We start from the raw sequence: 138,998 nt of genomic DNA, 5'->3' as shown, positions 1-138,998 counted from the left end.
CTGCCCGTTGTTCCCGGGAGCTCCTGCTCCCACCTCGGGCTGGCGCGGGGGAAAAGCAGCTTTCCAGACCCGGAGAAGTGTTCTCGCTATTGATCGGAGCATTTGCAACTGCTAGAAAAGACGACAGGCCGAGCTGCCGCACCCTGAGCACCCAGTGCCGCGAGTCTGGCTGTTCACTGACAGCTCCACTGTGCAGGTGGTTTGGGTGTGCCAAGCATTTGTTCCCAATCCACACTTTTTTTAAAAAAAAGAGGTGGTTTCTTTTCATCATCTGAAGGAACAGATTGGATGGAGAATCACAAGGAATCACAAGCCCTAATCATAAAATCCTGGAACCCCAGAATGGTTTGGGTTGGAAGGCACCTTGAAGCTCATCTCTTTCCAACCCCCTGCCATGGCAGGGACACCTTCCACCAGACCAGGTTGCTGCAAGCCCTGCCCAACCTGGCCTTGAACACTTCCAGGGGTGGGGCAAATGTTCATGGGGATTCCTAAAAATCCCAAACACACACTACAAAGCAGTTCCTGAAGGCGTGGGAGCCTTTATGGGCATTTGTGAGCTTCCAGTTAAATTAATCGCTAAAGAAAATCAGGAGAGCTGGTGGCCCGGTCACACAGCAGGAGGGGGCAGACTGGCAGTCACGACTGCACACTGGAGCTGCTCTGAAGATTTCGAAAAGTTGCAATCAGAGGAAGGACCCTGCTTTGCCCACAGAGGTCCTTGGGCAGGTCCTCTCTGGGTGAAAGCTGTGTAGTGAGCTGGATGGGTGAAAAGAGGAAAATCTGGAGAATTGGACTGGGCAGGTTGAAAATGTGGGAGGCACATTGGGTCTGTCCAACCCCGTTGTGCAGAGGTAGCAGGGCTCAGCTCAGAGAGACTGATTGCATGGGTGAGGGTTGGGGTGGTGTTTTCAGCAGAGCAGTCACATTTGAGGCCCATTTTAAACACGTCCCCCACGTCGCAGAGTGCACCTCTCGAGGATTGAAATAGACGGTGGTTTGAACGTTGCACCTCCCAGAGAAATGGTTTTTAATGAAGTTTTAAATAATAAAGTGGGATAATTTCCCTGGCTGGCAAGATCATGAAATTTTTATGCCTCCTTTCTCTCCCAAAGTTTTATCATTCTTTATTTTTAGTGATGTATAATCGCCCCTTTTGAGGGGGAAAAAAAACCAAAAACAAACAAATAAACAAAAAAAAACAAAAACAAACAAAAACAACTGAGAAACCACTGATAGAGGGAAAGCTGCTCTTGGGCAGGGACCCTCAGGTGGGAAGCGGTTTGGCGGCAGCTCCACAGGCAGCCCTTCCCCACATCCCGGGGATGGGCAAGCACCCCACAGGGGCAGAGGGGACCCCCAGTGCTGGTGCAGGGTGTCAGTATTGGCTGCACGATGCTGGTGCCTGTTGCTGGTGCCAGGTGCAAGCACTGGGTGCATGGGGCTGATACTGGGTGACAGTACTGGGTGCATGGTGCTGGTATGGGTACCAGTGCTGGGTATATGATGCCGGTGCTGGGTGCATGGTGCTGGTCCTGTGTTCCAGTATTTGACACTGGGTGCTGGTGCAGGGTGCCAGTACTGGGTACATGGCGCTGGTACTGGGCACCAGTACACACGATGGGTGACAGCAGTGGGTGCCTGAGGCTGGTGCTGGGTGCCCATAGCGGGCACCGGGGCTGTGCGCGGTGTGGGTGCGGGAGCGTGTATCTCTCTCTCTCGTGTGTGTGCGTGCGTGTCTCTCTCTCTCTCTCGTGTGTGTGTGTGTGCTGTGTGTGCCGTGAGGAAGTGCCAGGGCTGCAATCGCTTTCGGAAGTGGCCGGCGGGGCCGGGCCGGAGCCTGCGCAGTGCCGGCGCCGCCGCCGCTCCGCTCCCGCTGCCGCTCCCTCTCCCTCCGGTGCCCAGCCCGGCGGCAGCGCAGCGGCGGCGCCCGGGGGCGGCGGCGGCGGCGGCGCGGATGCCCGGCCCGTGAGTACCCCGCGCCCCGGACCGGGGATGCCGCGGATGGGGCGGGGAGTGGGGGGGAGACACGCGCGCTCCCATCGCCCCCTCCCTCGCCCGGTGCCCAGCCCAGCCTCGCTCCCCCGGCGGACCCCGCTTTGCCCACCCCCCTCCCTCTTTGCACGCTCCCCCCGCCCCGGGCATCCTCCCTCCTGCACGGCTTTCCCCCCCCCCGACACGCACCGAGCCCCGCGGAGGATGGAGAGATCTGCCTGTGTGTGTGTGTGTGTGTCTCTCTGTCTGTCCGCGCGTCCGTGTGTCCGGCTGCTGCCTGTCACCGGCCCCATGTGCGAGCGCTGGGGCGGGGGGATGCTCCGTGGGGACCGGCCGGCGGGGCGGGGGGACCCCGAGCACCGAGCAGGGAGCGGGCACTCCCCGCCGCATCCCCCCAGGGGAGGGTAGGGCTCCTGCCAGGAGGAGGAGGAGGAGGAGGAGGAGGAGGATGGAGAGGGGGAAGGAGGGGGGCACCCTTCAGCCGCAGGGCCGGCTGCACCGGGGTTTGCCCAGCCCGGGGGCGGAGGTTGCAGGGAGGATCCCCCCCGGAGGCCTCCCCGGCTCTCCTGCACCCACAGGTGGGTGCCAGGGCGGCGCCGGAGCATCCACGCAGGGATGGCCAGGCAGGCTCCCTGCCCGTGCAGCTCCCTGTGCGCCCATGCAGAGGGTGCTGAGCCTCGTCAGGGCGATGGGGAGCCCTGACCTGGCCGTCCAGGGCTCTGGGAGCACCGGGGCTCGGAGAGGTTGGCTGAGGTCAGGGCAGCCGTGAGCTCTGGTCCCCACAGTGTCCTCCAGCAGCAGCACGGCCAAGAGTTGGCCAGAGGGACCTGCCTCGGTGGTTCCCAGGACACAGCTGTCCCCCACAGGGACGTGACATGCAACCATCGCCCAACACGAGCCCATCACGTGGGCAGCATCGCGGGATGCCACGACTTGGCGCCGTGTTCCCGCAGCCGAGGGATAGAGAGGTCCAGGCACGGCCACCAGAGCTGCTCCGCCTGTGGATCGCTGTGCGTGCATCCCTGGGCACGGAGAGGTTCCCTCGGGAAGCTCCCTCTCCCCGCCACTTCCATGAGGCTGCTCTGGCACAGATCCATGGCCTTATTTAAGAAACTAAACAAAAAGTGTTAAGCGAGTGGGAGGGATTCCCCTGCTGCGAGGGGAGTTCATTCCCCTCTGGATGCGTCTCCATCCCCGTCAATAGAGACACTCATCCCGTGTCACGCTGGATGAGCGAAGCCGTGGCACTTGCTGGCCTGTTGGATGTGGTTTTCTTTGGGAAAACGGGTCGCCCCAGTGGGCACATATTTCAGAGTATCTCCCAAGGGAGAGCGCCACATCAGATTTCCCTACAAGGATTTTAGCTGCTCCGCGTCAGCCCTTCCCCACAAATGACTCAAGCCACTAATCAAAATACAGTCGTGTTCTTCAGCAATTAAACAAACTCCACCTCGTAGGATTATAGTGGAGAAGCAGGAGTTTAGTGACAGGAATATAACTCAATCAGGGTGCGGGCCCATGTTGATATTATTATTAAAAAAAAGAAGGAACCAAAGGCAGATAATTGCATAATTCAACTCAAACCCAGAGAGGGTAAGGGAGAAAAATACCTTGGTAGGGTAGTTAGTGCTGAGTCTGCCCAAGCACATCTCAGCTGCCTCTGGAAGGGCGTCCTCTCCCATCTTTGCTGAGCTTTGGTTCTAGTCTCACTTTTAGGCTGGACTTGGGCTCCAGCATCAAGTTTAAGCTGGGCTGGTGTGAGGGGGTTGGGTGAGCTCAGTGCTCAGGGCTCTTCCTTGTGAGCAACAGGTCCAGAGTGGCAAAGCAACCACCGTGTCACTCCTCAACCTCTGCGGAGTGTGAGCTAGAGCTGGCGTGGCTTTTCCTCTTTTTTTTCCAAATGTTTATCCTCTGGATAAAATAATTTTGGAAAGTCAGCTGAAGGGGAGATAAGAGCCACGCTTGGTGCTGGCGCTGCTCCTGAGCCATCCTACAGGCCACCCTGCCTTTCCCCTCCATCTCCTTCTGCTCCTTGGATCGGTTCCTGCACCACCTCCCTGGTCATGCCTGAGTACCCCAAAAAAAAGCAGAGTGGCCAGGGCAGAGCAAGGCCAGCAGGCATCACTGCTGGTGTGCCACACGCTCTCAGGGTTCGGCTTGCTGGGTTCTTGTCTGGAATAACAGCAGATTCTGGGTGTTCCAGTGCCCACGGCCTTCACCGAGACTTCCTATTGCTCAGTTCCTTATTCATCTGTGCATCTCTCTGCATTTCCTTTACAGAAGCTGTTCAGAGAGGGGGAGATCCAAAGCCAGTTGTTTATATACATGATTTCATAGCTATCTCCTATTCTGGGGAGAGGAAAAGATCTTGGACCTTATCAGTTGTTATTTGCATCCCCCAACATGTTACAACATGGGTTTTGCCTGTGGAGAGTACAGGATAGGGGAAGAGTGTCTGACATTTTCTGTGGTGTGAGAAGGGAAGGAACTGAACTTGCAGGGACTCCAGCCACCCTGTCACAGACTGGAAAGCAGCTCTGCGGTGCCGGCACTGCGCCTGCTCCGGCAGCTCAGGGAACAGGCACCCAGCCCCACAGGCATCTCCCTGTTCACACCGTCCTGCTCCAGCCCCACACGAGCCTCCTTCAGCTCATTCCGTCAGTGCTGGGCTCAGCCAGCCCATTTACTTCCCCAGCTGCTTGCCCCATGTAGCACAGGGAGGGTGACCTGCAGAAAGTCCCGAATCCTCACTGGCCATCCAACAGTGTGATGGTAACTCCAAAAGCTCCACTGGCTGGCTCTCCCCTCTGCACCCACAGGTTTGAGGACATCCATAACTTTTCACTGGGATAGAATATCTTGAATCCAGCTGTGCATGCTCTGCAGGAGCCATTGGCTGTGCTGGTCCACGAGCCATGGGGTGAGTTCCCTGTGGTGCTCCCCAGCCTGCCCGGGAGCTGCTGGGACCTGGGGACACGGGAACTGGTAGCTTTGGGGTAGAACTATAGTGAAGGCAGAATCCTGGCTCCATCTGGATCCTGAGTGCCGTGTAAAACAAGGCAGCAACCCTGGAGTTCTGATCGACCTTTCACCCTTCTGCGAAAGCACTCCCTGGGAGCATGGAGAATTATGTTATTTCTGTTATTTTTGGCTGGAAATCCACTGGGTTCCTTCTTCAAGGGGGACCAGTAACAAAACCTCCTGCCTGTGATTTTTCCCCCTCCCCTGCCACTGTAGTGGGCATGGAGGGTGATGCCCCAGCCCACCCCATCAGCTCCTCCGGGTCCGTGGGACCTCAGCCACCCCGGGTGAGTGTACCAGGAGAGGTGGGGAGCAACTCTGCCACTCACCCATCCTACAAAACCTCCTGCCCATGGCCATTTCGTGGAAGCAAAGATTTAACCAGGGGGAGGGTGGAGCAGCAATGAAAACAACAACAAAGTCCTTTGGGGTTCAGCTTTACCATTCATCTTAGACATGGAAAAAAGGGGGTTTCCTGACAGCAGGAAAATGTATGGTCGAGTTTTAGAACAAGCCACCCTTCCAGTTCTCTAACCACTTGGAAACAGCCTCGATTGACCTTTTGAGGGCTCTTAACTCCAGCTGTGGAGACCTGCTGGGTTTGGGGGCCCAGGTTTGCCACACTCCAGACTCGCTTGTCAGCACTTGCCTGCTCTGAAGGCAGAAACGCTGTGGAGGCTCAGGCAACAACAGGATGGGCACAGGCAGAGCAGAGCCCCCGGCATCCCTGTGCATGGCCATGGCTCTGGGTGCAGGGGACAGGCTGTGGGTGCACTGGCAGCCTGCTGCCAAAGCTGGAGGTACTGTTGGTTCTGTCTAGAGAGGGTCAGCAAAGGGGTTTGGGGTGAGCTCTTGGGTTTGCCAGTTCCCCCCTCCTGCAGGCTTGAACCCAACCAGGGCTGTAGTTTCCTCTGGCAGAAGGTGAATGCCCAAGCAGCGTTTCAGGGCAAAGGGCAGAAGGAGAGCAAACAGGTACATATTGGCATTAGCGAGCAGGAGTCCCAGAAAAGGAAAGGAAAGCTTCACACCAGCCTGGAAAAGATGACAAAAAACAAGGAAAGATGCTGCCTGGGCACCTGGTGTGGGTTTCCCCATGAGGAGAGAGCTGGCAAGGGGGATTTGGGGCCAGGGAAATGTATTGCTGTGATAGAAGTGCATGTCCTCTGACAGTACTGGAGCCCTGCAGCATCCGCGAGGCTTGGGGAAGGGCATCTCTCACTGGCATCCCCTGCAAGGCCCATTCCTTCCATCTGAGCCCAGAATACCTGCAATGGGCATCCACCATGACCAGACTCCTGCACCCCAGCCGTTTTCTGCAGCTCTGTCTGGCAGCAGTGGGATGCAACAGCTGCACTGGCTGGCACTGCCCCAGGGCCGGGGGCCACCTCTGTGACATGGGGCCACACAGGGTGACAGTGCTTCCTTCCTCCCCACTCTACCAGCTCCTCCTCGGGGTGACGGAGCTAAGCCCTGCCATCATTCTTCCCCTTTGGTTGGGGTTTAAAGAACCGGGGCAGCCAGTCTCAGAGGGCACAAATTGCTCACAGTGCTTCCTGATCCTTCTCACAGCCAGGCCAGGGCAGAGCTCAGCTGCTGTCCTGGCACTGTGACCACAGCACAGGGGTCACTTGTGACCCTTGGGATGCTCCAGAACTTGGACAGGGTGTCAGGTCACCAGATCCCCGTTGCCCTGGATATTTGCCTGCAGGATGGTCTCATTCTGGAGTCCCTTACTGTTTTAACATAGGACAAAAGTCTGATGTGGGAGGAAGTTTTACTGGTGCAAGTGAAAGCTCAGCTCTACCAGCTCTGGTCCAGGGACCTGTGGTGGCACTAGGGCTGGGCCTAGGCACTCACCGGTGACATCTGCCTAAAGCCAGACCTCAGAAGGCAGCAGCACCCACAGATGCCCAGGTGAATAAACCACGGTGGGCAAATGCCCTGGGGTGCAGCATTTGGGAGATGCTCCCCCTTGTCCTCAGCTGTCCTGCTGGTGTGGCCCCAGCCTGGCCGGTCCCACTGCTGGGTGAGCCAACTGCTGGGCTCAGCCCTGCCCTGACCACATCAATGCCACACAGGGCCACGCTTTGGGCAGGGAGCGTGGCTGGAGAGCAGGGCCAGACCTGTCCTTGGCGTGGTCAGACCCACCTCCTGCCTGTGCCAGCACACACTCCCAAGCCACCTCGTGCCCAGATGGTGCCTCCTCTGCAGGACTCTGGATGCAGCCGACAGGGTTTGGTCTCGTGCCGGGGCTTGAGGGGAAAATCAGTTGCACTGGGAGGTCTGGGAGCCATGGTAAGTGAGCCCTTTGATTCAGCATTTCCCTGTGTCCCTCCTTTTCATCCCAATCCCACCTTGATTCTCCATGTGGTTCCTCGCTTCCTCGAAAGGTGCAATTCCTCCTCTTATCCTCAGTCATCCTAGCAACCCTCTTAGCACCCTCATGCCCCAGATTATCACTGTCCCATGGTCCCAGGGGGTTGTGGTGCTGCCCACACTGGCATGTGCTGGGAGAGGAACAGGCAGGTCCCGGTCTGGCAGCACCCCATGGACAGAGAACACCCCACTACCCACCCAGCTCAGCTCTCACCCCAGCTATGCCAATGCCTTATCCCTCCCTTTCCTCTCCTCTTCCCTTCCATCAGCCACCAGGCTTCATCCAGACTGTTTAGCCCCTGCTGAGTATTGATCACTGATTTCTCCTCTCCTTTCCCATGGATCGTTTCCGAAGGCAGAACAGGCGTCTGCCTTAACGCCACAATACCTCTACTAATAGAAACATAGTTGTCAGGGCTTGCAGGCTTGCCTTATTAAACCATCCAACTGATTGGGACGGGTGCTATTTTTATGCAATAAAATAATCAACTCTGTTTCAGTGCCAAAGTTGGGGTCGGGGGGCGGGTGCTGGCAGCACTGGGCTCATTGTGCCACCCAGCAACTGCTGTGCCAGGACAGAGCCATGGGTCTGTCCTCCTCTTCCCGGCAGGTGCTGGAGAGGCTCATGTGGTCCTTTTTGGAGGGTTTGTGGTGGGATTTGTCTTGGAGGATGCTTGAGCAGAAATACACTGGGAGCAGAGGAGATGGCTGGTCTGGAGAAGGACCCCGGCATCATCCTCATCCTGGCAGGAGAGGTGCCCATGGAGCAGTCAGCCCTCAGGGTGCAAAGGACCAGGGAGGTGTTGGGACACACTGCAGCATCTCGCAGTTCCAGTTGGGAAGACTTGCCTCCCCAGCCTCTGGGAATGGCAGAAAAATCACTGCAGGGCAGAGAATCTCTCTGAAGGCATCCCCTGGCTGCCGCCGCCTCCACCCCGTGCGCGGGCACATCTGTGGTGTTATCAGTGCCACGCGCTCGCAGGGCAGGGAGGACATGGCAGGGGGCAGCCACATGAGCATCACCCACCCCCTCATCCCAGCGGGACCCAGGGAGCCCACCCAGCCACTGTTGGGATGGCTGGCACTTCCATGCTGGTAGTATTGGGGTCAGCCCAGCCCCATCCTGCAGAGCCAGGGGGCTCAAGCCCTCAACCTCTTTAATCTTTTTCTAGTAGATTGCTAAAGGGGGAGGGGGGTGAAAACCAAGTCTAAAAATAACTCCTAAAACTTCCTGTGCTGCTGGCAGGTGGCTGGGACAGGCTGCGGGGGCGGGAGGCAGCTGTGGGGCTCGGCAGTGGTGCCTCAGTGGTTACCCCAGGGGTAACCCCAGCAGAAGGGTCCTGGGAGGTGCCAGCCCCCTGTCACCCACCCCGGCTGCCTGCTGGGCTGCCTCGCCTCTGCTTGTTACTCGGTGGCCGGTTTCAGCCAAATTTGGCAGAGATCAGAGGTGCTGGGACCTCCTGGGAGAATGCCAGGGAGGGGGTGGGGAAGCTGCAGGCCGGGCTGAGCCCTTATTAGACACTGGAGAATCCAGCGGCGCACGGGCGGCGGGGGAGGCCAAGCTCTCCTCGTGCTGATCCAGCGTGGCCGGTCTCACAGGTGATGGGTGTTTGCAGCTCGTCCGAGGCGTGGAGAGGGGCTGGATCCAGCATTGCTTCCCACTGAGGCATAACTGGCCTGTGACAGGGACTTGGCCTGGGATGGTGTCTCCACTGGCACCAGGGGTTTGTACATCACCCCCACCCAGATGATCCCTGTGGGGGTCTGTGATGAGCAATGAAGCTGCCATCCCAGTTTTGACCCATAAAATATGAGGGGAAGGTCTCCTCCTGGGGTGGGGAATGGCCAGAGGCGGCCAAAGAACAAAAATACCCTTGGTGCCAGTGAGCTGGGGGTGCCAGGGGCTTCCCCGTGGGAGCGTGGCTGCATTCTGGTAGCCCCAGCTCTCAGAGCTGGCCCTGCCTGGCAGCAGCAAACAGAATCGTGGAAAACCGTCTGGGAAATAAATGAGGTTCAGGTGCCCTGAGAAGCAAAGCCCAGATGAGCCCCCGAAGCACCTGGTGGGCAGCAGCGAAGGCGAGAGGTGGTGGCAGAGGAAGGAGCTGCCGAAGCAGAGGGTGACTTTTTTTCCATCCCATCTGGATGAAAACGCCCAGATGGGGACAACGGCAGCACGGCCGCCTTGGGTTTTGGGTGCCAGTGCTCACAGACTTAGGAAGAGAGGCGATAACAGCTCCAGTCCGGGGGAAGGCGAGGGAAGCGGCTGAGCCTAACACAGCACTGGGAGAGCTGATAATGGGCACATGCCACAGCCCCAGGGGAGCATGTGGGAGGTGCCATCGTCCCCCTTCCTCTGGTGAGACCGCGAGTGAGGGGCAGCCGCCAGCAGAGACCACAAGGGGTGTTGGTCGCTGGTGTGTGCTGGAGCTGGAGCCTCCTCCGCCCACAGCAATGCTGAGGGTGAATTTAATCAAGAAAACGGAGGTTGGGCATCTGATTTCTCTCTCTTCTGTTTCGTTTTTTTCCTGAAGAGGAAAAAAACCAAACAACTTTGTTTGTGAGTCACTCTTGGCGGAGGGAGCAGGGCTGCACTCTGTGCAGCAGGCTGGCACATCCCACCTCACACAGACAATGCTGCGGGGAGGCACCCCCGGCCACTCTGACTCAGCCCACCCTCAGGCACAGGCACTTTCCCTCACTGCCCACCTCGCTGCCGGTGTCTGTGCCCCACGGGCAGCGCTGGAGGCACCGGGGACACCGGTGGGAAGTGCCATCACTTTGAAGTGGCCTCAGCTGGGCACCAAGAACCAGCCCATGTCCACCCTGGGGACATATTCTGCCCATCACTCCTTGGCAGAGCTGCTTCCTTGGTCATGGGGTTGTTCCAGCACCAGCATGCCTGGGTTATCTCTGAGATGCCACTATCAGTGCCAGTCCTGGCTGGGGAGCTCTCGTGCCCTCGTGCCTGTGGCAGCCACCAGATCCATCCAAGGGCTGGAAAGCAGGAGGCTGACCTGGAAGCAAGAGGCTGAGCTGGCTCAGCCACTGGTGGGACCTGCTGTGCCCCACTCCTGCCCTGTCAGGGCAGCTGGCCCTGTGATGGAGCAGCAAGGACAGCAGCCGGGCTGGGCCGGGGCTTTCCCAAAAAAGGCCTGAACTCTACAGTTGAGTTTGCCACTTCCCTTACCACTCCCTTTCCTGTGAGAGGATGTGTTCGGCCGCTTTTCTTTTCTCTTTCTCTCTTCTTTTGTCCCCCCCCTTCCTGCCCGCAGACCCGGCGCTCCTGGCGATGCCACACACCCCCTGAGCTGGCCGGGGTCACCCCGGCTGGCACCCGCCACCACCACGTGATGGCCAGGCTGCAGGTACGGACACGGCACAGCAGGTCCCCCCACACTACCTGCCCTCCCAGCACAGGGTTGGGGGGTGCACAGGGATCAGTGCTGGCTGTGCTGGGGGTGCCTCTGCACCTTGGGTGGGCACTGGTTTGTGCCTTGCACTGCAGAGGTGGGGGTGGCTGGAGGAGGATGAAACACTGCTCAGGGCTTCATCCCTGGCCAGGGTGCTTGGGGAATGTGGGGTGCATGAAGAAGTATCATCGCCAAGGCCAGTATTTGCCATCACTTTGGTGTGGCCTGCCTGGGCTCCACAATGCCACGGCTCCCACTGCAGCTGGCACAGGGTGATTATGGCGTCTGCTTTGCCTGGGGTGAGCAGGGCACAGGGCGCTTCGTGTGCAAGTGCATGGGATAGAGCTGTCCCGGCACCTTGGCAAGGCCAGGTGGAAGGGGGGTTTCCCTTTAACAGCGATTTTGGGGAGTGTTCATCTTGTCTGATTGTGTGGTGGGGTCCCATCTGCATTTGGCAAGAGGATGGTGTGGTGCCAGACTCATGGGCATGTCCCAGGCACATGAGCTGGCACAGCCCAGGGAAACCAGGACTCCCAGGCTCATGGGGGAGCTCAGCGAGGGCGGCTTTTGGGGCGTCCCTTCTCCCTGTGGGGAAACAGTCCCCTTCTTGTCATCCTTCCTCTTTTTGCAGCCTCGTGCGCATGCCCTCACCTTCCCTCCGGCATTCACAGGCTCCACCACCCGCCAGGACTTCCCTATCTGCTGGCCTCAGCAGCCCCACGGTGGTGCCTGGCACTGGGGCAGCTGGTAACAACCCCCTGGCACACGGCCCCCGCCAGCATGGGGAGGTGGGGTGTGTTGGGAGTGTCAAGGGGGGCACAGACAGTGCTGGGAAACCATTCCTGCAAATCCGGAGCATAATGCCAGTGCCCTTCAGTGCCAGTCAGAATGTGCTGGCATTACCTTTTGGTGCCAGCAAGGATCACACCAGCATCGCCTCTTGGTGCCATGGGCCAGAGTTCCTTTGAAGCCCCACAGCTCCCTTCTCCCTGTTCCCTGTGGCACAGCCCACGCAGTCGAGATGGCCCTGGGTGTGTGCCACGGTGTCCAGGATGGACTTATCCTGCACTCCTGCTGAGTGCACCCTACAGCATGGGGAGGGGAGACTCCATATGGAGGGATGCCACCCAGTCCTGCTGCCTCTCCAGGGTGTGTTGGCTCAGCCCCCTGCAGGTCAGCTCCGGCCAAGGAGTGAAGTGAAGAACCTGGGAGTCCCCCCAGAGCAAAGCCACAGGCTGTCCTCACACGCCTGTCCCTCAGTCACTCCCAGTCCACCCATTCCACACCCAAGGGCCATAGCAGAGCCAGGGTGGGCTGGGAAGGAGCAGGATTTTCCCAGCCTTCAGGATTTCCTCCTGCTCTCCCCATTCCCACAGTCTCGACACCAGTTGCTGTCATTGGTGCCGCAGCCCCCGGCAGTGCCGGCTGCCATGGGGTGAGCGGTGAGATGTGGGTGGGCAGCAGGAAGAGGGGTGCCAGGAGTGCAAGATGGTTGGGCCGAGGGGAGCAAAGGAAAGGGAAAAAGTGGGGAGTTGAATGGACCTGAGGGCAGCAGAGTGTGAGAGGGAGCAGAGCTGCTGCTGAACTGGGCGACAAGGTCACAGCCATCCTGCCTGCACTCAGGGCTATAAATAGGGACAGTTGGGAGTGAAACACAGACTCTCTCCTTTTTCGTTCCTGCAGGAGCGCTGGGACAGCGGGAGGGTTTGCGAGGACCCAGGAAAGTGCTGCTGGGTGATGGCCATGCTGGGACAGCGGGGGCTACACTGCCGGGGCTCAGTGGGTGTTCTGGGGACAGCTCTGTCCCCAGCTGGGACCCACACCCTGGCTCTGTTCCCTTGCTGAGACCACAGCAGGACTCAGACCTGAGGTGATGAGACCTGGGGCAGCTCAAAGTGGGGATGCTGAGGCTGAGATGTCCGGGGGCTCTACCTGCCTGCTGCCCCTGCTCCCATCCCTTCCTTCTGACAGGGGAAGGACTGTGATTGCTTGGCAGGGCACAGGGAGGCCGAGCCAGCTGTGTCCGTGTCCTCACCACTGCCCATGCAGAGGTGGGTACTGAGCCCAGCACCCAGCATCGCTCCTGCCCAGGAGCATCCCTGCTCCAGGCTGAGCCAGCGGTGCAGGCAGGGGGCATAGGATAAGGTTTAGTTTAGCACTGGGAGCTATGAAAACTCCCCACCACCACCCCATTTCCTTCCACTCACATGATGCCGTGGAGCAGCTCCGACTTCCCCATCCCGTGCCTGAGGGCACCAGGGGGTCCAACCACGCTTCCCCGCAGCACAGGGTACAGCCAGGGATATGCAAGGCCAGCACTGAGCTCCACACCCTGCCCAACCCCACTGCTGCCTGCAGCAAGCCCCACAGCATCCCCAAAGCATGGGAGGGGATCCCAGGCAGGGCAGGGGTCTTGCAAAGCATCTCCCGATGTGTTTCCTCTTCTACTTTCCTTCTCACTTCCTTTTCTTGTGCTTTGCCTGCTGCCCTGCCCTAGCTCGCCACCTTCCCAGGGCTTTCCTTGGCACAGAGCAACCCCCTGAGCACTTGAAGCTGGGGGCTTCCACTGAAGTAACGTGGTTCCTCCTCTCCCCACAGGCTCCATCCAGGAGGCGGCAGGGACGTTAGCCGGGGGGTCTCGGCTCGGCTCACCCACGGGCTGGGAGGAGCAGAGAGCGGCACAACAGCCCCCGGAGCACGACCCAACCCCGTCCACCGTGTATGAGGCTGGGACGCAGGTGAGGGGTGACTGACCCGGGGCCGGGGTGGCAAGCAGGAGCCAAAACTGAATCAAAGCAAGTCACTGCACAGGGGTGCCCCACGTACCTCTGTGTGCTTGCACGTGGTGGGGGCTGACTGTGGACAGCTCACTCACCTGCTCCCTGCCCTCCTCCCTTCCAGTACGCAGGACCCGCGTCCGCAGAGACACCCCTTCCGATGTCCCGACATGAGACTTCTCCGACAACGGTGCAACCCGCCAGCAACCACCGCCCCAATGCCTGCTGCTTCTGCTGGTGCTGCTGCTGCAGCTGCTCATGGTACGTCCCACCACCCGCCCCAGCCCAGGCTCCTGCGGGGCCAGTGAGCATCACCCACCCACCACGTCATACTTAATTCAAGGGTCCCATAGGCAGGGGTGATCACAGAACCACAGCAAGGCTTGGGCTGGAGGGGATCTTAAAGATCATCCAGTTCCAACCCTGTTCCATGAGCAGGGACACCTTCCACTGGACCGGGTTGCTCCAATCCCTGTCCAACCTGGCCTTGAACATTTCCGGGGACGCAGGGGTTGCACCCATGTTGCTGCTCCTCTGTGCTTTGTGCAGCAACAAGTGATTGGACGTGGCTGCTGCCCAAGCAGGTGACCAGGTCTGAGGGAGATGGGGTCCCACAGCAGCCCCCACCACTGAGATCTCTGCAGCCCTGTGGTGCAGCTGTAGCACCCACACCATGGGCAGTGGGTGCAGGAGGGCAGCTGAGACAGAGCCGGCCCCCACTCGCTGAGCTGAGCCTCCAGACCACTTGTGTGCTCATTGGGTTGGGAGTAGAGAGCAGAACAGGCATGTGGTTAGACAGGTGTAAACTCCAGGTGCCCTGACGCAGATGGGCATCAGTGGAACTGTGGCACGGGGCTCTCCCCGGCACAGAGCCCGGTGAGCCTGAGCTGAGCCTGAGTGCACCATGACTCCTGTCCATCAGCCAAATCTTTTAGAATACATAAAGCAGAAAGCAGCAGTGGGTCCCCGTGGTGCTGCACTGGTGGTCTCCAGGGAGGGATGGCCCTAGTCCATGTGAGCCCTCTGGGAAGCTCTGCCTTGGAGCAGCAGGTGCAGTGTCCAGCCCTGCCCTTCCAGCACTACCCAAAGCCAAGGATGTAACCAGCTGCTTGCCTCCAGCTGCATCTCCTGTCCTCACTGAGGATCCACAGCTCTGTATTTTCTGGAGAGCCCAGATTTTGGAGAGCCCATCTGCTCTTCATCCTCAGCATCTGCTTGCTTAGAGATTGCTGATGGTTCTGGGCTTTGCAGCACCTTTGGGCTTTATGGCCATTGAGAGCTGTGAGCAAAAAACCCTGGAGCTGAGCCCTGTGCATCTCCCTCCTGGATGCTGCCCTGGGCTCAGTGGCATTCGGCCATGGGCTGAGTGTCCCTTCCCTGTGTCTCTCCTCCATCTCTGCAAGAGCCTGTGAGCAGAGGTGGGACAGAATCCCAGGGAGGTGGCAGATATCCCTCCTGTATCCCGTTTCCAGAGCAAGCAGTGCTGGGGCTCAGGCACAGCAGGCAGCGAGCCCTGGGAGTGGCACAGGCAGGGACGTGCCTGCAGCTTCACCCACCCCAGCTGCCCACGCTGGGGCAGAGGTTTGCACAGTCAGTCCCGTGCGAGCAGCGAGGGATGGTGTCGCAAGCAGGAAGGGCTGTGGTCAGCGCCGGGCGCCAAAATTCAAGGACCCGGGGGAAGTTGGCTGATGGCCGCTCTCTGCTTGTGCCACCAGCCCCCCTGGGGGTGAGGGGCACGGGGGACAGGGGACACTGGCATCCCCCAGCCCCAGCACCTCCATCCCACGATCTGCCTCCGGGCTGAACCGGTGCTGGGGTGTCACCAATAAACCCTTGTTTATTTATTGGTGTGACAGTTCACGACGGCTTTGCCGTGGGCTGATCCGGCACTGACCTCTGCCGGCTGCTGCGGCCACTCCGGCTCAGCCCAGCCCTGGCACACATCCCTGGCACATGGCCCTGGCACATGGCCCGGGCGCTGGAGCGGGAGCAGGGCCGTGGCAGTGCCAGAGCACAGGGACACCCTCTCATGGTGACAGCAAAACTGCACGAGGGAGCCAGGGTGGCACCAGGGCAGCAGGTGAGGGGAGGGGATGGGTGGGGGATGCTGGTGCCCACAGAGGACCCCACAGGGGTCAAGGTGGGGCTCTGTGAGTGTCCCCAATGCCCCTGACTACCTTTCTGTCTCCCCGTTAGGAACGAGGACCGGGAGCGAGCATGGAGGGCATCCCGGGAGACCAAACTGGATACCATCCCTAACTGTGAAGCGTGGTGAGTGCAGGGGCAGTGCCATGGCGTGGTACAGCGTGGCACCATCCCTTCTGCCACCCTTCGTGGCACCCAACCCTGGGGTACGCACGAGGAGGAGGGTCAGGGGTTCCTGATGATGTGTCCCCAGTTCCCACCAAGAAACAGGGAGCCCGAAGCCAGAGGCTGCAGCCTGCTGCAATTCTGCCCTTGAGCCCCTTGCAAAGGGAAATTGAGGCACAGAAAAACCTCAGCAGGTTTCGGGTCTCATCCTGCCCTTTACACCTGCTGCCAAGAGCATCTTGCAGCCATGGGGAGAGGAGGGGAGAGGCCATTCCTGGTGCATTCAGCACTGAAGCAGAGGCAGCAGCAATGTCCACGTACTGTGGGACACAGTGGATGTGGGACTCAGGGAGGAGCAGGATGGGCCAGCCCCCCACTCCAGGAATACTCAGCACAGAGCACCCACTCCCTGAGGGATGAGTGTGACCCCCTCTCACCCAGCCTAGCCATGGGTGCTCTGTGCAGTGCCTGGCACAGCCAGCTTAGGGTCAGACTTGCTAATTATCCATGGATAATGATTGTACCTGCTCTGCTTGAGCAGGTGATGAGCTTTTGCTGGGGAGCAGCCTCCCTCCTTCCCCAGCTGAAAGGGGGTGATGGACCTATGTCAGTCCCTCTTGGCTCAGAGCTGCCTCTCTGCTAAGGAAGGCCTTTTCCTAATTTTGGGATTTGTGCAAAGCCAACACCAAAATACATCTCAGTTTGGGAAATCCAGCCAAAGGCAAGGCCACACTCCAGCCCAGCTGAGCAGAGCTGGGACAGACCCCAGGAGAGACCTCTGAGAGCTCTGTAACACCAGAGCCTAAGCAGGAATGGCCTCTGCATGAGCACAGGGGATATGTCTGGGCACAGTCCCTCGGGGATGGGACCAGGGATGAGCAGTAGGGATACAGTGAGGAGCCCGCAGCCCTCCCTGGCCAGCTGTAACGCTGTGTCCTTGCCTTCCCCTGGATCTGTCAGTGCCAAACCCACGCCAGAGGAGGTGCAGGGCTGGGCACAGTCCTTCGACAAGCTGATGAAGAGCCCGGCGGGGCGCAACGTCTTCCGGGAGTTTTTGCGGACTGAGTACAGCGAGGAGAACATGCTCTTCTGGCTGGCCTGTGAGGAGCTCAAAACCGAGTGCAACAAGCACACCATCGACGAGAAGGCCAGGATGATCTACGAGGACTACATCTCCATCCTCTCTCCCAAGGAGGTATGAGGCAGAGCCCCTGAGGGGGTGGCTCGGGCTAAAATGAGGCTGGGGAGGATTCTTATGGAGAGGGCTCTGTCCCAGCTCTCACCACAGCCCTGTGACAGTTTGGGGATGAGTTTGGCAGGGTAACAGCGGTAGGGAGAGGAGCCCCGGCCCCGCAAAATCCTCAGGACGCAGCCGGCCGTGGGATCACGGGCCAGGTTGTGCTGCGGGTCCGAGACCTCACGAGGGCACCATCGGGCCGAGGAGATGCTGCATCCCGGCCTGCGGCATCGCCGGAGTGGGAACACCCAGGGCGGGAGCACTCACACCCGCCTCCTTGTGCCCAGCTGGGGGACACGGCAGGGGACCCAGAGAGCTCCCCGCTACTCCCTGCAACCCTCCCTAAACCACCCCAATATCATCCAGGATGGAGCACACCACACCGTGGTCTTCCCACATCTGGCCACAGTGCTGTATTGATACTCAATTTCCCACGAGAGCTGGTTCAGGGGTGGGTGCTGGGGCTGGGGGCTTGTCCTTGGGTTTCCCCCAGCCCTCAGTTTCTCTCCCTGCCGCCCAGGTAAGCCTGGACTCGCGGGTGCGGGAGGTCATCAACCGGAAGATGCAGGAGCCGTCCTCGCACACCTTCGACGACGCACAGCTCCAGATCTACACGCTGATGCACAGAGACTCCTACCCCCGCTTCCTGAACTCTGCCATATACAAATCGCTGCTCCAGAGCGTCTCCCACTCCTCCTCGGAGTCCTAAGGGCGCCCGCCGGCCGCGGGGACACTGGTGGGGACACAGTGGCTGGGGGGGCTTGGTGCCTCCTCACCTCCGCCACCTTCCCTGCTGGCCCCCACGAAGTTTTTAGCTTTTTACCTATGAACTGTCACCCCGGTGTCTGGGCCACGCTCCAGGACTGTCCCCGAGGCACAGCCCGGGCCGGCTCGTACTACTGAACCCCTGCCCCGTCCCCGCCGCTGGCCGGAGCGAGCTGGGGGAGCTCACGGGAGAGCGCCCGGGACCCGGTTTCCCCCGCACCCTGTTTTGAAGAGGTCACTTTATCCCATCTCCACCACACCTGGGGACACGGCACATCCCCATATCCCACCTGAGATCCAGCTGGGGACTGAGTTGGGGGGTTTTTTGAGGTGGGGGGAGGTCGATTGTTGTTTGGTTTGTTTTTTTTTTTACTTTTAATTTTAAATGCTCCTTTGGTTGGCTTTTACTGGGGGACTCGAGGGGCGGGAGGGGGGTTTGACAAGTGTCTCTGTACATATAAAAACTTGTCAGATTTACATCACTCGGTCTGTTTTAGGTGGCCCAAGGGGTGGGGGGCAGTGCTGCAGCCTGTCTGTATTCCTGATGGATATGGATGGAGCAGAAGGCAGGGTTCTGAGGGGTCAGAAAAGACCGTGGGGATATGCTCAGCAGGTGGGCAGGGGGTACCCTACAGCTGCCTCCCCCACCAGTCCGTGTCACACATCAGCACTGCTCCAGCCCCAGGACATCACGTGCTGTCACCCCAAACCCAGAGAATCCTGCACCCTTGGTTCAGGGACCTCAGAAATGGGGAAAACACCTGTGCAGGTGTGTTTTGCCCTCCTGCAGAATCCACAGGCACCAGGAGCCCTGAATGGCTGGCCCACACCTGCCCCACCAGTGGGGAGAAGCCCAGGGATCTGCCCTGGGCCCTTGGAAGCTGCTTGTGACCTGGGCTCCACCCAGGATGGGAAATGTCACAGGGAAGATGCAGAATATCCATGTGTTTTTGTACAGCACAAGGAATGGTTTACTGGAGCCCCAGCACACAGGCTTAAAACATGTCTGTCCCTGCCTTCCACACTGAAATGAAGCCAACGCAGGGGTTTTGATGCTGGTCTTTGCTTTTCCTGACCCACCACAGCAGTTTCCTATTTATCCACCCATTCCCCTCCTTCTCTTTTTGGCCCTTCCACAGAAAAGAGTACTGGTTCTTTTTACTGAAGATATTTTTTAAACAAACAAATTCTTTTAGTTTTTTTTTTTTTTGTGGGGTGGTTGTTTTGTTGGGGCTTTTTTTTTTGGTTTCCTTCCTTCCTCATGGCATGACTGTGTGGAAATTCATGTCAGTAAGTTTAGTTTTCTTTGCCAAGCTGGAAATACAGTTCAAGAAAATGTATTTTTGAGAGAGACCAGCAATGGTTTGTTAGGAATGTCGGTATTGTTGTTATTATTGGCAGGTTTTCCCCCACCAGTGCCCAGTCTGCACCCCTACAGCATCCCCACCCTGCACAGGGGAGGCTTTACTTCTGAGTGCCTGGTTTGTTCTATGAGTAAGGAAAATAGTCTCAAAATGTGGTTGAAGGTTGAACATCCCTGAAGCTGTTCAAGAGCATGGCAGGGAGGTCAGTTCTTCTACACACTATAGAGGTCTTGGACCAGGGAAAACCCTGCTGCCACTAGATAATCTAGTTTTTCTCTTGCTCCCAATCACCTTGTAAGCAAATCTTTACTTCTGAAACACCTCTTTATCCAGTGGCCTTGCCCTCCCTGGCTCTCCTCTGTGTTATCCCAGAAAATGACACGGTACTTTTCCCTCACTCCTGCTTGGTACTCTCCATACCTAATTCAGGATTGTCAACCAGCTGTACCCAAACTCAACCCACCTCCTCACAGGAACACGAGAAGAAAGGCAACAGCCACTGGTAAAGGGCTGGCTCCTGCTCCCAGCACACGAACCAGCACTGTGACCAGTGTGGGTTTAGGATCCTGAGGCTTTTTTTCGGCATCACTGCGAGGACACTGCTCCCTCCCAAGCCTGGCTTGAATAATCCCATTCACCACAAGACTCGTGAGGCTTAAAGGAGTTGTCAGCATCTTTGAATCTTTTTCCTTCTTGGGAGACTTGGCTGCACCCTGTACAGTGAAAGCCCTGAGCGAAGGATGCTGGTGGGATCTCTGCCTCCGGAGCAGCACAGCCCTCAAAGGGGCTGTGAGCACGTTTTCCGCTGCTTTCATGTGGCTACTTACTCCTCTCCAAACATCTCTGAGGTCTCTGCTCAATGTCTGCTGTCTGGCATGCTGGGAAGCCAGTGGAAATACTTGTTTTTCATTCTGGAAGAGGGAAGCAGTGCCACGAGATGTGACTGCAAATGCTCCTGCCCTGCTGGCCAAGAGCTGCGGTGCCCAGCGCTGCTCCCGAGCAGCTCAGACTCAGAGGCCTTGCTGGGGTGCCCCAAATGCTGCATCACTCCAGTTAAAGGCTATGAAAAGGAGAGAGGAAGGATTTCAAGTCTCTGTGAAAGCTCTTTGTGAGCTCACATGGAATTTCCCCACTAGGTTCTAGTTACCTCCCAGAAGAAGCCTGATTCCCTTCAGTAAACCCCCTTCACAGGGTTCACATCTGCAGATGTAGCACCTGGGGCTGGCTTTGCTACTGGATCCTTTCCTTATCTCACCCCTTCCAAGCACCAGTTCTGAATTCATTGCAAACCTCCTCTGTTTCTACAGACAAGTGCTAACAGCTAATCCCTACCTCCTCCAGATCCAAGCCTCTGGAAAATCTCCTGTATTTGCAGTATTTTCACTCCTCCTGAGCCTCTCCAGCAAGCCCCGCTGAAAATCCAGAATGCCTTTCTGTCATCAAGCAAAGAGCAGGGCACAAACATGGGACTCCCTTTGATCACTCCCACTGGCCCATGGATCCCCTCCACCTTCTTTACTGATGGCTTCTCCCTCCATCAAGATTAACTGTTCCCAGGATCTCAGCATGAGGGCTATGGGGAGCAGGCAGCCTTGGGGACCAGCCTTCTGGGAGGCAGCAGGAACATCAACAGGCTGCTGGACCCTCCCTGTCACTGCCCTAGCCTTCCCTGCTCCCAGCCCGAGCTGAGGGAGCTCTTGGCTACAAGGGTCTCCTTCTGCAGACAGATGGAATCCCAGGAAAAGCTTCCTCCCTGTCCTGCTTCCACAAATCAACAGTTTGGGGTGGTTTTTTTGTGGCTGGTGTCACCCTGCTTTCAGTCTCTTCAGGCAGCACATTCTCATCTTTGCCGCAGCCAATGCTGTTGGCCTTTAAAGGCTCAAGATGCCAAGGAATCACTGCAAAATCAAGAGAATGCTGCCAAGATGGAAAGCAGCATCTGATCTGTGCCCCAAAAGCTGTGTTCTGTCAACAGTACTGCCCACCCAGCCATGCCAGGGCTTGGCCCATGGTTGAGATTTGATGAGCTGACAGGAACAAGCCTTCACGCGCTGAGGATGTACCTACAAGTCACATCTCACTTTCTGGTGCTCCAGTCAGCCCTCATCCACCTGGACACAGACCATCTGTCAAGCTCCCATGCAGTTCCACACCACAAAAGCAAAGTGCTGCACACGCAGTTGAAATAAAAAGTCAGAAACTGACAAAAATGTTTAATATTAGTTTTGAAGAGGAGGTGACCGTACTCGCTTAGATGAGAAAATAACGACTGGGTGTGTTTAGTGAGCTCTCCTGCCAACCTGTCAGCCCAGGGCTGTGGCTCTCCGTGAGGCCCCCAGGCCTCCCCGCTGCTGCTCTCTCAGCACGTGACAATGCAAACTCACTGGGACACAAAACACAATTGCCGTGGGAGCTGGCGCGTGGAGGCTGCGCGCGGGTCTGCGCTTGGCTGCCGCTCTCGGGCCATGGCACATGTCAGCAGAACTGCAAGAGAAGGGAGTTTAAACCCCGGTTAGAAACCTCGCTGCCGAGGGGAGCTGTGGGTCGTGCTGCCTAGAAGAAGGTAAGGATCCAGGTGATGGGCTCGTTTCAGAAGCTGGCAAGGGCTCGGGGGTTCTCAGAAGCCAAAGGGAGCTCCCGTTTGAATCTCTCGGCTGTGGCTCTTTGGCACTTTGTAGTGGCACCATTTCTGCTCACCCCCAAGCTCTGTGCACAGCACGGAAGAGCAGTTTTGAAATCCTGAATGTCATCACCACCATCTCTCAGAGGGAGCATGGAAAGCACTGTGAAGCTGATCATGGAAGAAGGGATGTGATGAGGGAGCAGGGAATGTGGAAGTGAGACTTGACCCCAACTGGTCTGCAGAGATGGGATGAGCCCAGGAGCTCTTGCCTCTGTGCTGGAAGGGAAGATCACTCGCTAGAGCCAGTGAGAGTTTGGCAAACACCTCTGAGCAGCAGCCAAGTGCCTGCAGCAGGGTGGATGCAGCCCCCCAACACCCCTCAGTGCCAGTAATAGCCTTGGTGCGCTACCTTCCAGCGATTCCCACACTCGTTGCACACGACGAAGGTGGTCATGGGCTCATCAGAGCTGCGGGTCTGCACCTGGAGAAGACAGGAGAGAGGTGAGAGCCCAGCATCACACAGGCCCCTGGAGGGCACAGGGAGCTCTCCCCCTCCCTCTGGCCTCCAGGGATTCCTGCTGGGGTCACAAATTCAATGGGAGACCGAGGCTTGGAAAGGTAAAAGGAGCTTTCCTGTAAAACAAGTCTGGTTGTTGTGCTATACACGGATACACCTGTACGTACATCATGACCCCTCTCCAGCCTGACACTACCTGAGTGATGTGTTTTGGGGCAGCAGATTTCCCTCTCACTCTCTCTGCTGCCCATTCCTCGTGGGTGGATCCGGAGATGGATGTACCCACAGCCAATCCCTTCCCAAACTGTCCCCCAGGAAGGGACATGGCCAGCAGCGAGATGACAAAACCCTCAGCCCCAAGCATGTGCTCCACAGTCACACATAAAAAAAACACTCAAGCCATTCCCATTTGCAGACCAGTCCTACATCCTGGCCTCACAGGAACACACTCTGGGTTACCAGGTTCTGCACATTTCCAGTCTGGTTTGTATTTGAGCCATTAAGGAACTCCGATATTTAACCCAGATGTGATTGCTGCCTCTGACTGGCTCTTGCCAGAAACACATACTTTACTAAAAATCAGATTTTCATGGCATTTGAAAACCACAAGGCAGATCTACACTGAAAACACTGGCACTCCTGCACAAGTCAAGCAGCAGAACTGTGCCAAGGGGTAATTATGGTGATCTTTGTGTGTAATTACCCAATATGCAAGTCACAGTATTTGCATGATGCAAATTAAGCATTCTTGCAAGTATGCTGAAAAGCTAAATTCTGTAATTCCCCTCCAACATTAACACCTGCCTTCCAACGTGCTCATAACCACCAGTTCATCTACTTGGGACTTACAGCATCTCATCACCCACTGGTGATTTCACTGGAAAGCCAATAAAAATACAGAAACCCTCCAGATATTCCTATTTAGAAGACAACTGTTGTCTCCTGCCCCAATCCCAGGCAGCTGGACTCCACACAGGTGGAGACAGTCCTGTGTGCTGGCACAGCCCGGAGTGCTTCCAGCTGACTTACTGGGAGCACTGGCAGAGTGAGGCCTCTTGCCTGAGCCAGCCCATGGGATGCAAGGCTACTGCTGAGCCAAGGGAAACTCCCAGGTCAGCTCCCTGGATCTCCTCTGTGTTTGCATGTCAAGTCCAAGCATACACAGGAGTTTCTCTCGGCACTTGCACACGCAGTTCGTGCACACCCACTCAGTAGCAACCTCGTGGCTGCTGGTGCATTTTTGGGTATCTGCACATTCTAAGCCACTGACTCGCAGCAAAGGCACGTTTATCTCCTGATGCCTGGCACAAACATGGGAACTAAGAAGCACTGGTAATGCACAAGGCTTCCAGCAGCTGGCTGTAGAGAAGAAAAATCCTCTGCCTGCTCACATCACTGCTTCATGTATTCCTTGTTTCATCTGTTTCATGCTGCCTGATTTTAATTAAGTTGGGATTTGTCCAGCTGCAGGTTACCTACATTCTTAATTTGCACTTTCAATACCATCAACATGTCTGCCTTGGTTTCTGCAGTCTCTCCTCTACGCTCCCCATTCCTTTCTTGTCTGAATCCCAGCATTCCCAGCACGTGCTTTCGATGTAGAGCACTGCTGTACTTTTGAAAGGCTTCCTTATGGCTGCACAACTCCTGCTCTTGTAAAGATGAGCCAGAAAGACACAAGCTCCAAGGAAACATGTGCAAAAGCACATTTTAGAGAGCCTCAAGTGCACAAAAGGGCCCTCAAGCGTCCACCAGTGGCAACGTTTGTGCCTGCAGGGCCTGTCACAGAGCAGCACAAGCTGGTGACCATGACAGATCGTGTCCTGTGCAGAGGTCAGTGGTGTGCAGGCTGTAGGAGCAGGAAGACTAACCTGGGTGTAGGTGCAGTTCTTCTTCTTGCATTTCCCACAGGTGAAGAGGTCAGTCTGCGTCCCTCCTGTCTTGGCCATCTGATGTTCCCGGATTGCTTCTTTTGTCATGGCTTTCCTGATCTCTTTCAGCTCATTACTGGCCATTTCCTTTAAAAAAAAAAAAAAAAGGCAATAAAAAAATCACATCTGTCTAGTTTTACTACCACACCCACTACAGTGGAAGCAGCCAACAGGACAGGGTGGCCTGACAGAAGGGCATTAAGACACAAAGCCTTCATTCCTGGTTTCTGGTTCACACCCAGGCCCCAGTGATGACCTGAAGGCTCAACAGACTACTCTTCACACTGCAAAACCCACTGCTAGCTCGCTCCATGCACTCTGGCAGCAGCTACTGAGAAATCTGCAACCCTGGAAGCAGCCCAGCCCTTTGCCTCCAGCCAAACCTCAGGAACTTTTCCCTCCAAGAAGCAAACCCTGCTCCTCGGGCTTCCTCACCTCCGAGGTCATCACCGCGATCTGCTCGGGGGTGATGGCCCCACACAGCACATTCTTTTTCAGCTCAGGATTTTTGGAGTCCTTCAGGTTGGAGATGCGGCTCCTCACCCGGTTTTTGTATTTCATGTCGGTGTTCTTGACATCTTGGTAAATGCGTACAGGGCAGTCAAGGAGTCTGCAATCAACCCACAGGCCTCAAGCACCTCCCAGCCACCCATGAAGAGCAGGGAGTGTTGCCCACTGGCAGGACACAGATGAAGGTGCTGGGACCCAACAGCAGCATCTGCTCTGGGAGGTCAGTGCTGGAGTTGAGAACTGGTTTATGCCAGAGTCCAGGGGATTCCAGTTTGGGCTTTTTCACTGTGCTGGAAATAGTTATGCTCAGGTTCTTCAACCTGCTCTTTCTCCCAGCAAGGCAGCCACAAACCCCTTCACTGAGAGAGCCCAGCTGCACCTTCTACCCTACAGCCCCCAAACCGAGCAAACTCCTGGCTTATCTCACATGGACATGGAACTTGATCCTCATTGCTCCATCTTTTCCACTGCTTTTGTCTACATCAGCACACTCTCCTTAACAAGGAGCACAGGGAAGTTGCATGTATTTGGAAACAGAAAAGAGATCACTGATGGGAAGGTCAAACTAGGGATTACAGTACCTGAGCTCCCAGCACCACACTGGTGGTTCCCTAGTGACCCAGGACTCAGTCAAGCAGAGCTGGAACCAGACCCAGAACCCTGACAAGTTGCAGCAGAACATTTACACAGACTGTTTGTCCTTTAAGCACACAGATTTCACTCCTGGAGGCATGCAGGCCCTCGAGGAAGGGCTGTACAGTAAGGATATACTCTTCAATCTGGGCTGCTATGTGCTCGCAGTCGGCGCCGATGGCGATGTAGTCATCTGTAAGACAGGAGAAACAGGAGCTTCACTTTACAGCAATCGGACAAGAACTAGGAAGTGAAGCAAATCCCTGCACACCTCAAGATTAAACTTATGGCCAGACCACCCCCTGCTGCAGAGCAGAAGACCCCAGGTAACCCATGTTCTTAACACCCACTGTCTGACACACTGTCATGCCTCCAGCTCAAGCCAGATCCCTGTGCAAGTGTCTGAAAGAGCAGCCAGTTCAAAGAGGTGACCAGCGGCTAGACTGAGCTGTTGGCAATAATCCTTTGACAAGGCTGCTCCAGAATGGCATATTTTAGCTAAGCTGGCACTGACTTACATGCAGAAGTTTCTGTCAGAATGCTGCCAGGAGCTGTGAAGCACTTCAGGCAATGCAGGGCTCCCCACAGCACTTACCATCAGCCTGCAGAGCTGCTGTCAGCATCTCTCTGCATTTGTTGCGGACGGCGTCGCACGTGATTGGTGCCGGAGGGAAGGTGGTGATTTTGGGGGTGGTCGGAGTCTTCGGAGGCTCCTGCCTTTTGTTGGAGCTAAAAGAAAAACTTCACCTGTCAGAATGTCTCAGTTCGGGCCACTGAGAGCAGAGAGGGGAGCAGCAGGTATGTGGCCAAGCATCCTGTTGATCATAATACAGAACCAGTCAGAGGAACACAGCGCAAAGAGCTTTGCCCCAAATCAGCACAGAGCACAACACAGCAGACAACACCAGCAGCCCAGGCATGAGCTCTCCTGTGGACATGCTGGCTGCCAGCAGAGGTTTAGTCCATGAACAGCCCTGCCAACCATCTTGTGTTATTCAACATGTATCAGCTGCTGCACCACTGGCCATCAAGCGAAAATATTGGTGTTGGACACCACCAGTAAGTAACTCAAATACACTCAGACATCTGAGACCATCAGTGCTCTCTCAGTCTGGCAGCGTAGTGCAGACCCAGGGTACTTCTTTCCTCTCCGACTTTGCAGAGGTACACAAATGCCCTCAGCAGAAATCGAGCAGAAAGCACCACTAAAGTTAATCTCATTCTTTAGCACCAAGATTTCAGCAGCAGGAAAGAGAACAGCTAAATGAAAATGCACTCCAGCTCTCTGCAGCCAATAAGGAGTGCATCATGCTGCCTTCTGAGGCAGAAATCAGAAGCCAACACCAGCCCCTCCAGAAGAAGGAGCTGCTGTGCTAAGGAAAAGAAAGAAAAATAAAAAGAAAATGCCTCCTTCAGCTCTGATATTTAAAAAAAAACAAACAACAAAGCATAACACATAAAAGGACCTTCCTTTTTCCTGTAAGCTGAGCAAGACTGATTACTCATCTCACAGAAAAGCACCCCTACACGGCTCACACAGGTGCTGGGCTAGCACAGAACTAAGAAATACTGCTTTGCTCTCAAAAATAACTTCATTTCCACCTGCAAGCAATCATGGGCACAGGCAAGGGAATGCAAACACCTGCCTGCTGGGGCTGACTCAGTCGGGTCACCTGCCAGGGGAGCTGGATGGAGACCTGCCTGCACAATTAGCACATGATGTGGGCAGGCTGAGTCACTGCTGCAGGGTCTGCCTGCAGAGAAGGAGCTTCACTGAGCAGCTCAGCTGGGTGTGCACCCATAAAGCCTAACATCTGCACAGGGGGTTAGTCAGCCCTGCAAATATTGCTGGTAAAGGATTTGGGCTATTATGATTCACAGATGATTTTCTAGGCTTTGTTCTCCCCCTTAAATCTAAGCAGCAGAACAGCAATTTTTCATCAGCAGAGATTGCCCTGGCTTTGGTGACTGGGCTGTAAAATGCACTGTATTTATGGCCAATGCCTGGTAACGTTAATACACTAAAGAGACAAAGGGGAAAAAAAGAGAAACCTTGATATTTCAGCCATTCCATGCTGGCAATATCTCCTTGAAGATCCAAGTGGCTTGACAATTTTTGTTAAGCTGGGTCACTACTGCCAGTTTGTTGCCATCAAAAATAAATCTGTTATGAACAAGCACTTCCACTACGCTGTCCTGGAAGGGATTAGTCAGCCCACAGAAAAACAGTGCTAAGCTGGAAACCTTCCGATTTTGCTGCCACACAAACTGAGCCAGACAACTTCAGAGACTTATCCTGGGAGTTTCTGCAGCTAAGGTCATATCCAGTCTGGCTAAAATCCCACAGATCATCACTGGGGCTACTGGATTTCCACAGTTCAGAACCGGGTCAGGCCCTTTCCAGAAGCATCCACCAGTGAACCTTCAGCAAATTGTTCAGGTCACCAAAGCAGAGGATTAATTTCTTGCTCAGATGAAGGAGATGCACTCTTAAGAGGAAGATTATACTGTGAGCTTATTGTGTTTCTCTTTGACCAGTAGCTGAATAAAACCATTTTTTACCAGCTAGTTTTCCTGGTTGGCACTGCAGGAGCCTATTAAAGAACAGATCTGTGTCCAAACAGCTCAAAACATTCCACAGTATTTACACTGCAAATGTTAGAAAAAGAAGAAACAACTTAGCCTGTAAATAATCAATTAGATGATGATTTTCTCCCATTTGGGATGTAAAAATTGCCATCAGGTACTTTTGTGCTTAAGAAGCTACACACGGATCACAGGCAGCACCCATGGGGGTGTATACACTGAGCATACACAACTCAGGAATAACCCATCTGAAAATCACAGCTGCTCATGTTGCATAAAATAGTTTGGAAAAATGAGACTTCCCAAAGGACAAAGGCAAAAAAGCCTAGAAAACCTACCTACAATAAAAGGAAGGACTGAAGGAATTGGGGTGGTTTGTGGTAGGAAAATTTAAAGGAGACAATTCCTGAAATTCCTTACAAAATAAGATGGTAGGGAAAAAAGCCTCCATACTAGCTAAAGACAAAAGAACGTAAAAATGGTCTTAGCAGACAGGTTTGGATTGAGAACAAGTTTCAATCTGTAAAAGTGAGTTATGAATTGGAAATACTGCCAAGGGCAGCTGTGGAAATGCCTTGCTCTGAGGTTTTTTAGGGTTGTCAAAGAAGAGCTTAGAAAAAAGCCCATCAGGGACAGCTGGGACAGAGGCTGTGCTGTCCTGGGGAGGGGCAGCAGGAGAAGTTTCCCTGAGAGCTCTTCCAGATTTAAATTTTGCCTGTTTGTCTACAGACTAAGGACTCCCAGAGCAAAACACAGTGTGTGAACTTAGTGAACTCAGTGTGAACTCAGAACACTGACCTTCACCACATTCAGTCCTTAAAGCCAGGTCTCCAAACTAATACTTGCAGAGGTAATACCTGATTTTCAGGAAGGTTCTATCTGCAAATGCCATGGAATTAAATATTTAGATTTTTATTTCCTGGAGGTAGAAAAAAGCTAGTCAAGATGCATGGTAATCCCACTCCTGTTAGTTGATGAGGAGAGACACATTCGCCTACATACAGACATGTCATACATGCCCTGAGATGAGAGCTGAGCCCTCACAAACTAGATGAAACAGATTTCTCAGCCATTCCAAAGACATAAAATTATTTATTAAGGTTTAGAGGTTAGTTTATAAATAGAATAGTTGGGAAATAGAGCTCAAACACACCTAGAAGACTTATTTCAGGAAATCCTTGTGGTTCACACTGTTCCTGTTGAACAGGAGAAAGAGCTTGTAAATCTATCCAGGCAACAAAAGTTTATGCATAAAAAAAAGGCTGTGCTGGAACAAAATGGTGGCAAAGCAGCAGCCAGGGACTGCAAGCAGAACTCAGGGCTGCACTGGAAGAAAATCCCACAGAAAAGCTAAATTCAGGTCACAGTTCCAAAACCTCCTAGTAAAGGCAGTTTACAGAATCCTGGAAAAGAAAAAGCTGCTGCTGCCAGAGACAGAAACACTAGACACAGCCCATTAACGTGGACTGCTCTAAGGGTCTGAAATTCTACAGCACAACAGAATGTGCTTTGGATTAGAGCAATGCAGCATCTAAATTCACAGGTGCCAGCTCCACGCTGGCTGGCTCAGAGCCTTCAGGTCTTGCAGTGATAGCTCCAGTCACTACAGAGGGATTTCTACATCTGTGCTCCAGAAAGCAAGTTTCAGGCCAAGAGCTGCTCAAGTATTTCTCCCTGAGAGAAGAGGAAGGCCTGGCCAAAATCTATCAGAATAAATGGCTGAAATATCTGAATACAAGCTGATCTCTTTGGTGTCTTGACTGCAGCCTCAGCTGAACCAGCTATCACACACTGAGCAACCAGTCAGACTCCATCACAGCCTGTGCTTCAAAGAACAAAGACCCTTTGCTGCTAACAAATTATTATTTTTTTAAGGCAGACTAGTAGTTTATTTTGCAGGACTGGAGAATAAGCATTCCTGCCTCTGGAAATTGAGCCTGGCTCAACAGACTGACACCAGGAGTTGGCCGCTGCTCCTGGTCTATGCTACACTAATCCATTGGCTTCTGTTCATCCTTCACAGCCAAGGGGGGGCTTTGCCATTCAGAAGATGGAGGCTGAATACATGTAAAAAGCATCAAGGATTAAAAAAAAACAAACTGAAAACTGCAGTATCTGCAGCACATCAAGGCACAGGGGAAGATCAGCAGCACAAGCCATAAAACTCCACTCCACACACCCCATGACACATGACAAAGCAAGGAGGCAGTGGGGTTTTGCCTCTGTGCTAGAGCCAGGATTTCTGAGTGAAATCACACACAGATCCACACAGATCTGGACAGCCCTCGCTCCCATGCTGCACTGCATCACTAAACTCCATTCTGGCCATGGAGTCTCCCCAGTGCTTTCATTGCAATACTCAGCAACTCCTTTTTCCCATTTTACGGAAGCGAGATAACAAAAGATACCCAGTCAATTAAAGTCATGGAACTCAGCATCAACAGCCTCCTCCATCAACAGCTCTGTGTGGAGCTGCAAAGGCTCACCCAAAGTGCCAAGCCTTGAGAGAGCTCAGCAAAACAGAAAAAAGTCACAAGAAAGTGACCAACAAGGGCTGCAAACACGGAACATCCTGCAAAACAAAACAGCAGGACTATAGCCTGAATATTCTAAATCTTCTGTCAAACTTGGGAAATTGGCTAAATCACTTAGGAGCCAAATCTATGAAGCACACACCCTTCTAGGATCTGAGACTGAGAGATGACTCTGGAATAAAGCTTTAAATCCCATTTTCCCCCTCCCCTTTGATCACTCTCTTCACTCAGCGACTGCAGTCACAGGCAGTGGAAACAGGATGCAGCATTCAAGGCATGGCAAGGAGAAAAAGCCTGCAGCAGACCTGCCAGCTGGGGGGACATCAGCCTACAGGGAAAAGGGGACTTCTGCTGGGATTTTCAAGGACAAAGAAATGGCAGTTTTACTGTAGTAACATATCAATCAATCCCATCCATCACTTGAGACTGCAAAGGTCAAAAGTAATCTTCATTCTAAGGAGTTCAAACTTAGAAATAAGCAAAAATATATAAAAATGCAACATGAAAAAAGAACAGAGGAATGCTTTACTAATAGAGAAAAACAACACATAATCAAGAGTAAAAAAAAAAACATAAAAATAAGATGTGAATAAAATTTAAAAACTCACTAAAGCCACTGTATTTTGTAGATATATATTTCTGCATTACAGTTGATTGATAACATCACACAGATCAACCCTGAAGAAGAAACACTTCCAGTGTCTCTGATCAGGAATTTCACTACCCAAAACTCCCAACTCAGACACTTAAAAATAAAAATTGAAGTAAGGTGCCTTGAGAAAATTTAAATTCTGTAACAGTGTCATCTTTGGTTAAAGGGAAGCATTACCTCTGGTCTCTTGAGTTACCAGTCTCCTTGGAGGAAGATGTTGGCAAGGACAGGTTTTTCTTTTTCTCCTCACCTTTTTCCTCAGAAGCATCTACATTCAAAAGAAGAGTAGTGGGTTCAGAACTGGCCTTTGTGCTACAGCCCTGCATACACTCATCAGTGTCTTCACACTACCCAGTGTTGGCCTAAGGAAAGTTATTATTCTCCAAAAAGAACCAGGAGAAAGAACGCCTTTATGGCCTTCCCCACTTTGCAACAGATCCTTTTCTTGCCTCTAAGTAGAACCTAATTCAAACAAAAACTTTCCTCACCAAACTAGAGAGCCATCACCTTCCCTGCCTGGGAGATAAGCCTCCTCACAAGACATGCCTCATCACAAAAGTTTCTTTCAGAGACACACAGGCTGCTGAGCAGGGATTAGATCAAGTTCTCTCAAGCACCATGAAAAGCAGCATTTCCAGCCAAAACCTCCTGAAGGGCCAGTACAGGCTAGTCCTTCTGGGAGTACAGTTTTTCCTGATTCCCAAGTGCTGCTGAAAGCCAACAGCACAACCCTGGAGAGGACTGTCATGGCACTGTAGAACAAGTCTGACCCAGAGGTAAACTGTCTGAGCCTAATACACACCCAGCCTAATGTGGAGGTGACAGTCCAGCCAGGACAGGAAAGCAGTGCCTGTGACGCTCATCCAGCCTAGAAACAGGGAGCCCATCACTGTGAAAGCCTCCACAGCTGGAAACAGTCCATGTGAATTTATCTACAAGGTGGTAAACTCAGGTCCTTCTCCAACTCATCACCCAAAATGCAGTCCAGCATTCCCCTTTCCAAACTGTTGCACAAGGCTGACAGTACACTGTGTTAAGTGGGGTTGGAGGGTTCAGAGCACAGATATTGTTTCTACAAATAATGCTGCTAATTATTATATGGACAGGTACATGTTAATAGTCCTGAAGCTTTCAATGCTCTTTCAAGGATGAGCTGGCTAAAACAGAAGCTAAATCCAGAGGGATGCATGATAGGACACAAAACTTGAAAGACACGAGGGTGGAATTGTAAAGGCTGATTTGCTAGAATGTTTTATTCAGATCAGTAGATAAGTTCTTCCAAGAAACCCAGCCTCCCACTGAAGCAAGCTCCTTCACAAGCTGAATCTGATAGGAACACGCTGATTTCCTTACCTAGAAGTTTCTTCCAAGATTTGATGAGGGATTTGGCAAGAGATATCACTTCTTCATCTGTGCTCTGCTTCCTCAGTGCATTTACAGACATCCCAATGCGGGTAGACTGCAAGAGAACACTCGAATCAATCACTCCAGAACAGATTCACTGTTTGTTTCTAACTGAAATCTGAAATACTCATGACCAAGTCAAAGTCATGACCAAGATATGAGTATGCAAGGACTTGCAGAATGATTCTATGATCCTTACAACTTTGGAAGAGCAGGATGACACTCTCCAGCTTCTCAAACCTATCCAATCACCTGCAAATCCCTCCCCTACACACCTCTAAGTGACATTCAAGCTTAGAGTGAAAAACTCCAAGATGCATCTTAACCTCCAAATTGTAATTCTTTTCATACTTCCCCAGTGTCTCCTGAATATTACCATTACAAAGATCTGAACTTCTCCCAGGACTGCCCTTTGTTTGCTACTTTTATCCAGTATCTCCTCTTTTTGCAGCCTAAAAACAAGATTTGAGCAGTTACTCACATTTGTCTCATTACCTTTGCACAAGTTTCAGGCAGCACATGGTGACCCGGAGCTATTTAACTACCAGTCCAAAACCCAAGTTCAGCACTATTTTATTGGATTTAATGTTTATTTTGATGCTTTGCATGAGGCAAGAAGTGTGAGGAAATCTATTATTCAGACAACATGTTGAACTCACCCAGATGCAGACTTCAGCTTTTCACCCTACCTGTGCGACTCACCTGCAGCAAATCCAAAGTCATGGGCATACTCTTCAGTTCTTTCAGTAAATCCATTGCACCTTCCTGGAGAGAAAAAGAGAAACAGAATGAGTGTCTCAGCTTTTAGTAAACAAATGCAACAGCTTGGGAACAGACCCAGAAAGCTGAATTCAAAGGGAAAAACACCAACAAGCGTTCCCTGGAACATCAGAAAGCTTCCCGCTGGGATCGCCGTTCTGGACAGACAGTACATCCTACAACCTGAAAGCACCTGAATTATTGGAATGGGCAAAAGAGAAGAGGACTGGAGTGCTCTGGAGTGCTACAGGTCTTTGCTGGTGCATGGTACAACTGCAGCATTAGTTTATTACCCTTACCTGGCAAGCTGAACATTTTTAACACTGAGAAACACACTCTGAAGCAACACTGTCCCCTCAGCACAACCACTTGGCTGGCAGGAGTAATCCTATTCTCAAACTCACTATTTTTGAGGCCCTGAGAAAAGATAATAACTCACAATAACAATTTAGCATAGTTGCAAGAACTTCAGTCACCCATCTAAAGCTCAGAGCCAGAGCTAAAAGTATCCTCTTTCTACAGCATGAAACTCCATGTAGCTGTTTCCCAGTTTTCATGTTAATACCCCACTCTGCTCAGGACAGGAGCTGATACCAGGAGCAAAGCCATCAAGCTGTGATGCTGAAGAGCTGGCCACTTGAAAATTGTTCTACGAAGTTTCCTTATATCATCTCTGCACCCCAGAACTCAGGTCCAAAAAAAAAAATCTCACTAGGAATCTGTAGATACCTAAAATTGGCAGTCGCTCAGAGTCACTAGTGGTAGTCACTAGTCTCTCTCCAGCAGATCCCAGCCTGTCTCCATTCAGCTGGTTCTTTCCTCCCAACCCCCTTCCCTCAAACAAGGCTTCCAGTGTTCACATTTAGCAGCTCATTTACAACACAGACCACTCCAAGCCCAGTTGCAGCACAAGGCCTGCACAGCCCACAAATGAAGGGAAGCGAAGCCGCCCGCACTGACAGCCCTGCCCTCAGATCCCGTCCTCCCTATGCAGAAGGGCCATTTCCCACTCACCCCAGGAAGCAATCCAGCTGCAATCCACCCTACAGAACAGATGCCAAAACCAAAGCAGAGTCAAAGCTTTCAGCGTGCACACAAACAACTCACACTAGCACAAACCACACGTTACCGTACCCAGAACGACCAACTTCCCCCGTTCCTCCAACAGACTCCATTACATCCAGCCCTGAACACACAAAGCAACCGGGTGATTGCTGCCTCGGTTATCAGAAATGGGGCCGCTTGGCACAACGGCAGCAAATGAGGATCCACGAAAAAACTAGGGCAACAAACGGGTACTCCAGGAAACCGTCCTGCAGGAAGAGTTCTCAGATTAGCCCCCACACAGCGAACACGCTGAGGGTTCAGCGCCATCTCAAACGCCAGCCAGGAGGAAACGCTGCATAGCCCCGGTGTAAGAAGCTGCCTCTTCCCCAATGAAGCTGGAAGCAAATTCTGCAAAGCTGCTCCTTTCCTATTTCAACACTGGTGCTGAAAGCCTGCCACCAACAAGAACAGACATCCCAGGCTGTGCTTTAGCCCAAACACACCTCCCTGAGTTGTTACAGCAGTGACACAAGTGACAGCGCTCACTCGACCCACGGCTGGCAGGGCCAGTCCGGCATCCAAAACTTGATGTGATATCAGCACCGAGTATCCCACCACACGAATACCACATTCCTCTAATCCCTTCTGCTCTTCACCCATCACCTCCCACCCACCACAGCCCTCCCTGGCCCCAGAATCCCTCTCCCCCACCCCACAAACACAGATGTACAGCCCACTGCTGTCACAAACCCTTGTCATCTTCCTGCCTTAGCACTTGCACGATTCTGCTTGTGCTCCCACGAGCACTGACATAGCTCATTGAGCAGGGAAACACTGGCTATTGTCCCCCCAGGTGGTGACACCGGTCACAGCTCACCCTGTGAGACCCCCGAGTGCAGACAGCAGCTTGGCCAGCCTTCCACACTCCAGCGGCCACACGAGTGAGCAGAAGCGGTGCTGGCATGGGATGGGGATGCAGGAGGCAAATCTATCAGCATTGGGGTGTTCCCTGAGGACACACTGAAGCCTCAGGATCTCCCAGGGCGGATCCCCCTTCCCAAGGGCTCCCAAAGGAACAGGAGAGGAGGGCTGAGGATGCTCTCCTGGAGAACACCCTGCACGCAGCACAGGGTGAGCCCCGGGGTGCTGAGATGTGGGGCAGGGAGTGAGCGAGGCCTGGGATGGGGGGCACAGTGTGGGGACGGGGGGTTCCCAGAGCACCATAAGGGGAACAAGGAGCTGCCCCCCCAGTTACGGGCCGTGGGTGGATCCCACGCCTCCGCAATAGAAGGGGAAGGGAGAAGGAGAGCAGGTCTGGGGGAGGGATGCCCACCCTGATGGGGGTGAGCCTCTGCTCCAGCACGACAACGACGCGGGCGGCACTGAGAGACAGGCCCCCAAACGGGGGCTGGGGAAGGGGAGGACCCTCACAGCGGGCACTGAGGGAGAGGCCGGGGGTCCCTACAGCACGGCAGCGAGGAGGGAGCCCCGCGGAGAAGGGGCAGCCGCGACCGCCAGACAGAGCCCGGTGCAGGGGGCGGCTCCTCACCCCAACCGGGCTGCGGGGGCCCGGCCGCCGCCACTCACCGCGTTCTTCTTGGCCACCATCTTGTCCAGGCGCCTGGCGATGCGCACGATCTCGTCCTCCCCGCCCATCGCGCCGCTGCCCGGGGCCGGGGCCGGACGGGGGTCCGGGCGGGGGGAGCTGCGGCCGCCGCCCGGTGCCCACCCGAGCGCCCGGTGCCGCAGTCGGGGCGTGCGCGCGCGGGGCACGACGGGAGTTGTAGTCCTGGGGGAGCCAGCCCCGCCCTCTGTCTGCCGGAGCACCACCCGGCGGCGGGACTACATCTCCCAGCGCGCTCCGCGCCCGAGCCGCGCTGCCCCGCCCGGCCGCCGCGGGGCGCTGTGGGGGTGCAGTGCGCCCCGCGGAGGGGGCTCCGAGCGGGGCCGGGATCGAGCGACCCCCGGTCACCGCCCGCGGGGCTGTCCCGGGAAACAGCAGGAACAGCCTGTCCCAAACTGCTGGGGCGAGTCCAGAGGAGGCCACGGAGATGCTCCGAGGGCTGGAGCACCTCTGCTCTAGGGACAGGCTGGGAGCTGGGGCTGTTCAGCTTGGGGAAGAGAAGGCTCCAGGGAGACCTTAGAGCCACTTCCAGTGCCTAAAGGAGCTCCAGGAGAGCTGGAGGGGGACTTTGGACAGGCAGAGGGGAACGGCTTCACACTGACAGAGAGCAGGGTTAGATGGGATATTGGGAAGAAATTATTCTTCCCTGTGAGGGTGGTGAGGCCCTGGCACGGGTTGCCCAGAGAAGCTGTGGCTGCCTCGTCCCTGGAAGTGTCCAAGGCCAGGTTGGACGGGGCTTGGAGCAACCTGGGATAGTGGAAGGTGTCCCTGCCCGTGGCAGGGGGGTGGGAATGGGTGAGCTTTAAGATCCCTTCCAACTCAAACCATGCTGAGATTCCGTGACTGTCATCCGTGGCTGCACCGAGCCCCTGGAGCAGCGCTGGCCCCGCTCTCCGGATAATCCGAGGCGCTGGGCTGTGCCCCCCGTCAGACCCTGGGGACTGACCACCAGTTACCAGCGGGGCTGGCGGGGTGGCAAGGGGCTGGATGGTTTGGGGGGGCCCAGGCTGGACCCCCCTGTAGATGGCACTCGTACACTGTGCGAGGGCAGCACATGCCCCGGGAGCTGCTGTTGAGCGCTCTCGCTCCCTCCAGCTGGCGCCTGGCAGAGGGAAAACTCCCATGCCTCCTCCTGCACATCCGCCTTCACAGCCCTCACCAAGAACCGATGTTTCAGAGAGAGCCCTGACTGTGCTGGTAAAGAGCAGCCGTGTCCTGCCCCGGCGGGGCTGCAGATCATGTGAAAGCACGGGGATGTGCTACGCGTGGCCTCGGGCTGCACAATTAGGTCTTGGGAACCAGAATTCACAGTTCTCTGCTCCAACCCATGCTCTGTCCTGGGGCAGCAGAGTCACTTGAGGGCAGAATCATAGAATCACAGAATCGTTAGCATTGGAAGGGACCTCTGGAGATCATCCAGTCCAACCTGGCAAAGGCAGTGTCACCTGGGGCAAGTGATGCAGGAACACATCCAGGTGGGTTTTGAATATCTCCAGAGAGGGAAGGATTGAACAGATCAGTGCTAAAGCTCTGCTAGGTGGCTGTCCCCCAAATCTGCCCATTAGGTACCTACAGCTGCCAGCTTGCTGTTCTTTGTGGCAGCTCGCATGGAGCTGGACAGACCTCTGGGATCCCCTTGAGCAAGAGCTGCTCCCTGGATATGTGAGACGGTTCAGTCCATCCCCAGAACAGCAGAGTGTCCCCAGACCAAACCTGAGCTTCAGACCCTCTCCCTGGCATGACACTCTGAGCTACCTTGAAACTTCTTGGCTTGTCCCCATGTTTGTGAATGCAAGTTCCCTCCAACCCACCGTCTGGAGCCTCTGCAGCATCTGGAAAGCCTCCAACCCTTGGCAGGGTCTGGCTGTGGAGCGAGGGGGTGCCATTTTGGAGAGGCCCACCTCTGTGAGGGAGGAAGAAACAAGTCCCAACAAGGGGACCTTCTGGAGGTCCTTGGAAGTGGGCAGCTGCCTGTCCCGTGTGTGGGGTTGGGTCATGCCGGTCCTTGGCGTCAGAGACACGCTCGAGCGGCACTGCTGCCACTGTGCCTGTGGTTTGTAACACTGCAACGCGAAGATGGTTCCTGACCACAAGTATGGCCGGGGACGTGTCTCAGATTCCAGAGCGCACAGTCACCGATGCTGAGCGCCGTCACCCCATCGCTCCCGGCCTGCAAGCGGGAACCCGTCACCCCGCCAGCACCGGCCCCCCGCCGCGGCCACCGGCCTTGCCCAGGCCTCACCACTGCCTGGCTGGCAGCGGGTCCCAGAGGAGCAGGATGGCATGAAACCCTCACGCCTGCAGCTCCATCTGCCTGCCAGGCACATCCCCTGCCCCCTGCCCACCCGGCTCTGCAACCCAACCCTGCCAGCTCTGCTCTTCCCAAGGGTTAACAGGACAGGCGTTCTGCAGAGCGGGGAGGGTTTCTGGCTGACCTTGGCTGGGACTCAGCGGTGGCGTCGCTCAGCCCGGCCCCCCGAGCGTGGAGCTGGTGGCCCGAGCGCTCCTCGAGCCTGGGTGGAGGTAGATCCAGAGGAAACTCCACCTCCGCGGGAGCCAACCTGCTATTGCAGGAATTCCCAAAGAAATTCCCGCATGGGCTGATCTGTCAACGGATCCATGAACTTTCTTTTACCTCTTGTGAAAGCAGCTACTTGAATGTGCTAAAAACAGCAGGGGTGAGCCCATTGCTGGAGCGGAGCTCTGGGAAGAGGCTGGGAGGGGGCTTTAGCTGACCCCTGCACACCAAGAGGCACCCTGAAGGTCTATGTATGTGGTGCCTTGCTGGCAGCTGCCCTCAGCAGGCAGAGCTGGGGAAGCCAGGAAAAGTTTCCTGCAAAATAAAACCCCACAAAGTCTCACCTGGTTTTCCCACTGGGCTACAGTATTTCCCAAGTGACTCTCAGAAGATTTGTTTGCAGTAGAGGGGCTGGATCAAGTCAGATGAGCTTTTCTTACTTCCAGTATCCCCAGTAAGTTCGAGTCACCATTATTGATTTTGAAATCAGCCACCCAAACTCCACCCTTTCCCTGCTCCCAACCACTGGAGGCTTGGTCTGGTCCACTTTTGGTAAGGCAGAGATAAGAGGCCCTCCTGGACTCAGCCTTGTCCACCCACCCACCAACCACGAAACCCCCAGGGAAGCTCTGCCCTGAGACACCCCCTAACTTCAGGGATGCCCACATGTCCAGGTCCTCAACCTTGGGGTCACCACTCGAAGGACTGGCTGTCCCTGGGTGACGCGCTGGGCTCTGAGCTGGTAGTGAGTGACCCCATCCAGGGAACAATGACAGCCAGTAGCTGGTGGAACGCAAGCTAGGAGATGGTAGCAGCTGCTGTAGGCTTTGCCAGAGCAGCACTTATTTTGGGAAGGGGTTTTGATGTGTCTTCCCTCCTTTTCACCCTTGTGAGCCTGCCTTGACAGCAGCAGAGCACTCCTAGCTCAAATCCTCTAACCATGCACTTGTGTAGCCCCAGAATGGAGGAAGGGATCTGCCTTTTTCCCTCCTCCTTGCAGCTGTCTGATGTCCTTAGTCTCCTAGCCCTGACACTGGGGACTTTTGACCCTGGAGGCCAAAATCCTCCACACAAACACTTAGGAAACCTGGCTAATTTGGCGCGAGTGGTGTCTCACATTTCTGATTTGCAGACAGTCCTGCTTTCTCCTTTGAGGAGCCAAGGGACCTCTCCACACCTTGCCTTGTGGCACCAGCCCTCCTAAGACAACGGAAAGCATCCTGGTTCCCAGAAGATATTGCAGGATTCATCCATGCCACTCTGAAAGAGCAGCCCACAGAGGCTCCATGTCCTCCACTCCCCACAACCTCCCACTGCATCTGTCCTGGAGCTGCTGGTGAGCAGCCTGTGCCTGGGGACACTGCCATCTGGACCTCCTGGGACAAGTCCTGCACCAGGAAAGGCTGAAGGATTTGGCTACAGTGGGCAGCAGCTGCGGAGGGGAACGTGGCCAGGACCACCCTGTGTGGTAGCCCAGCCTCTGCCACCCTGCAAAACAGGGAGCATGGAAGGGAGGACATAGAGGAGATGATGGCTCCCCTGGGCCCTGCTCATCACGAGTGCCAGGGTGGAGTTTGGACCTCCAGCTTTGCAGATGCTCTTCTGAGACACTTTGGATATTCCCTAAACCTCTTCCTCCTAACAATTTTAATTATACTGGCTGCTGTTCAAAATAATAATGACAGGGAGAGGAGTCAATGCTAAGCAGCAGCCTGTCACACTTCGTGAGGTGCCCTCAGGGGACACTGGGCCAGACAAGCAGCCAGCCCAGAGTTGTGCCAGCCAAGTGGGTGCCGGCTGCCACACCAAGCCAGCCACCAGTGGGCTTTGGGGTCTGGGCTGGCCTCTGTGTGAGCGTGAGAGCGTGTGCAGGCACTCAGGTCTCCTTTCTCTCCCCCTCTCTGTCTCCTTTTATTTGCCTCCATAAAACATAGGAAGTTCAAGCCATTCATTTTTCTATTTGTGTCTCCCTCCCCACGCCCCGGTTCCCTCCCTTGCCCCCTGCAGCCTCTCGGCTCACTGCTTGCCCAGCATCCTTGACCCCGAGAAGTCTGGTGTGTATGCACTTCCCTTTTGGCCCATGGAAAGCGCCACTCTGAACTGGTGCCTTGATAAGTCTGCTGTGGGAAGGCAGGGGCTCCTGGGCTCCCACACAGGGCTTTCCCATGTAGCGTTTCCTATGCTGTCCCTGCTCCCCCACGCCATCTCCAGACCCGGGCAGTCCCTCCGGATGGCGGTGCCCCTCCCTGGCAGCAGGTCTGTCCCCCTCAGGATCCCGTGGCTTGCTCTGTGTCAAAAGCCATGGCATGTGGAAGGAGGCATCCTCTTAAGGAGGAGGATGTTTGATTGGCTTCTCATGGGCTGACACAGCACCTCTCAACTCACCTGCAGCAAAGGATTGCAAAGGGCTTGAACCCCCCAGCCCCTTCCTCTTGGCACTTTTGCAAGCAGAGCTCTGGAACACTCTCCCACAGAGTTTGGGATCAAAGGGATCTCTGTGCTATCTGCAAAGAAGCAAGCACGTGGCAGAGCACACGGGACTGGGGTCAAGACCTAAGAGGGGCTGGAGACTGGGTTTGACTGGCAGAGAGGAGGAAGGAGAGGCTCAGCAAAGACCTTTTCTCTGAAATACTCCCTTTGAGCTTCTTTGACAAAGGACGAGGGGCCCTTGGTGCCTCAGCTGTGGTTTGGTGGTGTGCCAGAGGGCGAAGGCAGCGTGCTCCCTGCCTCACTGCCTCCATTGCTCCCTTTGAAGCCCCCTGGACACCCCTCTGCCCTGTGCCATCAGGACAGCAAGGCCCAGCAGAGCCAGGTCTCCGGGGTTGCGCCCGCTGCTCCCGGCAGTGATGGGAGCACAGATAAGAGCGCTCTCCCGCTTATCGCCCCATCAGCGGCGTTGCAGCGGCTCCGCTGCCCCACCGCCGAGCACCGAGCCCTGATCTCATCAGCGCGCCGCACACTTGCAGCTCGAACAATAACCTTCTTCCCTACCCGACACAATTCCCAGAAATGCACAGCCTCCTGCTAAAGCCTCCCTGGGGGAAAGCATGCCAGCCGGCCTGTCGGCACCAGCACGGACATCGCTGCCAGCCGCTGGCAAACGCAGCCTGCTGCGTCCCTGGCGAGGAGGCACCTCTGCAAAAACAAGGGTGTGCTGGGTGTGGTGGAGGGAGAGGCCAAACTGGAGTCCTTGGGGCCACCCAGGAGCTAGCCGTGCTCAGGAAGTGCCTCTCCCTCTGGGTGTTCATGGCCAGGTGTGTTGCCCCATCCCAGCCACCCTGTTTGCAGCCCCTGGCTTGGGTGCTGTCACCCTGCTCGCTCCTGATGCCTGCTGGGTTCACAAAGGGGCCAGGGGGAAAAACCAGGCCCGTCTGCCTGAGCTGGGAGGGTAGAGACAGGTCTCTGGGTACTCCTTACCCCAGCAGGGAACTCCATCCTGGAGAGGCTTTTCCGCATCTCACAGCATCCCTAAGTGACTCAGTCTGCCAGAGCCTTTCCTCATCACAGCTGAGTAATTGCTATTGCCTCTTCCAGATGAAATATCTGGACACTCAGGCAGGCATGGCTGGATGCTTGAGGCAGGTATTTACCTTGCTGCAGCTGAGCTGGGAGTGGGAGAGGGCCACTGGCATAGCCATCTTTTCTCCAAGGGCTTCCTCTGGAGCTCGTCAGCCGGTCTGCCCATACACAAGGCCAGATGTGCCATCCAGGGAGGGGCAGTAGCAGCCCTGCCTGCACAGGCAGGGACACAGCAACAGACCTGCAGCCTCAGACCTCACAGTGATACAGCAGATATGCCAAATTCCCACACAAAAGGTGCAACACCAGCACCATCCTGCAGCCCACATGGATGGGGAGCAGCACCTGGCAGGGCACAGTGGTGTCCCCAGTGCAGGAGGACCAGCCTCATGGTGTCCCTTACACGGGATGCATTGTTCATGAGAACACGTGGGGAAGTCCAAGGAGGACAGACTCGCTGGCTGCATCGGGCTTCCTGCCTCCTGGCCCCGGCTGCCGCCTGACATCATTGCTCCTGGTGGGAATGGCCACCCTGGCCCCACTCGGTCCCTGACATTAGCCAATAATTTCCTGACCTCCTGTCCGGCTTTTCAGCCTCCCACAGCCCCCCATGGTGTGGAAGCTTTTGTGCCTGATATATCTGAGGTACATAGATCGCTGTGCCTTTTGCAACCGGACCTGTCTATCTCACGTTGGCCCTTTTAGCCACTAGCATGCTTGTAGCAAATGTGGGTAGAGCCCTTCCCAAATCTTTGTTTGCAAAGCCTAGCCTTGAAAAATTATGAAAAATGAATCTAAGGTATATAGATATATATAGGTATAGATGTATGCTTGACTCCTGCTACCATGGCACAACAGCTGGCAAACCTGTGTTCTCTTCCTCACTACCATGGGCACAAGGGAGGTGATGCTCCCTGTCACCTCACCATCCACATCCAAGGGTACAGGATGGCACTGCGCCTTGATCCTGATGCTCCGTCTGCTTCCCATCCCTCTGTGAACCGGGTGGCTGGAGACCCTCCATCTTGCACTTTGGGTCCTATATTCCTTAAGCACCTTCCCTGTGCCCTCACCAGTGTGTGGCATCACGGATCAGGACCTTGCCTTGATCCCAGGGACACAGCACAGCACTGGGGCTGGGGCAGGCTGAGCTGCTGGCATGTGACAGTCCCACAAGCTCCATCCCTCTCATCCTCCCATCCCACTCATCCACCTACAGATTCAGTCCAGACCAGGAGTATGTGTTCTCCAGAAACCCCCTGTTTATAATGACAGGGGCCAGGAAGGCTGAGGAGGTGGAATGTGGGGGGAAACAACACAGGTGTTGGAAGGATGATTCCTCCTGTGAAGCGCAGGAATGCACCATGCACCGGCTCTGTGGAGGCACTGACCTTCCCACCATCCTTGTATGTGCCCAAGTGATAGCAGGGTCTGAGTGCAGCATGTGCTGCCTCACCCATCCACCCTGCACACCTGGTGTGGGTTTTTCCAAATACACAGACTTTGTAGTGAAAATGTGGAGGATCCAGCAAGCCTCAGGCTGTTGCTGCATGGCCTCCCTTGCCTTGCAGCCCTGAGTTTTTTTCCCTGGGTGACTCCTCATGAGCAGAGCATAACCTTGGGCTGATGCACTGCAAACCTGCCCTTGTCCAAACCCGCTGCCATCAGCATTTTGCTGCAGCTGCTTCCAGTGCTGCTCTAAGAGTTTTTCCTTGCAGCCTAAACCCCCACCGCTGGCTCCGTCCTTCTGGCTCCAGCCCACTGGGGATGGAAGGTTTCTCCTTCCCGAATACAAATATAACTGTAATCTGCTAAACCCTGCTGTTGATCCTGACTGCATCCTCCTGTCCTGAGCTTTCCTACAGTGCCTTTTATACCGGTAATAGCACCAGGCTCCTTCTCCCATCATTGTTGACTCGACAATGAAAACTGTTTGTATTATTGTGTCCCCGAAGCTTTGCCAATAGCACATGTGTCCCGAGCTGATAGCAACAGGCTTTGGCAAGGCTGCAGCTCCATCAGATAAGAGCCTTTAACCTTATTTCTCCAGCTTGAGCGCTCCGCAAAGGGCCATTCTGTCGTGAGCTTTTCCTTATTCTCTCCGAGCACTTGCAGATCAGAGTGAGACTCCACGGCCCAAGAAGAGGGGTCGCTGGCAAAGGGCAGAGGTGGAGGTGTTCAGGGCAAGCAGCCTGGGAAACGGCTTCAGCTTGGGTGAGAGAAGAGCCCTGGGGGGAGATGGAAAGACAGAGCTGCTTTCCCAGGCAATTTAAGGGCCAAATGCACGGCCATCCCCTGTCCCCTGCCTTCCTCAGGGACCCGCTCCACCCCGCCGTGCTCCACCTTGGCCCGGCTCCCGCGCACAGCAGGAGCAAAGTGGAGGAGAAACACTGGAGCCCGGAGGCCCTCGCACGCTCCCGGCTGGCCCGCGAACAAAGCCTTTCCCTTGGAGCCCTTCCCTGCAACCTCCCTCCTACCCCGGCCCCCTGCGCTCCGCCAGCCGCGGGATCCCCGGCACCGGCACAGCCTTGGGGGTCCACACCATCCTCCTCATCCCACCCTGCATCCCTGTGCTGAACCCCTCCCTGACTGCTCTCAGCATCCCTGAGCTCTGCTGCTGGGGGATTTCACTGCTGCTTTCTGAGCTGCAGCAAAAAGGATGCTCTGAAATCAGAAAGTAAAGAAAACAGTGCTGCCTCTGGCAATGTTTTAAATCTCATTTTTAGTCCAATTTATGGGAGGGATGTCACAGTTTTTGGAGTTTTGAGCTGCAAATGCTGCATGTTCCATTTCCCTTCTGTTAATGCAGCACCGAAAAAGCAAAAGTTGTTCCTCTGCTGGCAGTGAGGGAAAACTCTCAGGTCCTTCTTTTTATTCTTAGTATTATTATTGTAATTATGATTTATTCTTAGTACTATTATTGTAATTGTTATTATCATTCTTTCACAGGATAGAAGCACTCTATCAAAATTACCCGGATACATCCTGCCTTTGATGAGGAGATTATTGTCTCTGAAGGGCCCAAGGAGAGGCTGGGCCTGAGGAGAAGCCCCATGCCCAGCACAACACATGGGGAAACTGAGGCACAGAGCCACCACAGCATCTACCCTGCTCTGAGCCAAAACTCCTCTCTTCCACTGGTGTTTCCTTGTCTATGTGAAGGTGAGTTTCTCTCAGCAACACCCTCATCCTTTCTGCCGGATGGTAAAAGCCTTGGTGAAGCACAGAGGTGGCCACAAGATCCTGTGTGCAGTGGGGTGGGCTGCAAGTTTTGGTAAAGGTTGTCACTTCTAGGGATGCTGCAAAGGGCACCCCTTCCTCCAGGCCTTGCTGCAGTGATGCTCAGAAACCAGGCAACCACCTTCTCAGGATCCTGTGAGCAAGCCAGCCCATGTGTGGAAAACCTGAACAGAAAGCACTGGGTTGGGGCCCGCAGACAAAGCAAGGAGAGGGGAGAGGAGAGAGAGGAGAGAGGAGAAGGGAGAGGGAAGCACAGTGCAGCCAGCAGTCATCTGCCATCTGCAGCTGCCCGGTGAGGTAATGCCTCGTGCTAAGTTAAACCATGTCAGGAGCCACAGCAGCTCCTGAGAACAGCAAACCTTTCCCAGATGGAGATGTCCTGTGCTGCTGCATCAGCCTTCCCAGCAAGAAAGTAGATGAGTGACCTTCCTGCTGCCAGCTGGGGGGCCTGATGCCCACAGGAGTGCAACCAGCCACTCCCTCACTCCTGCTCTCCTGCTGCTGGAACTTCATTTTGGGGAGCAGAAAGGCAATAACCAACTCAGCCCTTGCTGTGAGCTCCTGAGGTCTGAGACACACAGCTGAGGTGGAATTGCTCTGTTGCCTTCCTTCATTCCACTCCTCTCCCCTGCTCGAAAGTGGCATCCTCATCCACAAAGGTTATCCATGGTACTTCCAGTCAAATGATGTTCAGGGAGCAAGGGATAAGCAGACACCCAGTGAGGCCTGGAGGTTGGGAACCCATAGAGCAGAGCCCTGGTGAGAAAAGCATCTGCAAAGGGGAGGCTGCACTTTTCCTGGGGGTCACATTGTCTCCTGGCAGTCCCCGAGGCTGCAGGTGAGGGTTCACCACTCCATGGAGAGGGGCCGCGGTGGAGCAGCAACCGGCCGTGGTGCTTGTGGGCACGTGTGGCTGCAGGGCCACAGATGGGCAGCCCTGACCCACCTCAAAAATCCAGGCTCAGAAACCCTCCTAATTGCAGTTTTCCTTTCCCCAGCACCCAAAAGGAGGTCAGGCAGACCGGAGCAACCAGCCTGAGCATGCAGAGGGAGCAGGATCCTGGTTCTTGGCTGCATCTCGTGCACAGACACCAGCGAGCAGGATTTTCTGCCAACTCAAGCGATGGAAGCAGCGAATAACCCTGGCATGCCCAGGCTCTGCACAGCCCAACTGTCGGCCAGCTGCCTGTTCCTGGGAGGATGCAGTGCCATAGGCAGAGAGCATTTTCTTACTGTAATCAAGAAAAGAAATTGTGCCGATCGGAGCAGCTGAATGGCAGCCAAATCTGCTTCTCGGCGGCTTTTCTACACTCTGTATTCATGTATTTGGCATGAGTAGCTCTGCATTGAGGTAATTCATTAATGCTCAACCAAAAATGTGTTTATGGGAGTCTTGAAATAGTTGGTAGAAGTGTAAGACTTTCCTTCCTAAAAGCCTGGGCTCTCTCTGTGATGGGAACCGGGTATTAAAGCATCGAGTGCTGCTGCAATCAGCTGCCAGGGAAGCGACTCCAGGCAGCGTGTGTGCACTGCACGCTCCAGCACGCTCAGATCCCCTTGTGCCGAAGCCTTTCCCTGGATTTAGTCAGGCCATAAGCACCGTGGGTGGGATTTGCAACAGCTCGGCTCATGCTTGGGATGTGGGTGCTTCACCCCGGGTTTCACAGAGAGCAGGTTGGGGAGCAAACACGGGGTGATGTGGCTGGAAGTGTGGCACCCTGAGCTGGTGGGACCATCACCAGAGAGTCAGGGCTCTGCCAGGAGGGGCTGTGGCAGGGCAAAGGCAGGGGAAGGGAAAGCAAGACAGCCCTGGTGAGGACCAAGGACTCTAGCCATCGCCCAGGAGGTTGTGGCAGCTGTGTCTGTGTAGAGCAAACAGCTTTTTCAGGTTAGCTGTGGGTTTCACTGCTTGCACAATGGGTATCGCTGTTGTCGTTCCAGTTATAATCCTGTATAAACAAGGCTGACCTCTGGTTATTGAAAAGAGCTGAAAATAAAGACAACTTTCTCTGCTTCCTCGGATGCGGTGTCTGATTGCCGGGCTTGGTCGGCACAATCCTCACCGCGCTCCCGGCTCTGCTCCCGTGGCTGTTGGGGACCTGCCAGCGTGGTTGGCAGCAGGGCAGAGCAGCAGTGAGCACCTGAACAGAAAGCCACTGTAGCCCAGGACACCTTCCTTTTGTCTCCAGTGCCCTTCACTTGTCAGAGGGAGCTGGAAGCCAAGAAAAAGAGCAAGTGAGCAGAAAACAGCTGAGCCAGATATTCCCTGGACTGGGACTGGCACAACCACCCGCTCTACCCCACTTGGTGACAGTCTGGTCCCTGTCTGGGGACAAGGAGGACATGTCACCCTTGCACAGGAACATGGCTGCAGCCAGGATGCTCCTCACATGGATGCTGAACCGTGTCTGCTGGCGCCCAGCAGCCCCTGGCTGCCTCGCTCGGTGCTTTCCAGCTCCGCCTGACCCACTGAACTATTTGTGCCCGAGGAAACTGGGAGCTGAGCTGGGCCCTGGAGAAAGGGAGGCTCCAGTGAACACAGCATTTCCCAGCGGATGACTTCAGCCTCCCGGCAGGGCTCACACACAGCCCCAGCCTGGAGTCCTTTGCTCTCCAGGAAGTGCCTTTCTTTGGGAAGCCTTTGTTCCAGCAAGGCTGGAGCAGCCCCAGCCCCAGGGGAGCCCACAGGACCTACCGGCACGGGGGCACCTCTTGGGGCACTGGGGCAGCCACCAGCCTGGGCAGCACTGCACAGGTCCCCCAAATTCCCTACTCCCCTCAGCCACCCCAAGGGTTCTCATCTCTTTTGGGATGAGGAAGCAGGTGCGGGTGTAGGTCACATCCATCCCACCTGGCTGCACTGCTCAGGGTACCTGTGCAGTGTGGCCTAGCGATAATTATTAGCTATAATTAATAACAGATCTCTTCCTGTGAAACAACTCATTCATCCAGTCAGACACATCACAGCACCAGCCACACACTAGTGGTAATTTTATGGTGATTTATTAACCAACAGCATGAACACATCTACAGGTGAGGCTGGTCCATGTGAGCGAGTCAAGGCAGCGCTGGGCACCACAGGAGGGTACAGCACCTGCACCCAGGCACCAGGCCCAGGGACTCATCCTGCCCCTGCCCCTGTCCCATCACCTGCACCCCTTGTGACCTGCACCCTCTGCAAAATGAGGATAAAAAGCAATTTTCCCATCACAGTTTGTGTCCTTGCTGCTGCTGTGATGCAGGGTCCTGCCACCATCCACCTGCCACCTCTGTTATCTGGATGCAAATTTTGAGGGTAAATCCCTTGGATTTGGTTGCACAGCCCCAGGCTGGGGCTTCTGCACCAACGTGCAGCCATCAGCAACAGAAATAACCATCAGGCTCAGCTGGCAATTCTCACTTTTCCCTTCTTGCCATCCCCACCAGCCCCACTTTGAGCCCCAGATCCCCAACACCCCTTAGGATCGTCCAGGCGGTGCCACATCTATTTTTAGGCGGGTGGGAGCTCGGTGTTGGACCTGGCTGGGAGGAATAACCGGGAGCGAGCGGGCAGGCTGGGGGCGGGGAGGGAAAATGCCTTTGTGCTGGAGAGCCGTCCCGCCACGCTTCCTCTGCTAGGTGTGGTGCTGGGCTGTGTGGGATGCTAGGAAGGGAAACCAGAGGCCGGGGTGGGGTCAGCCAGCTGCCAGCTCAATAAAACTGAGGAGGGAAAGAAAAAAAAAATTGAACTAAAGAATACTCAACTCCTGAGAGCTGTGAGCTGGACTGGGGTCCACCTCACCTGACTCCAAGGCCACTGAGGAGGGTGGGGAGAGAGGTCACTCGGCTGGCATGCACCGATCCTGGCCCTGCACAGGGATGTCCAGAGCTTCCTCCCTGGTCACTGCTGCAGATGCAGCTGGTGAGGAGCCAGTGAGTTGCCAGCACCCCACATTGCATCCCCGTGGGTAGCAGGGAGAAAGGAGGGGGTTTATATGTCCGTCTCCCTCCCAAGAAAAGCTGTGCCGGGCACAGACCCTGCAACTTCACCTCACACCTGGCTGGCTGAGAGGGGTGGCATTGTACATGATGGCAGGCAGCACACCCCCTCCATGCCCCTCACAGGCTGGGTCAGGTATTTTTGGGTGCTTTGCACCCAGGCATTTTCGGGTGCTTTACATGCTGCTCCATCCCCCTCACAGCTCTCCTTCCCCTCTTTCTCCCCTGCTTTGCATCCTCCAGAAACCATGCCACTAACCATGGCTCTTCCTCCCATTCCTTTTTTTCCTTTCTATTCATTCCTTTTTTTCCTTTCTTCCATTTTTTTCCTTTTTTTTTTCCTTAATGATGCAGCACCAACAGCAAATGTGTGCATGAGGAACACCCCTACTGCAAGGCTGGGTTTGCAGACCCAGTGTGTGGCTGGGTTTCACGTGTGCTTGGAGGTCAAAATGCCCAGCTTTTCTCCATGGGTAGAGAAGGTCCCAGACTAGTCCGTTGCAACAGCAGCAACCGCCCTGATCTCAGCCCCTGCACAGGGAGAGCATCCCACGGGGAGAAGGCCCAGCCTGGAGCAGCTGCACAGAGAGCATGGAGAGCAAGAGGGTCTACCTGCCCCGGGAGGGTTTGCCCCATTCTTAGCATCATTTCCAGGGCAAGAAAATCGGAGCTGCCCCCACTCCCACTTTGCTGAAGCTCAGCCCCACCACATCCCAAATATCAACTGGTGACACTGGTAACAATCCCAGCTCTGGGGCAGTTCTGAGCCCACCCAGAGGCCGAGGATGCTGACAGGGCCATGGAGGAGGCCATGGAGAGGATGTGACCAGGGAAAGCAGGACATGCTTGGCTGAAGCCTGGGAGAGGGGCCAGGATCCATGTCAGGGTGATGTTCCTGGGACATCCCCAGCAGCTGCCCAAACTGACTGCCCCAAAGGCTGCTCTCACTTCACCCCACAAGCAGCCACAGGCACCAGCCTGAGGACCCCCAGCTCCCCCAGCACCCACCTTGCTGCTCCCGTGGCAGCGGTGAAGAACCAAAGCCTCCAGGGGCTCAGTTGGACGGCAGCAGGGGCTGCTCCTCTGGCATGGCAATGCTGTGGCTCCCTCTGGATGAAGGAGAGCGGACAGGAGGCTCCTTGAAGCCACATGGGCTCTCCCATGGACTGGTGCTGATTTGCTCTTGCAAAATATTAATAAGAAGCTCCAGGAACATGAAGGAAGTCTCGCCCGAAACCTCTGTCACTCCTGGCTGGTGATTGAAGAATAAGTGAGACACAATTTTTTCTTTTTCTTTTTTTTTTAAAGGCCTTTGTTTTGTTTAGGGTTAACAGCAGATCGGCATTTCCAAATCACTTCCAGACACACAGAAACCATGGCATGCAATACCCCACGGCTGCGAGAGGCTGGAGCTGGGCTCTTGCGCAACCTGGTGCCCCAAGTCTTCCTAACGCCGAGGTTCACATTTCAGGCTGGGGTCTGGGGCATGTCCACAGCCAGAGGGGGCTTGGGGGCAGCTACCCGGAGCTGGGACATCTTTCCCAGGTCAGCCCAATTGGCCGGGCGGTGTCAGAGGGCAGGGACAGTGAGCCAGCACATCTCCTTGACTGCAAACGGGTCCCGCAGAGTTCATAACTCCCCGGTGCCAAGGGCAGGAAGGACCTTCGGACCACCTAGCCTGATGCTTGGCGCTGCAAATCCCTGCTGGATGGCAGCCAAGGGAGCGCAGCAGTGACCTGGTGTAAGGGGACGTGCTGCTCCGCCGCGGCTGCCGATGCCCAAGGCATCAGCACAGCCACGGCAGCCCCAGCAGCTCCAGAGGCTGGTTTTAGCTGCAATCACCTGGCTGCTGGTGAAGCCCCCATTCCACAACAGTCCCTAGAAAACACTTTTCATGCGAACGGTGCTTGAAATCAAGAAGTCATTTCTCCCCCCCGCCCCGACGTTGAAATTCCCACCAGAAAATTGCCAGGGGAAGAGGGATCGCCCCTGCCTTTATCCCAGGGCTGCTCCCGACCCCGGATGGGGAATGCTGGCCAAAACACACACACGGAATCAGTCATGAGAAAAATAAATGCCGAACCCTGAGCATCCCTGCGCTCCTGCACACAGCCTGGCAGGCAAAGCTGAACACTTCCCTGCACGGTGGGTGGTGGGAGGCAAGGGTAGGGCATGGAGCAGAAAAGGGGCTTGCAAAATAAATAATAATTAAAAAAAAACAACACACACACACACAAAAAAGAAAGACATACAGAAAGGCAGAGAGGCATAAAAAGGCATGAAGAAAGAAAGAAAGAAAGAGAAAAAGAGAGAAAGAGAAGGCAGAGAAAAATTTAACAACCCTCCTCCTTGGAAGGAAGAGAACTAGGCAGCAGCGTCCCCACCGGTCCCGGCTCGGCCCTGCCCGGGTGGCTCTTCCTGCTGGTGCCTGGGGACGCCCCCCTTCCTCCTCCTCCTCCTCCCCCTCATCTCCTCCTTCTCCTCCTCCTCCCCCTCATCTCCTCCTCCTCCTCTCCCTCTCCTCCTCCTCCTCCTCCTCCCCTCGCCCCGCTGATTGGTCCAGCCCGGCTATATTTTGCCCCTTCCAGCCCAGCATCATCCCAAAAGTTTTTTTTGGGGGGAAAAGGGGGAAAAAAATAAAAAAAAAAGAGAGGAAAAAGAAAAGAAAAGAAACCAAAACAAACGCGGGCGATCCCGAGTCCCCCGAAGGCAGGCGAAGGAGGCGAGCGGCGGGCGGCTGCTCAGCGGTGCTGGACTCGGCGGAACGCGGCGGGACCCGATTCTCTCTCCGGCACCCGGTCGGGTCTGACACAAAGTGCTGTCCAGCTGGAATGAATATATCTGAGTCTAACTACTGCCGAGAGGAGATATCGCAACCCCGGGGCGACTGTTCATGGGTCACCGCCGCCGTGCCGGCCGCTGAGCCCGGGCTCGCCTTCCCGCGCCCCCCGGGAGCCGCCTCCCCCTCCAGCCGCACGCCCAGCCCCGAGCCCGGCTTCGCCTTCGGCCCCGGCCCCGGCGGCGCGGCCCCCGGCGCGGCCCCCAGCCGCACGCCCAGCCCCGAGCCGGGCTATGGATACAGCCCCCCGGCCGGCCGCCCCGAGGGCAAGGCCGCCGAGGATTCCCGCATCCGCCGGCCCATGAACGCCTTCATGGTCTGGGCGAAGGATGAGCGCAAGCGGCTGGCGCAGCAGAACCCCGACCTGCACAACGCCGTGCTCAGCAAGATGCTGGGTGAGCGGGAGGGGTGCGGGAGGAGGGCTGGGGGTGGGGGGGATTCGGGGATAGGGAGCTGTGGATGCGGGATGCGAGAGCACAGGGCTACGGGATGTCGGAATGGAGCTAGGGATGCGGGAATGCTGGGTTACAGGGATGGGGATGGGGGGGTGCAGGCTGGGGATGTGGGGATGCAGGCTAGGGATGTGGGCTGCAAGAGTGGGGTTGTGGGGTTGTGGGATGCAGGCGTCCAGAGCTGGGGACGTGGGAATGTGGGGCTGGGGATTCAGGCTGCAAGAGTAAAGGGCTGCGGAATGGGGGTATCGAGCTGGAGACACAGGAATGTGGGATTACAGGGTTGGGAATACATGAGTGCAGAGGTACAGGGTTGGGAGTGTGATCTGCAAGAGTACAGGGCTGTAAGATGCAGGAGTACAGAGCGAGGGATGTTGGGGTGCAAGGCTGGGGTTGTGGGGATAGGTTGTTATGGGTCAGAGCGTCCAAGACAGTGGAACGAAGGAATACAGGGCTGGATACGAGAACTGCAGGGGTCCAGAGCAGTGGGATGAAGGAATACAGGGTGTAGAATATGTATTGCAGGAATACGGGGAATCAGGGTTGGGAGTGTAGGATGAAGCAGTACAGGGATTTGGGATGTGCACTGCAAGGATGCGGGGCTGTGGGATGCAATCTGCAAGGATATGAGGCAGCAGGATGCGGGATACAAGGACATGGGGCTCTAGGAGCTGCATAAAAAGGATGGGGTGCTGTGGGATACAGGGATAGGGCTGTGGAATATGAAGATGGGGGATTCAGGTCTGCAGGCTGCAAGATTAAAGAGCTGTGGGCTGTGAGCTTTAGGGATATGGGTTGAAGGGATACCAGCTGAAGGCTGCAAGAATGCAGGGCTACAGGGATGTGGGCTATAAGGATGCAGGGCTGTGGGATCAAGAGCTGTGAGATGTGGTGTTAGAGGATGGGGAACTATGGGGCTGCGGGATGTGAGGATACAGAGCTGCATGTACGCAAGACGCGGGGAAATGAGGCTTCAGGATGCAGAGATGCAGGGCTGTGGGGTTCGCAGCTGTGGGGATGCAGGATATGGGAATACAGGCTGCAGGATGCGGGATACATGACTGTAGGATGCGGGATGTGGGAACACGGGAAGCAGGATATGGGTAGATGGAGCTGCAGGATGCGGGCCTACGGGAAGCAGGATATGACCAGACGAAGCAGCAGGATGCAGAGACACGGGGCTGCAGGGTGTGGGGATGTGGGATTCAGGATATGGCACTGTGGGGTTTGGGGATGGGTGATTTGGGGTGCAGAGGTGCGGGGCTGTGGAGGTGGGATGCAGGGAAGGAGGCACACCAGGGGCTGGACTGTGCCATGGGGCAGTGGGAGGCAGAATTCCCAGCCCTGGCAGAGGGGTTCCCACAGCCCCCCTGGGTGTTGAACCCCTGTTCTCCCACAGCACTGAAGTGCTGGGCACAGCTGCTGGACACAGGAATAGCCTGGCTTGGGCTCCCATGCCCCAGCTCTTTTTGTGCCAGTGCTGGGACCACACTCAGGTGCCAAGCCATCCGAGGGAGCCCTTCCCACCCAAGAACTGCCTCTCCCCAGGTGTCCCTGTGTCCTGGCCGGTGCTGGGTGGCTGAGCCGTTGTCACAGAGCTTCTCTTTCCCCTTCCAGGCCAGTCGTGGAAAGCGCTGAGCGCCAGCGACAAGCGTCCCTTCGTGGAAGAGGCAGAGCGACTGCGAATCCAGCATCTCCAGGATCACCCCAACTACAAGTACCGCCCAAGGAGAAAGAAGCAAGCCAAGAAAATCAAGAGGATGGAACCCAATATCCTCCTGCATAACCTTTCCCAGCCTTGCAGTGACAACTTCAGCATGAGTCACCATGGCGGCAGCCAGCCGGGCCACCCCCAGCCTCCCCCACTTAACCACTTCAGAGAACTCCACTCCATGGGGTCGGATATTGAAAACTATGGCTTGCCAACTCCTGAGATGTCTCCCTTGGATGTCTTGGAACAGACCGAGCCGGCGTTTTTCCCTCCGCACATGCAGGATGACTGCAACATGATGCCCTTTCGCGGCTACCACCACCATCACCAGATGGAGTTTCCCCAGGAGAAGTGCATGGGGCGGGACGTGGCCGTGCCCTATGCGCAGACCCCCTCACACTTGGCCGACGCCATGAGGACTCCCCATCCCTCCAGCATATACTACAACCAGATGTGCTCGGGAACTCAGAACGGGCTTTCCGCCCACCTGGGCCAGCTCTCGCCCCCGCCTGAAGCCCATCACATGGAGAGCGTGGATCACTTGAACCAAACCGAGCTCTGGACAGACGTTGACCGCAACGAGTTTGACCAGTATTTGAACATGAGCAGGACTCGTCCCGAAGCCTCGGGACTCCCTTACCATGTCTCCCTGTCCAAAGTGACTCCTAGAAGTATCTCCTGCGAGGAGAGCAGTTTGATATCCGCCCTGTCCGATGCCAGCAGTGCTGTTTACTATAGCCCCTGCATCACCGGTTAGGTTGGTCCCACGGCACGATGCGCGCACCAGGAGAGCCCCGGCTCTCCTCTAAAAGCAAAAAGCCATCCTCCTTTAACCACGAGCTCCATCATATTTAGAGTATCTCATTAAATGCATCGCTTTCTTGTTTGTTCTTTTTTATTTTGATTTTTTTTTTATTTTTTTAGAGACAGATCATGCTGAACTCACTGATATACCGTATAACTATATAACACAGATAGACGCCTTTCCCCGCCGCGCTCCCTGCTCCAGCCCTCGGCAGGGCACAGCTCTAGCTCCCACCAGCTCCAAGGGGCATTTTAAAGCCAATTCCAGTAAATCCTGCCTGAAACAACCACACCAGGATGAGCCGAAGTGACCTGCCCCCAGTACTTTACCCAAGGGCAGGCGAATTTTTGAGGGGGGAAAACTTTTAGGAAGATTTTATCGGGGCTGTTAAAGAGTTGGTGCCCGTTAGGGGTGGGCTTTAGGACAGTTTTTACTGTATTCTCAGCAATATATTTTAATTGGGCAACAAAACTATATTTTTACTAAGCATTTTTATATATAAAATGGTATTTAATGTCTTTTGGGGTTTTTTTATTAGACTTTTTAAAAAGAAAACAAGGGATATCCATGAGATCTAAAGCATTTATGTAGCAAAGCTGGATTTAAAAAAAAAAAAACTAAAACCAAAAAAAACGGAGGAGAAGAAAAAAAGGAGATATTTTGTGAAAAGGGAATGAAAATGTAAATATTGTGGAACAATTGACTGGAATTTTGTACAAAAGAAAAATATGACTGCAAACACTTTTGTTGTCTAGAACTGTATGGAGAGCAAACTGTTTTATACTGGTTAATTATTAAAACATCTTCATATAATTGTTCCCATCTTGTGTGCTTGTTGTGTGAACACATATTTTCCGCAAATACATGTTGTCCCAACCATTTCCAGATTTTTGTATCCGTTGATTAATGTTTTGACAACCTGGCAAATGTATTAATTTCCAAGCTGCCGCCCGCCCGCCCCGTCAGCCGCCTCGGGCTCCACGAGCGCGGCTCGGCTCAGCTCGGCTCGGCATGGGATGGTGGCCCAGGATGGGATGCTGGCAGCCACCCCAGGGCACCGCACTGTGTCGCCTGGAGATGCTCTCTGCAGGAAAAGCAGCTGTTCTCAGATTTAAACATAATAAAACATGTGATACCCTCCTCCAAAACGAGCCTTGGTGTGGTCATTGTCTTGGCAAGCTGGCAGCGTGTTGCTGCGTGGTCCCCACGGCTCACCCTGTTTCCCCGTGAAACCCCCAAAAATTAGAGTCAGGCTGCTCTGATGCCTTCGCTCCAATCCTCGGAGATGGAAGAAAACCCCATGTGCCTGAGTCCTTCCACCTCCTGGCCTTCACTGGCTGCTTCCCGGCTCCAGCAGTGGCAGGTCTTGCCGAGCACTCACCATGCCCAGCCGGATCCCGCTCGGAGCTGCTGGTGCTTTGCTGGAGCTTCATCCCCCTCCTGTGAATCACTTTGTGATTTACAGTATTTTTTTTTGTTCCATTTGAAAAGGAGGAACAACAATCTGTTGCTTAAAACCCGGTGGCATCCGTTCCTTGAGCGCCGAGTGATTTAAACCAGGCTGATATCGCCAAAAAAGGCTATTTAAAAAAAATTTTTTTCAAAAAAATTGAATAGAAGAAGAGTTTTTTTGTTGTTGATGTTGGCAAAGAATTGCCTTTTAGGGGAAATGGATATTTAACAAATGACATTAATTTTCAAGCTTCTCCTAAATTAAATTCACATTAGTGTTAACAGGACTCAATCCTGACTCACTTTTTTTTTCTTGTTGTTGTTGAATGTGAAGCGCTAATAAACGGGACCACTCCGGGGGCTGGCGACGCGTTCCCATGGAACGCCACAAAGGCGCTTCATTGTCTTTCCATATACAGTATGTAAAAAGGGGGAATACATGGAAAAATGACCTCACTACCTACACGGGAGGGCTGGCGGGCGCCCGGCGGGTGCCAGAACCCGCGCTGCAGCAAACAAACACAACACCAAATGAGAAGCATCCTGTGCCGCCGCCGATGACTATGAAAGGAAGCAGCCGGCTATGGGTTCCATCCCGCTCTGCTCCCTGAAGCGGCCTGGGAGGAAGGAGGTGAGGGAAGGGGCGGGTGGGGGGGGGAAGAAGAAAGCCCTGAGTTGTTTTCCAGCCCACAGCTTCCAGGTACCTTCCAGGCGAGGATGCGGTCACTTCCTGCGGTTGGTCCTGGCCCAGCTGCCCGTCGCATCATGGAGGAAACATTAAGTCATTTTTCTGCAGCAGAAATTCCCTTCTTTCCCCATGGCTCAGCTTGCCTCGGATCTCAGAGGATGGCTATGAAACCCATTGGGGGATTTTTTGGCTGAAGTGCAATTCGGGTGCAGAATGCCCTGGTTTCAGGTGCTCAGATGGGCACAGACAGGAGTTTCCCAAAGTACCTGCACTGCAAAACTGTTGGAAATGGTTTTTAAACTGAAGAAGGATCAATTGAGATTAGATATAAGAAGCCTGTTTTTAGAATGAGGGTGGTGAGGCCCTGGCACAAGTTGCCTAAAGGTGCTGTGGCTGCCCCATCCCTGGAAGTGTTCAAGGCCAGGTTGGATGGGCTTGGAGCAACCTGGTCTAGTGAAAGGTGTCCCTGCCCATGGCAGGGGGGTGGACCAAGATGATCCTTAAGGTCCCTTTCACCCCAAACCATTCTGTGATGCCTGCTCAAGGATGTTGTCATGGGTCTACAGCAGGTACCAGACTGAAAGCTGTGATGGGTGGTCATTCCCATCTATAAATGCACCAAGGATTCACTGTGCTGAAACCCCAGCTGCTGCAAAAACCCCATCTCGCTGGCCAGCCCTACCCCAACTCACAGGGAAACAAGAGAGAAGAGAAAGGAAAGAGGAAACAAAGCAGAGCAGGGTTTGGGTCAGATACAAGCAGGCAGAAGGACTCATGCCAGACTCTGGGGGAATGGCACCTCCTGCCAGCATTTGGTGTTCTATACAGCCTTTTTCACCTAAACTCACTGTTTTGGCATCAAGTTTATCAAGAAATGTCCCAAGCCAGCTTGATTTGGGGCTGGTACAGGCAGGCGCCTTCCCACAGAGTCAATGCTGCAGCATCATGGTTTAGCCACGGCCAGGACAGTATTTGTCCCTTTCCAAATCCAGGGTTTGGTGAGGCTGGTCAGCACCGGGGCTGATCTGGCTCCATCAGGAAGGCAGAGAGCTCAGCAGACCCTGGGAGGGGTGCTGGGTCCTAGGGAGGGGTGCTGGATCCTTGACGGGCTTTAACCATACTACTAATTTTATATATTCTTTTTCTATTTTCATTTATTGGTTATATAGTTTATATATTAGTTCTATGTTTATATATTGGTTTTATACATTATATATTATTTTTATATTTTTGTACATTTGACATCATTATATACTTTTAATATTTTATATATTACTTTCCATATTTGTAACATCTATATTGTTTTTATCTTTCCCCTGTCCCCTTACAGCCACTCTGGGGCCAGGAAACCATCCCCCAGTGTTTTCTTTCGCTGTGTGCCAGTGGCTCAGGTGTGACGTGGGACTGGAAATGGCCAGGGCTGACATAGTTTGGGGATGATTTCACTGCCGTTATGGCTCAGGCTGGGGCTGTTACTGCGCAGCCCTTTCCGATTTTTATGACTTAATCTCTCCAAAGCTCAGGGCCGGATGGTTTTGGGCTGAGGAGGAGGAGCGAGGGGCTTTTAGCAGGTCGTTACAGCAGAAATATGGAGAAGGTATTTGACAGGTATATGGAAAACCTGACAGCCCATCCCACCGGCTTTCCCAGGATTCAGGGAGAGGGGGAGGCAACATGAGGTCCTACGTGGGCTTTATGGGCAGGTGGCATCTGCCTCGTGTCCCCTGGGGGTGTGGGACAGTGGATTCTATCCGTGTGTCTGTGTCCCAATACGTGTGTGGGCACAAGCATTTGTGTGTGTCAGGGTGAACACATGTGCAAACACATGTGCATCCGTGCGTACGTGAATCACTGTGTGCATCCACGTGTGCATCTGTGTGTATCCATGTGTGCATCCATGTGTGCATCCACATGTGCACCCGTGTGTATCCATGTGTGCATCCGTGGATACACGTGCACATGTATGTGCATCCACGTGTGTGTGCATCCACATATGTGCATCCACGTGTGCGTGCACATCCACTCCTGCACATCTGCGCCCATACGTGTGCACGTGTGTGTGTGTACATCCACATGCACACATGTGTGTCCGTGTGCGTGTATCCATGTGTGTGCAGCCATGTGCACACCCTTGTGTGTGTGTGTGTGTGTGTGTGTGTGTGTGTGTTCTGCTGGAGGTTCACGGGCCGGGTTTATAGACGTTCTGTTTTTTTTACGGCGTTATGGAGCTCTCGATGACATCACCCAAATATTAAAACCGCATGTGCCAGCCAGCCCGGCCCGGCGACGCGCAGCTCCGGGCTCACCCTTCCCGAGGCTGAGGCCACAGTGGAGCCAGGGGCAAGTGGGATGCACAGGGTGGCAGGCGGCAGCTCTTGGACAGCCTAATCCCAGCACAGAGCTCACCATCGGGGAGGGAACACTGACACCACAACCTCCACGAAGTCATCCCAGCTGGGATGTAAATGGGGAATTAGAGCCCCTTGGTCCACATATTTTGGGTGCTCAGTGCGTGGGAAGATGCTGCCAGTGCTGGTTCCCCACTGTGGCACCAGGCAGCTGCTTTAGACCAAGTGATTTATATTTTTGCCCCGAGTTGCACAGAAAAAAAAGGAAAAAAAAAAAAAAGGATTTATCAAAATCAAACCTGTTTGTAGGAAACGGCTCCAAAACATTTCCTGACTCGAGAAAAAGAGCACTGGAAAAAAAAAAAAAAGTGTTTCCAGGTTTTTTTAGATGGGAGGCAAAGCCTTTGGAGAGGTAATAGCATTCTGTGGTGGGAGGTTAACCAAAGGGAAAAGGTTGAAATGCAAAGAAAGTTTTCAAATGTTCCCAGAACAACCTTGCCTGACCGAGCAGAAGCAAAGTTCCCAAACCTTCCCCAACTTTCTGTTTTGCAGCCCAGTTTGGGAAAGGAAATGTTTGGAAATCTCAGCTTTCCTTGCAGGACAGGAAAGGCCCCGTTTCCTCCACGCTGTGCCCAGAGCAGCCGGGCAGCAGGGACGCACAGGGTGAGGCTGGATGCCCTCCCCAGCTCTGCTCCCAACAGCAGGAACACCGAGCTCTGCTCTGCTGGCTGCCACAGAGAGGGGAGGGCAGGTCCCTGCAGGGAACAGGGGCCACGGTATCATAAATATTACAGGTTTTGCAAAGAAACAAAAATAAGCCATAGGAGTCCTTAATGTGCCCTGGGAAGTCTGTGCAGCCTGAAACTCTTCAGCATTTCTCTTACTGCGAAGTTCAGCCTCTACATCCCCTGTGGGGCTGTGGTTGTGCCCCCACAGCTCCCGGCATTGCCCCCACCAGCCCTCACATGCCTTCTACTGCTTTAGGGCCCCCACAAAGACCTGGCCCTCCAGCCCCCAAGCCCCACACCCACCATGTGCTCACCCAGCACTATGCTGGGGTCTCCTTTGGACTGTTTGGCAGGATTGGGCCTCACAGGGAGTCACTGGGGAGTTTGGGGGCTTCTCCTCCCCACTGGCTCTCAGCCGACTGAGCCCCACAACATCTGTCAGAACCACTTTGTGCTCCTCTTCTGAGCTGAGCCAGCAAAGCTGTGACGTACCCAGAGGCCAAGGGGTCATGGAAGGGTTGAGAGTGCTCTCCAGAGGTCACCTAACCCAATCCAATAGAATCTAACTTAACAGAACACAACCGAATACAACCTGTACAGTGCCATCTAACCCAACCCAACTCACTCAATCCACCCAACAAACACAACACAACCAAACTCAACCTAGCCTAGAACAACCTACCATAACCCAATCCAACCCAATCCAACCAAAGGCAACCCAACCAAAGGCAACCCAACATATCCTAACCAACCCAACCCAACCAACCCAACCCATCCTGACCAACTTTAACCACATGACACAAACAACCTATCTCAACCTAACCCAACACAGCCTAACCACCTCAACTGAGCCTATGTAACCCAACCCAACAAGCCTAACTCAACTTCCTATCCGAATCCTAAAGCAAGCTCCCCATTGCCTCCTGCAGAGCCGAGCTCAACCCTTCTGGGATGCTGCAGTAGTTTCGGTGGAAACCTCTCCCTCCTTCTATGCTTAGCAGCCCCAGGGGGGGTTGAACCCTGCAGGGAACTGAATCACATCCCCCCCACCGTCGCGGGAGCGTCACAGACCGTCTGAAGCTCGTCAGGAGAGTCAGTCCAGGCCGCGCGGGGCCGTTCTGGGAAGCCGTCCAGCCATCCGCTGGAGAGAGGAGGCTGCCTAAAAATGACTCTGCTGGCTCCTCTCCACGCTCCGACCGTCCCATATGGAACAAATGTACATTTTCCATCAATTGTTTGTATTTTGCATTTAAAGAAAGAAGGGGGAGAGAGAGAAAAAAAAAAGGCAGCAAGCAAGCGGGTTATACATATACGCAAAGCGTCGGTGACAGCAGATAGGCCCCATCGCGGAGAGGGAGAAACACTGGCCGGCGTTCAAGAGACTCAAATGTATGGTATGAAACAATAAATTTTAAGTGTGTTTTGACATATTTGGTGGTCTCTGCCTCATGCTTAATGAGCATTGGTCCACGTTGCGGGGGAACCGCACAGCTCGGGGTGGTTGGCAGGCTGTGCTGGGGCAGGGGGAGGTCGGTGGCCAGCGAGGCCGGAGGTAGACATTGAGGTGGTCCCAGTATGTGTGCCCCAGGGGAATGGGGCACGGGGATGTGACATGGGGGACCGTACCAGCACGCTTGGAGGAAGGGATGCTGCGGGTATCACGGCGCCTCGGCACCCACGGGGTAGGAGCAGTGATGTCAACTTGCGGGAAGAAGCATCGAGAGGCGGATTTAGGTTGAATTTGGCGGGGGGACGCACAACACAGTGGCAATACCCCAAGGCAGCATCCCTCACCACCACATGGCTTGAAGGGCGACCTGTGCTCCCATCTCTAGGTTGGGTCCCTGCCGGGCAATGCTGCTTTGCCTGCAGAAAGACCATTGGCTCCCATATCCCCATCACCGTGGGGAGAAATCCCGAGGGGACGGGCAAAGCAGCAGGAGAAGGGAGTGCAGCCCTCCCGCATCCCCCGCCTCTGTGCCAGGCTGCCCGGCTCCCCCCGTCTGACAGGGTTTGATCAGAAAGATGGACATGAAAGTGGAGCTTGGCTCTGGTTTCTCTCTCATTCAGAACATTCAAAAACTATTAACTGTGGTGGGGGTAAGCAGGCAGCTGGTTTTAATATTGTGCTCTTCCAATTGTGTTGGGTTTTTTTTTTCCCTGCTTTTCGCGAGCACTTTAAGTGACATGGTTACATGTATTTGATTAAAAAGCTGTAATTCAACGAGTGCATTTTCTTGTACTGTACAAAACGGCTTAAAGACACAGGATTTATTTACGGTGGTCTCCCGGTATTCCAGCTCTGCTGAAAGACAAGATGACAGGGAAATCACAGGAGGGAGGACGGATAGTGGCAGAGGGGACATGCAATCCCTCCTGGCTTTCCCAGTGTGGGGAACACAACCAGATCATTTCCTCTGCTGTAAGGCTCAGCCCACTGCCACCAGCCTGGTCCTTGGGGCCATCCATTGGTCCCAAAAGCATGAGCTCCTCTTGGTATCCCCAGGGCTGGGTCTCAGCTCAGGGGGGCTGACAGTGGGGTCAGCTAGGAGGGGACACGTAGGTTTGACCAAATTGGTCCCCATCTTGCCTGCAGCAAGATGCTACAGCACCTAACTAGGAGTGGGGGGGTAGATTTTTCCAACCATGCCCATCCCCTGCCTGTGTAGGGATGCTGCCAGCACTGAGGAGCCCGTCCCAATCTGGCAGCTCTACTTCCTAAGGAGGAAAAAGCCTTTATGAGATCCCAGCAAGGAGCCATGGCCTGATGCTGCTGAGAGCCCTGGATTGTCTCCCGTTAACCCCAATGTCTTCCATGGCAGAGCCACAGACTGGAGCCATGCTCACCTACACCCTGATGGCTCCTCTGCTTCCAAAGTGATGTATTTCACCCCAAAAAAGCAGGCACGGAGATGAAAGGAGAGGCAGGGGCTGCTCTGAACTCCCTCAAGCATCACAATTACCCTCTCTCCCCACAGTTACCCTGTCTCCCCACTCTGCTGGCCCTGAGAGGCTGTGGCATGGCTGTGGCATGGCCCCTGCACCCCATCACACCCCTGGGCTGGTTGTGTTCCTCTGGCCTGGGAGGCAAGCATGTGCATGTGGAGTGCTGACCCCACAAACCCAGCTCCACCCAGCGCAGCTTCACCCTTCTCACCCAGATTTATAATAAAAAGATGTAATAAAAATATATAATAAAAATTAACCCAGCAATGTTCGCACCTCACCTGCCCCAAAGCCCCCCATGTGCAGCCCTGGGGACATGGACACCAACCCCAGCATCACTCAGGACCACCCTGGGAAATCCCAGCCTCCCCCATCCCTGCCTGCAGGCTGGAGTCTGCCTGGCTGCTGGCCACGCCGAGCCGAGCCGTGTCTCTTCCTCAGGCTGCTCCTGCCCAGGGATCACCTGCAGTTCAGTTGATTTATGAACGGAGAATTTTTCGAGCTCCGTTTCCTTTTCATTGTTGTTTCAGTTGCTGGGCTCGCTTCCGCCTGCCTTTGAATAACTCCTGCCACGCTGCGAGCGGTGAGAAAGGCGCCGAGTAAACACTCACACTCGTCCCGGGAGCCGGGGGGCAAGAGCCCTGAAAACGGGGGGACGTGGGGCTGCCCACCAGCTGGTCCCACCTGCGGCAGGAGGATGCTGGGCTCCAAGCGAGCAGAGCCCCAAAGCGGACCCCTCTTTTCCCGTGGCTGCAGTTTGGGACAGGGGAGCAGCATCCCATTCCCCTGCCACGCGGCACAGCCCCTGGGAGGTGGGAGTCCCGTGGGGATGCTGCTCCCCCACGCTGTGGCTGGGGAGGGGGGAGGTTGCGGCAGGTGGTTTGACTGGAGGGACCCTAAAATGTGGCTGTGGGGGGCAGTTCATTGCCGCATGCAGGGCAGGGTCCCCTCCACCTAGGGCTGTGTTCCACCACAGCTGGGCTGGACAGGCTTCATCCCTGTCCTCATGCCCAGCTGGAGGGGGACTCCCACCGCGGTGCAGAGAGGATGCTCTGGAGGGAGTTTGGGCTGATTTACAGCAAAGCTCTTAAAGGGGAAAAAAAAAATCACAAAAGGAAAGGAAAGAAACCCCATCCGCAATCTCAGCCAGCCGAGGACCCACGTCCCCACTGCTGCCACCTGCTACCCGCGTTCCCCCTCCCTCCCAGCCACATCCCTGGCCACCGAGGAACCCCCATCCCGGGCGGTGGGCAGCTGCCCATCCCGGCCTGCGCCCATTGTCCTGCCCTTCCTCCCCTCGCCCCTCAGCCCCCCGCCGCCGCCCCGGGGCCAGGGGGAAAACAGGAAGCGTTCCCCAGCACGCTGCTGCGGAAATGAGACAAGCGGGCTGGAGCGGCGGCGAGGACGGCAGGAGGAAGCGGACGGGATATTTGGAACCGACGGCGAATTCTTGGGCTTATCTCTGCGCCGCAGAGGCCCAGGAGTCCTTACAAAACAGCGCCCAGCTGGAGCGAGGCCCGCGGCTGGGGACGCGTCCTCGTCCCCAGCGCCAACCTTGGTACCTTGTTCGGCAGAGGGATGCTGGTGGCAGGGAGGGGACACCGATCCAGTGTGGTGGGTGGCACCTGCATCCCATCGGTGGGCAACAGGAGGGACCTGCTGCGGGGTGGGGATGGGCAGCCCCCGGGGTGCGTGATCCCCAGGCTGTACGTCCCATCCTTCACAGCGGTCTGGGCATAAGGGCACACCCCAGCGTCCCTAAAGCCTGTCCAAAAATCTCACTGTTTTATGAGTCCCCAGGCACGAGTTCCCCCTTTCCCATGGGAAACCATTCCCTCTCCTGCCCGCAGTCTGCACTGGGACACTTTCAGTCCATCACCTCCCCTTCCGCCCCCGCAGGCACCAGCGGCAGAGTCGGGATGTGGGATGCTGCTCCCCTGCCCGCCCTGCCTTCCCTGCCCGCAAAGGGTTACAGACAGCCCGGCTTGCTCAGATTTTGCCTTTCCAGCTGCTGCTCGACTTTTTGGTGGGTTTGAATTATTTTTCATAACAATGCCGTGGTACTTTATATTCAGCACATCCCAGCTGGGGAATAGAAAGCGGGTCCGTGCTCGGAGCACCCGACCCAAAGGCAAAGGTCTCTGCAGCGCTTCCTAAAAGCTGGAAGCTGCTCGCTGCGGGCAGGGGAGAGGGGTTGGGGGAGTTGCATCATCCCGTGGAGCTGGGGCTGCTGCCAGCGCCGAGGGATCCACAGTTGGGCTTTGCTTTGGTCAACCCCTCGTTTGTTAATTGGTGCTGAAAATTAGGCAGGAGCCTGCAGTGGACAGCGGAGGCAGCCGGAGCACCCCGGAGTCAGCCTTGGGAGCGGCTCGACATGGGCATCACCTTCCTGGAGTGTCCCTAACCCAGTGGGGACCCCCCAGCCGAGGGCACCCAGTTCGGTGGCTGCAAGGAGGCACCTTTGGAGCCGGAGAGTGCTGGTGGTGGGGCGATGCCCGTTGACAGGACCCGCCGAGGAGGGCTGCCGCGGCCAGTGGAGCCAAATTTGGTGGCTGGGGGGGGCCAGGGTGTGACGGGTCACCCTGGCAGAGGTTGAGACTCCTCCTCTGCGGGGAGGAGGACAAAGGATGGAAGCGGCTGCCCGTTGCAACACATCCCCGGCGAGCACAATGGAAATGCCATCCTCCGTCTTGTGAAACAGGAACCTCATATGATCTCGCTGAAGGCTTGGGGACACTCTTGTAGGTCTGAGCGTGACGCTCCCCGGGCTCCTTTCTCTACCCGCAGGGGGATGGGGCCAGCAGGGAGTCCCCCAGAGCATCCCTGCCCTGGTGAGGGCCTAACTGCCACCACTGTCTCCCATGGCACGCTGGACCCGCTGGCAGGATGCCCTGCCACCCACCCTGTGGCCAAAACACCCCCAGATCCCCCTAGCCCCCCCCCAAAATGCTGTCCCACGAAGGCACACAGACCCACAGCCTTGCTGAGCATCCCGTCCCGCCCCGCTCAAGGACTCCTAAATAAACTTCGTTCTCCCTTTATGTTCTTGACCCCAGATTTAATTAGACCCCCGTTTCCTGCCTATATGAAAAATCACTTCCCCGAGCAGGTGGTTGCGACGCCGCGGGGGCTGTTGTTGTTTTCTCTGGGGCGGGGGGGGGGGGGAAGGTGGTAAATGGGGGGGGAGAGTTTGTTGTTTATTTTTATATTTACAAAGCGCAGCTTTTTCCTGGTGCCGGGCATCGGAAGAGTGGCAGGATATGACCTTCATCCATCTCGTCCTCGCTCGCACAATACGGCCGCGAGCGCCGCGGGCTGTCGCCGGCTTTGTCCCCCCGCGGCCGGCGGGCACCTCCCGCGCCGCCCCGCCGGCACCTGGCGCCCGCCGGCACCCGGCACCGCTGCCCCCCAGCTGGGCCCCGCCGCTCACACTGGGAGAAAAAAGAAAATAGAAAAAAAAAATTTTTTTGAAAAAAAATAATAGCAAGGTTGCCGGTTTCCTCTCTGGAAAACAGGCGGGAGCTGAGCGGGACATCAGCGTGGGAAGGAGGGAGCGGGGGTTCCGTGGAGTCCCTTGGGAGCCTCCCCTTCTTGGGGAGTGGCCAGGGCTCGCTGCCTCCTCCCTCATTCCATGTGTGGGGGAAACACAGCCCTTTTCCCCCGTTCGTGGGGCAAATGAGCCCTTTTCCCCTGTGCACGGGTCAAACACGCCTTTGGCCCCATCCAGCTGCAGTCCTGGCTTCACTGGGGACAGCAGGCAAGGAGGGGGTGCAGAAAACATCTGGTTCCCTCACCCAGATGTTGTGGGGGGTGCCCAGCAGGCAAGATCCCACCCAAATCCCTGCAGAGACTCGCAGAGCGGGTGCTGCTCCCCATCCCCATCTCATGCAGTCCCTTCCTTCCTTCCCAGTCCTTGTGGGTGGCTGCAGCCACTTGCTGGCTCTGGCTGCTGGGGCTGCTGTGGTGGGCTGGTCAGCAGAGCCAGCCTAGGTGTGGAGTTAGCTCTGCCCAGCCTCCCTGCGCCCAGTGTGGGACGGATAAAGATGTAATGGAGTGAGCTCTCCTTGTTTTCATTCTTCCCAAGGAACACCACAGTTCCATAGGCCACACTGCTGCTTGGTTCATGGAGAGACACACTCCAACCCCAGCCCCACCTATCTGTGCAAATCAGCGTCCATGGTGAGGAAGCTGCAGGGACAAACATCTGATGCGACCCCCAAACCAGCCATGGCACCCATACGGTACTTGCTGGTGGCATCACTGCCCCAAACAGAGAGGAATTGCTGCAGGATTTTACAGGGACAAAGGGTCTGTCATCCAAGAGCATCTTCCCAAGAGGGCCCCTCAGCACAGCTGAGCTCCACTTGGAGCAGCCCAAGACCCTGGACCAGCCCTCCCCAGGGGGCTCGAGCAGGGGCTGGCACAGCCAATGCGACCCCCAGTGCCCCCCAGCACTGCAGTGTGACACAGCCCCAGAGTGCCCAGAGCCCAGCGCTGCTGGTTGGCACAGGGTTGGTGGGTCCCAGCACCCGGCTTACAGCCTGGATCCTGGAGCAGAGGGTGGTGCCAGCATGGGCATGGGATGTGGCATGGACAGCATGTTGTAGAATAGCACAGCATGGCACGGCACAGCATGGCATGGTATGGAATGGCACGGCACAGCATGGAATGGTACGGCATGGCACAGCATGGCACAGCGTGGTACAGCATGACATGGAATGACACATCACCAGGGCACATCACCCTCACACTTTCAGGAGTGCCACCCAGTGACACGAGCATCTCAGAGCCGCTTTGTTCTCGCCCTGGCCAAGCCTCCCACAGCAGAGCAAGGCGTTCATTAATTTATCTTTTAATTCCCCAGCACACCCCGTCCCACGAGCCAGTGGGTCCCCGTCCTGCTCAGGACCCCAGTCAGGAGCAGGTGCAGCCCTGCCAGGGTGCAGCACCCACTGCCCCAGCACAGACCCCCCCAGAACCTGCCAGACCCTCACCCCCACCCAGAGACCCCCACCCGCAGGTCTGGTGGGCAGTGGGTGCCCACCTGGGCACAGGGCTGGATGTGCTGGCACTGGCTCTGCCCAGCACAGTTGGTTATCCTTACATTTGGCATCGGCCACTTCCATTGGGCTCCATAGGGGAGGGAGAGAGAAAAGGAAAACTCAGCTCAGGGCGATTTAATAAGTTCAGCGTTACGAGCTGGGGAAAAGCTGTGGAACACACAAGTGGTAACGCAGGATTAATCTTTCCTTTAGTCTTGGGAATTATGTTTTCATTAATCCTAATTTTTCCAGATGTTTCACTCCTTATACCATGCTCTTCAAAGCCTCTGTGGCTGCAAATTCTAATGAAGCCATGAGAACATTTTAAAGAGAAAGATTCAAAGCTTAAATTGCTTCCTTTTTTTTTTCTTTTTCTTGGGTTTTTCTTTTTTTTTTCCCTTTTCTTTTTTTCTTTTTTTTTTTTTTTTTCCCCCTCTTTTTTTTCCCCCCCCCCCCCCCGGGTTGTCGGGGAGTTGCATGCGTGTGCGGTCCCAGCGCCTCCACATGTTGTGTTACACAATGTGCTAACAACATGGAGAAGGCCACTTGGACCGCGTGATGCCGGGGTGACGTCTGTTCGGCTTTGTGTCCCCCCGCTTCCCCCCCGGTAGGACCTGGCTGTGAGGGGCTGGGCAGAGGGTGGAGGGGGGGGTCTGGCCCCCTGCCCACCACATGACAGCCGGCACCGGGGCTTGTGGGGTCACAGCTGGTCCGGAGCTCTTAAAACACTGGCGGTGTTCGCTCCCGGCTCGCTTGGGCACCAGGCGGGTGGCTATGTAGGACCTATGGAGGGGATGGAACAGAGCTGGAGCTCTGCAGGAGCAAGCTGGCAGGATCTTTAGGGAATGGAGAATTTTGGGGTGCTCCAGGCAGGAGGGAGCGGTGGGTTGAAGATGATACCATGGCTGGGGGTGCCATTGGTAGTCCCTTCCCATCGCACAGTACCGCCCTGCAGGGATGAAGCTGGAACTCCTGATCCCTCCTGCCCAGCAGCGGGTCCCCAGCACCCATCTGGGTGCCAGTGCATTGCCACGGGGTGGGAGCACCTGGCCACTCCATTGCCATGGTGGCATTCCCAAGCCCGGCACCCCTTCAGGCTTCTCCATCCATCCCCAGCCCGGCACGGCCACAGGATCCGGCCGCCACCGCCCGGCATCCCCTCCTCACCGGGAGCCCTCGTCTGACGCAGGAGGTCAGACAAGATGATCGTAACAATCCTCTCGCTCTCCAGCACCCGGGATTGAGATCCATGTACTTATATGGCCTGAAGAACGCGGTGGGAGCATGACCAATGTCTGGAAATCCAGATATGACTAGATCCCTTCATTAGTAATTTCTTGTACATGACTTTCTAGACCATGGGGATTTGTTAAATTTGCAGGAGTGTTTCTCACAGTGCCATGGACTGGCTGCTGCCAGCATATATTGGCTCGGATCTGTCAGATCCTGTTGCCTTATATGACCCTCGGTTAATTCAGCTTTTCTTTGTATCCAGCCCTCAGCAGGGAACTCCTCCAGCAGTCCCAGCGTGGATCCTGCTAAAATGGTTCCCCAGTCCTCCTGCCATAAAACAACTGCCCCCCCAGTGAAAGGGGGATGTGGGGGGTGGAATTCAATGCTCCCCTCCCTCCCCGCTGCCCAAGCCCTCGCCAGATGCTTCCTCCATCCCTTCTCCTTCAATGCCGAAAGAAAACTCGCTGTGCCTGGAAAATGTTACCGGAGGGATTGGACCTTCTCCCCATGAGGACTGTGGCATCCTGAAGGCACACCCTGCACCACGGGGTTAATCATTCGCTGCCTTCAAGGGTGCCCCAGGGCCAGGGGGGACTTTCACCTTCTCAGTGACCTCTTGGAATTTCGACCTTCTTTTATGAGTGCCATAAAGGTTATTTTTTAATCTGTGTCCCAGTGGGGTTTCCCCCTCTCTGCTGTGGGGTCTTTGGTCTGGGGAGCACTTGGGCATTGCTGCTCTTCACGTCTCATCTTTTTTGGGAAGTGGAAAGGCTCACAGGATGCCCTTTTCCCAAGGGAAGAGGATGGTGGTACCCAATATCTCATCAAAGGAGCCTGGTGGTGGTTGACCCCACAGAGGCTGCGGAGCAGAGGGTGCTGCTGGTAGGGGTGTGAAAGCCTGTGGGTCATTAGAAACCTCCTCCATTGGCTTCTGCCCCTCTGGGAGCCCAGAGAAGCATCTCAAATGCGCAGGTGCTGCCAGAGAAAAATTTCCAAGTGGAAAAAGAGCATGTGTCCAAGGACATCCCACTGAGCCTGCAACTGCCTATCCCCCACTGACTGAGATATGAGCTGTGTCACCCCCTGAAACACCCCATCACCAAACACTGAGCCCAGTCCTGAGCTGCCACTTCCGCATGTGCCCTCCTGGAATCTGCTGACCCAGCACACAGAGTCCAGTGGAGGCATCCTGACCTTCCAGTGCCCTGCACCTCTACTCCTTGCCAGAGACGATCCAGGGCATTTACATCCCAAAACTCCTAATGTGTTTCTTGTCCTCTCCAGCAGATCTGGCAGCACTGGGATGCTCAAGGACACATCCCTCCAGTATCTTTCTCCTCCTCCTCTCAGGAGGCACTGTGCCATAACCTTGAAGTCTTCCAAGCACTCTGTTTCTTAAAAGACCTGTTCTATGGCTTTTTCTTTTAGTATTTCATTTAACATCACCTTAAAAAAGCCCAAACCAGAGCAGGAAGGGGCAGACTGAGATGCTGTGGGCAGAAGGAGGGGGGTCACTGGGCAGCACCCAGTGTGCCAGCAAGCACCCTGTTCTCTGGCACACCAAGCCAGAGCAAAAACACTTCCTCAGCTCTGTAAGAGCAGCCTGGCTCCTCCGTCTCAGGAGTACGACCTGCTCCAAGCATCTCCCTGGGGTTATGTCTCACCCACCATCAACCAAAGAGGTTTCACTGTGCCAAGCTGTCCCCTTGAAAACCCCCTGGATGGGCTGGTGTGGCATATGAAGGGCATAGGTGAGGGGTTGGAAGCTGAAATCCCTTTCTTTGCCTTTTGTACCCCAGCAAGTGATAGGGAAGGCTCTGCCTGCATCCCCCTTGTTCCTCATCCTCACTGCCTGGTGGAGGTGAGAGCCATCAGCAGGCACAGGAGGTGGGTTGGGCTGTGTCCCTGTGCGGGCAGAAGCTGGAGAAATGGGAGCATCCTGCCTACTCACCCATCCCATTCCATCCCATCCCATCCCATCCCATCCCCAGCCACTCCGAGGACACCGGAGAGAGCCATATGGCACTGTGGGGACTCCAGCCCCACATTTCCTTGGGTGAGGATGCTCCCACAGGAGCAACCACTGCTGTTAGCATCACCAGCCATGCAGCAGGGACGTATCAGGGGCGGACAAAGCACCCTGTCTCCCATCCCACCACCCCTCTGTTGGGCGCAACACAGCCCCTCCTCACCCGCCAAAGGCACTGCCTTCAAAGCACCTCCTCCTCCTATACATTGCCCCCATTTCCAGCATCTCTGGGTTGAAAAATGGCCGGGGAGGGTTTGGCAGAGGAGCCCCGCGCAGATTATTCAACAATTGTTTCCCATTTTGCGCCCTCGCCTGCCTCATCCTCCAGTAACAATGACGAAGAGCGGCGCGGAGCCAGCGCCCGCGGCAGGGGTGTTGAGATCAGGGACAGCACAAAAATATCTCCTCTCTGGAACAAATATTTACCAACCCTTCTGCCTTTTGTTCTTGTGGTTCTCATATATTTTTTCTTTAATTTTTTTTTTCCAGACATTCACTGGCAAAATGTCACACTAAGCAGCAACCCAGAAACTTCGGGGTAGCTGCTTGGCTGCTCTGGGCTTTGTTTTTCTCGCGCGCTAATTGTTAATGAATTTCCAGCCATTTAAGCCAATGCAAACCTGTGAGAAAATGATCTTTTCAGCCCTGATTTTGGAGCTCCATGGCACTTCCCAAAATCCAGGCGGTTGCTGGGGAAAACGCGCATCATTCCGCGGAAGGGGGTGGTGGCAGTGCCAGAGTCAACGTGGAGTGGGATGTGGCAGAGCCGGACTGGGAGCTGGGGTTCGTGTGAGCTGCCAGCATCACTCCGGGGTTTCAGCAGTGAGGTCCCCACTCCTGGAAGGGGATAGGTTATATGGGGTGAGTGCCGTGGTACCCCCATCCCTGGCCAGCTCCTCACCAATCATCCTTCTCCCTTCTCTGCCTCATGGTAGGTTTTTCTTGTTTCCCTTCAAAATCATAATGTCCACTTTTATGGTGGTCAAACAAGAGCATGTGGCTAATTTATGGGTGTTGTATTTAAAGAAGAGGAACAAAACCCTCCTCTTCTGCAATATAAACTTAGATCTTCCGTTAAAAATTAACCGTGGCCATAAAACCCCCGATGTAGGAGCAAGCAGAGCTCACCCTGTGAGCACTGCTGGGCTGCTGCCCCAAGACAGCACCCTGCAAGTCACCATCCCCTCCTGTCCACTCCAGGATGGCCATACTGCCCTTCACCCGGCCCCGTTGCCTCCTGCCCCTCTTCCTGGGGTTTTTCCAGGGCGCCCTGCTCCTCTTCTTTGCCCTCTTCGTCACCTTTGATGAGCCCTCAGCGCAGGCAGAGGATGCCAACTTGGTGGCCTACCAGGTCTACAGCACCTTTCCCTTCTTCCAGGACATCCAGGTGATGCTGGTGGTGGGGCTGGGGCTCCTGCTGACCTTCCTGCCCCGCTACGGGCTCAGTGCCCTCACCCACAACTTCCTCCTGCTCAACTTCTCCATGCAATGGGCGCTGGTGCTGCAGGGCTTGATCCACCACTTCCACCATGGCCAGGTCCGCCTGGATCTCCATAAGCTCCTCATCTCCGAGTTTGCCGCCGTGACGGTGCTCATCTCCGTGGGGGCCATCCTGGGGAGGACCAGCCCCTGCCAGCTGCTCGCCATGGCCACCTGTGAGGTCCCCGCCTACCTTGCCAGTGAGTGGGTCATTGTCAACTGTCTGGGCGTCCTGGATGTGGGTGGCACCATCACAATCCATGTCTTCTCCTGCTATTTTGGCCTCGGCGTGTCCAAGGCTCTGTTCTGGGGAGGGCAGAAGCCACTGCACCCCAAGGAGACCCCAACGCCCCGCTCCGACCTCATGTCCCTGGTGGGGATGCTCATCCTCTGGGTTTTCTGGCCCAGCTTTGTGGCTGTCCTCTGCCAACCGGGTGATGCCCAGCACCGTGCCATCCTGAACACCCTCCTGGCCATGAGTGCCAGCGCCGTAACCACCGTGGTGGCCTCCAGCCTGCTGGAGAGGGACGGCAAGCTCAGCCCCAGCCACCTGCAGAATGGCAGCCTGGCCGGTGGGGTGGCCATCGGCGCGGTGGCCGACATGGCCATGCCACCCGTGGCCGCTCTTGCCCTGGGCAGCCTCTCGGCCGTGACGTGTGTCCTCGGCTTCAGGTTCCTCACCCCACTCCTGGGGAGGAAGCTCGCGCTCCAGGACCAGTGTGGCATCCACAACCTCCACGGCTTGCCCGGCATCCTCGGCGCCGCAGCCAGCGCCGTGGCCATCCTGGTGGCATCCAAGGACACCTCCAGGTCCCACATTTCCCAGCTGTCCCCCGCTGGGGGCAATGCCAGTGAGGTGGTGGGAGAACAGCAGGGGGACGGTGGGGTGAGCAGACAGGCGCTGTGCCAGGCAGCAGGGCTGGCAGTGGCCATCGGGGCCTCCCTTATCACCGGGCTGCTCACCGGTGCCACGCTCCGGCTGCCCTGCCTGGCCCGGCCGCCCGAGCGGCTCTGCTTTGATGACTCACTGAATTTTAAGTTCCAGGATCAGGATGAGAGCCTGGGCCCAGGCAGCACAACTGAGGAAGGAGCCCTGGCTCTGAAGGAGCACGTTTAGACGCCGGTGAGTGTGCAGCTGCAGGGAAGGCCAGGGAATATCACCAGCTCAGATCAGCAAGACATGTTGCCTGTTCTTGCTCCTGCCCCGTGCCTGGCTCCAGCCACCGAGGATTCCGGCATAGGTGGGTCAGCATCACAGCACTGGTCCCTCCTCCATCCTCCCACCCTGCAGCTGCGAACCCCCTCCTCTGCTCCAGTCACCCCCAGGACCCATCCATCCCAGGCAGCAGCCAGAGAAACAACCTGCTAAGAGTGTCTCCCCTGGGATGGCTAATAACCTACAACTAATCCAGATGGCCCTGCTGCAGGACACTGGCACCAGCTGCTTCATGCTCGGCGTGTGGCATCACCCACAGTGCCCACCCTGACCCTCAGCTCCAGCTCTCGCTCTGGACTCCCCTGCCCACTGCAGGCGACACCTGGAGAGGGCTTCCAGCTCAGGTCATGGTTCCAGGCCAGGAACTCAGCATTCCATGCCTGGAGGGTGGAACAGCAGCAGTGGGATACAGGGAGATGGGATGAGCTGTCCCCAAGCAAAGGATTTAAAAGGGATTTGATAACCTGCACTGGGCAATTCACTCTCCAGGAGAGTTTGCAAAGGGAGGCACCAGCTTTCTTTACCACTGGTGCTGTGATGATGACGCAGCCCAAGCACGGCGAGGAGCCTCAGAGAGAGCCAGGATGCAGGAGGCACCCGCAGCCCACAGGACCCTCATCCCACCCCAAAGCAGGAGCCGGGAAGGCTGCATCAGCATCCCAGGAACAGCACTGGCCCCATCCACCATGGGCAGTGAGCAGCTTCCACCCTGTGGAGGACAAAGCCTGCAGTCCATGGCTGGCATGAGGCAAGCTGGGAGCACGGGGCCGCATCCTGCCTGGAGAGCGAGGGCTGTGATTCACATCCCCCCTGCCATGAATCACCACTGCCCCTGCGCCCCCACGGACCCCGCTGCTGCTGAGACAATGCAGGCGATGCTCAGGGGCTCACGAGGGGGTCGAGGCCACCAAGGCCCCCAGCACTGTCTGCAGGAGTAGGGGGGCTGTCAGCACGGTTGGGGGTCCCCAACCCTGAGCGGGTGGGAGAGGAGCTGGATCCCCTCCGCCTGGTGCAGCCCCAGGCAGAGCCAACACCAAGAGGGAGCGAGGCTGGGGAATTCGCCCTCCAATAATCACAAACAGGCTTGGGGGCCCGGGCGTGTTTGGTTAATTGTTAGAATAAAATATTGCCGAGCTCTGACAAAGAAATCCTGCCCCGCAGCCCGGCGCGGCCGAACAATGGGCCCCGGCGCAGGATGCTGCGGGCTGAGCAGTGGGGCCAGGGGCCATGGAGGCGGGAGGCAGCTTGGTCCCCCCAGCTCCCAGCCAAGCCCCAGCAGGCCCCCAAGCTTCTTGGCAACTCGGTATGGACGTGCCCCACGATGGTGTTGGGAGCCATCGTGCGCCCACTCAGAGTGGGGACCGGCCAGGCCCCTCGTCACTGCCTGGGTCCCGCTGGGTGTCGAGAGCCTCCAGAGCCAGAACCCGCCCAGGGAGCTGTGATACCATCGGTGCTGGGTCGGCCACATCCAGTCTCCATGAGAGCTGGTGCTCCCGCTGAGCCCGGCATCCCGGTCCCGCTGGCTGCCCCCATGCCGAGGCCTGCTGGCTCCAGTGCCTGCTCTGGCTCCAGTGCCTGCTCTGGTTCCAGCACAGGGAAGAGGGGCACAGGATCAGCAGCACCAGGGGCTGCAGCCACCCTGTCGGGAACCAGCTGTGGAGAGGGATCACATGCACCCACCCTTGCACATGCATGCACACACATGGAACCGCATGCACCCACCCACCCCACACATACACACATATGCAGACACCACTGCACACACATGTACGTGTGTGCACACACAACCACATGCATGTGCCCAGACACACGTGCGCACACATACATACACAGACATACACACACATGCACAGACATCCCAGCACTCACACACACATGCACACGCAGCCCCAAGGCTGCAAACCTCTTGCTGTCGGAGGTAGCGGAGCAGGCAGAGCCGCTTTCCAGCATCTCCCAGCCCTTCCCAGCGAGGAAGAGGACGCAGGCTCCCACCGAGCAGCCCGCGGCACCCAGCAGGGGAGCGGGCAATGGGGGTGCAGGGAGGGAGCACACCCGGAGCTGGGCCTGGGCGCACCCCGCCTCCCGGCTGGCATGTCCTGGCACGGGCACCCCAGCACGCCGCGGCACAATCTGGTCGGCAGATGCTTCAAAACCAGCAACAGGCCCAAGAAATGATGGGGGGGTCCGCACTTTCCCGCTGCCCGGAGGGGCTCAGGCGCTCGGTGACCTATGGCTGGGAGTGCTGGGATCCACCTGGGTCGTGGCACGGCTCCATCAGCCCCATTCCCAGCCATCCCTGCCCCCCAGGACCCGCTGTTCTGTCACTGGGTGTGCTGCCCAGCGCTCCCCGCTCCTCCAAACCAGCCTCTCTCCAAAGGATGGAGCAGTCAGATATTCCGCAGAGCCTCCAGCGTTTATCACACTGTAAATCTGGGCTTTCAGCAGCTTCACAATGCTGCAGGGAGATGGGAGAGAACAAAACGCTGCTCTGCTCTGTCAGACACAGCCTGCGTGTGCCAGTGCCCCCAGCACCGGGGCTGCCAGGGGATGGGCTCCCAGCCCCTCTGCCAGGGGGGTGAGGACTGAAGCAGGGGGCACATGTGGGCAAGGGCCCCCTGGACACCAGCTGGGGGGCTGCTGGCCCCCCGAGATGGGGATGGCTTGGGTCAGCTGCACTTCGGTGGGACAGCAGTGGAGTGCGGGGGCAAAATGTGCCTCTGTGGAACTTCAGCAGCCACTGTCCCTCTGCGTGGTCCCCAGGCATGGTGTCCCTGTGTGGCCCCCTGGCAGAGCTCCCCAGGAACAGTCCCTGGGCACGGTACCCCAGTGTGGTCCCCCAGCTCAGTGCCCAGGCACTGTACCCCCATGTGGTCCCAAACCACGGTCCCTGGCCATGGTACCCCACTATGATCCTCCAGCACTGTCCCGCAGAACAGTGCCCCAGCCCCCTGGGTTCTGCTGCTGCCTCCGAGCTCAGCCCAAAGCTGGGTTGGGATGCAACCCACTGGTACTGGCAAGAAGTACCAGCCCCCATCCTTGTCCTCATCCCTGTCCCCACAGCCCCCTCCCCCCTCCAACCCCCATCTCCCAGCGGGACCCTGCCATGATTGCAAAACAAGCAGGGAGGGGAGGGAGCCGAGATCGCGCTGCTCACACAGCTCTCGGATGCATCTCGCAAGGCAACCCGCCGGCGGCACAGGGCACGAGGAGAGGGCGTGGGCACGGCCAGCGAGCCTCCCCCGACCCTGTGCATCCCCTCAGCTCTCACATGCGTGTGCACCTTTTCTACACCCCTGCAGCCCCCGGGCCGGGCGGGCTCGCACAAGGCACTCAGGGACCACGGGCGAGGAGGGGGCTGGCTGGGCGCCCAGCGGCTGCCAAGGGGCTGGCACAGCGCAGGGGGGTGGGGGGGCCGTGGCGGCAGCTGGAGCCACATCAGAGCGGCCCCCCCGGAGCAGCCGGGAGCGTGCGGTGCTGCCCTCGAAGGAAATGCGCTCACTCCCATGTGCTGCACACTTGGGTTTGCCTCGCTGCTATTTTTATTTGACTTTTCAGGGCCTGTTTCCTTTTTCCGGCTGTTTTTGCTGTGATTCCACCATCGCTTCGACCTCGCTTTTTCTCCTCCCTCCCTGTTGCTTCTTCCTTCACTCTTTCCTTCCTTTCCATGCACTCATTCCTGCTGCCGCACCGGGTTCCCAGTTCAGCAGCAGCTGGCTGGGAGGGAAGGGTAGTGAATAGAGGCAGTTACTGCTCTGGTTATCTGGGAAGGTGCTGACAGGTCACTAGAGGGGGGACTTTGCTCCAGCCTTGATAAAGAAAAAGGCTGTGAGTCACCCTGTCCAAAGCCACCATCCCAATCCTGTTGGTGCTTGAGCTACGGGGTCAGGTCCTGGTGGGGCCCCCAGCCCCATCCATTGGATATCAAGCATCAATAGGACTATTTTGAGAGAATAGGGGGATGTGGAGGGAGGGTGGTTGGGATAATAGAGGGGGAATAAGAAAGAAATCCAGAATCTAAGCCAGTGCAAAACCTCCTGTGGTGGCAACAAAAAGGGCAGTGCTCTCTCCCAAGGAGGAGGATGGAGCTGGGAGGAAGGAGCCCAGGCATGATGGGACCAGCCAGGGAGAAGCACGGCACTGGGAGGTCTCTGGCATTGGGATGTGCTGAACTGCAGCTCCCTGGATGGTCCCTGGTGCCAGCCTGCCCCAAGCTGGGCAGATGTCATCCCCCAGGGCCCACGTGCCCTGGAGGGACCCCAGAAAGCACCATTGAGAAGTTGCAGCCCCCTGCTCTCACCCCCAAACCAGGGTCCCTGTCTTGCCCCATCAAATCAAGGGGTCTTGCCTGCACCCCACTACACCCTGGCAACTCTGGTGTGCTCGGGATGGGGAGGGGCCCTCTCTCACCCACCCTGGCACTGCAGCCCCTCCAGCTCTTTCTAGCCCAGAGGGAGAGAGGGTGGGCAAGGACCACTGAGCATCCCCTGCCCTCCCCTCCCTAAATCCCTCTCCCCAGCCGAATGTTTGAACCCTACCCAGGCACCCCCAGAGAAACGTGCCCCTCTATTCCCTCCAAGGCACATGGGTGAGTGTCCCACTCACCAGCAGCACCCCATTGCTCCCCCCCGGCCACAGCCCTGCCCAGACCGGGAATGGTGACCGAGGCTCTGGTGGGAAAAGAACGGGCAATGCTGGCGTGGCCGTGGGGACACACGGCGTGGGCAGCGCCTGGCTCCGCTCAGCACACACAGCCCACTGCTGCCATCTCGTGTCCTCCAGAGTCGGGCTGGCCCCACTCAGGGCTGGGACAGCATCCACCCGGCTGGAGAGGCACAGGGACGCACTGTGGGCCCTTCCAGCCACTGCTCAAGAGGAGAAATGGTCTCCCAGGAAAGCAGCTCCTGTCCTCCATCGCCCACACACCAACAGAAGCCCATGGGCCAGGGATCCAGGCACAGAGGGCAGAGGCAAGATGCCACGGTGCCCACCCCTGCTGCAGGCCCCTGCCTGGACATGCAGAGCCACAGCCCCATGCCCAGACCCTGCACCCTGCCAGCTCCATCCACAGCACAAGAGCCCCCGGATCACCAGATAAAGAACCTTAAGTGCTTCTAGGGAAGGAGAGGTTTTATTTCTGGCTTCCCAGAGGCTGTTTGCCACCCAGTAGGGCAGCAGGGACCACGAACAGGGTGCTGGCAGAGCATGGTGACAAGGGAGGATGGTCCTCAGCTCACCAAACCCCACATCCCACCATCCCCTTCCTGCTGGGGCACCCGCAGAGTTGAGCAGCCAGGTCCCCCCACAGTGCTGCCTGTCCCAAAGGCTGAGCCTTGGCCCCGAACACCAGCACCTGCCTAGGATTTTGCTGTATATCCAAGGACACTGGCACTACCCAGGTTTCCTGAGGTGCCCAGTGATGCCCCCCGGCTTCCCTGTCCACTGCAGGTGCCCAGCTGCTCTGTGTGTCCCAGCAGTGCTACAGGGACACACGACCCTCTCCACAGCCCAGCCACCCTCAGAGCCTTGTGGGTGCACCGTAGTCCCCCTTCCAGCAGAGCCCTCAGAGCCATGTCCCACATGTCCTCTTTCTGCCCCAAAATGCAACCATTGTCCCCAAGAGAGCAGTAGGTGCTGCAGGCCCAGGAGCGTTGCAGAATCCAGACCTCACCTTCTGTATTTAGTGCTTCCCCTTCTTCCCAGTGTTTCTGGTGTTCCAGGTTCCTGCCGCAGCCATCTCACAGCAAACCAACCTGCCAGTCCCAACCACGGGTGATGGAGCCAGTCCCTGGGCACCACTTGGAACAGGAGGATGAATTCAGCTTGGGCATCTGCCGGTAGCAACCCCGCTGCCCTCAGGGTTGAGTTTGTCCCAGGTTCCCAAACGAGCCGGTGCCGGGGCAGCGCGTCCCTCCCGCGCGTGGCGAGGGCGTCCCTACGAGTGGGGTGCGTGCAGGGCATAGAGCTTCTCCCAGCAGGTTGCCAGCCTCTCCACCTTCCTCCCGATCTCCCGCAGCTGCTTCCTCCTGCGGCCGGGTCCCCCACGCCGGGGCTGTGCCGGGGTGCTGCGCCTCGGGGTCTGTGGGCAGTGCGCCGAGGGAGGGAGCAGAAATCCCCCCCACCGTCACACAGACGTTAGTCAGGGGACAAAAGCCACCACACATGGGGTCTGCGTGGGTAGAACTGCAGGCTGAGGTGGCCACACTGCCCATGGTCACAGCAAGGACATGGTCCCAAGTACCCAGGGGTCCCCAGGGGTGGTTGTCCCCACCTGAGCCAGCAGTGTTCACCCCATAGCACATCCACAGACACCAAGTGAGGTTTCCAGAGCAGCAACAGCTCTATCCCACAGCAGCAGACATCAGGCAGGGTTGTCCCCAGGGGATGTCCCCAACAGTGGCAGGGAGGACAGTCCCAGCATTGTTCCAGGGCCAGGCAGAGCTGGGAGGCAGGATCTGGTGCCTCATTGCCCTGGGGTTTCCCTGCTGGTTAATGAGTTGTTGGCACTGCCATAGGGATCCTCCTGGATGGGGTTTCCCCAACAAAGCCCTGGGGATGCCAGGGGAACCCAGCCCTCTGGGGATAAATCCCAGTTCTTGCCTGTGTGCGCCCAGAAGCAAGAGCAGAACTGAGTGAATGCACCCACTGGGTGAGCATCCCGACAGGACAAGGTCTTGTGTTCCTCATCAGCCATGGCATGATGGCACAGGTGGAAAAACCCACTTGAGAGCTGGTGGTAAAACGCTACCAGCCTGTCCCTCACTGCCACAGCTGGACTTGCCTCCCTGGCCAGTCTAAAGCTCACTGGGATGGATGTGCCATCAGCATCCCCCAGCTCCCGGGATGCTGCAGGCAGAGCCTGGAGCCTCCTCATGGGCAGCATGAGAGCACTCAGTGGGCCAGGCTCTGCCCACAGCCCTGGGGAACTGGGGGCCACTGGGGTGGCTGGGAAGGAGAGGGCTCCCACCTTGCTGATTTTCCTGCAGTTCTCCCGGAGCACGAAGTCGGTGTTCCTGGTCACCTTCCAGACCGCCAGCTCCTCATGGCTGTGCAGGGTGCCGGCCCCCACCTCCCGCAGGGACATGCTGATGTTGTAGATGGACAGCAGGATCTTCTGGTCCTGGAGAGGAGAGAGGCACGTGGCCCCGGGCAGGAAGGGGGGTTCTGTGGCTCCCTGGGGGTTCAGCCCACACCACACCCCAGCCCCAGGTCCCTCAGTGCTCACCTTGTCCGAACGACAAGCTGGCCCAGCCCTCCCGCTCCTGTGCACTGAACCACTCAGGTTTTTCTGGAGAAAAAAAGCAAGAAGATCCAGCACCCCCCAGGATCGGTGCCTCCCACCTGAGGCAAGAATCACCCATTTAAACACAACACTCTCCCCACCACTGCTGGCAAAGCAGCCAGCTCTGTATTAAACTTCCAATCTCATCCCTCCCTGCAGCAGGGCTGCATCCAGCTCAGCAGCATTCCCCAGGGCCAGGGCTGGGGCCCCAGGTAGACACCTGCCCTCAGCTCACCAGGTTCTGGATCTCATGGAAGATGACAGCGCGGTACTGCTGGAGGATTTTGGCGATGCTGCACCTCCTGCCTCTGCTCAGCACGGCCACGAGCAGGAGCAGCAGAACAGCAGAGGAGAGAGCCCGGGGGAAAATCTGCCAGGGAAGGGCTTAGAGTCAGACAGGGATGAAGGGATGCTCCGGGCTCTGCCTTCAGCTCCTAATCACAAGCCCCATCAGACCTGTCCCTGAAGACGCAGGGTGTGCTGGAGGAGCCTCCACTGTCTCTTCCCAGACAAGCCATCTCCACTTGGAGCAAAGCCCTTGGGAAACTACTCCACCTTCAGCCCAGCCCAGCAGCACTGCCCACGGCACACACAGAGCTCTCTCTGGTGCCACCAGCTAAGTTCTTGGCACAGTGCTGTGCCAGGGATCTGTGTCATTCTATGGGACTCATCCCTGAGCTCTCTGCCCCAGCAGGGTTCCAGTAGGTCCCCAGCTTGTGGCATTTCAAGGCCAGAACCACCGAAACCCAAAGGGAGCAGAGAGGGATGTATCCTGCTCCTCAGAGAGGAACTGGAGGCAGGAGCTTCCTGGGCCCCACCAGCAACATCAACATCTGTACCCAAATGGATTCAAACAGCCTCGGAAGGACATTCCCACACCTCTGCTGCACGGATGGAATTATTACATTTTTCTATCTCCCCCACAGCTCTCACTCATCCCAGGCCCAGGTGCCCTCACCACAAGCCAGACAGAAGCAGCACAAGCGCCTGCCCTTGCCAGCACATCCTGGCTGCTGCTGAGCCAGGGGAACCCCGAGTGCTGATACCTGAGCTGGCAGAGGGGCACAGGGAGGGTGGGGATGGACCCTCTGAGAGATGAGTCCCAAGGCTTTGAAAAAAAGCCAGCACAAGCTCAAGTGACCAAGACCAGGGATATCTGAGCAGCCCCACAGCAGGGGTGAGCATGGGGAGCCCAGAATCTCTGCCAAGAAAGAAGCCCAACAACTCCCCATGTCTCCGCATCACTGAGCGATGGCACAGCATTGTGGCCCCGGCCTGGCATTTCTATCATTTCACATTCCCAGGAAAAGCCCCCTCCAAACACAACCCTCTCCAAACAACCCCCCCTGTGGTTGTCAGGTCTGGGCAGGCAGAAAGTAGCTCAGCTCCTTCCAAATATGCAACCCCTGCACTGCAGCCAAAGTATGAGCGAGGAGGAAGGGGCCGCAGCTCTGCCTGCAGCCAGCACCTGCTGCCCCACAGCAGAGCTCAGAGGGTCACTGCCCTGCTCCAGTCGCCTCTGGCTCTCAGCTTCATCTTCTGGGCCGAGAAGCCAGAAGGAAGAATTTCCCTCACTGAATTCCAAGCCCAGGCAGCCTCCATCCATCCCATCCTACAGTGGGAAACTGGAGGGTTTGTAAAACCTGCATCCGCTCTGTGCTCCCCACTTGATGCCAGGCTGGACCTGGCTCCAAAAAGGTGAGAATCCTTTTTCCCACCCTCCCACAGCTCAGCAGGAGTGATTGGAGCTTAACACAAGGCACAAGCCAACACAGTGCAAGCCTGGGAACCCACGGGCACAGCCGTCACCTCAGAGCACAAGTGCGTGTGAGGAGATGAGCAAATCCACGTGCAACCGGTACAAATCCCACTGGGCTCCTCAGCTTCCTTAATCAGCACACACCTTCCAGCAGAGCCATGCTGGACTCCATTCAGGGACCAGGAAGGGCAGGGAAGAGCCTCCTTGTGCTGCTGGCTTTGTTCCCTGCAAACCCACTAAGAGATTTTGCTCCAGAGGTGATTCAGCAGAGAGCCGAGGGTATAATCCCTAAGGACACCAAAGGAGAGCGCTGCTTCCATGAGGACACCCTGTCCAAAGTCTAAGGGTTGCTCTCCGGAAGCCTCCTCCACCGGGAAGACAAGGCCATGCAATTTCACCATTTAACTAGGAATGACCCCTGAAGTGGCTTATTAAGCAACTGGGACCCAATTCCAAGAGAAAGCACACCAGCACTCCCAGGCAGCCAAGCCTGGCACTGGGCTCAGACCTCAGCACGGGAGGAAACACAGTCAGGGCAGCCCACGGAGTAGCTGGGGCAGGAGCTCGGAGGGTTCTGTAGGTGTTTCCCACGCCCCACAGAGAGCAGGGAAGCAGCAGTGACAAGTGAGGGATGCAGGGGGAGACCAAGCTTACAAATCCTGCTCCTGGATTCCCACCCTTCAGGATGGAGGAGAAGTTCAACAGTTGATTTAAGGTTATTCCTTCTCCCTTTGCCCCCATCCTACAGCAACAAGTTACAGGCAGGTGGCACATCCCTTCCTGGGGGAGACTGGCAGGGAAGGAACAGCCTGGGGAAGCACGAGTGCAGGACAAGCACAGCTAATCTCTTCCTCACTTTAATCCTCCAGCAAACATGAGGAGATAAGGGAAATCACCATTATTGATAGAGCAGCTCCTGGTGGCACTCATGCCAGTCCCAGTCAGTGGGGCAATGAGGGGCAATGCCTGCAGCCAGTCTGGGAACCCCACTGGGATCTCCAGGTCCTTCCAGTCAGATGGACCCTGACCCCAACACCCTCCTACCAAAAGAGCCACCCCCCAGAGCCCCAGCACCTGCCACAGCTTGGGGCAGGGAGAGACCCTCCATGTCCCCCTTGGGACCAGCCTCATCCAAGCCCCATCCCAGACAGGCACAAGATCCACCCCAGCCAAATTCAAGCCTCATCCCAGGCACAGCAGGCTGATCCCAGCTGGGCGAGCCTTCCCAGCCGGATCCGAGCCCCTTCCTCACCACCTCCCAGCTCCATCCCATCACGACTGTCCCAGCCGGATCCAAGCCCCATCTTGACACAGGCCCACCCCGTTCCGACTGCTCCAACCCCTTTCCCAGCTGGTCCGGGCCAGTCCCCGACCAGTCCGGGCCACTTCCCGGCCGGACCAGCCTCTCTCCCGCCCGGTCCAAGCCCCATCCCGACAGGTCCCACCCCGGCCGAGCCGACCCCATCCCGGCGGTGCGGGGGCTCCGGTCCAGCGGCGGTGTCTCGGGAAGGGTGTCCGGGAGAGGAGGAAGGTTCCGGGGAGAAGGGGGGTCCCGGCGCACTCACCATGGAGCCCCGCGGGCGCGGCCCCTGCGGCGGCCCCGGGGGAGCGCGGCCCGGCCCCGCGTCCCGCTCCGCCGGGGCCCGCGGTTTGAACTTGGCTCCACGGTGGGAGGGGACGGGACACGGCACCGCCGCCGGCCCAGCCCCGGCCCCCGCGGGGGAGGCATCGCCCCGGCCCCCCCGGGCACCGGCGGAGCGCAGAGAGGAGCGGGTCGTGCCCGGGCTGCGGGGTCGGGTCCTGCTCCCGCTGGGCAGCCGGGCAGGGTGGGAGAGGGTCCCCCTGCCCCCGAGGGGCCGGCAGAGCCAGCACCCCCCGCTCGCACCCACCCGGGGATCCCAACCCACGCGTGTCCCTACCCCGGGCAGGGCTGGGGCTGCGTGTTTTGCCGCAAACCACCACAGTTTCGATTTCTGTTGGCGTTGGGGTGATCGTTTCACTCTGGAGTCACAGTCGGCAGCGGGTGAACACTCACAACCGCACCCACCTGCAGCAGAAGTGACTGTCCAGAGCGATTCCCCTAAAATAACAAACATGAGCAGTGTCCCCCTGCTTCCAGCCAAAGCCCCTCTCCTCCTTCCCCTCTGTATTCACCCAGCCCAGACACAGAAAGTGCCCTGACTCAATTTCTATTGATTTGGGGAAAAAATGATCTGACATCAACAACTCGGAGGTGTGGAACACGGGTGTTTGAGTAAGAGGCAGAACAAATGGTGAATAATCCAGCTCTGCTCAGTTTGCCAGGAACGTTCCTCCCTGGGAAGTGGGACCCACCACACAGAGCAGCATTCCGCCGGGACAGGACCCATATAACTTCTTTATTGAGCTCTTTATAATAGCTAAAATTCATGGGTGCCATAATCCACTCAAAAACCACCAAGACATCTACAAACATAAAAAGGCTCTAAGATTGATGATCTTGATTATGTTTATCTAAAAAACATAATCCCAAAGCTAAGGAATGTAAGCCAAGGGAAAGGGAAGCTGCAGGTAGGAGGAGCAGGTGGTCAAAGGAGCCTGGTGCTGCAAGGAGGTGGCACAGGGTCCAGCACAGGGCCCCTTGCTTGGGGCTTCCATATCTGGGGGTGTGTGCACAGCGCCAGGAAACCATTTCTTCTCCACCACCCACAGGGAGCAACTCCCAAGCAAGCCACAGGATCCCAGACCGGTTTGGGCCCAAAACAACCTTAAAGCTCATGTCTGCCATGGGCAGGGACATCTTCCCCTAGACAAGGTTGCTCCTTGTGCATTTTCTCCATCACAGGGCTTCTAGGTAGACTTTCCCAACAAGTCCTTACAGGATGTGGTGCAGCCACCTAAGCAAGGGGCAGGAGAAGCATGTGGATCCCATTGGTGGGCACACACATGGTATCTGGCTCGAGGGAGATGCTCCCAACACAAGTAAGGAATCTCTCCAGCAAGAAAAGCCACATCATTGCATTTCCACTGCCCTTCCCATCCCAACTTTGCAGCCACCAACTAACAGTAGGGCTGGGCAGAGGGAATTATGCACCACAGGCACCCAGCTTTCCCCAGCACAACACTACACCAGGAATCAGAATGCCTTCCCAGAGCAGCAGGATACAGCCCCTGTGTGAGGAACACAAGGGGTTGAAGGACAGCACACATTGAAAACTACTCTTAAACTTGCTTTTATCCTGCAGTTTCTGCCTCAGTCTTGAATGCTTGTCCAGTCACGTTCCCTTCCCATGTCCACCCTCTCCTTCTCACATCATCTCCGTTCCCCTTCCCCAACTCTCCTCCACTCTCTATGATCCCACTCACCAGAAGGATGACAGTGATGGCACAAAATCCCTGAGCAAGAGTCTCTCAACTCCCACCGCCTGCCACTCACCTTTGGAGAACTACAATTCCACAGGACATCCGTGATCTACACCCTTTCACCAGCTATTCCAAAGAAAGCACAAAAGTTTCCGTTATGGACCCAAAGAAAAACAGGCTTTTGCTTCCAGACCAACCGTTTCTGCTCCAGCGTTAAGAGACGGGCATCTCCGTTTTGGCAAAAGGCTGTAGCCCAGCCTGGTGCAGCCACCACTGGCAGACACCTTCCCAGAGTGGTGGGAGCCTGATAAGTCCAAAGGTTTCTGCTATCAGACCCACTCTTCCCAGTCAGAGTCAAAGGGCGAGACCACGCTCAAAGAGAACAGAAGGAAACAAAAAAAAAACAAGCTGTATTTTATACATATTTTCCAACAAGTAATAAGGGAGTTTCTCCTCCAACTAAATACATAGGATAACACACATCCACAGACCCGGATACTGCTGCTATATCCTCACGTGTAAGACAGTACAGCTTCTCATTCTATGATCACAAGAAAGTCAGGGGTTTGGGGTAGAAATAGTACAGATCACAAGTGTAGAAAATTGAAGACAGTGTATAAAGGGTCCCAAACACAAAGCTTTCCCTCTAATGAGTTCACTTTTTTCCATCTGCACTTGAAGAGAGCCACCCCCCACCCCACAGCTGTGTAACAGCTCACAGTCTCCCAACGACTCTAAATAAAGGTTCCTCCTTCAAAGGGCTTTCAAGGATTGCTGGATTTTGCCTTGTTACTTTAAAACTGTGCTTAATGAACTCAGACACCTAAAAGAATAAGGTTTATCATTTACATTTAAAAATTGAGGAAAAGTTGTCTAAAAATATGCTTTTGAATATGACAAAATGCTCCAGCTGCTCAGTTTGGAGGAACATCTCAGAGCTGTGTGGCAGCTTGTCAGCAGAGGAGACGGAGATAAACCAGCTAAAGAAGAGGAACCAGCCCAGACCTTTCCTGGTGCTGCTGGGCTGGTCCCCAAACTCCACTCATCTCCTTCAAGAACACTCAGTGTATTCCAACAGCAACAATCCAGATCTGCTGACAAGGAACCAGCCTCAGATGGGCCAAACACTAAAGGGGGACAGGGAACACATGCCAGGGCCGAGAGCAGAGGGACTGCCATGTACCGGAATCCATACAAGCGCTAATTAAAGCTCGTGTTTGCAGGGGGGAAATTGGGAATCAACATGTAATCACCAACAGAGGCTCACAAGACTGCTTGTGTCTCCTACGTGACACCAGCAACAATGCTCTGATGTGCTGCAGAAGCTGATGGCCGCGCTGAGGAAAGAAGGAAGGAGCTGTTCCTTCTGGGAGAAAGCTCCTTCGTATCATCACCCATCTCCTGTTCTCCAAAATCTGTGCTGCCGTGAGAACCAATGCACCACAAGCAGGGAAGTCCTACAGAGTCCACTGAGGCAGCTGAGGCCAGCACACTCTAGAAGGTATTTTTAAGCTTGGCTGCCACAAGCACGAGAATCTCTCCGATCTTTTTCTGCCAATTCTCTATGTCCTTGGAGACATCACACCAGAGCTCTCCGTGGCGAGGTTCGGCGTTCTCACAGCGCTTCCTCACCTCTTCTTGTTGTTCCTACAGAAAAGAGAAACGATGGTTTGTCCTGGTTTGTTCTGGTACGGAACGAAAAATTTAACAGCCCTCCCTGATTCAAATACTCTTCCAAAGCTTACAGTGGGGTTTGGGGTCTGTTATTTTCAAAGGCAATATGGAAGCCCCAGTCAAAATTCAGAAGCAGCAACTCTCCTGCCTGGCTGAACAAACTGGCCAAGTTACAGCTGAGCAAGTTTTGGCTACAGCAGAGAAACTGCAGCAGAAACTTCCTGTGCGTTACCGCCTGCAGGAGCTCTGTCAAGTGAGAGTTCTCTCTGAAGTCAGAAAATAAACACCCCCATCATTTCAGGAATATCAGGCAGTAAAAACTGCCATAAGAGATCAGAACAGGCTGTTCCTCTGGCTGTGCTCACATGCAACCTGCACTTGACACTTGGGAGAAACAGCACCAGTTACACAAACCCAGCATCGCAATTCCAGCACAATCTCCTCCGAGCAAGGTTGTGTTTTACAGGAGGAAGATTGATTTCAGAGATTTTTGCACGAGCCAGCACGACTGCGGAGAGCAAAGCAGTCTGAAAGACAGCTCAGCTAGTGACAGCACCTTTTAAAAGCCACCACACAGGCCTGTTCATGCTCATTCATGACCAGGCGTGACAGCCAGCCTCACCTGTGACCACGCAGGCAGCAGCAGCGTGCTCAGCCCAGCACCACAGCAACACCAGGGCTGGGCAACCCACATCAGCCAGGGATTGCTGCTGCCTTCCCTGTTCCCAGGCATACACTCACCTCTGTGCCGTGCTGGAGCTCAAATTTGTAGAAGAATGCCCAGGCATCCCCCAGATCCGAGTCGATCTTCACTGTCCGGTGGAACCACTCTCTGGCCTTGGTTATTTTACGCTCACTCCAGAAAAGCCTGTTGGGAAAAGAAAAAGGGGGTTGACAAATAGCCTCACTTTAGAGGAAGGTGCCAACCCACAAGGACTCCAACCTAAAGGCTCTACGAATATTCCAATTTTTTGCTCTCTCCAGAAGGAAAGAGCAGATTTTTAGGCATCTGCAGGCCATCCTGCCACTGAGAAGCGATGAGAGGACTGAAAAGAACAACCAGCATTTCCTCTTCACTGCCCAGCAGTGAGGCAGAATAACTTAGAGGATAACTTAGCCCCGGGCAGAGACAGACTCTCCTGAGAGGGGAAGCATTACTGAGCTCAACCTTTCCTAACTCAATGGCTTTAATTCTGCTGTTCCAGATTTGGTGTGGAAAAAGACAGGATCGCATGCCTACATCTATTCCCACTCCTCCAATTTCTTAGCGTTTCAAGTCAGTTTTAGCATCCAACAATTAAATAACTTCTGAAAGCTGGTAATTGCCTGCTGTGTGGTCACACACTCACACCCACACAGCCTGCTCCAGTGGAGCAGACCTGCCTTGCCAGCCCCACTTTCCAAGGAAAGACGAGCACGGAGCTTCTGCACTCAAACCCCAGCCTGGCACCTGCCCCACTGCTGCCATTTCATCCAGGCACTGGGTGAACACTGAAATTTCTCCCCAGTATTGGAACCAGCTGAGTCTCTTGGTTTCACTCCTTTGCATTAAAGAGTTCATTTGAGCTATAAGGTCTTTATCAAATCAGCCAGCCCTCATAAAGAGCTTAGCCAGTCATAAAATTATACAGCTTATGTGATTGTTTTTAAGCCCTATAATACTCTTGATTGTTCCGTGTTAAATAAACTGTCATTTAAAAGAGCACGAACAATGATAGCAGAGGCTTAACACCTGCAAGTAGTGGCCATTTTCAGCAATATATTTACCAAAAGTTTTTCACAGATGTGTGACACTCTGTATCTACAGGCAAGTCATGATGGGAGGTGGAAGCTGTTTATGTTGGGATTAGCTGTTAAACTGCCTGAGGTTGCACCAGAAGGGGCCTGGGAGCAGTTTCCATAAAGCAAAAGTTAACATTTTTCTCACTTGCTGCTAAAGCTGAACAAGTCAGCTGTCAGGATCTGGCAGAACCCACTGTTGCAGTCACTGGAGTGTATCCTACAGTTTTCTTTGGCTTATAAAATACAGTTGTGAAAGAATTGGGCAACTTTGAGCAAAATGCCTCCTGCTTTAACCTCTTCCACTTTCCACAAAGAGAGAAAAGTTAAGTTTGTTCCCATCACGGCTGCTGTAAAACTGTTCACACATCAGAGCAGGAAGGATATGGCAAGAGTCAATTCTGATAATGGGTTTTCATCACTGGAAGCCTCACAACTCAATCTAGACAAGACAAATCCTAGTAGATCATTTTCCCATTTCAGAGAAGCAAACTACAGAATGGCTGGTGGTTTGAATTCTGGGAAGGGCCACAACTGAAGAACACTGACATGGCAGAAATTCAGGAGCAGCACAGAATCTAGCTCAGAGTTAAAAAAAAAACACCTGACAGAATCTAGGATAGAGAGAAAAGATGAAAAATACACAGTCAGCCACATAAAACTTGAAAAATAACCAGCTAAAAAAAAAGCCCCTATTTTCATAAATACTTCAATCACATCCTAAACCACTTAATTAAGCCTAGTTCACCTGACAGCACAGTGAAATCCCTTTCAAGGGACAGAAAGAAAGCAGTCTGCAGGGTGCCAATACCCTGCACTGGCAAAGGGCTCTGTGTGAGTGTATTGTTGTCTGTGCCAGTCCCAGACCCACCAGAAGAACCCGAGGGCAGGGCTGACATCCCCCGCTTGGAATCAAGGGAGAGATTTGCACAGTTACTAGGAGACAGCTCGAGAGCTGCTCCTTGCTTTGGGACTTATTAGAGCTGCTGCAGCCAGGATCACATGGCTGTGCTGGAGTGCAGTGATTCATCCTGGATGCAGCCACACACACAGACATGGATATTTTTACTGCATCAAGCACAGGAACTCACTTGGCCACAGCCAACAGGACATGTGGGTCATGTTCACACTTCTTGAGAGCATCCACACTCTTGGTCTTTCGTTGCGGTCGCGCTTCAAGGAAAATTGCCTCTGACCACAGGATTCCTTAATCAAGACAAGCAGGAAGATTGTTTAGTGTTAGAGATTAACCCTCCCCACTCTGCCATTAGGCCAGTGCTCTCTAAGACAAGCAGCACTATGGCCCCCACCCCAGTGGTTATCCACCCCCAACCTCATCCCAGATCCCTCTTTCCGCAAAGACCCTTCACTCAGTACTCTGAATTTTTAGCTCCTGTGTGCACAATGCTGGACCTTCAGCTCTGAAGGCCCCAGTGCCATAATTCCTGAAGCTCCAGCGCTGCCCAACCCAGAGCTCGGGCTTTTCACTGAGTGAAAAGTGTGAGACACTACAAACTCTGGAACAGGAAGGGCAAACCTGTGTTTCCAAAGGGAAAGGTATCCATCTGCCTGAACAGGAAACTGAAGTGGCAGAAGTCCCAAAAGGTGCAAAGTACAGTTTGGGAGCAGTTTCAAGGATGCTGGACAGCACCACAGTCTTATTGATGCTGGCTCTGCACACACTGATGAAGGACGGAGTATGTCCAGGAAAGGTGGGTTTAATCCCTAGCTCCTGTCACTCCCAAAAGCAAGGAAGGAAATATGCTCAGGGGAGCATGAAATCTGCAGTTTCTCATGTCAGCCAGCCACACCTGATCACTTCAAAGCAAAGCCTGAGAGCTGGTGTCTGCCAGGACTCTTTCAAAGTGCTCTCACTTCCAATAAACAGCACCACAGGAACACACATGAGCTTTGATGACCGCAGTGACAGACTGGAGGGGAACTCTCCTCTTCTTGCTCTTTATATGTAGGATCACTGTCACCACAAACACCACGACATTTCAATTTTACTCTTTGTACAGCCTGCCCACATCAGCCATAAGCCATGAGGAATCAATTCAGCAATCAATGGACACAAACCTCTGGTTTACACGTCTGCAGGTGGCCAATGAGCCAACTCCTGCAGGCTTCGATTCTCTTGTTGAGGTTTAAGATAAAGTTGGAAGTAATTTTTTTAAACAAAAACTGAGATCCTGCTGCCCATTTCCATAGCAACAGGCAAGATCTGTAAAAGAGCCTGTGGTGGCAAACACTCATTAAGCATTAGGTCATTCACAAAACAAAGCAGGATTTGGGTGGTGCTTTGGTGACCCACTCGCTTGGAGAGCAGCTTGCAATGAGTTTATCATGTCATAAAAGTCACTTAATTCCCAATTATTTCACTGGGATTAGGCAGCCATCAATTAAACACCTTTCAAAACCCAGCCTGAAGGCAAGCTAAGCCGGCTTGCCCTGCAGTAAGTTACTACAATTTGTAGTTATGTGACATCTTCTCCCCAAAGGTGTCAACATGTTTAAATAATTAAGTCTTCCTGCAATTGTCCCCCAAAACAGGGAAACATTCGGCACTTTCTCCTCCCATCCCAAAAGGCAAATGTTTCCACTGCTGGTTAGAACCAACTGACTTACATTATATGACCTATTAGCCTTTTCTTACATGAGCTAAAATAATCAAAACCCAGGACTGAACGTTTATGGTACATGATCCCCTAATTATGACTACGATTGAAATTTGCTGCCACCACAAGTTATTAAACTCACAGTGGTGCAACCAGCACGGGCAAACTGGCAACTGGGAATCTCCTAAGGCCAGCTGTACTCCCAGGAGACAGGGAAAACACCATTTCTTTTCCACTGAACTTCCTAACTACAAACACTCAAGTGTCTTTCTTTAATTTTAAACCTTGGCAGACTTCTACCAGCTTCAGAGAAAAACCAGCCCATATCCAAAGATGCTTTCACAGGAAACCTGGGGACAAACTGTGGACCACAGATGTAATAATACACTGGATATTGCAGAAAAAATGGAACAACACAACCTGTGACCTCTCTGGTGTGAGACAGCACAAAGCAAGTGTGATTATTCGCAAAAACCCTCAACATTTCCTTTGCAGAAGGGTGGCTGACTCCTCTCTGAAACACTATACTTTGAGACCTGGCCAGAAAGGACATCTCAGGAAAAGATGTCTGGGCAAAACAACCATGTTTAAGGTAGAAATGAGATCCAGCTCACCCGAATTGGGGCACTCTTGCAATGCCTTGGCCATCAGAGTGTTTGCAATGTTCTTCAGCCCAGCTCGGTACTCCAATCGCACAGACTCCAACCTGGAAGGGAAGAGACTCTGATGATATTTATGACAACATATTCACTAGGGAGAAACAAACTGTGAGTCACTGGAAACTGCAAACATCTGCCCATATTCCGAATAAGTGTAGGTGACTGACATCTTCCCATTCCTCTCCCATCTAAAAATAAACGTGACTTTTATTCTATAATGGCTCAGATCAAAAACAGTCTGAAAAGGGGACTGTAACAGAAAAGAAATAGCCCTGGGTTTGCAAGCTTTGTGCACTACAACTATCAGTAAAGGAAAAAACTAACCCCCAAATCCTCAGAGTAGCTACACAATAGCCAGGATCACCAAAGCATTTCTGCTTGGTGAAAGGTCTGCTCAGGGAAGTTGTTAGTCCGGAAGAAACTCCAGGATGGGCATGGTCATAAGTTCCAGGCTGAAATGGCTGAGCAGATGTGAAATAGCTGGCCTGGAAAATGCATTAAATTTTTAGCCTAAATTCAGTTAATCTCCACACAACTCACCAGAGATCTGGATTTTTTGGATTCTTCAGGCGAGACTTTTCCAAGATGGCTCTTGCTCTAGTCAACTGCCCAACTTTCTCCTCCAGCCTGGACAGCAGAAGCCACAGGGGTATGGAATGGGGGCATTTCTTCAACTGTTTAAAAAAAAAAAAAGGACGGTAATAGGTAGATTTGAAAAGAATATTATCACCCTTATAGCAAAGAAATTCCCTCCCTACATCCTCCTGGAGAGTTTAGAGGAAGAGAGACAAAGTTGTCACCCAAATTTCTCCAATTAGTTTTACAGCACAGAAGTCAAGTTTATCCTGTATCCAAAACAATTGGGTCAACATTAAGCCTGACTGAGCTATCCCAGCAGCAAGAGAAAGAACACACCTCCCTTAAATCTGTGCTGCTTCTGGAGAGAGAGGGCTCTCACACATCCCCAAACCACAGCAGAGTGTGCAAGAAATAATTAAAATACCGACTCTGGCAGAAACCTGTGTCCAAATTACTTTGATGGTTGTCTGACTTTGAGCATTCATATCCAAGGACACCAATTACCATTTAAAAGAGATAGGAGTGCTCTGTAGGTCACCTCCTTTCACTGTGTGTATCTAGGAGCAGGTGAGGAGGATTTTCTTTTAAGACTTCTGCTTTTAGTCTTTACAGGTCTTAGAGAATTACTGTGCAATGCCTTTTTTCCCTTTTTTCCCTACCTGAGAGGACTCAGGCATACAGCAAACTCAAGCAAGAAAGTGAATTTTGCACATGGATAATGGATAAGAGAAATTCTTGCTGCTTATTTCAAGGTCCTAATTTTTATTTTTTTTTTACTGTTTTAACCAATGACAGAAAGAACAGAAATCATCTCTTTGGCTCTCCATTTGGATTCAAAGACAGACATCTCTCCACACCAGAAGCACAAAGCAAACCTGCAGTAACATCCATCTTACCCCTTGATTATAAGCCTCCCGTGCTTTCTCTACCAGCTCCTTTTGTTCCTCAATTTGTCCTTTCATCATCCACAGTTTGGGGAAGTCCTCATAGTGCTTCAGGGCTTCCTCACACAGCTCCTGGGCTGCAGCAATGTTCCCAAGCACCCATTCCAGCTTCACAGACTTCATGAAGACCTGGGAGCAAACCAGAGCTGTTTACCACCAGCAGCCACTGAAAAACCATTGGTCTGTCAAAGCAGTGGGTTCCCACTTTCATACGTTCATTAGAATGTTATTGATTAGCTACAGTTTGAAGTAAAATAAAAATAAAAATATCAGGGTTAAATAACAGTGGGAACATATAACAAAGAGAAGGTAAATGCAAAAATTAAAGGAGTTGGAACAGTGTGATCAACCTGTATCTCACATTTGCATAGAACTGGCATTTGCAACATCACAGAATCATCACAGAATCATAGAATGGTTTGGGTTGAAAGAATAGTATTTGTACAAAGAACACAACCAATTAACAAATTTGAGCCTGATTTATCAGCACAGTCTGATCTCAGATCCAAGCTACCAAAACCACGTATTCCTACTTATGCCTTCAGGCTGTAACTGTTGTCCTGCTCATTACAAACTCATACATCTATTTTTCTGTCCCCCAAAGCCTTCCTTTTGGTTGTGCAGGGAAGTCACAGCTGTGAAAAATGCATTATAGACTCAAGGCTCTCTCACTACTCTTTGATCTCTGTCCTTCCCATTCCCAAACTGCCCCCATCATGACCTTGCAAGAGAGGCATCAAGTCTGAGACAAGAGCAAAAGAGGACAGTTTAAAAGATCTAGGATGAAGCACCAACTGAGAGAAAGGAAGAGAGGACAAAGATCAAACTAATTTTTCTTTTACTTGGACAAGTTAAAATGCTTTTCTATGAAGAGCTGAAAATCGACAAAGTTTATCATACCAGAGGTAACTGGAGATAAACACAAGAGTGTAGGTTTAAACACCAAACCACCCCAGAGCTGACTTTAGTACAAGCATAAGTGAGTCTTCTGTGAAAGTATTTTCTCCCTCTTTTTTCCCAAGAGTGCTTTTATGCAACACAATCATTATACAAACAGCTGTAAACTGGGAATTTCCTGACTTTTGCCATTTGTGTAAAAAACAAATTGAAACCCTTCACTTTATCCTAGCCTTTTTTTCCCATCATGCCACGGCCGTGTGTTGCAATCCGCTGGAGAATCGCTCGGCGAAGCGGCCACACGGCCCAAAAGGCAATGGCAGGGAGCCACATGGTCAATCCCTAAGGCCACAGAACTGAAGGAACTCCTCCTTCCGTCCCAAATCCCCTGTGGCCAAGTGGCCTGAGCCTCTCCACCCTCCCCGTGTCCTTACCCTTGCCGTGGGGGCACTGCTGCGAGCTTTTGCCAGCAGCCTCCTCGCTCTTTCATACTCATTGTTCTCCGACTCGAGCTTCACGGCAGCGAGCCAGATCTCCTCGCTGTTGGGGTTGGCCTGCAAGAACACAAAATGACAGACAAATGCACACAGTGAATCAACAGCAGATTTAATCCTTCGTTTGATCCAGATTAAAATTGAAATCAGAGCTTTGTCAATCCGCAGTAGGATTTTTTATTTAATTTTTTTTTTCAGTTCAAGCTCCTCCCAGTCTTCTTTGACCTTTGAAGTTTATAGAAATTCTCCAAAACAGATGGGCAACACAAAGATGTATGCCAGTTTGGAAGCTGGATGCTTCTCAATTGTTGAAAAGAATTAATGCTTGATCTTCTGAACTTCCAGTTTAAATACTGAAAACATCACAGGGTCTGCCACAATGAGATCCTCATTTTATTACCCCAAGCAAAAGAAATGCAGCTTGAATTCCCCACTGAGGTCTGTGAAAGCTCCTCCAATAAAAGTCATTTCAGTGGCATCCATGTCAAGAACTTTTCAGGATGGTAACAAAGAGCACCAAGAACAAATTCAGGAACTAAATATCTTTTACCTTCCATCTCAAGACCTGTCTTTTTTTTTGCTATCACTTAGATTCTAAGCCTAATTCCCAGCATTAGAACTGCTCTGCCCATCTTTGTTACAGCATTGAGCAGACAATTCCCTTCATTTTGAATTAGATTAGTGGGTTTGGTCTAAACCAAAAGTAATACAGTGACCTCATTAATTAGGGCAGACCCCCACCCTTTCCCTGAGGTGACCCAAGACAAGGGGATTCTGATCCATGAGTGGGGTTGGTGGGAGCCATGGTAGTAAAACTGATGGTTTGCAAACTCATATAATCGTAAAATGGTGTGGGTTGAAAGAGACCTTGAAGATCATCTCATGCCAACCCCTCTGCCATGGGCAGGGATGCCACTCACTAGGTCAGGCTGCTCAGAGCTCCCATCCAACCTGGCCTTCAACACCTCCAGGAATGGGGCAGCCACAACTTCTCTGGGCAACCTGTTCCAACTCAGAACCTGGTGTGGTACTACTAAAAGAGCAGGAACACAGTCTTCCAGCTTGCTGCTATTTGACAGGAGAACATTTTGTCACACAAACAAAGATCAGCGGAAGTCTCCACCATTTTGAAAGGCAGCAGGAATCAGGTGTTGACAGAAAAAGCCTCCTCTGTATTCTTTACCTGTCACACTTAACACCATCTGACACATCTAACAGACCCACCTGGAAAGCCAGGGCCAAAATGCTTCTGGCTGCTGGCACATCTCCCGCCAGCCACTTGGATTTGGCTCCCATGAGCCACAGCACTTCTGCTTTGGGACAGTGAGCAACAGCTCTCTGCAAAAGAGCCTCCAAGGATTCCCTGAGACAAGAAAGAGCAAGTTACAATCCCTCCAGGTACTGCCAAAGGCGAGATCTTGCACACCAATTTCACTATCACTCAATGTTATAAATATTGTTGCAAAGTCCAACGTTGTAAACCTTGATAAGCTGTTTCATAACAAGGAAAGGGTGGGGTCTTTTTTCACAAGGGTTCTGAAATCAGCCCTCCACAAACGGCTCATTGTTCAGACACCTTTGCCTGACAGACTCTGCGGGAAGAGCCCGCACACAAACTGCTCCTTTCTCTTGGAAAGAGCATTCTGTCTAACAAACCTTAGTAGAAACTGAGACAGGAAGTTTTTCAGAGTTATTAGATGAAGCTGGTCTGATCTTACTGAATTTATTTTTTTCTCCTCTGGAAAATATACTTTACAGGTAGAACATGGGGCTTAAAAGCCAGCCAACCACTGGGAAACATGGGAGAACAACATCAAAAGCAAAGGTGTGTTTGTTCCCAATTAAAAAGAGGCTTGAATGAGGCAGAATTCAGCATCTACAGTCACTTCCACCCTACAGCCTTGTTGGCTTTAGTAAGGATGATTCCACATGTATAAGTGGCCTACTGCAGAGATTGTTTGCTTTCTTCTAAACTTTGGGCAGAAAGCTTCTGACATGTAAAGCTTTATGAATAAACTTTGAAAAGAGCCTGAGCTGTGACAGTATAACACCAATCTTAATTCAGGATCTGATACACATTCACAGTATGTTTAATCAGAAGATGCCAGAGATGCTTGGACAACTTCAGCGATGAAGCAGTTTATCTATGAAAATTAAATAAAACACATTTTAGGTGATTTGTATCCCCATACTTTTCTAGAAAAGCCTTCTCAAAGATGACTGTTCCTACCTTGCCTATTCAGAGCTATTTTTACCAAGTAATCCCTATTGCCAAAAACCATTTTATGACTTCATAAAACCTAATGATGTTCTGAGCACAACAATAACAAAGGAGGTCAGACCTGCAAACAACATCAGCAAGTTTCCACCAGCTGCACTAATTCGTGCAAGACAGGGCTTCAGGGATCATCTTGTCGCCTCCCTTCCTCCCCAGCCTCTCACCCTGTCACAAGGATGAACCCCTCCACGCAGGGATTATGCAGCACACATACCTGGTTCCATGGTTCTTCTCAAAGTAAGCTGCTCGCAGCCACACACTCTTCTTGCTCGGGAAAACTTGCAAGGCATAAGCATAAATTGCTCGGGCACACTCCAGGGCATTATGAGCAACACACTAAAGGAAAACAGATCAGAACTAAGTCAGCTTAGGGGTGCAGTGGAATCGAGAGCAAGAAGGAATTACACATGCATAATTCAACACAGAACTCACTAACTCGGTGTAATCCATGAATTGGGGCATTATAGAGAACAGAACACTTACTATCAGCTTTTTAAAAGGAAGCAGGGAAGGAATTTCCGAGCATCCCTCTACAGAGCAAAAGTATCCCTGGCCTTTCAGTGGGACTGACACACACAGGCCAGCTTGAAACATTAGTAAGGCATTGGAAAGGCTCTCATGTTTGCACTTCATTTTGTTATTTCACAGGCAAAACCCTAAGCACCACAGAATGTGCCCCCCACTGCTCGGAGCCCAATTCAAGGCCAGTGAAGTTGGACATTTCTCATGCTGAAATATGATTTAGTTTTTAGCACATGTTCAAACTATTCCCCTAAAGCAAAGAAAGCCTGGTAAAAGTTTTACCCACTCCCAGTCTTACATTAACTCTTGAGCTACAATGTTTAGGCCTCAAACTCAACTCCCAGCTCTGTTACTCAGACCTCAATCTCTGTTGATGTCAGACACCCCTAAAAGAAATCCACACCAAAACCAGCAAACAGTCTATCTGAATGTCAACTTTCTGGTCAGTAAAAATGCAAATCTGAATAAAGCTCTATAATCCAATAACTTCCTGAGGCACAAAGTGGCCAAAGGCAGGCAGGTGGTGTGGGAATCACATCCACTTTCACTGAAAAAGCCATTTCCCAAGCTCCAGTTCAATTTCCTCTAATTAAAAAAACACAAACCCCACAACAAAACAGACAAAAGCAACAAAACCCAGCATCACAGCTGGACATACACTGTCTGCGTCTTCCATCCAGGTATGTTTCCGATCTTCTTCCTCAATCCCGATCCCGATCACAGCTCGCATGATCGCCTGGCACGTGGCCACACTCCCAGCTTTATCACATTCCTCAGCATCCTAGAAACAAGAGTAAAACCCTGCTCATTTTGAGAGCTCAGCACAAGAAGTTCAATTCTGCAGTGGCAACTCCTCAGTCGCAAACACGGAGACATTGTGGGTCGGGGCCACAGCACAAATATGTTATTACTCAAACACATCTGGACACTAAGTAGGAGCCTGCACCCACGAGGAAGGTGCTGGAGTTGTACACAGAGTCATTCAGAAGTGTTAAGAAACAGAACACATCAACTGCATCCACTGAAAAGGAATAAGTGTGACAATGTGTGACCTTTCCAACCCCAAAAGTCTCTTCTTACATCTCCACAACCCTGCGCTGAGCCAAGCAGGGACCTGGCCAATAAAAGATTGCAAAAATTTCACAAGGAAGTATTTTAACATCAAAACTACTGACCTTCTTGCAGCTTTGAGATAACTGTTAAGCTTCAATACAGGTTAAGCAGTAAGTGATTTTAAATGAATATCCCCTCAACCAGTGTTAAATCAAAGGTGCAAAGGCTCTCTCAGAGCACGTATGAGAAAGTGGAGTTTCCTGACACACAAAGCTTTCAGAAAGCCAAGCATGTCTTGCTTCAACTTGTTGGAAAGATCTCTGATCAGATAACAGAAATGGAACAGTTCTAGTACTGAGAAGGAACTCGAGAAGACAACGATGTGCTGGTGGTTTTTTTTAAGGAGAAGTTGAAATTAACCTTTATTTTACTGCTGTAAAGAAAGTTAGAATTCTTCTAGTAATATTATTAGCAATGCTCTTAAGCAGTGTGCCAAGAAGATTTTGCTGCCTTGACCCACTGCAAGTGATCTTAGTAGGAAACTGCTTTAAAGACTTAAGCTCAAGGACATAGGAGAAAAGAGGTTCAGTACAGGACTAAAAGAGTATTTCCTACATGCTGCAAATGCAGCATTTGTATTGACTTCTCACAACACTATCTGACAAAGACTTCTGGGGCAAACAAATACCTTTTAAGCCAAAAGAGACATATGCAAAAGATACCTAAATCCTTTACTGGAGGCTTTAAGCCTCTGTCCTACTTAAGGCAGCAGCTGCTTCAACTTGAAGCTGCTTATCTTCCAAGACAGAAGTAAACCAGACATTTTTCAACAAAACACATATGGTGTTACTCCAGGGTATCACTTATGGCCTTGACCCTACACAGCTTCCTAGTCTCATCTCTTGTATCTTCACAGGGAACTCCACTGATAAGCCAGGTGCAAAACTACTCTGCCCCACAACACCCACCATCAGCAGCCTTCAAAACAGAACCTGAAGAGTTCACATGGGCCTTCAAGACCAAGCACATACCTGTATCCACTGCTCTCTGTTGATTTCCACACCATTAGCCCTAAGAGATGTGATGGCTCTGTCAATGATTTTCTCCACCATCTGGGTGTTTCCATTGGCTTCCTCCAGTTTGGCAGCAGTAATCCAGATGTGACGATCCGTCGGAATATTCTCCCGGGCTTTGTTAAGGACTTTACGAGCGTTCTCATATGTCTCCAGTCTTGCCAGCGCAAGCCACAGCTGCAGAGCAACAAAAGATGTACTTGAGATGAGAACAAGGAGATGACAAGGCTGCCGTATGGCAGCGTCAGCCCACAGAGATAAGCAGCTTCACGCTGTTTGCTACTGGTTGGCAACAGTCCTCAAGTACTACAAGCAGGCTGCGGAATATCAATGGAGGATAGCAGAAACAGGCTACTGCTGCTCTTAAAGCTCAGTCCTGATCACCTCTAGATGTCATCTCCATCTGCTGGGCTGCTGCACTCCTATATTCTGTTCACATCACCTCTCAAACAGCTGAATTTAACACCCTGGTTCAGCATTTCAGAAACGAGCAACTTTTAGATTCCCCAGGCTACACGTTTGCATGTTTTCGCAACTGTCGAGGCACCACACATGAATGTGAACATGGCTCAGTGCCTACAGCAGGCACAGCTGTGCACTGCCTTGACTAACCTAACAATTACACAGGAAAATGAGGCATGTAATGACCACCAGACAATTAACTCTGGAGAAAAAAAAGCACAGTCCACTACTCATCACATCCTTCCCGCTGCGGCATGAAGCGTGTGGTAGAAAACCTTGTGTGGAGAAACCCTGCACCTCACCCTGCCTTTTGTTTGCAAAGCTCTACTGCCAGCCCCAAGTGGTGTGTAGGGGGTTCTTTATTTCACTTTTTTTAAACTCACTTCAACACTGGTTGGACAGCACTCCACAGCCCGGCTCAGCATGATCCTGGCATCCTCAGGTTCCTCCAGCTCCACGGCTGCTTTCCACAAACGCACCGAATTTGGAACATGCTCAAGGGCTAGAGAGGCAAAACAATTATGTCAGTCACGATAAAGTAGTTTATCAAAGAGAGCTGTATTTTTTAAAGATGATATACTAAAGGATTTGTCCTATTACAGATGAAATTTCCTGAAAGAGAGAAGGGAAGGAACTTTGCTTATATTGGCTCTTGCTTCCACAATGAGAATTTAAAAAACAGAAAATAAAACACTTAATCATTTTAATTGGAAACAGGTTTTGGAAAGCCAAGGGCTTTTTCGCTGCATAAGCTGTAATTGCATCCTCCTCAGTAAAACACCTGGCTGAACAAAGCCTCCAGCTCCAGCAAATGGGCATATGAGGATCTTCAAAATCAGGCAGCTTAACATGCTGGCTCTGCCTCTATAAAAAAGGAGCACCTTCAACACTAAGTAACACCACAACCTCATTTCTTAGATGTTGAAATTGTCCCTTCACAATTCAGTTTTTCTGTAGGCATCTCCTGGCAGCTTAATGGACCCCAGCTCAGGTTCCTGCTGCAAAAATAAAACAGAGATGCATAAAAACTTAGAGGTGTTGCTGACATTAACACCCTAAGCCATGAGTACAAAGTGTGCTTCCAGTAATCCAATATGGACTCCATCTAATTAGGATTCTTTGAGACTTCCTTAATCTTGTCCAAGAGTTAGCTACTGCTGGTAGAACTGCATTCTCTGCAGCCTGTCCTGCATGAGCTGTCTGAGACATTAAACTTTAAACAACAACTTCACTCAGCCCACCCCTTTCCACCCTCATATCTTAAAGAGAGATTGAGAAACCAAATGGTTTTTTAGCCTTTTGTCATTCCAGTTTGCACCCCAGACCACTGGTATCAGCTGCATTGCAGCATTAGTTTCCCTGCTTCCATGGTGACTGTACACAAGCCTGCCATAGCAACAGGGGACTGAGCACATCCTCCTTCAATAAAGCACAATCACAGGGACACAAAAACGGGTGGGAAAAGGCATCTAAATCTACTTTGAAACGAGCTGGGCTTCTAGGCAAGGCTGTTCCTTGAAGCATTGCTGCAAAGGCAGAGGCACACTGCTGAGCCTCAGCTCAGAGCACATCCCAGCTCTACACAAACAGATTTACAAGCAGTGTGCACCAAGGATTCGGGCATTAACCATTTGTCTCAGAGTCTGCAGCAGCAGGAGATTTTCCCGAAGAAGTTAAGTGAATAATGTCAGCTTCCAAGAGCTGAAAGCATCACTCTGCAGGACAGAACATGTTTTCATAAATACAGCATTCAATTTTTAGACCTCAAGATGCATTTGAACCACTCAGCTTGCAGGCTTCCCAGTCAGATTGAGGCTTTAAAAACTCCAGAAGTTCTGCTGGATGGCAGGAATGCACACAGCCAGTAGAAAGGAGAAACATGTTATGAAAGGTCACACTTCAGTGACATTATCTGGCAGTCAGGCTTTTTTATTTTAGAAGAAATAATGGGTTATACTGCCACTTATTTAAGGCTGGATATACAAACAGTTCCAAGCACCATATTACTGATGTTCCCTAGGCAGCAGAGGAGCACTGTGAGGCTGTTAACAAGCAGAAACTGGGAAGAGAATGATAAATCCTGTTCCATTCCACTAACAGCTTTTAGCAGAGATTAAGTAGGTGGCTCCAAAAACTGAAGCAAGATGTTTTTCTCCTTGCAAATACCATGTCTGAAGCAAAGCTCGGTACTTAGTGGGCAAGTCACTGCTCTCACACAAGATTCTCCCCTACCTCAGCTGGACTCACAGGTCTATTTCTGCTCCTGTAAAAGTGTTTTTCTGTTCAGTACCTATGATTGTTGCTGAGAAGGACACACAGTGTCAGAGGAGTGGCACTTCACAGCACATTGCACTGCTGAGCCAATGGAAATTCAAGAAGATACTGAACAGTCAATATCTGAACTCTTGCAACTTCAAACCCAGGAACCTTGAAGTACCTTTAGTCCACATGTAGTAAGATGTCATTTCACCAGAGGTGTCCAGTTGATTCCTTTGAAACCAAGCCACTCAACACTGTAGACTGCTTCACAATGATTTAGTGAATGCATTAAATCCAGACCCTTTTCCCTGTCTAGATTAAAGTCAGGAGATGCAATTGATACAATTCAATAGTCATGAAGGATCTAATCCCTACTGATACAGGCTACTTCAAGTAATAGAAGAATTCATACTGTAAACCCGTGAGGAAGATCTGGGTTCAGGAAAACATAAACTGCTGTTAAAGAATTCCATGAAAGAAGAAAACCTCCAAGTGCAATGCAAGAGAAGATGTAAGGTTTCAGGTAAGCACCACAGAGAAAGGCTGTTACTCAGGAACATAGAACAAAGCCCCCAGACCACCAGGCTCAGCAACACAGGAACCCCAAGGCCTCTAAAGCTCCTCCACCAGGAACCACTGTGGTCTCTAACAGGCTACAAGCAAGTTGGAACTCATAGTCCATATCTTTTCCGAAAAGTATCACAAGGTGACAGCTAAAATACCCTTTTTTTCCCTAGAGCATCGTTTTTTAATTGCTTTCATCTACTTCTCTAACTTTGATCAAGCTGGAATTGGTTTCGGTGCGTGAAGTGTCATTTTGGAACTGTTCAGCAACAACAGCTTTCTGCTGAAGGATGTTTTACAATCCTCTACTCTAACTCAATAGCAGGAAGTTCCACCATTAAGGCACACATTAGCAACTGTATTTCCCCCAAGGAAGCAAGAAAAGCACTTAAACTTATGGCCACATCTTGAACAACTTACAATGCAATACAAACAGTGCAGTGCTCAGGCTTCATTCCCTGACCCCGCAGGAGCTCTCACCTTTCCTAAGGACACGTTTCTTGGCACGGATATCTGTCTCCAGCTCTGCTGCTCTGATATAGATCCGGACAGACTGTGGAAGGTGGCGGACAGCCTGGGCCACAACAGCCTTGGCTGTATCCCCAGGCTGAAGCCGAGCAGCTTCTAACCAAACATCTTCACTCTGTCAGGAAAAAAGACCAATCTTCCTTTACATCAAAACAAGAATATAAAATCAGAGCTTCTGGCTAAATAGGTGTTTTGTAACACTGCAGACAGCAAAGCTATGTCAGACACAGCCCAAATCAAGCTTAACAGAGGTTCTGCTGCTCATTAACCACAACCTTTTCCTACTATCCTGCCAGGAACAGCAGGGAAGCAAAGCGATTCTGACCTTGGGGCACATCTCTGTTCCTTTCATGATGAGGTTTCGAGCCACCTGGAGTTTGCCAGTGACCTCCTCCAGCCGGGCTGATGCTATCCAGGCTGGTGGGTGATGAGGATTGGTCTCTCGGACAGATTTCAGGAGCAAACGGGCTTTCTTGATATCACTAAAGAAGGAGGAAAGACAGGCAGGAAAATCTTCAGCACACCATCAAACAATTCTCCTGAACCAGTAAGTACTTTCCAGCCAGTTCTTCACAGCCATGCTCATATGCACAGTAACTGTGACCTCAAATGTTTCCACACTGGTGACACAAACTACATTCTACCAAAACAAGCTTACGGACACACATTAACACAGAGAGATCAGTGACAACTGGTTAAGTACTTAAACAAGATTGTTGGGAATTACAGCCGGGCACTTGCAGTCAGAAGCTGATGAGCCCAAGTATTGATGTAAGTCAAGAATTAGGATCAGTATTTGTACATATCACTTTGACTTAAATGGCAATTCTTTATGAAACACGTGTCAAACTTCAGGTTAAAGAGGTTTTCAGAGGTTGTCAATCAAGCCTAAATTAGCAGGACACAGGTACAATTAACCAGGTTATTTCCTGGCTGGCAGGCAGCCACACCCTGCCATTACTCTGGCATGGAAATAGGGATAGAATGGAAACAATCCCCACAATTGATGCATCCAGGTCAGATGCTAAACACCTCAGCTTCAAGACTATACCAGATTTCATGTTAAAAGAATTCATCCTCAAAAACTCACCTGGCATCTCTTACAAATTAAATGCCAGCTGAAAGCACCCGCTCAGATAGATTCCCATTTATATGCAGGATCACTGCCACTACTAAGAGGATAAATCTGTTAATCCTTCTTAAACTTACTTGATATCTCCTCCATGCGTGGGAATCATCGAATTCAAGTCTGTCAAATATCCTTTTGGATCCACTACAGTCTGGCCACTCACAGAGTCCGACACCTGGGAAAGTCAAGTCAGAGCTACTGAAATGACCACTCACAGCCCCACACACTAAACACTGGAAAGCCCTTCTTTTTAGTATAAACCACATTTAGATGGGAAAATCAATGAAAAAGAACAGAAGTCAGCAATTTAAGAGTAATATTTTTCAGCAGGTTGTCCTGCATCCCTATACAGGACAGAGGAGATGCTTCCTTGGTAACACCACCTGTGCTGTTTGCCTTAAGTCCACCTCTGGTATAACCAGGCAGTCTGTTCTCCCATAATGACCAAGAATTCCAGGGACAAACTGTTATTTCTAAAGAAATTCTATTTGTGTTGAAGGCATGAGATTTGGGGAGAAGACATACAAAATTATTTCACAGGTCTGCTGTTCTTGGGTCTTCTAAAACCAGGGCTTAAATAGCAGCACAATATCCATCCCAGCCATACCAGATCCTACCTTCCCACATCCTTACCTGGCTTAGCCTCATATCCATCAAGGTGTTTCTGGCTTGGCCAATCTTCCTCATATCCAGTTCACCTGTCCCAGGTGTCATTAAGCCTGGTGTCATTCCTCCTGGGTATGGAGTATTCAGACCCCCTGGATATGGAGTATTCAATCCTCCAAATTGCTAAAAACAAGAGTGAGAAATTCATTCCTAAAACATCTTTGAGATTTCAAAAATAACTCAGGGTATTGATTGATCTGCTCTTCCCCAGCAGCTGCAGGACAGAGATGCCAAACCCACATAAGTACTTCTGAAATGGCTTCCCTGGACCACAGAACATTTCTCATATAGGATTTGCAAATCTGTAGGTAATTACTCAAGTTTAGTCAAGTCAGTGAAATAAGCAACAAGAAATTGAAAAATTCAAGCACAGGCATCTAAACCTGGCACATTTAAACAAGAATATCCCATGGACACCAGGGAACCAGTCCAGGGCCAGTCAGCTGCTCCTGTAACTCTATGACCACAGGAGCAACAAGCTAAATTACTTAATCTTCAAGTAATTCAATTATTTTGCACGGCAAATAATTTTTGACACAATTGCTCCAGGGGTGAGCAAACCATTAGGTGAAACCAAACTTTATTTTCTGTTCCATTTTTGCAAGGTGTTGATGTAACAGAAACAGATGTTATTTATGCTCACCAAAACTCCCTATCACCATTTTACAGCCAGAGGAAAAGGAAATTAACACTCTCTTTTAAACATTTCATTTTTAGCCCAAAAACTAGGCTCTCCCTGCCTATCCTCACATTTTCTCTGACAATGAGTGTGCACTGAAAGGCTCCAGCAAGCACAGGAGTTTAACACCCAGAATTCCTTTGACAGACTCACAAACCACACCAAGTTTTTTAGTCAAGTAGCTTTTTTTTTTCCAACTCTCAGTTTAACCCTCATCTCTAACCTAAAGTTTGACCACGGCTCCCCCAGGTTTGCTGTGTACTCACTGTCTGACGTGGGTCCACAGTAGTGTGATTCTCCCCTGACTGTAAATGCTTTGCAAAGAAGCTGTCGGGGACAGGAGTCAGCTTCTCATAACGGGGATTCCTCTGACGCTTGTTCCTGGCGTCTCCAACCTCTGGAATACTCAGCCACTCCTCTTCTGTAACCTCTGCTAATTTCCGCTGTTCAAACAGGAGTTGTCGTCAGTATTTGCTGTAGAAATTTCTTTTTAACTGCTCTAACTCCTTAATAGATTTATTTTCTTGAAATAATTCAAGATCAATTAAAGACTTAAAGGTCAGATTTTTTTCTAATCCAATGTACAAAAGAATTAGATGCCTTTAATTAGAATTTGGTTTTAGTCCAGACCGAGATTCCAAATCTATTTTGTTATTAAATTCAGTGCTACAAGCATTCAGATTAATCCTAATGCCTGCAGCATTGAATGGTTTATTACTAATCATCAGACAGCAGCTTAAACAATACATTTTATTTAAAAGAAGATTTAGAGGCAGGAGATCCTGCTCAGTGACTCCTTCAATGCCAAGAAGTTATTAGTCCCCCAAAAAGAGAAGTGTAACACCTTCAATAAAGCACAAAACAAAAGCCTAGTATCAAAATTCGTAGGAATTTCACTACCTTGTGTATCCACAAGAACAGGACGAATTCCAACACAAATTAATTCTACTCTGGAGAACAACAAAGTACTTGTATGTCAACACAAAAGATCTGAGCAAAGAAACACACATACATACAAAAGAACATACAGTCACCTCTCATATCTCACAAAAAGTCACATTTCAGACATTTCTTGTCCTTACTTTCAAGTCTGAGAACTGCTGCTGAATTTTGGGTCGTTCCATACGGTATTTCTCTATTTCCTCTTTTTCTCGTTGTTCCCTTAGGAAAAGGAGAACTGAGGTTATGCTCAAAGTAACACTTGGCAAGTCTTTAGTCCAAGTGCTGCTAATACAGAAAATTGTGTTTGATCAGAGTTAAGGTATAAAAAGGGCATTTTTTCCAAGCTGTGATTATGAACATTATGACAGATGCCTTATCAAACCAGAAAATCTTAAAGTGTAAAAACAGACATCTCCAACCAAGGGAACTTCAGCCTTTAATCTCCTCTTACCTGTAGACCAGGTAGTGAGTTTTACAAGTAACACCCACTGTTTACAGGGCATTACATGACTCTTTTAACAATGTCCAGTGCACTGTGCAGCTCGTGACGCATCAAAACCAGTCACTCAGCATCTCCCCACACCATCTTAATGAACTACAGAGACTTAATTAACTACAGTGAAGTAACTCAACCACATCCACTCTCAAAGCTGGTGCAAAATAGCCTTAATTAACCAGAAAACAGCTCATCCCAGTGCTGTAGCTTATCCTACCTTCTCTCTTTCCTGCGTTCATCCATCCTCTTATCCAAAGCTGCATAAATAGCATCTGCTTCCTCATCATCTTTTTCATAGGGACCACTTGAGAACAGGCTCCCAGCATAGCCATTGAACTGTGAATTTGGAGAGAGAGAGAGAGACAGAAAAACCAGGAAAAAAAGGCATTTTAAAGCTCCTGTTTTGTTCCTGCTACTGCCCACCAGTCACCCAGAGCACTGGAACTGCACGAGCAGCTATTTCTGACAACACTGCATCAGACTAACACAGCCCTAAATAAAAGCAGCTTTCTTCTACCACCCCACGTGTTTATTCTCCCACACCATTTGAAGCAAAACTGCTTCAAAATTGCTTCTCTTTCAAAATTGCTACTCTTTCAAAACAGCTTCTCTTTCAAAATTGCTTCTATTAAGCAATAAATGAGATCCCAGGATAGGAAAGCCATTTTCTTCCATTAACCACTTTTTCTTTCTAAACCAGCAAAAGCAAACAGAAAGAATATCACAACATTCAACTAAGCAAAGAGGGATCTAAACACAGGAAGACTACACAGGCCACATAAGGACAAATACACATCATAGAATCCTTTAGGTTGAAAAGGTCCTCCAAGATCATCAAAGTTCAACCTTGTCAAAGCATAAAAGCTTAGATTTCAAAAAATACATCACCTAAAATACTTAATTTTTATTTATGGGCCTTTTCCCAAGATTCTCAGGGCTCTGTACAGATAATTAAAATCTGTAAAGATAATTAGATTAATAAAATAAATGTAAATTATGCAGAAAATTAACATAATATATAATATATAAAATACATACATATTTTATATATAAAATATATAATTGTATTAATTATACAGAAAATTACATATCTGTATAGATAATTAAAATCTGTATAGATTAGATTAATAAAATAAATATAAATTACATTGAAAATATAATATATATTACATATTTATATATATTTTACATACAAAATATATAATTGTATAAATCACATAGAATATTATTTATCTGTATAGATTAGATTAATAAGATAAATATAAAATATATATAAAATATAATATACATGATATATTTTTATATTATATATTATATATTTTATGTATTATATGTATGTTATATATTTTATATATATTATGTATGTTCATTTATATATTATATATGTGTTATATATTTTATATATGTATTATACATAATATATATTTCTCTATAAACTCTATAGAAAATTATCCATCTGTATAGATAATTAGCCCACAATACATGAATCAAGGCCACAACAAAACCCTGTAAGCACCACGACACTGTGTACACTGAGGTCTCAATAAATCCATAAGAAAAAAAGGAAATGCTGGCTGCAAACTACAGGAAATTCTGGCCTTGGAGGCTCAGCCAAGGGCAGGGAGCTCAGGGGACTCCTCTTCCACTTGGGGAAAAACACGGGCAGGCTGATGCAAAGCTCATCACCTCGTCATAGTTGGTGTCGTTCAGGTCCTCATCATCGTCATCAGCAGTCTGGTTCTTCTTCATCTGGTCCCCCACCGTCCTCTTCCCGGGCGGTGCGTGCCGGTCGTCCACAGGGTCGTTGGCATCGCGTGCAGGGCCAATGTCGGAGCGGGTGGTGAAACCCGTGGCTCTGGGGGGACAAACCAGTGGCTACTCAGCTCATTGCAACCCCAGCCTGTCACAGCCACTGCCTGGAACAGGCAAGGGAAAACATTGCTCCTCCGTGAGAACGGCGTCGGCCACTCACCATGCCCACAAAGTCTGGGGGGAAAAATGTCCTTAGGATCATGGAGTGGTTCGGGTTGGAAAGGACCTCAAAGCTCACCCCCTGCCATGGGCAGGGACACCTTCCACTAGACCAGGTTGCTCCAAGCCCAGTTGGACCCAGCCTTGGACACTTCCAGGGATGGGGCAGCCACAGCTTCTCTGGGCAACCTTTTACAGGGAGAACTTCATCCACAAGGACACTGTAACCACCCAGCTCACTGCTCTGCCATCCTGCACCCAGACGAGGTTTCCCTCCTAAGCTGTGTTAGACACAGTGCTGGCCCTGCAGGCTGCCAGGCACTACCGGAGGGTCTGGGTGTAGGGATGGGGCCACTGGGGCTCCTCTGAAACCCCACACTCGCCTGGCAGCAGCTCCCGGGCACAGCCGGCAGGACCTCCCCAGGTGAGGGCACAAACGAATCGGGGGACACAAACACAACTCACCCCCACCAAAGGCGGCCCCAGCCCCCACCAAACCCTCCTCAATGCTCCCTGCACAGACACCCCCCCCGTTTGATGGTGTTTCAGAGGGCCCCACGGGCACAGAATGGGGAGGGACACAAACCCTTCCCAGCAACGGCGTCTGGAGCACCCGGGGCCTCATCCCCGGGGCCAGGCTCGCTTCTAAACACAAACCTGCCCAGCTAAAGAGGGGACAGGGACGGGCGGGGAAGGGACGGGGACACCCAGACAGGCGTCAGGCGACCGGGTCGGGAAAGGCCCAGGCCGGGCCCGGGCGGCGTCTCACCCGCGGCCCAGTCCCGGCACGTAGCCCAGGGGCGCGGGCATGCCCAGGAACGGCTTCTTCTTCTTGTTCATGGTGCCGGTGCCGGGGGCGGGGGCGACGAGGTGGGAGCGGAACGGGGCCGACGGAGGCGACCGGGAGGCGGAGGCGGCGGCGGTGGCGGCGGAAGCGGCTGCGGGAGCAGGCGGGGCCGCCCGCGAGGGCAGAGCGGCACTTCCGCTCCCGCCGAGAAGCAGCGCGCCCCCTGGCGCCCCGGTGGTCTCGAGCCTTGGTGAGGATGGTAGCAATGATGGGAATGTTGCGGGATGGGAATGATGGGGATGGTGGAGATGGGTATGATAAGGATGGGGATATTGGGAATGATGAGAGTGATGAGAATGATGGGGATCGGAATGATGGGGATGGTGAAGACGGGGATGATAAGGATGGCGATGATGGGAAAGGTGGACATTAGGATGGTGTGGATGGGAATGGTGTGTATGAAGGTGATTAAGGCAATGGGAATGATGGGGCTGAGGGTGGGGATGTTGAAGCTGTGCTATCATGGAATTTGTGAGCTTTGCTTCCCCCCTCCCTCTGCTTCCCTCCTGCTAACAATTCCCAAGAAAAATTATCTCTGGGCGCAGGAGTAGGTTTTCTGCTCATTCCTTCATCAGCCTGGAGTCTCTCACTCTCATCTTTGCTGTGTGGTGACAGCAGGGATGGCAGTGCCAAGGGACCGAGATGTCCCAAGGGGACAGGGAGCATGGGTCCAGCCCCTTGGGGTGCATGGATTGACCACCTCTGCTCATCCATCTTCCCAAGGGACCTGAGCCTGTTCCAGGAGCTCCTGCCTCGGCTTCCCAAGCCGGAGCACTGGGCAGGTTTCTCCTGCCCACCCACAGCTAATACCAGGATTAATTATCTGCCACCTGGAAAGTCTCCAGGTGACCCTGAAACCATGCCCATGACAGAGAGCCAGAAGCTCCTTGTCCCTCGGGAGAGGCTCAGGGTCACAGACCACAGGGGCGAGGGTAGCAAGAGGGGTGCGAACGGGCTTTTTTGGGAACTGTCCCACAGCCCCCTCCCAGCACAGCCCTGCCTCCCACTGCCAGTTCCTGCCAGGTCTCAGAGCAGAAACCAGCTGCGGGGAAGATAAATAGCCCCATTTTGCATGCTAATGGCATCCCAGCCCCCAGCCGCTTCCCATCAATCTATTTTTGGGTTTTGCTGGAGAGAAAAAAAAAAAATAAAATCCCTTTTGCCAAACTGTTGGGGTTGCAGAGGGAGAGGGAGGCTGCAGCAACCCAGCTTTCCTGGCTGGGCACCCTGGAGTGAGGGCAGAGCCCATGGGAACATCCTCAGCACCAGGGAGGGGTGTGGGGCCCCCAGACCCCACAGCCTGTCCCAGCAAGCCCATCCTCCTCTTGATATCCAGAGCTGCACCCCTGCTCCAGCACATCCTGTGCCATGGAACACCAGAGGGTCTTCCCTGTGGGCTGGATGGGGGAAATTTGGGGGGTTTTCGGGGCAAATTGGGCCCCCTCATCCTTCTAGAGGATGGAGGACAAACGGGAGCCCACCAGGGACCTCCCTGACCCATGGAAGGATGGGGAGAGCAGGGAAGTGCCCAATTTCCTGGAAGCAGGAATTTCACTTTTGGGGCTGTCTCCTGCAGGACAGAGCTGAGGTGAGGGTTTGGCAGCAGGGTGACCCCAGCATGGCCCTGGTGTTAGGGCTGTAAATCTTCTCTTTACACAGCAACATCCAGCCTTCCCAGATGCAGGAAGGTTTCCTCTCTCCCACAGGTGACCAGCATTCCCAGTACACGCACACTCCAACCAAGGAGAAAACTCAGAATAACTTATACGTTGAGGAAAATCAAATAAATGAGTTTTAATCATCTCTGGGCATGGACCCGGTGTTTGGTATGGTGAGTGCAGAGGACAGCATTGGCTGCACATCCCACTGAGCCTCTGCACTGGAGGCACTGGGAGCTCTGGGTTGATCTTCCCACTGTGTTGCAGCGTGGCAGGGATTTGTGGTTCAGGATCTGGCCCTTGAGCATCCTCACCAGCCCAGCTCTGCTCTTTGGGCACCCCATGGGTTTCTCCTGGGGTTTCCCTTTGCTACCCAAGCCCTGGCATGGGGCTGCTGCAGGAACATGGGCAAAAGCACAGTGAGGTTCTTAATCAGCAATTATTCTGATTAATGCTACTGTGGGGTGGTGGGGAGGGAACTGAGGTTGGGAGAATGCCCTGAGCTCCTCCTGGGATCATCAGGATCAGGAGGTGGCCATTCCCTGTGGTGCCCTGGTGGGAAGGAGTGGGGTGTCAGCAGTGTGCCTGCTGCCAGCATTGGCATTGCTCTGAACTCCCAAAACACCTTAAAATGGCACAGAAAGCAGGGAGGAGATACTTTTTCCCCTCTGCAACAAAATCAGAGGGGGTGAAGGGGTAACAGCACCTGTTAATAGTGCAAATATGCTGCACCAACTTCAGGGAGCTGCTGCCGGGTCTGCATGTCAGCACAGCACTTCTTAGCACCCTCAACAGCATTTTTGGGATGGGGAATAAAACTCCAGAGGGATGGGACTACCGATAGCAGGTCGGTCCTGTCACCTGGATGCAGAGTCATCCCGCTTCTGGCTTGGGACTTTCCAAGCTCGGTTTCCGTCTGACTCTCTAAGAACAGCGAGGTGGGAGGGGATGCTGGGCACGTCGGCACGGCCACGGGGGTAATCGCTCACAAAGGCTTGAAAGTGAAAAATAATCACTTGGATGGAGCGCAAGGACGAGCTCACCGAGGCGGATCCTGCCGGGGACTGGCAGCTCAGGATCCAGCCCGAAGCCCAGCCAGGAGCTGCCCAGCCCGTGGCTGTGGAGGGGTCACCGCGGCCCCGCGCTCGCACAAAGCCCCCTCTGTGTCCTCGGGGAAAGTGGAGGCGGCAGCAGCTTCTCCCGGGACGACGGGAAAACAAACCCCCCCAGGGCTCTCCCGAGGCTGGGAATTCGTGCTTTTAAATATCACATGGCGCAGCAAGAATGCACCCGCAGGGCAGGATCAGCGGCGGGGCTCATCCCATGCACTGTTTCTCAGTGCCTGCCTATTGGGATAGGAGGAGGGAAAATGGCTTTAAGCTAAAAGAAGGGAGATTTAGATCAAATATAAGGAGGAGTTTTTTACTGTGAGGGTGGTAAAACAGCATCACGGGTTACCCGGGGAGATGGGGGCTGCCCCATCCTTTTAAGTGTTCAGGGTCAGGCTGGATGGGACTTCGAGCAACCTGATCTAGTGGAAGATGTCTCTGCTCATAACAGGGGGGTTGGAATGGGATGGAATAGACTTTAGAAGTCCCTTATAGCCCAATCTATGCCATGATTCTGTGAATATTCCTGTTGCAAATCTCCTACCTGCAAGCCCTGAGCAGAAACCCAGCCCCTGCCTGTGTGCCAGTGCCATGCACGGGGGCAGGACATCCCAGAGGTACCAGGAGTACCTGGAGCAGTGTGAGCTCCTCCACTGAGCCCTGGGAGGTTAAAGATCCCAAATTCAGCCACCACAGCCCCGGTCACACTTGCACCCCCAGCCAGCATGGTGCTTGATGGGGGGTGCTGCTACTGCTTTGCACTCCCAAATGGGATGATTACTTGGATTTCAGACATGGAAGTGTGAGAGAAGACTAAAACAGCGGCTTGTTTTCAATCCCTACCGTCTCGGCTCCTAAATTAACACTTTTGGAGTCTGTTCTCACTTGATTATCACCCGATGCCGTGAAATCCTCTGAAGACAGGATGTCCTACTTAACGAATCAACTCCGTATTAGGTAAATATATATCCTGAAATTTTAATTAGTCCCATGCTACGATACAGAGGCACCCTGAGGACCCATCTGCAGCGTCTGCTCCCCTCCACACCCCAAGACAAGCTCCAGTGCGAGGCAGGAGCTGCATCAGAGCCGGCGGCAGCAGGTGCTGAGCTCCCACAGCAGCTGGGAGGGAGCAAGGTGCCTCTGAGCGTCTCCCCCCAAAGCTATCTAAAGTCTCAGAGACAATTAGCAGAGGCTCCTAAAGAGCTTCACCACTGAGCTCACACCCTTGGCAATTGAGAGAGCAGAGCTGGCACCAGCCAGAGGTTTGCTGGGAAGAATGTGGAAGAGAGCTCAAGGGCACGGGTGTCTTGCCAGTGGCATGCTAATGATGCTGCCCAAAAAGAATTCCTTAAAATTGTCTTTTCACCCAGGAACATCCAAAGTCTAGAGCTCTGGGAGAAGGACCAACGTCTCCCAGAGCAGCCAGTGACTTGGACTGCTGGATGAGGCAGGTGTGGAGCTTCCCCATGCCCAGGGCAGCATGTCCATGGTCCTGTCCTCCAGCCTGCTGGTCTGGGTCCATCTCCAATGATGAACTGTTGGCAAAGCTGTCTGAACCCCTGCTGCCTCTGGTCTCCATGGCCCTGGAGCAAAGGGCTCAGGTTTGGGGGATTTTCGATCATTTCTGCCATCCAAGGCACTGCAAGCTCCAAACATGGGCAGGATGAAGAGTGAAAGTGAGGGCAAAGGCAAAGGTGAAGATAAAGGTGAAGGTGAAAGTGAAGCTGATAATGAAGGTGAAGGTGATGGCCTGCTAAATATCCCTCAAAACACCAGGGCTCCCAGTTGTTTCCCAATTGTGTTACTTCCCATCTCTGCTCTCACTGTTTGCTCTGTGCTCCCTGTGTCACTTTGGACCCTCTCATTCCCTAGACCCAGCTTCTTATGAGAGGTGAGATATTGCAACCACCTGATCTCCACAGCACCAGGGTGACAACCCCTGGGGGGACACGAGCTAACCCAGGACGAGCATTCCCTACATCCTGAGAGATGCAACCAAAGGCAGGAGCAGAACACAGACCACTGGGATGCCCGGGCGGTTTGAACCCTGGCACTCCCAAACTTCTGAATCCCTGATTTTGCATCCTGCCTGAATGAGCAACCAGCTCCCAGATCCCAGAGCAGCGTGCAGTGGCAATCAGAGCACAGCAAATCAATTCACGCCGGGCTGTACCTTGCAATGTAAATAATAAATCGGATTCGGTAGCAATTGAATGCAGCCCCGAGCCCTGAAATCAGGCTTGGGGAAAATAAGAACTTGAGGCTGCTGAGATGCAGCAGGGCGGTGGTATGGTCATTAGCTGTGAAATGCTGGAAAACTCTGCTTGGATAATGGTTTTCATTTGTGCCTGTTCTGGGCATGGAATAACAACCACAGCGCTGGGGTGCTGGCGATGTCCGGCCTGGGGGGAACCCTGGTGAGGATGGCAGGATCCAACCTGCTTGAGCTTCAGTTCCCTGATGGAGAGCAGATGTAGCTGGATGAAATTATTTTGGCCCCCCAAAAAATTGCAACACATGCAAAAATAAAAACCCCAAATTAATGGGAATTTCATCAGGTTTCGGTTGGGAGAGAAAATGCCAGAGAGCAGCATTCCACTGCCCCGAGCCCTGCGGAGATGCAGCTGGACACGAGGCACAGGGTGCAGAGCCACAGCAGGACCAGCAAAACCTCCCCACCTCATCAAATGCCCATGAACACCTGCTTAATATACAAATGTTTATTTTTTTTCCTGCCAAAAAGAATTAAAACACTGTTTTTATATCTTCTAGCCTTGCTGGGAATTGATTAGGAACCTGGGAGAGGTGGATCCTAATCACGGGCGTCCCGCCGTGTCCTTGAGGACAGTGCCATTGCGTGTGTGTCATCTCATTGGATTAAGCTGCAAATTCACAATTTCATTTTAGGAAACAATATTAAAGAGAAAAAAACAACCCTCTGTGCTGAGAGAAAGGAGGTGATCAGGCTACGCTCTCAAATAATTACAGGCTGCCTTGAAAATAACCGTGACGTGCCAAAATCCAATTAGAAATATATCTATATAAGCCTCCAAATGGATGAGCTTCCGTCGTTTCAACCCCCCCTCTGTGTCCCAGGGAGCAGCAAACAGGGAGCAATACTTTGGATGTCCTCTGCCAGTAAATCATCATCCTTGGGAAGGTGCAGATGAGTGGTAGGAGGGTCACCTGTCCGGCCAGGGACCAGAGGAGAGCACGGGGACCCCCTGGGCTCTGTAAGCCAGAGCTCTGATGTGACCTGCAGCACCCTCCACCCTGCAGCACTGAGGTTTGGTGCTTTATTATCAACAAGAAAATAAATTCCTTTCAGGGAGAGATTTTCAGAACACTAAGTATTTCCATGCCTGGTTGAGATAAGTGCCATCCATCACCCCACACCAGGCAGGAGGCTTCAGCACGAAGCTGTTTTCTATTCTATCTCCCTGCAAGTGCCTTAACAAACCCATTTTAACCTCTTTGCACAAAAAATTTGGGGGTAGGGGGCATTTGGGAAAACCCCTCTGTGGTGTTTGGCTTGGGATTGTCAGTTCCCAACCCATGGGGCTGCAAGGAGGGGGGCAGTCCCCAACACCCACCTGCATTCACAGCCCCCAGGCCCGTGGGTGGGTGCTATGGGGGGCTCTGTGGAGGTGACATCCCTACAAGACAGGATGTCCCGAGGCCACCTGCCCGGCCGCCGATGGATGCGAGATTCCGGTTCCTCCCCCTTGCTGGGTGCTCCCTTTTCCTGCTGACGAGCGGTTTTCATTAGCGAGCAGACAAGCAAAGCACCAGAGAAATTAGCCACTTTTCTCCTTGGACAAATAACTTCCGTCTGAAGGCTTTTCATCTCCTCCCTCTCATCCTCGCGGGGCGCGGCGGGAGGAAAGCTGATGTTTAATTACTTCCTTTATTCTCTGAAAAACGAACGTGCTGAATCATCCCAGCCTCGCACCCTCTCCGGAGGCTGGCAGTGGGGAGGGATGGGACCCACGGGGACACTGATGCTCTCCCAAATCCATACACATTTAGAGGGGCAGCCTGTTGGTCCAGGGCTCGCTGGTGCCTCTGTCCCCAGCTTGTCTCCTTCAAACCCATCAATGCGTTGAGAAAACGAACCCCTGGCCTGTGCTTTCAATTTCCCAAGCTATGGTCTGGGTTTAGGGCTTTCCCTCCCTGCTAACTAACTCCTGTTTAACTGTGGAAACTCCTCATACTTTAAAAGACCCAAAGTCAGACCAAATCCCAAGACAGAGTTGCTGGGGCTGGTTAAGAGATGTTCCACCATGGGAGAGGTTGAGTGTTAACCCAGGAGTGATGCTGGAAGCTGTAAAGCCGAGGATAGCTGGAGCACGGAGCAGGCATGGGGATGTGTGGGATCACACCATCTCCCCAACCCTCCTCATGCATCCAGAGGCTCAAGGTTTTTCTCAAAATCCTTTGGAATTTCAGAGGGATGAGCAGCCTGAGCTTTCCCAGGCACCTTTGGGATGCTGGGCTGGCACTGGACCCATTTGCAGATGAGGAGGAAGTAAATTCTTTCCTCTGGACACATGAAACCTTTCTTGGAGAAGTGCAATTGCTACCAGAAAAATCAGTGAAAGCAAAGGCTGGGAACAGCACAGCACTTATTTTTAATAACAGCTTGGCGTAATCTGCACACATTTTTCAAGCGACACCAGCCTTTTCCTGCCAAGGCCCCTCTTTAACCATATTTCTCTTGGAAAATTTCTGCCATGGCTCAAAAGCTCCATGTGTAGACAGAGACTGAGGGAGAAATGGGAATTTCAGAGGGATAGAGCATACGTTCTTTCCTTATCTGCCTGCAACAAGCAGTACTGCCCTGCCTGCTCTCTTGCAGCAGGAGGAGGAGGACTGCCAATTCCCCCAGGGATTCTTGAGGGGGTATTTTAGTAGTAGACTCTTTGCAGGCTGCACAGAGGGTTTGTGGCCTGGTGTCCCCACTACACAAATGGTTTGTGACTCGATGTCCCCACTCTGTGAGTGGCAGCACAGTTGGCTCGCTGAACGTGGCAGCCCTGGCTGGCTCCCGGTGTGGAGCTGAGCCAGCATGGAGCCTGGTCCAGAGCAGCTCCTGATTGAGCATCCAAAATTTTGGAAAGCTCCTATTGATTCAGGGAGCTGAATTTAATTCTGGCAAGCGCTTCCCACACACACAGCTGCACAGCCCAGATCCAAGAAGGGCTGTGAACAACCACATGAGGCCATGTGCAAGGTCACTGCCACCCTCTGCACCCTCAGAGCCCTGGCCCACGGCAGCTCATCATCACACAACGTGCTTAACCCTCATCTCAAAACAAGGGTAAGGCTGCTGCCCTGTGCTGCAGTGGGTCTGTGACAGGGAACCCCTTGCAAAGGTGAAGTATCACAGCACAGGCATCTTCTTGTCCTTGTCCTGGGCACCCAGTAGTGTCCATGTCCCACCCAGGGTGGGATAACTGCAGGGTGCACAGCCAGACCCCGGCCCCTTGATGGCTGCAAGAGCTGGCAGTGATGGCCCCTGGCTGGGAGTCATGTGTGACAGTTAAAGGCAGGCGCCTCCAAAAATACCTGTGGGGTTGTCACCCTGGGGAAGTGATGGGTTCTGGCAATGCTGTTCTGCTCCTTGCTGGAATACCGAGCGCCAGGGAGGCTCGGTGGGTGCCCACTCATGCTAAGACCACCCACCAGAGCCCACGCTGCGTACACGGGGATGAGCACCCTCCCCTGCCTGCCCTGCTGGCACCCATCCGGGGAGCTGAGGGTCGGGAGGAGAAGAGAAATTCGGGAGAGAGGGAACAACCAGGTGTTTTCCACTCTGTGCCCACCGCAAACATGACCAAAAACCTGTGCACGGTGCCCGCTGCATCCTGGCGTCCCCAAGGACCTGTTCCCTAGCTGGAGAGAGAGAGGGAGGGAGTGATGTGCGCAGCCCCAAGCAGGGGTCGGGGGATGCTCGGGGGTGCTCGGGGGGGGCGGCAGCGCGGGGCCGGCGGCGGGCGGAGCCCCCGGGGGTGGCGGATCGCGGCACCGCCCCCGGCGCGGACACCGGGGCGGGGCGGGCGGGAGCGCCCGGTGCCGGCGGCGGCGCGGGGGGCGCGGGGCTCCGTCCCCGCCCGAGCGCGGCCCCGCTGCCGGAGGATGAGCTGCGGCCGGCCCAAGGACATGGAAGGTACCGGGCGCGGGAAGGTGGGGGGTGGGCTCAGGTGCGCGGTGGGACGAGCTTCCCCCAGCCCCGAACGCGGCGGGCACGGAGCTGAAGAGCTGCCCGCTCCATCCGGGGGGCTGCCCGCCCTCCATCCCCTGATGCTGCCCTCTCCATCCCGGGGGGTTGCTCTTCGTCCCTGCCCCGGCGCTGCCCCCTCCGTGCCGCGGGTCTGCCCACTCTCACCCCCCCCAGTGCTGCCCTCTCCATCCCGGGGCTCAGTCAGTCCCTCCACATCCCCCTTGGCTGCCCTCAGCATTCCGGAGAGGGTCTGGACCAGTGCCCTACCCCCCGTATTGTGGGGTAACAGCAAAATGGGCTGGGAAATTTGGCTAGAGAGAAGGGATGCAGGTGTGAGGGCAGGGCAGGTGGGCCCGGGGTAGCTGGAGCTGGATAGGACCCCTGGGAAGAGTGTGTCAGGGTGGAAGGGAGCTCACTGCAGGCAGGAGTGTCCATGCCTGTGCATTCCCACACCTGCCTCCTGCCAGGAGAACCTGCCCAGAGCCAACCCGAGGTCCTGCCTACTGCCCACACTCTCCTGGGTGCCCAACCCTACAGAGATCTGCTGTCCTGGGGTGCTCAGGGACCTCCTGGCAGTACCCATTCAGGGCTCAGGAGCACAGACACCCCCAAAGACATGCACAGTCACCCCAGACACCCTGCCCACTCCCCCAGTGTGTGCCCGGGGCACCCATCGTGCTGCACTGGGAGGACGGAAAGGACATCTGCCTTTTGTTCCCTTCCTCCTCCATCCTCAGGAGGCACCAGCATTGAACAGCCACCAACCTGAGCTCTGTTCCTGCACCAGTCTCCCATCTCACCACCTCTCACCTTCAGAGGGAAGCACTGGGTTGATGCTCTTCACAGCCAGGGCCTGAGCCAAATACACCTCAGGGGAACCTGAGATGGGAGGGAGTCTCAGTCCTCTCTGAATCTGGTTTCATAGTCTTCGAGGTCAGCAGGTCTTAGGGAATGGCTCAGGGCAGGATCTGGTCCATAAGGACATCCTGTAGGCACGGCTTCAAAGATGGGATGTGTTTGGGGGTTCCAGAGAGTGTCACTGGGATGATCATCCCTGGGGACTCTGCCAGTGCAAGCAGCAGCTCTGCCCTGCACCAGGGTGAAGCCACGTGGAAGGGATGGAGAGCACAAGGGCAATGGCAATGGCAGTGCCAGCCGGGCTCATGGCTCAGGCAGATGCCTCTAAAAGCGAGATGAGTCCTTCACAAAGCTGCCCCGGGAGCAGAGTGGATTCCCCTTCCTAGGAGTTTTCGGGGATTTCTGGTCCCATTCACCCCTCACCTGCCTGGAGGAACACAAGAGTGAACGACCAGCTCCCTGAATCCTCCTCCTGGCAAACACGGTGTGACGACCTGCCCTTAAGGTTTGACACACACGGGGAACCAGGAAAACCAGTGAAGGGATTTCATTCCTTATGAAGCTTGTTTCAAGTTTCTCCCATTAATCCTGGGAAGCCTGTCTGACCCCAGGAAGCCTGGCTGCCCCCACCACAGCTGCCTGCAGACATGTCCCCAGCTGGAGGGCAGGTCTCTGGGACACCCACACGTGTGATGGTATCAAAGACACTGGGATGTTCCCGCCGAGAAGCGGTGGCAGAGGAGGGAGCAGGATTCAGTCAGTCTTTGCCTGTCCAGGCACCGAACTCCGCTCGCTGTGCCCCTGCCTGCCCCTCCTGCAGCCTGGCTGGCTGCTGCCGTGTCCCCCGGGCAGGTCCTGGTCACCTGCGAGCAGGAAGCATCCGTGAAAGTCTCCAGGAGATGCTTTTGTCGGTGCATGCTGCCACATCCTGCCCCGAGGTGTCTCCATCCCCAGGAGGTTTCCCTTCCCTCTCCCCAGCAGCGGCTGCTGCTGCTCTGAGCCGCTCCAGCGCTCACGTTTCACTAGCCATAAAAGTGTCTGGAGAGGGAACGGGAGCGGGAGCGGCCCGGCGAGGGGAGGGAGCGGCGTCTGTCCCTGCCACTGCTGCTGACCCTGTCCCACCGCTGCTGGTCCCCTTGTGGTGACCCGGACCTGGTCTCCCCCCCATCCTGCCCTGAGAGGCTGGAGAGATGCCCAAAATGGATCAAAGAGCCATGGAAACGAGCCAGCAGTGATTCCCTGGCGGCAAACAGGCAGCGGGGTGTCCATGACAGGGGGCTGGCAAACGTGGTGCAGGGACCATGGACCAGCTCGCGGGGACTTGGAACAGTGGGGTCACAGTGGCTGTTTGGGAATCAGAGCTGAGCACTCCCTTCCCCACTCTGGCTTGGACCTATCCAGGCTGGAGACTCCTGCAGCTCCATTTCAGGGTTCAGCACAGCCTTTGCTCTCTGACCCACACTGCCTCTGCGGGCACCCCCTTCTGCCCGGACCCCAACATGGCCATAACCATGATGGCTTTGGCTGGGAGCAGGTGCAGCCCACACTGAGCCCTTCAGCCCCTTCCTGGGAAGGCTGCTCTTCACCTTAGTCCCTCTTTTCTTTTCCTCCTGCATCCCGAATGCCCCAAGCCACCGGTGACCCCAGTGCTGCCATACTCATGCTACGGCTCCGCTCAGCCCCAGGGCACTTTGATGCCCGATGGGTCAAGTGTCTCTCGCAGCAGCCCCTCAGGCTTCCTGTCCATCCCAGTGCCAGCTGGCCCTGCCGCGGGATTAGGCGGGAGCATGCGAGGAAAGCACCGAACATCTCTCCGGATCAAACGCCCACGGGGCAGTGGGGAGGGGGCATAATTCACCCCCCCTCCATGCGAAACCGGCTCGGGGCTGCCCGGAGCTGGGATGAGCCGGCAGCCAGCGCTCAGTGGCAGTGGGAGGGAGGCGATCGGGGGAGTCAGTCAGGTGTGGACGAGGTATGAAGGGAGGCAGGGATGGAGCCGCACTCGTGACAGCGGTGCCGAGCGCTCACGCGCATCCCTCCTCCCGCCGAGATGCAGCAGGGCCGGCCATCCCTCTGCTGCGTCTCCACCATCCGCAGCTCACAGGGACCACCCGAGCCAGGTGAGGGGTCTCCAGGGAGCGGCCGGGGGGTGCAGGGCATGGCTGGGGAGCGGCAGGGCCAGCGAGTCTGGTGGGAGATGTTGCATGTACATCCCTGGCTGGCGGGCACAGCCTCCGGCTTGGCAGAGGAGCAGAGGGGATGGCGGGTGGCTGAGTGCTCTTGGGGATGCTGTGGTTACTCCCTGTGCAGGGCATGGGAAGAAGAGGAAAGCCCATGTTGGATGTCACCCCGCATGTCCCCATGAAGAGCCAGCCCAGGGCTGCCCTGCTGCAGGGCTCCTCTGTCCCCATCCTTCCCTTGCTCCAAAACACTCCCTGTTCAGCACCACCTTACCCTCACCCATGTCAAATGCTGCCAGGCGATGGGAAAGTTGGGACCCGAGGGCTGGGCTGGGGGAGATGAGGCTGTGGAGGAGCTGCCAGAGGAGCTGCCAGAGCCTCTGGGCTCCAGGGCAGCCACTGCCTGCCCCGATGGGGAGCTCTGCCAGCAATGCTCCCAGCCCTGCCTTTCTTCTTGGCTTGTTGTTCCCTTTGTCTTTCACCCCTCTTTCCCATCTGCTCCCACTCCTCCTCTCTCACCTCCAGCTCTGTTTGCTGGAGGAGCGGAGATGCCCATGTCCTGATGCTGGAGGCAGATGCTCCATAGATCCCTATGGATATGGGTCCTGCTGATGGCCAGAGCCCCCTTTCCTCTGCTCCCTGCAGTGAGTCCTGGGGAAGCCCCGGCACAGCCAAAAGAAGCTCTGGCACCAGCCCCTCCAGACCGGCTGTGTCCATATCTGCCGCAACAGCCGGTGGGATGGACGGTTTCCAGCTTGGGGGTATCCCAGAGTGGCTGTGTCAGGTCTGAGTTCTCAGGATGCTGGGGACAGGACAGCCAGTGGCATGGAGAGCATCAGGCACCCTTGGCTGAAGGGAGCACAGCCTGGTGTAGACCTCGCCCACCAGGTTCAGGATGTCTGGGGCTTTCGAAGCCATCAGAGACATCCCCATGCCTTGAGACAGACACAGAAACCACCCCTACCAGTCCTGCCTCTGCTCCCCACTGAGCCTCTCCGTGGATCTTGCTCCAGCATGGTTTCCATGCAATCGCTTCCCCTGCCACAGGACAGGTTCCCTGCCTCAGTTTCCCCATAGCAACACTTGTCACTGAGTGTGTTTGAGAAGCAACATTGTGTGATATGATCTGGGTATCCTGGAACACATGGACCAACTCTTTTTTCTCTATTTTGACTTCTTTCGGCCAGTTGTTCTCCTTTTGCATGAAGGTGTGCTCGAGCTGTCCTTTTGAAATCTCTTCCCTCTTAAAACCCACTAATTAGAAAAATGAGCTGCATCAGGGTTTCTCCAGCCTTTTTGTTCTTCCAGGGTGGGTTATCCCAAAGGTGGATCTCCTTCAGGTGCTGCTCTGCTCTCGGAGATGGTTTGTGACTTGCCCAGCTCCCTGTGGTGGGAGCAGGTGAGCTGGGGGATGCTCTGGTCTTTGCTTCTGCGGATCAGAGCTGCTTATGTCAAGCCGTCTGGCTTTTATCCGGAGCAGACAGAGCGTGAGCCCCTAATACCCACTTACCCCTCCTCCCACAGCAGCCAGATCCCCTCACCCCCCTCCAAAGGAAAGCTTTGCATCCTCATTGCAACTCCAATCCCCCCAGCTTGTTAAAACACAAGGAGCTGGACTTCGAGGATCCTTGTGGGTCCCTTCCAAACCAGGATATTCTATGAATAAGGAACAAAAAGTACTTGTGTGTAAATGGCTCTTTGTGGTCATCACTGATGGGCTGGCACATTTGACCATCCCTGGAGTGCCCAGTAGCCATCCCCAAGCACCCATGCTCAGTGCTGGGAGGACCAGCCTGCCTCCCCTTTCCCATCGGGCTGCCCAGGGTGGGTTTCACTGCTCCCCTTCCCTCAGTGGTGGCAGTTTGCACTCAGCCTGGTCCACGGAAAGTGGCTCCCTCCCAGTTCCTGTCCCAGCAGAGTGGCAGCGACGAGCAGGAGGTTCTAACCACGTGTTGGGATCAGCTGCAGGCCCCATGTCTGCTCGGCTGGCGGGTGTCAAAACAAGCGTTGCTTGTGAGGGGTTTGTGTGGGCAAACATCTTGTCGGGTGCCTGCTGGATCCTGGTGCCAGCTGGCGGGTTCCTGGGCTGGTGGGTTTTCTCCCTGGCAATGGGAAAGGAAGGCAGGAATGGGGGGATTTTGGAGGAGGAGACCACAGCCTGAGTTTAGCAGGTCCTGCGGGGCGGAAGAGGCATTTTTGGGTGCCCAAGCGTGGGGTGGACGGTCACCGTGGCCACCTCTCACCCCCCTTCCCTCCGCAGCCGCTGCCGCCGCCACCGCCCACTTCAGCTTCTGCCGCAGCCTCCTGGAGCACACGGTGTCGGCCGAAAACCTCAGCTACCGCCTGCAGCGGAACCCGGGCAGCAGCCTCACCTGGCACGACGGTCGGAGCCAGCGCCCCGACGGCGGCCGCACCGTCAAACTCCTGCGCCAGCCGGGCACCGAGGGCTCGCAGGTACCGCCAGGATCCCACCCCGGGCGTGCCAAGGGCAACTCAGCTCCTCGCGTCCGCCGGCCCAGCGACTGCCCGCAGGAGCATCTCCTCTTTCCTCGGGCCTTCAGGTCCCACTTTGCTGAAAGCCCTTGTGATTATCAGGCATTTGATTATAGTAATATATATAAACATAATAATTTAAGTATGGTCATCAGGCTGAGGGCTGTGCTGGGGTGAGCTCTGTGTGTCACCTCCCCTCTGTGTGTCACCTCCCCTCTGTGTGTCACCTCCCCCCCCCAGCTGTAGCTGGGACTTAATTTTGCAGTAAATGTGCCAGAACCAAATTCTTTATAATGCCTTAAAATGCCTGAGCATTTGTGTATGTCTCCTAGCCATGTTTGGGACATTGTCCTCCTAAAATTTGGAACTTTATTGTATTAAGGAGGCTGTGAGCCAAAGGTTTCCATCCATTCACTGCTGCACAGCCACGAGAAGGAGCATCTTCCCTGCATGTGGCTCCTGGTGCTTCCAGCCCCCCCATAACACCCTGGGAGTGGTGTTTAGAGGCAGCACACCCAGCCAGTGACTGCTAAAAAGAAAATGGGGAAAATCCAACTGCCCGGCTTCCAGCCCCCAGCATGAAAATGCTTTTTCATTGCATGGGCCCAGCTGGTTTGGGATCAGAGGGGAGCAGGGACCCTGCAATGGATACAATGTCCCATGTGCTGCTGGCACTGTCCCCATCACCTCCAGATGCCCAGGTGGCTCCTGCAGGGGGACACTTCAGCTGCTCTCCAGCTGCCAGCTGTGCTCATCGTGGCTCTCCCTCCTCCACCTCTGTGTGCCGACCAGACGGATTTAGGGAGAGAAAGGTTTTCAATTTGCTGTAAGCAAGGAAACATGCCCGAGCGAAAGGAGGTGATGCAAGTTGCTCCTTGGAGATCTCAGGAATGGCTTCCAACCCCCCCGGCTTCCTCAGCCACCTCCTGCCTCCCCGCCAGAGCAGCCTCCCAGCCCTCCTGCCTGCTCTCCTACACACCGGTGCTCGATATTCATGGCTGAGAGTTTATCAGAGAGACAGCGCAGCTCAGCCGCCTGGAAAACGAACTCATGATCCTTTACACCTTCCCTGCCCCTCTGGGGAGTGCAGGACTCCCTTGGGGACCCTCCATGGGGAGGGGAGGATGAGCCCCAAGCAGGCAGCGCAGGATTTAGGGATGCCGGGATGGTCCCCGGCGCAGGGCTGTGTCTGATGAGCGAAGCGCGTGCAGCCGTGTGCGTGCCCAGGGAAATTGCCGGTTGTTTGTCACTTCTTCCCCCATGCCTCAGAGGGTTAGTTGGATAATAGCTGTGGGAAGCTCGCAGTAAGCTCCCGGGAAGCTGGTTGTTATTCCCCCCCCAGCCCCTCCGCTTCTCATCATTACTCGTTAGTGAATCCAGAGCGAATCGCCTCCTCCTCCTCCTCCCCACGGCACGCTCTCCGGCGCGCTCAGCCGAGTGTGAAGGAGCCGCGCAGCCGGCGCGGGCTGGGGCTGCTCCCGCAGGCAGGCGACTCCCGAGATGCGTCTGGGAGAGCCGGGCAGCTGCCGGGGTCTCCCCCCAAGGTGAGGGTTTGGTTAGGAAACCGAATCGTGTGCACTGTCTATCGCATTTTTCCATCTGCTTTGGAGATGGTCTCCTTGGTTATTAATGTACAGCCTCCCAACTTTGCCTTCTTCCCTCTTGCTTGAATGTTCCCAGCGAGCTCTGCTTGAGGAAAAGCACCTTTCCAAGCCCAAACGCATCCCTGGGCACAAGCAGCAGCCCGATCAGGCTGGCCGGGCTCCTCAGTGGGAGCAATGCCTGGCACGGGGCAGGGAACACATCCCAGACCCTCCACTGCCCTCCACTGCCCTCCACTGCCTCCTCTCCGGCATCTCTCAGGAACGTGTCATTAGTTTCAGTAACCGCGGGACGTCTGTAGTCCCTGTTACACTAATTATCCCTGCTCCTCTATTAGACATGCTTAATTAGCCAGTGTTCTCACGCAGAGGTCGATGTTGGCATACGCTCTGTCAACCTTTCCCGTGCCGGTGTGTCCCTGCATCAACTGCTGCTCCTGCCCTGCCCCTGCCATGTCCTGGGCATGAGTGAGGCCTCATAATCCAGTCCCCTCGTGCTGTGGGCAGCAGGGACCCCTTTTCCACACCCACGTGCCCATGATCCAGCCCAGGACAGTCCCTGCAGTTGGGCACAAGGAGATGCTTTGGAGCAGCAATGTTTGCTGGTGCTGCTCCAGGATGAAGTCTCAGCATCACCAGCAGCAGAGAGCTCACCAATCTTTCCTGGGTGCTAGATTCCTGCATCCTCCAGACCCATTTCCCAAACAACCTTGAGGATTCCCTGGGAGAAGCAGGCTTGTTTCCCTGTGCAGTTACAGCTCAAGATGATTGGGTTGCTCCGTACAAGACAAATCCAGGCTGCAATGACCTCACGAGGCCGGAGTAGCTGTGATGTGGGAGACGAAACGGAGCTACTGTGTGGCTCAGAGTGAGACTGAGTGCTCAGAGTGAGACTGGCCACTGCAGCAGGCAGCTGGAGGAAGGGAGGGAAGGTGGGATTTAGGGATGCTGTCGGACAAGCCTTGTCTCCCTGTGGGTATCACTCGTTACTGTGCACGGCAGAGCTCTGCGGGAGGTGGAGAGTGGCCATGCTGGGGTGCTGAGGACTGTGGCCCTGCTTTATCCCGGGTGTCTCCGGGCAGGGCAGCACCTCAAGAATGGCCTGTGGGGTTCAGAAGAGGCTTTAGACACCTGAGAGGCTGCAGGACCTCATTGTGGCTGGTCAGCTCAAGACTGGAGGGGGTTGAGATGGAAAGAAAGGGAGAGTCCCTCCTGTTCCAGGGCACCAGCTGGCTGCTGGCTGCTTTCCTGGGGATTTCTGGTGGGCATGAATTGGCACCGGTACCAACATCTGCTGGGGATGGCTTTGCACCAGTTCCTGCTGTGCCCCAGGACCTCACTGGCTCCATCCCCACTGAGAGCAGCCAGCAAGCGCCTTTCTCTGCCTGGGGACCCCCCCAGGACATCTCCTGAGCCTGTACAATGCTCTGTTGGGCTGGGAGATGTGTAGGGGAGCTGGACTGGGTCTCTTGTCTGCAGCAGGAGGGCTGGGGAATTTCAGGTGAGGGGTCTATATAGGGTAGGACCCCCAACTCAACCTCCCATCCTCCCTCCCATCACCTCCCTCACTGGTTCCTCTGACACTGCAATGTCAGGGTGATCCCAGAGACTCCAGAGGGTGCAGAGCTGAAGTCTGCCAGCATCACCACAATCCTACGCAGCCAACCAGCCTCTCCCTCATCCCCATGGACTGACCTCCGTTTTCCTCCTCGCAGTGTTGAATCCCACTAACCCCCTTCCCTCGCACTCCCCTCAGGGCCGTGGCTGTGACCACTATGGCATCTACCACACCAGCCCCACGCTGGGCAGCCTGGTCAAGCCGGTGGTGCTCTGGACCCAGCAGGATGTGTGCAAATGGCTGAAGAAACACTGCCCACACAACTATCTCATCTACGTGGAGGCTTTCTCCCACCACGCCATCACAGGTACGGTGTGCCCTCCACTTCTAAGCTGGACTAATTGCCATTAGAACGTGCTCCTGGGAAAAGGCTGTTTGGAGGTTCATGGTTCAGAAGATGGATATACTGCCCATTTCTCCCCACGAGATGCAGCCAGCTTGAGAGCAGGGGATACAGGGACACTGATCCAGGCTGAGCAGGAGGCATCTGCCTCTGGCATGAGCTCCAGGATGGGCTGGAAGTTGTTTAAAAGGAGGATGAATTGATTTATAAGATGGACAAGTCTCCTCGCCTACATTAATATAATAATATTTTTATAGTTTTTTAAATACTGAAAATTTTTGCAGAAGAGGAAAAGCTCTGCAGAGTCCAAGTTGCAGATGTCTTTGTCCAGGTCTGAAACCAACTCCCAACCAAGTCCTTGGAGGTGACCCACTTCTCGGACCTGCTCCCTCTTCTTTGCTCCCTGGGGACAGTGGCTTTGACCTCTGTGTTAGAGGGCAGAGCTCTGCCAGGTCCAGGGGACAGCGGCAGGGAGGGGAGCACCGGAGCTGCCCGGGAGGGATGCACAGCCCTAATGCAAGAGCTCAGCCAGCCCTTGCCCGGGTAACAAAGGCAGCATTAGTGAGTGTACGCTGGGAAGCAAGGACAAAAGCTGGTTTTAAATCCCTTGTCTAATAGCCCCCAGACTGGAGGAGAGTGGCTCGGCGGGACTGGAGTGCTAATGCGTTGTGATGGGCACCCCCATTCCCCCGGGATGGCCAGCCCATGTGGGGACCCTGTGCTCGAAAAACATCTCCTCGTGTGGGAGGTGGAGCGGAGAAATGGAAAGCTGCTGCCTGCGGGGGTGGGTTACACGACTGCGGTGGCGGTACCTGTCAGAGGCTGGGGGCATGGAGCTGTCCCCCAGCGCTCTCTGAAAGTGAGGCCACAAATCACAGCCCTGCAGAATGGTTTGAGTTGAAAGGGACCTTAAAACTCATTTCATTCCAACCCCCTGCCACGGGCAGGGACACCTTCCACTAGACCAGGTTGCTCCAAGCCCTGTCCAACCTGGCCTTGAACACTTCCAGGGATGGGGCAGCCACAGCTGGTCTGGGCAACCTGTGTCAGTGCCTCACCACACTCACAGTAAAGAATTTCTTACCAATATCCCATCTATCCCTGCCCTCTGTCAGTGCAAAGCCATTCTCCCTTGTTGTCTCTCCATGCCCTTCCCCATCCCTGTGAGCCCAGGCAGTGAAAGAGCACTTGAGGATTTCTTTCATCCCTGCCTGCTGACGGGCTCCCCTTTGCGTGGCCTTTTCCTGGGGTCCCCTACAGAGCCGCTGGCGGGCACCAAGTGGTTCCGTGTTTGCAGGGCGGGCGCTGCTGCGGCTGAACGGGGAGAAGCTGCAGCGCATGGGGATCGCGCTGGAGGCGCAGCGGCAGGAGGTCCTGCAGCAGGTCCTGCAGCTCCAGGTGCGCGAGGAGGTCCGGAACCTGCAGCTGCTCAGCCAAGGTAGGGCGGGCGGGGGGCCAGGTGAGGGGAGGCTCCAGGGCTGGACTGTGGTGAGAAGGGATGAGTCGTGGTGCGCAGGGCCAGGCTGCCGCACACAGCCCAAAATCCGTCAGTGCCGCTTTGCATGGAAGGGACGAGGTTCTCCGGGGCTGGCAGTGGGTGAGCTGGGATGTGCCACCCTGCAGGCTGTTTATTCCTTCCTCTCCCACCTTGTTCCAGCTTCTTTTGGAAATGTCTCCTAGCTGATCCGTCTGTTTGGCAGATTGCACCAACACTGTGAACCGAGCTCCGCTGGGATGGGCTGTGCACCGCAGATACGAGACCTGAGCCACACGCTTGGAATACAAAGAGACAGCTTCCCAGACACTCTGGGGCTCCTCTCCTGCTTCTTCCTTCTTTTTCTTTTAAAGGAATACATTCCTCTGCAGGGATGGATTGTTTCTTCCAGCAGACATGGCTCTTGGCTGGAGGAAAATTAGCAAAGCAGCTGCTGGGACAGATGATGAACTTTCACCCACCTGAGCCTGATGGTTCACAGGGAAAGAGATGGAAAAAAGGAGATGGCAACAGGCATGGCTCAGTGCTGTGGAGAAAGGGAACATGGTGATTCCTGGGACAGCTCAGAGCCATGTGCAGGACACTGAAGCATTATGCACGTGGGCAATATCCCAGCACTCGGCAACTTGTATCTGTGCCTCGGAGCTTATTTAGGGAGCTTTAGTTTTCTCATCAGACTGGGCTGTCTTCCAGCGTCCGAGGAGGTGACGTTATCAGCAGCAAATAAGATGATCCAACCAGCCAAAAAAATTCAAAGCAGGGCCAAGACCCCAGCACCCAGCTCCACTTGGTGAGTTAAAAATGGAGCTGAGTCATCGGAGCTGGAAAATCTGGAAGTAAAGGCAGGATGGATGCACTGGGAGGGTGCTGTGGCCTGGAGGGAGCTGTGCCAGGAGCTCGTCCTTCATCCATTGGCAGAGGGGGGAGCCCGTGCAGGTGCCAGTGGGAGCAGACGTGGATGCTGCTGGGTGGTGCTGGGCACTGCCCCGGGTGAGGATGGGGGATTACTGGGTGCCAAGTTCCCCCCAGGCCCGATGCCCAGCCCTGCTCCTCTCCGTGCTCCCACCAGCTCTGAAGAGCTCTGCTCCACCAGGCATTGGCAGGTGCTCATCCTGACCTCCTGCCCAGGGGCTGGCGATGGTGCCACCAAACCCAGACGCCTTCCTGATGACCTTCACCATCAATAAGGTGAAGGTGTTTGCTGTTACACTCCTCCACCCACTAAACTGCCCTGTCCAGAGCCACAGGCTGCTCATGGGGACAGATAAGGAACACCGATGTGTAAAATAGGATTTGGGGGTGGGGTGGATGCTGTCACCTCCCCACGGCCCTCTTCCAGTGATGAGGGCAGGGCTGTGGATCATGGGGGTCCAGAAAGAGCAGCACCCTAAAGTCCCTGGGGCACTGGGATGTGGAGGCAGGTCACAGTGCCCCCCGGCTGGGCACCCACCCACCTGCTCCTCTGCTGGTAATAAATTAGAGACTGTTATTTTAACTCACTGGTTTTCCAACTCTTCCCACATCTGAACTTGCGCCACGAGTTTGGTCCTTCCAGTCCTTTGTGGGTATGCTCAGGAAATGTCTACAGCCCTAAATCCCCTGGGACAAGCACCTCCATGTGGGACAGGGGTCCTGATGACAGTCCTGTGGGAACGAGCCTCAGCCTGGGGGTTTGCCAGCATTTGTTTCCTCCGCAGCTCCACAGAACCACTGAGAAGTAAGAAGCTTCTCATCTTTGCTGGCATGTGGCTAAATGGGGACAGTGGGGGGATTTGGGGTCATAGGTTCTGCTACGAGGGAGGGATATGGTGGGGCAGTGCAGGATGCAGGATGCATGGAGCATCCCTGAGCTCTGGCTGCAGTGGCTGCACCGAGACCCCAGAGGGGTTGTACAAGGTTCAGGTGATGGAAATATCTCAGAAACAAAGTCTGGTTCTCAAACCATTTTGCTTTGTATAACAGATTCACCAAATGGTACTCAGATCCAAGCAGGGGGTTCTCTCTCCTGCAGCTGAGTGATCCCAACAGCACCAGCACTGCCAGTGAAATTTCCCCTGCGCATCTGTCACCCTCAGAGCAGGGGTTTGGTGCTGGTCTGAAGGCAAAGCCTGCAGATATCCAAAATCTGAATTTTCTCCTGGAAGGCATAAGCTGGTTGGTGCCCACAGCAGAGCAACCCAGACCACAAAACTGACATCTCCCTTCTCTGGGGGTCAGGGGTCTGTGACTCACCCCCCTGGCTCCATCTGCAGGGAACCAGCTCCAGGGCTTTCCTGTGTGCAGCCCCCAGCACCCCAGGACACAGAAATTGGAATTTCTTACTCTGCCCATACTGACCTTTTCAAATATGCAGCAAAATTGGCTCTTCTCACCTCACTAGAGACTCATGAGCAACAGAGCTGGGAGAATTTATTGAGTTTTAAGAATAGGAAAGAAAAGACAGGAAAAAGCCTATTTCCCCCCGCAGGGTTTGTTTTTGCCCTGGCGGTGAGTGCTGGGGGGGGCAGTGGGAGTGGGGGGGGGGGGGGCGCGGGGGCTGCGATGTGGCTGGGATGTCGAGCACCCCAGAGAGCAAAGGACGGCTGCCGGGTGTCTGCACATCGTTAGAGGGAGATACTGAGCTTCTCTCCAGAGCTTCGGAGATGCACAGGGAGAAATGGCTTCTCCAGACTCCAGCTGGGCTCATGCTGTAAGTTGGTGGAGATTTGGCTTTTGATGCAGCGGTGGCACACAGAGCAGTGCTGGGGCTGCCCCAGACCCTCTGGGAAACGCAGGGTCCCCGCCCAGGTCCTGCCCCAAAGTCCAGCTGCCCTTTGCTGTGGTGCCCCCATGTGTCATGTTCCCCTCTGCTGGGCTGTGCTCTGGCTCGCTCCAGCTCCTTCTCTGCATGGAAGAAAGGAGACACAGAAGAAAGCAGAAACACCACCGGTGCACTTGGATGGAACCCCGAGTACAACCCTGTCGGGGTGTCCCTCTAAGACCCACCAGGGAAGGATGGGGCTGGAGGAGCCGGGTGAAACAATACTCACAAGACTGGCAGGAGGATGCTGTCCTGCCCCTAGTCCCCTGCTCTGCGAGGATGGTGGTGGTGAGAGCAGAACATCCTTCCAGGCTGGCTCTGGAGCACTGCTCTGGTTCTGAACCAGTGTCTGGTGCCATCTAATCCCCTTGGCTTGCCTGAGGGGCACCCAGGACTCTGCCCAGGGAAGCAGGATTCATCTGGAGCAGCCCTGACACGGCTTTGCCTCTGGTAGCTCTGGGCGCACAGCACAAATCCATCTGTGTGGTGGTACCAAGGCAGCACAGTCCTACCCACAGGCAAGAACCTGGGGGGTGCTGCACCAGAACCCTGGAAACTGGAGGGAGATGGATGCTCAGGTTCTCGGACCAAGGAACAGCTCGGTCACTTCTCAGCTTCCACTGAGCAAGAAAAATACCTCCTACTTGTCCAGCTCTTATCTGCCAGCGGTATTCCAGGCACTGCCCCAAAACAAACAGCACCAGATAATAAAACACAGATGAAATGGGCGTGGATTCATGCAATATTAAAACCAGACAACAACTAAAGCAAACAGAAAACACTAGCAAGTATCAGTCAGCCCCCTGCAGCAGGCAGGAGGCAGCAGTACTGGGGCACAGGGTCAGGCAATGGCCGCTCACAGAGCATGTGACTCCTGTCTCTGATAAACTTTTTTACCACTTTTTTTTGGTGGAAATTTTTTGCAATAATCAGGACAATGCATCGCTGGCATCAAGGATAATGTTCAGCATCTTCCTGTCTTACAAAGGAACAATCCAGCAACCCATTCCCAGTGGTAGAGGCAGTTTGCAGATTCCAGCAAGGTTTTCAAGCAGAAAATAAAAAAGCCAGCAGAGATGCCCATAGAAAATGTATGCAAATTTGTCTGAGTAATTACTGAGCCCGGCTTGATGATGCAGACACCTCCAGCTCTGAAACGCTGCTGATTGCAGCTCTGATGCAGGAAACGATCCCCATTCCTCTGACACTGAAATTCATGCCCGGTGCTGAAGGAGCCTGCGCTGTCCGTGGCTGCACGGGGCGAGAGGACACAGTGTGCTGAGGAGGGGGGTGTCAGCTCCTGCCACTGGCTCTGCTGAGCTGGAGCCAGTTTAAATCAGAATCCTATCCCCAGTGGATTCCTTACTCAATCTAATTAGGACCCTGTCATCCCATCAGGTGCCCAGGGAGGATTACAAACCACCCCAAATCATTGGATGGGAAGCTTGACATGAGTGTGAAATGTGTGCTGGCAGCCCAGAAAGCCAACTCTGGGGTGCATCCCCAGCAATGTGGGCAGCAAGGTGAGGGAGATTTCTCCCCCTCTGCTCTGCTCTGGGGGGGCCCCACACGTAGTGCTGACTCCAGCTCTGGGGCCCTCAACATCAGAAGGATGTGGAGCTGTTGGAGCGAGTCCCGAATAGGGACACAAAGGTTCTCAGGGGCTGGAGCACCTTTGCTATAGATGCAGGCTGAGAGAGACAGGGTTGTTCAGCCTGGAGAAGAAAAGGCTCTGGTGTGACCTATGAGCACCTTCCAGCGCCTGAAGAGGCTCCAAGAGAGCTGGAGAGGGACTCTGGACAAGAGCGTGGAGTGACAGGACAAGGGGGAATGGCTTCAGACTGGCAGAGGGCACAGTTAGATTGGATATTAGAAAGAAATTCTTGCCTATGAGACTGGTGAGGCCCTGGCACAGATTGCCCAGAGAAACTGTGGATGCCCCATCCCTGGAAGTGAGCAGCAGCCTGGCAGGGCTGCCCGGGTGCTGGTCTAAATCAGAGTAACCCTGGGAGGTGTGAGATGCCAGCTCCTGCAAGGGGCACAGTGAAACAGCTGCTCCTGGGATGCTCCAGCAGCCTCATCCCAGCACTGGCAAACCTCTGTCTGCCTCATCCCACAGCCCTGGTCCCCATCCCGCTGCCTGGTGCTGGAGGGCAAGACAGGGCTTGTGGACATGCAGGGTCTTACAGCGACAGCAGCAGAAGTCTTCTGCCCCAGCATGTCCTTACTGCACATCCAGGACTAATCAATCTTGATTCATTGCTAATGAACTTGAGAACAGTGTTGGGATGGATCAGGTGCCACTCAGGGTGAGATGGATAATATAATTAAGATTTCCTCAAAGGTCCCGTTTTTCTTACCTTGTTAATTAAGCTGATGTGGGGCCCTCCATGCAGAATACGTAATGAGAGGCTGCCAAGACAGAGCTGGCTGTTAGCAGGAGGGAGTGCTGGGAAAAACACCAGCCTTGACCACATGGTTGGGGATAGTTTAGGAATTCTTTGGGAGTTTGGTCCTCCCAGAGTGGCCAAGAGCTGATCTCTGCTGAGAAGTCACTACGTCCTTTAGACAAATGCGCTTGGACTGCGCAGGGCAGAGCGGGCAGTCACAGGGATGCAGGTGGAGATGGATGGGCTCATCCACGCCCAGGACAGGCTGAGCACCACAGGGCAAATCACAACTTCCCAAAGCACAGCCCAGGGTGTGGGCACAGCCACTGCCTACAGAAAGCCATGAGCAGCCCCATGGCCTCAAGGAGCGTCTCTCAGTGCTGCTGGAGCCAACGGCGTGGGAAGGAGGGAATGCTGCTCCACTCCCCACGGCTCAGGCATGTTTTTGGTACTTGCACTCTGGTGGTGACTTATGACAATGAATTAATGGCCTCTTAATAAGGGTGACAGTTCCCTTAATTAGAAAGTATCAGAGCAGGGATAATTGCTTTATTTCATTTAGTTCCCCTATATTACTTCCTTCATTTTTGGTCCTCGTTCTCAGCTGCTGGATGCCCTCTGGGAGCTCTTCCTTCCCAGAGCCAGAAACACTCCCAGGGTCAATGGACATGACATGGAGAAGGGAAGGATGGAGAGAGGTGGGTGTGGGTATGGCTGTGGTGCTGTGGCTCCATTGGGACAAAGATGGAGGAGGTAGGTGCAGATCCAGATGTGGTGCTGCCACTTTCACGGGGACAGAGCCAGGTTTGTGGCAGTGTCAGGTGTTGTCAGCACCTGGGCAGGGTCAGAACAGGTCCTTGGCAGTTCACACTGGGGTCGGTGGCACATGGGACAGCCCAGCACAGGACATGGGGCTGGCAAGGCTGGAGTAAAGGGGAGAGAGCTTCCAGAGGCACTCCCAAGGATGACCCACTGGAGAGCAGGCAGCAAGCAGCAAGTAACAGCTCTGAGGTAAATTATTGATTCCAAAATTAGCATCATTTGGATCGACCAGAGCCGTGCCCCAGCCCAGATGCACCAGTAGCTTTGCTGCAAAACGAAGTTGAACACTCACAGTATTTCACTTGGGCCTTTTTTAGAAGGCCAGATTTGGGGTTTGGTTTTGATACAACATTCCCAGGCAGCATGATTGCCCAGGCTGTTAGTGGGGGGCTCCAGGAAAAACCTTCACACCCCTCACCCAAACTGAGCCACTTCGCTTCCCATCAGAGGATGCATTTTGTAAAACTAGGGAGGATTTGGTGAAGCCACAGAGCTTCATCACCAGTCCTGTCCCACATCCCTGCATTCTCTCCTGCCCTCCATGGTGCTGTGGCTGCCCCAGAGACCTGCCCTCTGGATTGGGATGGGTCCCAGTGGGACCCTGTGGGTCGATATCACCAGTTACCCCCCATGTCAATACGACCTTGTAAATCCTAAAATGCAGCCTCAGGATCCCTGGAAGCTTCATTCCTCCTTGAGACAGGAGCATTTCCCCCCTGAACCTTCCCTCTTCGCACTGCAACAATTTCCTTTCTCACCATATCCAAAATTAAATCTGTTCGGATTTTCTCTCGCCTTTTTATTCTCCTCTTTTGCTTGTATTTGCTGAATGCATTCAAGCACAGGGAGGGGTGGAAAAAAATAATAAAAAAAGCCATCAGCATAATTCCCGGCTGTCGGAGTGATGGCGGGCTCCGGTTTCCAATCAGCGGCCCAGGCTGCGGAGCAGCGTGCGGGAGGAGGCTGGGGCTGGCCCGGATGCTGCCGCACAAACCAGCTGTGATTCCCTCTTTGTTCAGGAACAGCTCTGCTTCAGCCGGACCAGCCTCTGCACAGCCCGTCCTGCGGATGTGTGAGCATGTGGCTGCTCCAAGGGGCTTTGTCCCCCCCCCGCCACTCCAAGGATAAAGGGGACGGAGCGGCTGGCTGCGATCCTTTATCCCAGGATAAAGCCCTGGGAGACAGGGAATGCTGAGTCTCCCATCCGGATCTGGGCATTGTGGTTGTTCCCTTTCCCTCACCTGTCTCTGTGTCTGGTGCACGAGGCTCAGCAGACATGGGCTGAAGTCTGGGCTCCCAGTGCTCCCAGTCCCATGCACTGAGCATCCCACCACCCGGACAGTGGAGATGCTGCTGCTGGCTCTGCACAGTCCCACCTGCACAGCAGCTAGTGGGAGTTTTTGGGAGGTCTCCAGAGCAGGGAAATGTGGTAAGAGGCTCTGCAGACCCAGCATCTGTAGTATTGTAACAATGTTAAGGGTCTGAAAGGTGCTGCTGCAGCCTGTGGGTCACACACTGGCAGAGGTTGCCCAGAGAAGCTGTGGCTGCCCCATCCCTGAAAGTGTTCAAGGTTGGGTTAGAGGGAACTTGGAGCAACCTGGGATAGTGGAGGGT

At 54.0% G+C, this 138,998-nt stretch overlaps 6 protein-coding genes, 1 long non-coding RNA gene and 1 pseudogene across 9 annotated transcripts; 5 read left to right on the top strand and 3 right to left on the bottom strand.

Moving 5' to 3' along the window:
• The first annotated feature begins 1,896 nt into the window (after positions 1 to 1,896).
• RGS19 (regulator of G protein signaling 19) lies at positions 1,897 to 19,538 on the top strand. 2 transcript variants are annotated; one of them, XM_027697350.1, is made up of 6 exons: positions 1,897 to 1,968; positions 13,401 to 13,540; positions 13,704 to 13,840; positions 15,776 to 15,850; positions 16,850 to 17,084; positions 17,647 to 19,538. In XM_027697350.1, exons 3-6 carry the CDS (start codon positions 13,740 to 13,742, stop codon positions 17,833 to 17,835), a joined length of 600 nt encoding a protein of 199 aa, XP_027553151.1. In that variant the 5' UTR covers positions 1,897 to 1,968; positions 13,401 to 13,540; positions 13,704 to 13,739; the 3' UTR covers positions 17,836 to 19,538. The 2 variants fall into 2 exon arrangements, with proteins under 2 accessions (XP_027553151.1, XP_027553150.1); XM_027697349.1 differs by lacking the exon at positions 1,897 to 1,968 and adding an exon at positions 10,630 to 10,757.
• Positions 19,539 to 21,435: 1,897 nt separating this feature from the next.
• Positions 21,436 to 36,220, bottom strand: TCEA2 (transcription elongation factor A2). Of its 2 annotated transcripts, XM_027697348.1 has the most exons (10): positions 36,039 to 36,220; positions 33,348 to 33,410; positions 32,595 to 32,700; positions 31,419 to 31,509; positions 26,065 to 26,198; positions 25,606 to 25,662; positions 24,762 to 24,916; positions 24,267 to 24,413; positions 22,288 to 22,359; positions 21,436 to 21,739 (listed from the first exon to the last, which is right to left on the bottom strand). In XM_027697348.1, the coding sequence occupies exons 1-10, from the start codon at positions 36,105 to 36,107 to the stop codon at positions 21,731 to 21,733; spliced, it is 903 nt and encodes a 300-aa protein (XP_027553149.1). In that variant the 5' UTR covers positions 36,108 to 36,220; the 3' UTR covers positions 21,436 to 21,730. The 2 variants fall into 2 exon arrangements, with proteins under 2 accessions (XP_027553149.1, XP_027553148.1); XM_027697347.1 differs by lacking the exon at positions 21,436 to 21,739 and having other exon boundaries at positions 22,243 to 22,359.
• Positions 36,221 to 44,254: 8,034 nt separating this feature from the next.
• Positions 44,255 to 47,359, top strand: LOC113974402. The gene is made up of 3 exons (XR_003536541.1): positions 44,255 to 44,326; positions 45,062 to 45,274; positions 46,351 to 47,359. It is a non-coding gene; the product is annotated as an uncharacterized LOC113974402 (long non-coding RNA).
• A 4,500-nt stretch (positions 47,360 to 51,859) lies between these two features.
• On the top strand, positions 51,860 to 55,954 carry SOX18 (SRY-box 18). The gene is made up of 2 exons (XM_027697510.1): positions 51,860 to 52,564; positions 54,239 to 55,954. The coding sequence occupies exons 1-2, from the start codon at positions 52,162 to 52,164 to the stop codon at positions 55,087 to 55,089; spliced, it is 1,254 nt and encodes a 417-aa protein (XP_027553311.1). The 5' UTR covers positions 51,860 to 52,161; the 3' UTR covers positions 55,090 to 55,954.
• A 16,850-nt stretch (positions 55,955 to 72,804) lies between these two features.
• Positions 72,805 to 74,199, top strand: LOC113974449 (annotated as a pseudogene).
• A 5,220-nt stretch (positions 74,200 to 79,419) lies between these two features.
• CUNH20orf204 (chromosome unknown C20orf204 homolog) lies at positions 79,420 to 87,857 on the bottom strand. The gene is made up of 6 exons (XM_027697577.1): positions 87,831 to 87,857; positions 86,876 to 87,001; positions 81,813 to 81,947; positions 81,521 to 81,583; positions 81,263 to 81,415; positions 79,420 to 80,374 (listed from the first exon to the last, which is right to left on the bottom strand). Exons 1-6 carry the CDS (start codon positions 87,855 to 87,857, stop codon positions 80,231 to 80,233), a joined length of 648 nt encoding a protein of 215 aa, XP_027553378.1. The 3' UTR covers positions 79,420 to 80,230.
• Positions 87,068 to 111,874, bottom strand: PRPF6 (pre-mRNA processing factor 6). The gene is made up of 21 exons (XM_027697351.1): positions 111,714 to 111,874; positions 110,660 to 110,828; positions 109,191 to 109,309; positions 108,618 to 108,696; positions 107,802 to 107,978; positions 106,824 to 106,979; positions 106,271 to 106,365; positions 105,387 to 105,543; positions 105,014 to 105,176; positions 102,094 to 102,212; positions 101,207 to 101,425; positions 99,781 to 99,903; positions 98,815 to 98,936; positions 97,547 to 97,685; positions 96,263 to 96,382; positions 94,884 to 95,060; positions 93,949 to 94,082; positions 93,364 to 93,455; positions 91,223 to 91,337; positions 89,094 to 89,220; positions 87,068 to 88,325 (listed from the first exon to the last, which is right to left on the bottom strand). Exons 1-21 carry the CDS (start codon positions 111,782 to 111,784, stop codon positions 88,173 to 88,175), a joined length of 2,826 nt encoding a protein of 941 aa, XP_027553152.1. The 5' UTR covers positions 111,785 to 111,874; the 3' UTR covers positions 87,068 to 88,172.
• An 11,742-nt stretch (positions 111,875 to 123,616) lies between these two features.
• Positions 123,617 to 132,867, top strand: SAMD10 (sterile alpha motif domain containing 10). The gene is given in 6 exon segments (XM_027697352.1): positions 123,617 to 123,654; positions 123,656 to 123,762; positions 126,083 to 126,276; positions 129,673 to 129,841; positions 131,175 to 131,315; positions 131,578 to 132,867. Coding segments are annotated over 6 exon segments (714 nt in total). The 3' UTR covers positions 131,643 to 132,867.
• Positions 132,868 to 138,998: the final 6,131 nt, after the last annotated feature.

The sequence above is a fragment of the Neopelma chrysocephalum genome, unplaced genomic scaffold, assembly GCF_003984885.1.
Source record: "Neopelma chrysocephalum unplaced genomic scaffold, ASM398488v2 Primary Assembly neopelma1_119, whole genome shotgun sequence".
NCBI lineage: Eukaryota > Metazoa > Chordata > Aves > Passeriformes > Pipridae > Neopelma > Neopelma chrysocephalum.
This window is presented reverse-complemented; position numbering and strand designations above follow the sequence as displayed.

What these genes read in the sequence shown, in the direction of transcription:
- RGS19 (XM_027697350.1), top strand. Translation starts at nt 13,740, where the DNA reads ATGTCCCGACATGAGACTTCTCCGACAACGGTGCAACCCGCCAGCAAC. An exon ending in TGCTGCTGCAGCTGCTCATG is followed by an intron (nt 13,841 to 15,775) that starts GTACGTCCCACC and finishes TCTCCCCGTTAG; the next exon opens with GAACGAGGACCGGGAGCGAG. An exon ending in CCATCCTCTCTCCCAAGGAG is followed by an intron (nt 17,085 to 17,646) that starts GTATGAGGCAGA and finishes CCTGCCGCCCAG; the next exon opens with GTAAGCCTGGACTCGCGGGT.
- TCEA2 (XM_027697347.1), bottom strand. Translation starts at nt 36,107, where the DNA reads ATGGGCGGGGAGGACGAGATCGTGCGCATCGCCAGGCGCCTGGACAAG. An exon ending in TCGCGGTGATGACCTCGGAG is followed by an intron (nt 24,414 to 24,761) that starts GTGAGGAAGCCC and finishes TTTTTTTTAAAG; the next exon opens with GAAATGGCCAGTAATGAGCT. An exon ending in AGAACTGCACCTACACCCAG is followed by an intron (nt 22,360 to 24,266) that starts GTTAGTCTTCCT and finishes TGTCTTCTCCAG; the next exon opens with GTGCAGACCCGCAGCTCTGA.
- SOX18 (XM_027697510.1), top strand. Translation starts at nt 52,162, where the DNA reads ATGAATATATCTGAGTCTAACTACTGCCGAGAGGAGATATCGCAACCC. An exon ending in CGTGCTCAGCAAGATGCTGG is followed by an intron (nt 52,565 to 54,238) that starts GTGAGCGGGAGG and finishes TTCCCCTTCCAG; the next exon opens with GCCAGTCGTGGAAAGCGCTG.
- CUNH20orf204 (XM_027697577.1), bottom strand. Translation starts at nt 87,857, where the DNA reads ATGGCAGTCCCTCTGCTCTCGGCCCTG. An exon ending in TCCCTCTGCTCTCGGCCCTG is followed by an intron (nt 87,002 to 87,830) that starts GCATGTGTTCCC and finishes GTCTGATAGCAG; the next exon opens with AAACCTTTGGACTTATCAGG. An exon ending in TCCATGAGATCCAGAACCTG is followed by an intron (nt 81,584 to 81,812) that starts GTGAGCTGAGGG and finishes TTTTTTCTCCAG; the next exon opens with AAAAACCTGAGTGGTTCAGT.
- PRPF6 (XM_027697351.1), bottom strand. Translation starts at nt 111,784, where the DNA reads ATGAACAAGAAGAAGAAGCCGTTCCTGGGCATGCCCGCGCCCCTGGGC. An exon ending in ACAGAGAGCAGTGGATACAG is followed by an intron (nt 99,904 to 101,206) that starts GTATGTGCTTGG and finishes TCTTGTTTCTAG; the next exon opens with GATGCTGAGGAATGTGATAA. An exon ending in GCAAGAGTGCCCCAATTCGG is followed by an intron (nt 91,338 to 93,363) that starts GTGAGCTGGATC and finishes GTCTTGATTAAG; the next exon opens with GAATCCTGTGGTCAGAGGCA.